A 107,166-nucleotide genomic window follows, 5' to 3' on the forward strand; every position below is an offset into this window, starting at 1 on the left:
GAATACACTCCAGACGAACTGTGTTTTCTTTTCTTTTCCCGGTCTTAGCGAACGTCGTAACCGGCATTCACTGGCTGCAAGGTCACCCAGTCACGTCAGTGTGATGTGTAAGATCTTCATTTTATTGGCTGCATTTCACACTCGTCGTCTGCCTCCTCCATTTCTCTGCCTCTCCAGCTTTATTCTCCAACACACACATCCTCTTTTGTCTGCCCTCTTTCTCTTGAGGTTCTTTTGAATCTGTAACATTATTTCTGCTTAAAGAGCCTCACAGGAGCTCCCGCAGTGGGCTCAGATTTATAGCAGATTAGATTATAAGTAGAGCCTGTGCAATCTACAGGGAGGGAAGAAAAATCATCCTTATTATATTTCATTTGCATGCTTTCCTCATCTTTCCTTCAGGCCTTTTGGTTAACGTGACCCACCTCCCATGGCAGTCTCACAATCTATCCTCTCCATAATGACTAATTTAAATGGCTTTGATAATCCGTTAGTACTATGAATTAAACAGCCATTAGATGATGGTTCACAGGGAATGAGGTGACACCAGAGTCTCCATCTCACCTCTCGCTCTGCAGTCTTTTTCACTCATTTAAAACATTTATAAAACAAAAGAGACTCTTTTTTTCTGGATTCTGCCCTTACTTTTAAACTTCAGTTATTTCTATTTTGCCACCGCCGGTTAAGCATGATACATTATATGTAATCAGTTATCTCTGCTGCAGGTTTCTATCTTTGCAGCTAATGTTCCAATAACTAGCCCCTGCAGCATAGCATAAATTTGCTGCTGAAGGAGGTGTATCAATATCCCTACATATAATGTACATTTTTGTAGTTTGTTTGTCCAGAGTGTCCAGGTGTGAACTGAACTAGTTGTGTCGATCGATGACTGTTGGAAAGTAGTTCCTAACCTCCCGAGGAGTACTGTTAACACATATGTCACACCTGACAGAAGTGCCAAGTTCAGATCCTGGCTAATGTATTGTTTTCTGACACCTTTTGCTTTTTGTAAATGTAGCCTCAGCAAAGGGTCAGCACACTGCGGCTGCGTTAGCAGCTACGGACTATGACCACGGTTGGAGCTCGGAGAATAAGAGCTTACCCAAAATGTCAAACTCGGTGGCTGCTGCTGCCAAGTATCTCAGGCAGGTCGATGCTAGTGATGTTGGATAGCTAATCGTTGTCATATTGATTTGAATCATTGCTTTTTGCTGTTGAACGCAGGTAGCAATACCACCGGTGACCACTAGATGGTTTCATTTATCACTTCAGCAGATTTGGATATAAAGGCGTCAATTTTATTATTAATGAAAAATAAACAAATTTCATACAATAACTTGATTCAGTTCATATTTAATTACATTTAATTGTAGGTGCGACAAATGCTGAATAATGTGCGGCAGCACAGGGCTTGATAATGTGCAGTGAATTAATACATACAATTCATCCACAGCACTTGATATATAATAAGTTCAGTCACATAACTCACTATTCAAATGACATTACTTTCATTTATTGAAAGTTTGTCTCTCGAAGATCATTTACTTTCACGCTGAAATCAGGCCTGTTCCTGAAAAGTTCACACTCATGACACATGAGTGTTTCACAGGAATGATCACTAGCTAACTGACTGCCTCACCAATAAAAACACACAAACAAACAACAATAAATAAATAAAAAGTAAATTATGATAAAAGCACATTAGTGCAAGCCAGCCCAGCACTCATTCAGACTGCTTAGTCTGCAGTTAGAAAAAAATACAGCCTTGATTTGACAGTCCATGAGACTGGGCTGGGTGATTTACAGCCATATTGAAATTGGCTTGGAACACAGCTTCATGCTGATTGTACAGTCTACACTGTGGACACACTGTAAATGAATATGATAGAGACAATCCCTTTCTGTCTCTCTTTGGTGAAAGGTCACCCCATCACCCCAGTATTATAGGTGTTGTGTTATGTTATCGCTTTAATAAATTCCCAGTATTTGTTCTTTTTCTTGACTTAAGTGTTTTATCTGGATTGGCCACTACAACTCAAACCATCTATAGATTTTTTTTTTACCTGTCCTCTGAAACTACGTACTCTACAAGTCTCTACAACCAGCTACCAATGTTGTTCTGGTCAAAGACTCTCCTGCTGCCAGTTTTTCCCTTACAGTGTCCTATTCTACAGTTTAAGCCTCTGGTAAAGTAAACAATGGATAAAAGTCACAAAGACACACTGTAGTCAGAATATCTCCCATCAGTCTTGAGACTGATGCATGAATGGGATCTTTTCATCAGTGCTGTCCTAAAAGAAAACATACTGTAATTTGTTCCAGTATACCAGTTGCAAGCAGTACGTCACATCCCCTTCAGGAGAAAGGGAAACGCATTCATTGTTAAACAAGGCCCTGTGGCGCCGAACGTCTATATTGTTAGCGGTAATTAACAAGGCACTTTCCTTCAGAAAAACAGTTTAATAAAGAAACGGAAGGCAGAGCAGAGTTGGAAGCTCTTGGCCCGGGCTGAATGGCTGGAACAGATTTACGACAGGTCTCCCTGTAAAGCTCAAACCAGGAGATGAACTGATGGAGGGGGCTTGTGTTTTTATATATACATTGCATTCCCTGAATCCACGTCTCCCGTTAAAATTTCATGTTTCTGTCAGTTTCTGAGAGGTATCCCAGAGTCAGGGCAAATTGAACATTCATCCTGAGGGAATATAAATATCACATCAAAGCATGGGGTCTTTTTTATATCAAGCATATGTACACTGCCAACTGACAAATGCATCAGTTCTCCCCTGATAGAATCGTGGATATATGATTTAAAATGAGCTTTTATATGAAAGTCAGCAGTCAGATGTTCCCCTGAAAATACCTGCTGGATTTTGACAGGAAGAAGAAAACGTGAACTAACCCGCGCTGTGTTGCTTTACCCATTTGTCATTGCCTCATTGCATTTCATTTTCATTCCATGTCATATGATCTATGGCATTTATTCCTTGATGCCGTGACAGATGGATCTTGGAGTAGGACGTTGATACAAAAGCATTTCTCAGCTGATACTCTGGGGCTGAGCTTTGAATCACCAGTATGTCAAGGTTAAACGTTCAATCAGGCTCTCACCTTCACCTTAGTCTTCTCCTTGTTGAGAGAGATTTGCGGTATAGAGCCTCGGTTTCTCTTAATAGGGTGCTCCAATCAATCACCTGAATTATCTCAGCTACACTCATCACCTCTTCAAATAATGTGATTAAATCTTCTCAGTGAATGAATGTGTCCCATCACTGTGATGCAATGGGGACCATCTTTGCCCTCGTGGACAAATAAGTGTCCATTTCTTGTCCGTCTTTGCACTTTCTTTGACAGGCTTGTTGCTGTCACGACCTTTCCAGCCTAAGCAAGAGACCAAGGTGTAATTACATGTTCATTTCAGTTAAATAATTCATTTCAATCTTAAAAAGCTGAAAGTGTGACTGATCATAAAGATTGTTATGTTTAGCAGATCTAATGGCTGGACAGTGTTATTCAAGGCTCATGGAGAAACACGCATGTCTCACTGTGAAGATAATAAAGTTCTGGGTGGAGCCTAACTAAGCTCAGGGTATGATAACAAAGTAAACATGTGTACTGTAAACTGATTGATCAGACCAATTACACATAATGGAGATGACAGAAAACACTAACTACGAACAGCAGTTACTCTGCAATTAAGTTAGTCTGTAATTAAGAATAACATCATATTAATCAATGCCAAAAACTCAAAAAGTCTAATCAAATACAGAAAATGCCAATCCCCCTCTGATGTGATGCTTGGTACGGCCTCATTGGCAGTTCCTGTGTTTAGTTAATCCTTTTTACCCAGTCTTAGTCAGTTAATCCTGGCAGTGAAATGATCTTGTAAACTGTCTTTTTGTCTTTCTGTGTATGTGTTTATTTTAGACGGCTTTTCCACCTATTGGCACCCATTTGTTTAAACAAGAACGCTCATATCCACATACCATCGGCAGGCACTGGGAGCAACTTGGGATTCAGTGTCTTGCAGAAGGACACTTCAGCGTGTGGTCCATGTACCGGGGATCAAACCACTGACTCTGTGGTGTGTGGACAACCTACTTCAGGCACAGCTGCCCAGAAGATAGTCTTCCCACAGCGCTGGTAAGACACGAAAGAGAATTAGAAATTTGAAAAGCAGTGCTTGCGTACTGAAATTAAAAATTATGTTTAATCATTAATGTTTTTGGGTGTATGTGCAATATGTGTGTAATTTATGAAACTATGAGAGCGCATGGAGGTTTTCAATTTTTAACAAAACAGAAACAAGCTGTAAACACAACACTAACATTTTATCATCTTGTAAGCTAAAAGCTGTTACCGGACGGTTTATAATTTCCACACTGAGCAGGAACTGACAGCTAAAACCTGACTCCAATTATTTGGATGTTTCTGACCAGCTGGTAAGTCACCTACACATGGTTCTGTTGCAGATAAATGGACTTCTCTTTGGTGCTGGATGGGTAGTGTCAGCTGTTAACCATCTGTTTAATCCTTCTGAAAAGTGACAATTTCAAATGCACATAGTTATTGTTGAAATAAATTTGCACACAAATCGACACGCTGTTTGTGAACCTGAACATGTTTCAGCACCACAATTTCCAGGGCTATATTATGGCAGCAGGATAATTCACGAGATAAAAACCTGTGCTGCTGACCTTGTGTGACCATTAGGGGCTTATTGTGGGGACCACAGACAGTAAGTTCTGGGGGGGGCAGGGGAGATCAATGAAGAAATATACTGTTTATGCGGCCTTATCCTCCAGTGACATTATCAGTTCCTCTGACATTTTTGGTTTTGCAGCTGGTTGGTTTAACAAGCATTAAATTCAGTTGTGTGGGGAAGAAAGATATCTCAATAAAACCTGAAATGTCAAGAAGTCTTATTAAGCATAAAGTCACCTTTTCTCCATCTTGAGGTTATTATTTTTTTCTTCAACAGAAATGGGGCCCATATAGGGCTCCATCCAGCTCTGTAGGTTTTATTTATTTTTTTGGGTACTCCCTGTCTTATAAGCTGCACAGCAGTTTCCATACTAATATAAACACTACTGTCACAGGAGGAGCACCAGATCCACGTTTTATGATCTCAAGTGAAATTATGCATGCGGGTTCTGGCACCTTAAACATGTTTGAGCAATTTCTCCCAGGGAGCTGTGTTTACATCATATCTGATGACATCTGGAGTCTGATGAGGAAAATCCTTTGTTTGTATGCTCAGATTTCGGTTTGGAGTGCTGGACAGGTGTTTCCATGGAGCGGGCCTGTTCTCCTTATTGGCCTCACTGTGCACACACACGCGTGAGTCCCTGATGGTCTCCCTCAGGCCTGGTGAATCTCACATAGAGCAGACAGTAATGAGAAAAAGGATAACTGTGTTCCATCAACAGCTGAGCCCTGCAGCTCCTGTCAGCATTAAATGCACATATATAGCCGCTGGCCATGCAGTTGCTAAGGAAGTGTTGGTATCCAAGCAGGAGTTGGCAGGGAAACATCCCCAAAGTTGATTCAAGAGATTGGCTGCCGCTGGAGCTGATTTCAAGCTGCATCTATATTTCACTTATGTATACTAGTTCTCTGAAGGGAAGGGGGAAAATTACCTGGACAGCTGTAAAAAGGCAGCAGATCCAAAATAAATTCTGTGAGCGTCATTATCGGCTCATAGGACATTAAAAAATAAGCGTAGTGGTGGTGCAGGACAGTAGTAAGAGTTATGGTCCTGAAAGTCCCCAGCCCAAACTGTATTAACAGGGTTCCACATTAATCTTGGTCAGCGAGGTCTCCAAGTGGCTGGGGGGGAGAGACAGAAACGGTGACCACCATGACAGGGTGGTTTCCACACCTGATTACTTCTCTCCAGTCACAATTAACCATCCAGACCACTGCAGACATGCAACAAAAGTACACTGTAAAGGATCATAATTAAGTGGAATCTACTTGTTTTCTACCATTACCTCAAATTTAAAATGTCATAAACTTGAAGTGACCGGCTTGAAGTTCATTTAAAACTTCATCCTGTCCACATTTTGTGTTGTCTTTTAGTAGTTTGAGGCAGTTGTTCTTCTTGTTGTGAGGTCGTCATCCGGGTTTCTTATTTTTTTTATTTTTTTTTGTTGTGCAGATTGTAGTACGTACTGAAACACGTGCGCTGTCCAAATCTGCAGCTGTCCACATCTGCACCGGAGCATGAGCAAACTTTAAGGCCTTTGTGCCAGATGAAGAGCCATGCCTTCACACACACACACACACACACACACACACACACACACAGAGTATTAGTAAAACAGATGTCAGCGAGACTAAACAAATGTTGACTAAACTTGAGTGTTTTGAAGTCGTTTTCTGTGACATTTCTGAGTTTAAACAGTTTTTTCTTATGAAGTGTTTTACAGTACACACAACGCCTCAATCCACAAATCATAATCAACCTTCTGAAATATTTTATGTCCCACATTTCCATCTTCCAAGAGCAGAAAATGTGTCTGGGCTAGACCAATAACCGCAGAGTGCCATTCTTGTGCTGCTCATGCAACCGCTGTGCACTGACAGGAGAAGCAGCTCAGTTTTAGACCTGTTTGAATTAAGTTTGTCAAAACACACACAGAATGTAATGAACATATGTAGAGGAATGAATATGAGACATAAATCGGGAGGGTTAAATGCTTTATCCGAGATAAACAAAAACCCCATGTAAAATGAAAGAGGAGAGAAATTCGGAGTGACAGACAAATGGATGGTTCCCTCCCAGTGAATCAGATTTCTGGAGGAGGAGGGGATGCAGCGGTGGCTCGCATGGCCTACTTTCCGCCATTCATCAGCCAGTCCATCCTCCTGGGAACACTGGAGCTAGCTACAGTATACGGAGGGAGTTCAGCCACGCTTGGCCTGTCACCACAAGGCTGCAAAGACATTTTCTGCACTCAGGGAGGGAGAGGGGGTGGGTGGGGAGTCAGCACACTTACTGTACGTAAAGAGGGAGTAAGGGCAAAATGGTCCAGTCATTGCTTGTTTCCATCTTTTCACTCTCCATTTCCTCTCACCCTACTGCCCTGGTGTCTCGTGTGTGTGTGTTTTTTTTCTCTGCGTGGTAAAGTTAAGACCCTGCAGATGTTTCTGCCGTGTGCATTCCTGAAAGAAGAGCTGTATAAGAGATCTGGATAGACTGACATATAACTCTACACTTTTTCCTCCCACTCTTCCTCCCTCGCTCTCACTTATATCCCCAGGCTCCTGTCACTGACAGAGCAGCACCAGGTAGACATCCGTAATTATTAAGGTGGAGGAACGCATCAGGCTAGATAGCCTACAGGTGTTTTATCATGCAGAGGAATGCATACAGAACAAGGCAATCCAGAGTAGCTTCAATACAGAAATTATTACAGGTATTCTTATTCAGCTCCAGATTTAACGTGTTAATGCTGCGATTTTTCAAATTTGTTCAATTACTCCTCTAAACAGCACTCTCGGCTTGTTGCTAGGTAACCACCAGGTAGCACACACCGTTATCACAGTTGTTAGGATGAAGGTGTTTCCAAATAAAGACGATTCTTCACTTTCTGGCTTAAGAAACTGTCACATCGATTGTCACCTTCCTCTAACCCTTTCCCGTCAGCTTGGTTAATGTGACAGATGCAGACAAGCTCGCTCACCCAGATGGAGCTGCATGAATTCACACATGATTTCATGTGAAAGCTCGCTGATTTTAAATGGTGTCTCAGACAAAAGTCTTGGAGGGGAGATTGTTCGCCACTTGCCTCACAAGAAGGGTTTCAGCTTAAACATCATCTGGGTTAAGAAGAGCTATTTTCCAAGAGAATTTCCCTCGGGAAAAATGCAGGCCGACGTTAAGTGTGGAAACCTGAATTATGACTGAGACTATACAATGGAAAATTAAAGACAGCAAGCCTATTCAGCGGCAGTGGATGTGTGTTGCACTGCCCTACAGGGCACCGAGGAGATGAGTCTCGCCCGTCTACACTCCGTCTCACAGTTTGATTCTGGTCCTAGAGTCTTGGAGGGGGCAGGAAGCCATGACGCATGGCAAGCTTCCCCTGGGCACTGGCTGATGCCCCCTGACAGATTGAGGCTGCAAGGATGTGTTCAACATCTACGTGTGTGTCAGTGTTTGTGCATCTCAGAATAATAGGAGGCAAACTACACAGTTGGGGACAGGCTTTGCTTGTTTGTTCAAGCAAATTAAATTAAAAAGTAAATACATCATGCAAAAACCAAATCATCAGCACTTTGCAGCTGATCATCCAAGTGTTATTTCTGCTCTATTTGCTTTTCCAAGATGCCAAATCACTTTTTAATTGCCTTTTTGGTAAAGTAAGCTTAATCTTCACATTTTATGCTCAGTCGCTGGATTTGTTTGTGAGTCTAACAAGAAATTACCATTTAAAGGTAAATAGTTTAGCATAAAAATGTTAAAGTTGTGTTTTTAGAGTGAATTGAAAGAACCTGTCTGTCAACTGTGGCTGGGGTGCGACCCCCCCCCCCCCGTCTGTTTGTCTATGTGTTAAATAAATGACACACAAAGTGTGAGCATGTGCACTTTACTTGTGCTGACAGGAGCAGTTTTGAACCAGGCTAACTGTTCCCCCCGATTCCAATCAGTATGCTAAGCTAAGATAATCACCTCCTGGTTTATACATACCACTAGAGCTGAAACAATGAGTCTGTTGGTCGGTTAGTTTTGTGTTTCCCAACCCTTTTATCCTTGGAGCTTTCCTGTTTCTAAGAAGGGCTGCGCCACCCAAACTCACTCACACACTATACACAAACATCTACTCCTGTTTGCACGTAGAAGCATCAGGAGTATCTTTGCACTGCATGGTGTTTGATTCAGAGCTTTGATATAAAACTGTCTTTAACTATCTTATCACCAAAAATGACACGCTGTGGTTCTATCCTTCAGGGTAGTGATGCTCAGCCTGAGCTGGGACGTGCTGCTCCGACTGTAGGGAAAACGAGCCAGAGCTGGGACGTGCCCTGACGAAACTGATTGAAAGCCGTGTCACAGATGTGTGGTGTAAGTAGCCGTCTAGGTTTTAGTGAAAACCAAAACATATAATGTTTTAATTTTTTGTCTTGATACATTTGTGCATATATAAATCTCTGATTATTCAAACATTTATATGCCACTTATATGCCAACATCGCCTTCATGCTTGCTCTGGGGGTTTCAGGCCGGTCTCAGGCTGATGCCTCACAGTAAGAAGGTTCTGGGTTCGAATCCATTTACCGACTGTGGCCTTTCTGTGTGGAGTTTGCATGTTCTCCCTGTGTCTGCGTGGGTTCTCCCCGGGTACTCCAGCTTCCTCCCACCGTCCAAAGACATGCTCCTTGGGTTAACTGGTGATTCTAAATTGGCCGTAGGTGTGAGTGTGAATGGTTGTCTGTCTCTCTGTGTTAGCCCTGCAACAAACCAGCAACCTGTCCAAGGTGTATGCCCCCTCTCGCCCGATGACAGCTGGGATAAGCTCCAGCCCCCGCCACGACCCTTCAGAGGACAAGCGGTTACAAAAAATGTAAGAATGAATTGAACTTACAACCTCAGAGCAGACAAACTGTGCTGCGCCTCATGTCCACTGAGCTGAATCATGCTGGTCAGTCGGTATACAGTTTATTCATCCTGATAGTCATGTTGTTTTTAAAAAAAAAAAAAGTTTAATTGAATGTTCAGATGAGATGAAGATGTAAAACAAGCCTTCTGTGTACAACCAAAATCTAAGGTCACAGGCGCTCACAGACACCAGCAAATAGCCGATGGACAGCTTGTTGTGTCACGACCTTTGGTGTGGGCTTGGACCACAGGAATGCTGGAACTAGATGGTGATAGAAAATGATTACCCTAAGCAATGTATTAGTCATTTACATGATGAAACATTAGAGCAGTTTTATGTTTTCCAGTTTGTTTCGTTCTTGTGCTTTTACGTGATTATACATCGTATGCCGTTGCCTCGAGCTGTTGGTGTTGTTTTAATGTGAGGAACGAGAGACGCTTCACTCTACACAGAATGATGAAATTTCATCCTGTGTTTACATGGACTCAATATTTGCATATTAAAAAACACTTAAAGACAAAACAATCCAGCCTCACATTACCAGTATACAACGCAGTATATTAAATTACCGCTGTGCTGTTGCCGTGGAAATTCCTCAAGACTACATCCCTTGTGTGCATGTATACATCTGTCTGTACAAAACAATAAGGTTGCGAGAGCTTGTGAGGCATGGCTGTTGCCTGTTCTAATGAGATAGCATGTGGTATGATGCTCCGTGTGTGAAATTGAAGCACTGGCAGTGTAAATTGCATTAAAAGGCTTTGCGTGAGATAAGAATGTGCATGTGAGGAGCAGCCCGTGAGCTAGCGCAGTCCGCCCGTGAGTGTGTGCGTGCGGGTATATCTTATGTGATTAACATGGACGCAAGAATACATTTTATTGGCAGGAGCACGGGCGACGGAGAGACAGAATAGACTGTACACCAGATCGTGCCAGAAAAAAATGGGTTTCAAATGACTTTTGTACACGTGATGAACTCTGAGTGAGATCCAAATTCTCTGTGGTTTAACATCCACATGGTTTAGCTGGAAGCTTTCGCGCTAATAATAAACAAATAAATGGGTTCTTGTTCTTGTTCCCAGCAGCTGCAAAACCTCCCATCACTTCATCCCAACCACCTCAAATATTAATTTTGAGTTTGGAGAGCAAATGCTGCTCCGTCTTTTACATCACTCTCTGCTTTTGCAACATATCGTATTGAATCTGAAACCCTGTCGGCTAGTCTGCTGAATTCCTTCAACACGAGTTAGACTACCTCTAAAATCAAAATCTGAGACTGTAAAGTGATTTTAGTGCTGCGTATTGACTGCTGTGCTACATCTCAAGGGTCACAGATCACTACATTTGTTGATCAATCACTGATTAGCAAAGAAAAACAAATAATCGTTAAACTGAGCTGCACGAGAGCTCAAAGAGAGGACCAGTGATCCATGTGAGCACTCAGAGGAGAAGAGGAGGCTGTTTAGTCAGTGATTCACCTCAGCCTTTCTTTACACCCTGAGCCCTCTCAAAATACCCGAGCAGCCAAAAAGAAAATACCTCACAGCTGTTCCTTCTGCAGCCAAGCCATTCCTGCGATACTTGTCTTTACCAAGGCGGAGGCCCCGTACGCCTGAACCCTGACGAGCTTTTCAATCTAACCTTTATCCACAAGCTATTCCTTTGTTCGGTTTTAAACTTCACTTCAAGCGGCTGGACGTCCTCTTCCTCATCTTAACTTCAGAAATGCACTTAAAAACTGTTCCTGAGGGCAAAGAGAAAAGGGATCAGGAGAAAACGCAAGACGACTGGGGGTTGGAAGTATCACGTATGCCAGTGGGAATGTCAGTGTCACGACCTTTGAGGAGAAGGCAAAAAAGATCAGTCTCTGGAGCGCTTATCTGGCTCTCCATCTGTAGTAGATTTTGTGACACGAGGAGCGCAGAGGGAGAGAAAACACTTGAAGCCCCCCTCTCAGCCCCCTCCAAACCCGGAACAAAAGCACTCCTCTTGTTTTCTGGATGGGGTGAGAGGCACACAGCATGAATAATTAACAAGGGACAAACAATAACTATCAGCTGCCTATCTCAAAGTTGTCGCTTATCTGTTGCTTGAACAGGGGCTGGTCTCAGAGCTCACAAAAATAACATTGCTGTATGACTAGAACATGTTGTTCTGGGATACTTCTTGTTATTTTGCAAAAAAAGATGATTATATTTCATTTCCAAAAAAAAAGAAAAAAAAAATGATGAAAGGGAAGATATTGACTTCCACTGTCTGTGGAAGTGCAGTTTTACTGCAGAGAAAAGTTTGTTCTCTGCAGAAATATCATAAAATCATTGTAAAATAGCATCTTCACAAGCTAGCAGTGGATCTGGCCAGGTTCAATTCAATTGATCTAAGATTGTGACGTGTGAAAATGCCCTTATACGTAATTTACACATAAAACAGAAAAGTCCTAAGATTTAGGAAGGAATGCTTTGGTATTTTTGTTTATGAAATAACTCAAATCATTATTTGACTATTACAAATGTCACATATTACTCATTTTCTGTGGTTTGGCTATTATTATATTATTAATTAATTCTTGCAGTTCCTGATCTGAAATTAAGATCTGAGCTTGACCTGAATAGAGGCCACATGCCAATGAAAGAAAAAGTGAGAAGATTTTAAAACTGAAATGACAGTTTATGACAAATAATGTGGTCCATTATGACAACATTTTTGGAAATATTTGGAACTATGTTGTGTCAGAGTTGCATCAGAGGATCCAGACCACATCATACACTCATCAGCCACAACATTAAAACCACTGATTCACTGGAGACGTAAATAGCATTGACCATCTTGTGACAATTCATTGTTCTGCTGGGAAACTTTGGACCTGGCATTAGTGTAGATGTTACCACCCACCTAGACCAGACCAGGCACCCCCACCACATAGCAATGACACTCCTTGATGGCAGCAGCCATCCCCAGCAGGATGCAGCCTGACACAGACACACACACACAAAAAACGGTTTAGGAATAACTAAAAAAAAAAAAAACGAAGAACAGCACAAGGTGTTGACCTGACCTCCAAATTCACTAGATCCCAAAGTAGCCCCCTCCCCTCAACCCATAGGACCCAAAGTCCCCCACTAACATCATTCTGTTGCCAGGCACCACAGGACACCCTCAGTAGGCCCATGTCCATTCTCTGATGAGTCACAGCTGTTTTGGAGGCACAAGGGAGACCTACACAATATTAGGAAGGTGGTCATAATGTTACGCCTGATCAGTGCATGTGTCTATTAAATGAGACACTTAGCTCAGCTTTGCCTTGGAATTGGAGAAAGCAGCTAGAACATAACTTCCCCTTAATTATAACAGGCATAATGCCACCAAATCACTGCTATGGATTATGGTGGTAAATGCGTATTTTCTGCTTCTGAGAATATTTACCACTCCACATAGTACAGGAGTGACAACAGAGGTAGGTAAACCACAGGCGTGCGTGCGTGTGTGTGTGTGTGCTGTAGAGTCTCCGCCCTCCGGAGCAGAGCAGGCTGCCGGAGCCGCTCAGCTTTCAGTGAGTTCAGAAAACTGTTTGCATACCAATCTCCCCCTCAACACTGCATGCTTGTCCAAACTGGGAGTCGCAGATCTCGGAGCGGTGCGTTGGATTTTAATAACCCGGACGCTGCTGGCCACAAATTCACTCCGGTGGACATCCCAGCTGATCGACAGCCCTTTTATTTAGTTCCACCTGAACACGCGCATCCAGCAGGCTCCGCGAACAAGTCACATTTTTCACAGAGAGGAGCAGCTTGTCAGGGGTTTCTCCACTGGGCTGCGCTTTGAGGTAAGAAACGTGTTCGCAGGAGTGTCTCCAAGTTAAATGCCTCGTGGTTAAATGAAAGATAAATACTCGTTCTTATTCAATACAGTTTAAATTGCTCGTTTGTTTTCGCGGCCGCCTCGTTGAACGGAGTTCGTATTTACAACGGCGTGTCAGAAACGGGGGCATGTTGTGCGCAATGTTTGATTTCTGTTCAGGCTACTTTGTTGCAGCAAGTTTTTTTTCTGACTCGAGATATGGAAACTAAATTAAAATCACAAAAAAAAAATGATTGTAAGTAATTGTTCAAATCCTTAATTAGGTTGTTACAGCTTGTAGAGTTGGTTATCCTGAGGTCTCTTTAGGAATAAAAGATTGATGCGCAAACATGCATCCACTTGTGCCAAAACACTGTTTGTAATCAAAGTAGTGCAGTGTTTTATTCAATACTGTGAGAAGTCTGACAGCAGGGAGAGTCCGGAGCGATGTGTGTCAGTCTCAAAGCTGGCATCCTTCCCAGGGGGGTCCAGCCCGACCCGAGGTGGCTGTCTGCAGAGATGTATGGGGTCACCAGATGGATGTCTCGCACGGCGCTACCTTTGCTGTAGGGCAGGAGTTCACTGTCAGTTTGCATTAATCAGAGGGCTGCATCATCCAAAACACCACCTAATCCTAGTCTCTGTCTGTCAGATCTGCTCTGGAGCTAACATGACACATCCAGAGACTCCACAGAGGGGGAAACTTTTAGGACACAGTCTCATGCTTTATTGCGCATCACCGAGTGCTTGTCTGAGAAGGTGTTCGAACAAGGCTGTGGTGATTTTGTTAGAGTAAACTATGCTGCCTGAGTTGGACTCCCAACATCAGAAGTTGGAAAAGTGCAGATTCAGAGCAAAAAGTTTTTCCTCCGTAACTGCTGGGAATCGGGTCCTAATCAGATTTTGCCCAAGGAGACTGCCTCCAAGGGGCCCATTAATACACACATGAGGGTCCAGGTGAGTATGCTCTGCTGCTACTGTCACAACCAGCCCCAACCGTCACCCTCAGGCAGGCACGATGTGTCAGGAAAGAGGAGAATCATATCGCAACCCCACCAGCTCGGACCGACTGACAGCTTCTGTCATGGTTAATGAGCTGAGCTACTGTACTGCAGCATCGTGTAAAGCTTTCCCTCTCTTTTTCCTTCCCTCTGTCTTTGTTTGCTCTTTGTATTTAGTATTTTCTTTATTTCTTCCCACCAAACAAAATGAATAGGAGTTGGTGGAGAGGGGAGCATACAAACTGGAAACAGAGGCGTGTTTGTTCACCATGGCGAACATTTGCCTTGTCGAAAAAAAAAGAAATGAAACAGTAGTATTGATGCTTTCGGAGCAGCTGCCAACACAGATGACTAAACTCCGCCTGAAGCCTTTCTCTCCTCATCTTGATTCGCATCAGTGCTGGGAAATCGAAATCTCTGCCCACTGATGATTTTTGGAATGTGTAAATCGCAAACTACAGTTTAATTTATAAACGGGGAATAAAGTTTAGCAGCGACAATGCATCTGGTTTCCTCGGTGAGCCGTGGAGAATAGCAATTAAATGGGAACATGTTTGAGTGGATTCAAATCTCCACGCCGCTCCAAGCTGGTATTTATTCCACCTACAGACAGAGAACACCTGGTGTGAGACTCATTTTAATAGTGCCTTTGATAATGTGTTGCTCTTAATCACACATCTACAACGGCAGCTATGAAACGAACAGCAAAACACATTAATAGGGGTAGAAAGTGTGAGATAGAAGGAGGGAGAGAGAGACAAAGTGTGGCGAGTTCACTGCTCCGGTGTCATCCAGGCCTTGGCACAGGCAGGGCAGTGTGAATTGTAGTGTATGGCAGCTCCTGCTGAGAGAGACGGGGGGACTGACTTGATGCCGCCTGGCCTGGCAGAGCGTCGCTCATTAAAGGCCTGAAATTAATCAGCCCCCGGTTCCGCATGGTTGGGTGTCTCAGATTTTTATTTCCTTTTCCCTCTCACATTTTCACTCTTTCTCTCTTTCCTTAATATCAGCTGATGTGCATGCAAATGAGGCCACTGCTTGTTTGGCCAGTGATTTAGTCGATGGCCCCGAGTTTACATCCCCCGATTCATCCTGCTGCACCATAACCTCCTTCCACCTTCTCCTTCTCCTCCATCTATTATACCTTCTTTCCTCTTGTCCCCATCCTTTCTCATCATCCCTTTCTTCGCTCCTTGCTCATCCAGCCTGCAGAGCACGTCTGTATCCATATTGATGGGCTCAGAGCAGCCAAGGCACAGGGAAAACGAGGCTGGGTCATCACTCTACACTCGCTTTCCCCTGTATCAGCCCCACTACGGCAGCAGTGGTCCGTAGAGAGCCCGGAACTAAATGGAGTATCTATTGGCTCAATGAGAAAATTGCTTTTTTCGATTGCTAGAGGACCCTTCATTTAATGTGTGTGATGCAGAGGCCTCAGCCTGTAATGGGTTCAGCATCTTTGTTGTCAGGAGACATGAGAAAATGAAATTTGCTTTTTTCGCTGGCAGAAATAATTTACTTTCTGAAAGGTGTATTTTTCATCAGCTGTTTAAAATCCGCGAAGGTGTGTGTTATTATCCACTGTATATCTGCAGTGTGTTTTCTATTGTGTCCAGCCAGAGCGGTTTGATGTCGCCTGCCGAACAGCAGTGTTTTCTCTGGGTCAGATCAAAGCTCTGCTGCTGATTTGGTGCCCGCCTAAAACTGGCTGGATTATTTATGTGTGGTGTTGGTGCAAAAACCGTAGAGTACAACTCTCCTCCAAAATAAAACTACATATGGGGGATACTGCAAAACTGAAAATTTGGTGAATTTAAAAAGGCAAAATGCAACAAATTGTCATGGAAACAGGCTTATGTTGATAAAGTCCATCAGTTAAAGGCTAACTGAAGTGGCAACAAAACTAAAGCAGACAAAAACATCATATCTGTGGATCACAAGTGTCTGATGAACCGCCACAAATCTTGCATGCACCGACGTGGAACAAAATATTAAAGGAGCCTGACATGGTCACATATTCAGTCAGGGGGAAAGGCGTTATCTTCCAATCATTGCTCTGTATAACAATAAAGCTACTGTGGAGAATAATTTAAGGATGATGTGACCTGATCACATGTATCTAGTGTAGTGGTAATGTAGCATAAAAAAGATACTCAATAAATTACTTCTTATTTGATTTAAAGTCTGTTTTCATGTGTTTATTTATCTCCAGTAAAATAATTTCTCTTGTGCAGACACATTTTTTTTATAAGTGTGTCCAGTAATGTGTGCTTCAAAGCAGTCTATAGTACATAGTTGTTGGCGAGTACATGAAACAAACTGCTTTATTGTGTGTTGTAAACTTTTTATTAGATGTTTGTGTAACCCCCTAACAGTGGGGACTGAAGATATAAATCAAAACTCTGAAGGTGTCTATGGCGGAACTTAATCCACTGTCAAGTATAAACTCAGTATTAGATGAACCTTCAGTCGCATGTACACACACGATTCACAAATGCGTGCGTTCCTTTGTCCCCTTGCGTGTTTCCAAATGGGCCAGGAAGTAGTGAGTGACCTAAACGCGGGGCAGCTGGCAGCCCTAGAGTTCACTGCGAGCAGGAAGCTGAGGGGCCTCTCTTCCTTTTTTTATCAGGAGGAAGCAGGACGGCTGTTTGTGCTCAACCCAAGAATTCTTTGTGCTTATCGTGCCTTCACCCTATTTCTCTCAATAATGGCAGCGCTGAGCAGGTAATGAGGTAAAAGGTATGTATTTGACAAGCTGGGCTGTGGAGATAGCAAGCTCTCCAATGGGCTTATGGCTTGATAGGCTCTTAGTTGAGGGTGCACTCAGCCCCTTCTCGGGACTTTCAAATCTATCTCGAAATCCCCCCCTCCCCTCCGGCCGTCTTTCCCTCTGCATAATGTTATTTCAGAACTAATAAACCATTTTATTCAGGTGTCCATTAAAGGCTGCCGGCGAGGATCCGGCGGTCATTACACAGAGCGAGCGCACTCGGCAAATCCCTCTGCTTTAGCCGGGAGGTTTCTTCATCACCTTGTGCTCTTTTCATCCCCCAGATGTAGTCAAAGCTCAGAGGGGAGCTTAAGCTGGCCAGGTGTCTAGGTATGTGACACAGGGCTGACGTGTGGGGAGATTACCTGTCTGCCTTTAGAGAGAGTGGAGCACAACTCTGATACACAGAAGGAAGGCTTAAGGGCGTTACTGCCCGTGAAGACGTCGCACAAAAGATATAGCACGCCGCTTCATACTTAACGTGTAAAAAAAGGGAGTCATTTGTTTTTTGTTTGGAGGAAGAACAAGCAGGTCTTTGGGACAAGTTGGCACCATAGTGCTGGGTGGACTCACACTGGGTGTCAGTGTTGGCTCCCTGGGCTGGAGGAAGCTGGGTGCTAATCAACCAGCATCAGGGAGGAAGAGCTCATTTTATAGACGAGTGATTGTTTTCCGCAGCCACTGCCTGACACTGGGGCTTTTTACTAAAATTGAGACGCCTTTTTTATATTCTCGCCTTTTTTTTTGCATAAATTACTTTTTGGTTCCTGTCATCAATTTTGCTAAAACTCCACATGATTCACTTTTCTACCCAAATAGAGGAGTGTACACTGCTTATGAATCAACTTGAGGGGGAGACGTGTTTTGCAAAACTGCATTATTCAGGGTAAATGCTGTGAATAGACTCCATCTTGAGCGTGCTTCTCCATTTTGTGATATGTTACAGGTGTCAATCACGTGGCCGATGCCAGTGATGTGTTTTTAAATATTTGCCGTACGTGTGACATTCAGGATGTGAGCAAGTTGAAACTCAAACAGCTAGTCTTCATGTCATGATCTTTTTGATTAATGGACTGATATTTCCAACCTCCAGCTTCTCAATTGGGAGGATTTGCTGCTGTCATTGTGAATGAACTGGATTTTCTAGATTGGTCAGACATAACAAGCCTTTAGAAAAAGCGTGACCGGTATTCTTCACTGTTTTCTGACATTTTACGCACAAAAAATTAAAACTGAGCAGCCTTAATGTGCATCAGCTATGTACGGCTATGGGAACAACTCCTTTTCTACACACAGCCCTTCTAAGATGTTTACATGAACCTTTGCAGTAGTGATCAAGAGACACCTCAGTGGATGTAAAATCCCCAGCATTTCATTTCTGGGTCTGTGCTGTACTTCGGTTGCTGGGTTTTTTAGGATGGTACTGTGCCTGCTGAGCTCTGTTCAGATCTGTTTTTAAAGCCTCTCCCTGTGACTCATTGGGCCTAATGGTTCTCTCATCTCCTGACTCAGGCATTTTTCTGATGAAATGGGACTCTCTCCCAGCTTCTGGTCTTTCTCTTTTACTGTTGCCTCAGCCGCAACTGTGTCCCAGCTCTCCTCGTCTCCAGTCCTCGTTCTGCCTCTCTGTCCCCAACCTCTTCTCTTCGAGTGCTCCTCCTCTGTTCCACCCAAGTTTCTAGAATAAGAGAATAAAGCGTTGCAAGGGTACCCTTATTAGTCATCGGAGGCTTTTATAATGTGGCCTGCTTTATTATATATTCAGCTCTGTGTTTTGTTTCCTCTGCCTACAGGGGATCTGAGCTCCTCTAAATATCCTTTTTGTTTTTATTTTTAGTCACTGACGGTGGGCCACACATTTTAATGTAATAAAATAATTGTTATTCACAAACACACTTGCTCCTGCCACAAATTGATTTGGTAATTTTGGAGCGTGCAAATAATTGTAGGGATGGACAGTAGGTTGTTAATGATGACCCAGTAATTAGGCCATTATCATTGTAAACAAATTAAATGCATGTTAGAGCTGGATGTTAACTCATTAACTCACCCTCCGACATTTAGCTTACCACTGGACGTTGTGATAAGAAGCTCACAGGGTGCAGTTAGGTCAGATTTATAGCCACAGGGAGGACAGTTGGTTGGTATATATGACGTAGTCCTGTTTGCTGTCTCGGCTTTTCCAGCGTGGCTGAATTACAGAGTGCCTCTAGAAGATTTATTTTCAGCATGATTTGGGTTTGCGTCTCAGTCTGTTAATAACACTTTGCCGTTCCAGTCGGTGATAACCGTACAAACCTCAAATGCGCAAACACAAACGTACATGAAGCTCTCCCACACACACCCCTGCAGCCTGGGTGCTGCTTGTAAAACTCCACTGGAAACGGGGGTTGTTTTATATTTGCTGCGTATGGATCCCGTGTCTGCTCGAATCTAGGCTAAATGTTTCACATTCAGCTAGTAAACACTGCACGGAAAAACCTTATCTAAGCAGGGATTTCTTTGTTTTAGCTTGAAAGGGAATGTTGTAAACTTCAGCGGATGTAACTGGGCTAATGCGATTCTCTTTTTTTTTTGCAAACTGATAATGTGCATTTGTATTTGCATTTGATGCCGGCAGGAGAACATTTGAGAAAGGCCAAGCGCTTTCTTGCCTCTTGGCTGGCTGCTTTTTGCTGCCTTTGAAGCCCACACACCTTGTCCGCAGCGCTGCTCCCTGTGGGATAACAGCAAGCTTATAGTTCCTCCCACAGGGTGCGACTAGCCACAGGTCTATTAGACATATGGGCTCCTTGTCAGCCTCCGCAGCATCAAGGGGGACAGATCAGTGTTTGATTAAAAAAATAAAATAAAATCCACAGCGGTTTACTTGTCCTACCTGGGGGAAGGGGCTGGCTAATGATCTCTCTCCTGCCAGGATCACAGGCCTCTGAGATAGACGCTTGTGTTTCACTACAGCTTGTTAAAGAAACAGGAACTGAAACTCTATGAGCTTATAAACAGGTTGCATTGTGTAGGTGAGGGCCATCTGTCTTTACTGTTTTCTGTTTACATTTGTGGCCTCTCTTGCGATCATGCTTTACTGGTGTGATAATGTTATCTCATCTGAGGTGAAGCCTCAAGAGTGTGATGCAGGTGTGCTTTTTGCAGGAGCCTGTCTTCAGTGTCGGCCTATTTATTGCACACAGTCGCCCCCATTATGCTACATGTGGTGGAGAACTGAAGCTCAGAAAGGGTGCTGGACTGTTGCTTTCATTCTGGCCGTGAAGCCATCTGAGGTTGTCAAAGCGACGAAGCGATCCAGAGAGGTTTACATGAAGAATGCAGGAGTGATGGTTCCTGGACAGTCTCCCTGAATGCCTCTTGAAGTGATGAATCTACTTGTCTGCACATCCTCTTCATGTCTGACTGAATAATAGCCTCCGCCTTTTAATGGCAGATCAGACGTACACGTTGTAGACGGTTATTTTTACTCCTCAAATGGGAAAACAATTAGACAGCTAAGACGGAGCGCTTCACTTCCTCATGATTTTTTGATGCTGCTTTATGAAATTTTTAACCCACTGCCACTTTAAAAAAGTGCGGCACTCGAGACAGCATTCATGGGTCAGTGCACTAAAACGCAGCCTCTGTCCTCTGGGCAAACAGTCGGTCAATGCCGGCTGATGTGTTAAAGCCACATGCAAACCTCGCCATTAGTTTGGAGGGAATGTGCAGCATTTTCTGCCTTTCCTCAAGGAATTCTTAACAAACTAAGGTTTTCCTAAGAAGCTCAAAAATAATCTTTTTAGGGTAAAGGAGCTATTTTCTGCTCTGTAAAATTTCTTTCTACTAATAGTTATTAAGGGAAACACAGGCAAACCATGAAGCATAATTCTTAATTTTTTTTTTTCTTAATCCGTAACTGGCTGCATCTTCTTTTCTTTGAAGCTTAGGGGAAAAAGGAGAATCCTCTGAATAGGAAAGCTAGCCACTGTTTAACCATCTGAAGTATATTAAAGGAGTTTGATATTTTCATGAAAATGTGTTTCTGACTCCAGAACGCAGCGATCACCTTCACATGTGTTCGTCAGAGATAGCACAGGCACGGCAGGTGTTTGCAGTATGTGAAATTAAATTGGCTGCAGTCTTCCCTGATTTAAAAGAAGAAAAAAAAAAAAAAGGTGCACAGACGCTTCTTTTCAGGTGATCTTGGCTGGCCTCCCGCTGATTTGTCACCTGTTCCGTGTCACGACGACAGCGCCAGCCGCGGAGTTGTCCAATCTCGACCACCTGGTTGCGACGCTTAAAAAAGTGTAAAGTGTTTGAGCACAAAACCTGACAGCTCAGGCACTTCTCCAAGGGCCCACACCCCGGAGAAACGGTCCCAGATCGTCTTTCTCGATAACACTTGGCAGGAGGCAGAGCCCATATGAAAGGCCTCAGCGCTAATGTTGAAGCCAAAGTAATTTTGTGGGTGTCTCTGAAAAACCCCTGGATGTGTAGCATTTCTTTTCTGGCTTTTATGTGTCAAGCCTTACATTAAAAAAAAAAAATAATAATATAAAAAAAAGTCATCCATCTCTTTGACTGGTGGCTCCAAACTGCTCCTTTATGTGGACAGAAAAAAAACACAGCTTTTAGATGACTTTTTTTCAAAGTACAAATTTATTCTCAGCCAGTAACCGGACATGATCTCATTTGATCTCACCGCATTAAAATGATTCACGAAAGAAACAATGAAGGAGCAGAAAGCCAACGTGGTGAGCAATTATCAAAACCACTTTTGCTTATCTCTGCAGGCAGTTTGGAAACGGACAAGCTGTTTTTTTTATTTAATAAGGAACAGATGTCCCCTGCACAGAATATCTGTGGGTGAGCTTCCATACATTTACCATATCTAGAGCAACTGTACAGTCTATAGTGCGAGCTTTCAAAACAGCCCCATGAGACATTTGGCCAGCTCTTCCTGTCTGTATATTTATTCTGTTGCTTTTGGCTTGAACCAAAAGTCTGTTCTGCTTCCAAGAGGCTTGAGACTTTGCAGACAGCTGGAGATTTTCAAAAGTTTAAAAACAAAACCATCTAATATCTCCTACTGTAACTCTGCAGCTCATTATGCTGAATATCATCTGTAATCTCCCTCTGCTTTTGTTCTTATCTTCACCATTTGGTGGCTGGTATCAACACAACGTCTCATGCCGTGAAAATTAATGAGTTACGTTTTATCTTTCTTGTTTAGGCTCACATGTTATCTGTAATTGTGTATGTATTTTTTTATTTTTTTTGTATAATGGATTCCTAGATACCTGTTTTTTATAAACCGCAACATTAATTAGTGACAGTTTGATATGAAAGTTATAAAAGATGTGAAATGATGAGTGGCAAATAATTAACACAGTTGTTTTGTTTCATAAGGCTGCTGTACTGTGTGTGCGTCTCCAAGATGAGTGCAGTACTTTAGCATCCAAGTGCACTTTCAACTCAAGTCACAAGCAAAAGTTTAAATAAGCAGAAGGGCCGTAATGTGATTCGCCATAAATACCCCAGCTGTGGTCACTCCTGTGGTCCTATTAGAGAAGCAGAGAGGCCTAAATGGACTGTTTATTTATAACCATTAGTCTGTGGTGGCCTGATGGAGATATGCTACCCATCTAAAGCTGCAGTGCATGCTTGGGCACGTTACTCCCAATTTCATCACCAGCCCCGGTTAATACTCAAGACAGCATCAGCAGCATCTGCTCAAGCGTGACAACTGTCACCAGCTCCCTAGTTCACTCTGGTTGAGGTGAGACAACTGAAAGTTCAGCTGTGGTGGTGTTGCCACTCTGCTATCTGCATGTACTCCGTGAGCAGGTTTATAGTGAAGCCGCTGCTTTATAATTTTCATCGTTCTGTGTGTCTGGAGTCGTAAATCAAAACCAATAATTTTCGATAGGTTTGACCTCACCATGTTGCCTGTGTTTCTCTGACCACATTCATCCCCATACAGTTGTGTCAGATCCATCATGTTTTGTGGTGTAAACCTATTGACCTGTGTTTCTTCAGGGACTTAATCTTGGAGCCTCTCCAGGCAGCTCAGTTTCCATCCTCTCCCCATCTTTCCTCTCTCTCTCTCCCCCATAAATCAATGTGATGTAATTGCATAAACTCCCTTTCCCACAGCTCCGGCCTGTAGGCAAGCGTGCTCTCAGAGAGAGAAAGTGTTTCAGTGTGGCCAGTTAACCTTAACCTCCTGGTTCCCACAATCGTGATGTCCCTGGCTTGTGAAAGTTTTGTTTTGGCCTTTAAATATTCGCATTTGCAGAGTTTCTTTCATTGGTGATGTTTGATGTTTTATGCATTGTTTTTCCAAACAGCAGGGCTGTGGAAGTGAACTTTCTCACAACTGGTACTGACTGTTTACATCAGGCTAATACACGCTAAGCTCAGCAGATTAAATCTCATTTCTCTGAGTGCTTTTTGTGTTGAGCCAAGCATGATTTCTCCTGACGTCTCCTCGCTAGTGGCTCCCTCAGCCCATTGGAGGAATGTTTCTTGAAGCACTCCTGCATTTTCACGAGATTGAAGCATGGCGAGTGTCCAACCCCCACCTTTTTTTCCACATTTCAGTCACTTCCCAGCTTCCTCTTGGGACTCACTCAGAGGCAGGATATCTCCTCAAAGGATATCTTTCAATTTTTTTTTTTGTCCAGGGAGTATGGCGCTCAGAGTGAACTGGTGTGGAAAGGAGCGTATCTTAATGTTTCAGAGTGGGCAGAAATTTTACTCACATGGTTTTGGAGTTCTGCTTTATCCTTGTTTCATCTTCCGCCGCTCCAGTAATCCTCCTACCATCAGTCACACTCTGCTCTGCTGAAGAACACAAGTGATAAAACCCATTTTTTTTGCCCCTCATGCTGAAACACATTTCAGGCTATTTGGCCATTAGTGGAGGCATATTTGACAGTGTGAGAGACAAAAAGCATGAGTCATTTTCTCTGCCCCCCTCTCTCTGTGATGTTGTGAGTTTGTCACAGCTTGTTACCTGCTGCTTGTTACCACTGCCACCACATACTGCCTGACACGGATGGCGGGATTCGGAGGGATTTGGGGTCCTTTGGCATATGTGCAGCTTTATGAGGAGATCCCAGTGTGGAGCCTCTGTGCTGAGGAAATGATCCAGATGCAAAGCTTCTGGCTCTCATAACCCAGTGGGACACCTGCCCTGCTGCTCCTGTGCACACCCCCAAAAACAATCCACAGAGGCTTACATCTCCCTGTAAGAAGGGAAGCTGTTAAAACATGCTGCTGCATATTGATTCTCTGTGTAGCACATACACTATTAGTGTGCTGGCTTTCACTGTTTTTAAATATTACTCCAATTTATGGTTTTTACAGATTGAACAGATTTACAGTGACAGAAAATTGCAGATTCTTTCTGAACATCTGTTGAATCTTAAGATTGCTATGGTACAACATCATTAACTGGCACTCTTAGCCTGTATTTGTAGGTGGAATCAGGGAAACAAATTCCGCCGTTAATGCTAATTGCCTGGTTTGATGCATTTATGCATTTGTTTCCTTTTGGGGATTATAAATTATACTGACCTTCTTTAATTGAGCTCAAGAAATAGATTTTAGCATGCACATAATTATCCGGATAACAACATGATAACATTTCTTCCTGATGTATGCTAGAGTCTTTATGTCGTCAAATATAAAGCAATGTCAACAGCTAAGGGATGTATTACTGCAGCAGTTACCGTTGCCGTGTCTGGGTTGTAAATCCAAAATGCCACCAGACCTGCTTGGATATAAACGGGGCAGATATCCTGCAGTCTTCCTCCATGTTTGTTTATACTTTTGTCTAGTAATGTGACCCACATGTTTGTGCGTTAACAAGCACAAACATGTGCGCGTCGTTTCAGCTCAGCCTTTACAGAGCGGTTTTACCTCGTTTCAACATGCAAAACAACAATTCTGTGCTTCAGACGTGTCAAGTAAATATCAATCATGGATGCTCATCATCTGATTTTACAACGATGTGTAAATATACTGTAGTAGTAATCTTCTCTGGGTGTGTTCAGCAATGTATGCAGTGAAAACCATTAGCAATTGGAAGCAGACGTAGTCCTCAGATTTGAGGCAGAACTGGTGTTGTAACTACCGGGCACCAATCCAAGTGTCCTTTTTTTGCTGGGATTTGTATTTTATACTAATTCTACTCGTGCCAAAGTTTTTGTTTTTATTCACGCTGCAATGTGATGTATTACAGAGTGGCCTTGGAACAAAAGCTGTGCACTTGCACAGCCTGTCGGGCATGTAAACATTTCAGCAGAAGAGTTTTGCTCAAAGACCTTAAACTTGTTTTAATCATGAAAATAAGTCGCATCTGGTCCCATTGCACAAACTACCCGCTTCCACTTCTTATGCCTCTTCTGCATTGTGGTGTTTTCCACATTGTTTTGTCAGCGCTCTTCATCAATATTCAAGTCTTAAACTGACGGGGGGAGTCAAGGTGAGGGCACATTGTCCACATTACATCTAATGTTACAGGTAAAGGACTTTTTTTCTGCTAAGGACTGATCATCGATCGCTATGGTGTTCTTTGCCGCAGAATCTGATTTCAAAAAACATACAGGAGGACCTACTGCTCTGTGGTATTTTAGCAAGATTTAAATGAGGCCTAGAAATGGTTTCCAGATGTTGGTTTGACTTATAGGACAACAGTGGTCCCATATTTTTACATTCAGTGTCTTGTGGAAAATACCACACATGATAACAAAAAGGGATGTTTTAGTAATATATATATATTTGATTCCTAATAAACTGACCAAGACACACAACCAACCACAACCAAGAGACACACTCTGCACTTATTGTTATTATTACTAGAATTTTATACAATCAGATGAATGAGTTTCTTATGTTTGCACTAAGCAGAAGTGGGACGAGCTCTAAATGTGGTGCTTCACTGACTAATCAATACGTTACCCAAGTAAAATGACAAAAATCTGTTTGGACTTTGTTGACCACATAAAACAAGCAGTTTAAAGACATTGCCTTGAAATTTTATTTAGCTATTTCAGCGAGACACAGACAAAGACATTTTTGGACCAGTTAATTTTCTAATTGAGTAATCGATAAAACATTTGTCATATTTTGAAGTTCTCATCATTACGCAAACATTTTCATAAAGTTGTGTCAAGCTCCTGTCAGTCTACTAATTTGAACTGGTTTGTTTTCTTCTTTGCACTGATTCAGTAGAGGAAAACATCTCGAGGGAAGACTATGCAAACATCCTCTTTGTTCAGGCAGCCTGCATCTTCGATTCCTCCCTGAGCTGGAAGCTCTCTGAGCTCTATGCTGCACGATTCCCAGGCTTTACCCAGTTCAAAATTTAACTGGGATGATAATGGTTATCATGTGGTTGTTCGACAGCCAACGCGGCCCGTGGGTGGAGGAGTCGGTGAACAAACTGGGTTTAACAGCCCCAGCCCCCTCTGTGTGTGTAGTAATGAACTCTTACCTTGCCTTGGAAGGCTGCACTGCTGGTATCCTTGCTGTGTTTTTGTAACCCTCACTAAAAAAGCCCTGCTCTTAATTGAGTCCCGTGGGTCCCGAGTGCTCAGTATTCACAGCCTTTCGTGTCCCTCGTACTGATCCTCCCCCTCTCCCAACCTTAGCCCCATCATCCCAATTCGACAGGTCTTTCATCTTTAATCGCTTGACTTCAAAGCAGCATTGTGATGCCCCTCGGGCCCCTGGCTCCTCTGAGACACGGGGCTAGCCTTTGGGGCCTGGGAAGTAGGGTGAAAGTGTGCTGGTGTACGAGTTAGACAGGAATGAGTTAAAGAAAATAACAACAAGTAGTTCAGCTGCTGTTCTTCTTCACAGTCTCAGGAGTTGGTATTGTGTAATCATAGAAGTACTTGTTTGAAAGGCTCTGTGTAAAACACTTGTCACTGTTTCTTTGGTGAGGGCATCTTTATAGAGGTGAGGGAAACGAGCTGCTGCACAGAGAAGAGGCCTGGCTAATGTTTGCTTACCAAAGAGGTGGCCACGGTGTCACCTCAGTGTCATGTCTCATTAGCATCCAAATACAACTCTCGGAACACATTTCCATGAGTCGCTTTCTCATCAGGTTTCCATTTAGCTCAAAATAATTAACACTGAGAAAACTGAAAACTGCTTAATGAGTTCAATCTGCGTCTTTTAGCTGGAATAATTGTGTTTTCCAAATCCGTGGATGTACTCTTGCCTGGTGTGTAACCCCCTTTCAGCACCTAGCGTGATTCGGAGAACAAAGGAAGCAGTTGGTTAGCTGTGGCCAGAGAAGGAAGAGTAAGTGATTAGCTGTGTGATGCCCTCTGATCAGAGTGGGGATTGTTTCTCCATCGCGGTGGTTTATCTTTATCTCTGGTAGTTGACTCACACTGTTAGATCAATAAATCCAGATGGAGTAAGGCGATAATTCTGCCTCAGCACTGCCCTCATTAAAGCGAACGTTCAGGAGATAGATGGCTCCCGGCAAGTGCCCTCTTTCTCATATCTATAATATTAGAGCATGATGTATACGGGGTGGAAGTTGGTTAGAGATCACCAGGGAGACACGACATCCAGAACTGTAGATTTTTCCGTTTATTGAGTGTGTTTAAAAAGGTTTCATTCAGCGTGTGAACGGCCACACTGGTCAGCATTTGGAGTTGCCTTTGAAACTCCAAGGTTTTGTCAACACTAGTGGGAAGTGAAGGTCAAACCCAGCTGTGAAGTGTAGATGGAGTGACTGTCACTTCCTGCGTTGTTTTCCTCTTTACTTCCTGCTCCCAGAGGAAGTACCGATGATCAAACTCCCTGCTGTTCTCTGACCTCTGACATTTCAGTCAAGGTGTCAAGGTTTCCTGTCAGATCTGCACGATGAAGTCACTCGTTCAGACTGTGAGAAAACACAAATGACTAGTGTCAATAGTGCACATGGAGCTGGATGCTCGGGCTCATTCACCAAGTTACTCGACCTCAGCTGAAGACGGGAGTGTTTATAGATGTTGTGAATGAACATTATGAATACATACATTGATCAAGCATAACATTATGGCCACGTGCCCTGTGGTGTCTGGCAACAGAATGTTGTTAGTGGGGGCCTTTGGGTCCTATGGGTTGACGGGAGGGGCCTCTGTGGATCAGACTTGTTCCAGTGCATCTTACAGATACTTGATCAGTTTGGGATCTAGGGAATTTGGAGGCCAAGTCAACATCTTGTGCTTTTCTTCATGTTTTTTTGAGTTTTTCCTAAACCGTTTATGTGTGTGTGCCTGTGTCAGGCTGCATCCTGCTGGGGATGGCTGCTGCCATCAAGGAGTGTCATTGCTATGGGGTGGGGGTGCCTGGTCTGGTCTGGTCTAGGTGGGTGGTACATGTCTAAGTAACATCCACACGAATGCTAAATCCAAATGTTTCCCAGCAAAACATTGTATTGTCACAAGATGATCAACATTATTTACCTCTCCTGTCTGTGGTTTTAATGTTGTGGCTGTATGTGTGTGTGGGTAGTCATGTGCACAGTTCTTGTGCATACATATATGAGCTCAAAATAGCCAAATGTAAAGTACAGATAAAATGGAATTTGAGACACGACATAGAGGATACAGATAGAAGCACATACTGTAATTTATAGTGTGCAGCCGACTTACAGTCAAGATAGATGTTGATGATGCAATAATATTGTCAGAGTCTGAAATATCAGCAGAGGCTAATCAATTAGTGGCCGCCTTGATGCTTAAATTGCTCACAGTGCCCGTGAGCTTAAATGTCAAAGACAAATTGGCTGGGGAGATTTATTTAAAAGGAAATCTATTGAGCGGATGTAGATGAAACCTTTTCTCTAGTGTTGAGTCGTTCCCCGCTTTGTTGGACCCGCGGTGGCCTGGCCTTTCTAGTCCCCCTTGAGGGTTCGTCCTATTGTTGTGCTTTCTCAGCCGTCTGCGCCGATCTCTCTTCGCACCCCCATAACCGATTCAATGAGGCTCTCCGATCCTATTGGTGCTCCACTTTCCCATGAAAAGGTTTCCATGGAAACCGAAAAATAATGCAGCCCCTCAACCCTGTTGCTCTACACCAGCTAATAGCTCTCTAAACAGTGGTTCAAAAGAGACTACTTTTGCAACAGGCTTCAGGGTAAAATTTGACCACTTTGCTGCTCAGTAATAGATTATAGATTCATGATGATGGCAATTACATACATATCTGCTGCTGGAGTATTGTACTGCAACGACATGGAAAGGGAATGCATCAGATTGCTTGGGCATATTTTAGCTAAAATATATAGCACATTGTTAAAAATTACTCTTTCAACATGTTGCGTATTATTTGGTTCCCCATGCATGTTTAGCCACATGGAGAAATTATTGATTTCCTGAGCGTGTTGATTCGTATTGTCTGAGTTCAAGACCGTTGCATCTCCCCACTTTTGCCTTCACCAGGGCTTTGATTGCCTTTTTCTGATGTAATCAGAGCCCTGTATTCTTCATGGGGGGAGGTTGTGTTGCTGCCACTGTCAGTTGGGTTTTGTGTCCTGGTGAATTTGATGTCTGCTGGCAATATGGTGTGTCGGCGGGATGATGTGGCTGGCTCTATCAGGAACAATACTCCTGGGATATTCTCCATCCCCAGCCCCTGTCAGATTGAGAATACCCTGCCCGTATTTCACCATCTAATGTGGAAAGAGCTGCATGCTGTTCGTGTCTTCGTAGGCTGCTCTTGCCATATTTGATGCTGTAGTTGTCAGTGCCAGTGCTTTGAAACTGCCTCCAAAGTATTGTCAGTCAAAATTGTGCTGCTGACTATTTTTGCACATCGAGGCTGGAAAACCAGCAGTTTAATTGGCTCTCATTGCTATATCGTTATTTTCAGCTGGGAGACTGTTGTAGCGAAGCAGTTTAGAAACAGGGAAAAGTTTAAAGCGTTTATGCTCATTAGACTCACTCGGTTGGAGATATAGCTTGCATTGACAGTTAAAGCCAAAAATGTGTGGTTAAAAAAGCGAGGTATTCTCCTTCCAGTGAATAATGCATGAGTTCAGATGTTCACCAAGGTCAAGACAGAAGCTGTATGTGGAGACTGTGGAGTCTAATAAAGGGTTTTCTAATAAAGTATAATTAACCAAGTGAGAAGGTGCACAGATTCTATCACCTCAAGGCAAATATTACAATTTCACCTGCGCAGAACATGGGTCCGGACTGCTACTATCGTGCATTTTTGTTCTGTCCCTGCTAATTTTGCAGAACGTCTGAGGAGTGAAATATTCACACAGATAAAACACTGTTGCAGTCTTGGATTAGCACGCTGCTGGGAGCGAGCGCTTCATACATAATAAATGCAAACTTGGTCATTTTAAGTGTCCCAGAAATTTATTTTCTGTGTTTCTCGAGCTCCCAGTCTCATTCTGCTCGAATAAATTACGCACATCAAGACAAATGTGCTGCTTTTCCCTCTCCTTGCCGGTGCATCACTGTTTATTCATCTCATTAGCTCAGTCTTGACCTGTGCTTCTTCTCCTTTGCTTCTGTCCAACAGCCCATGAAAACAGGAGAGGAGAGAAAAGCAAGAGAAGTCATCAGCTTCACCTGAACAAAGACGACCATCAAGCAGATACAGATGGTATGGTGGTGTTTTATCTACATATTTTCATAACGCTTGATGATATAATCCTGTGTGAATCATACTATTGCCCTCAGCATCTGTAATGCGTGGGTGTTGCATGAATGATTTCCTGCAAGTCCAACAGTGAATCCACACATGTGTTAAATTGGTCAGAGAAACTGCAGAGAGAGCTTTGTTGACAGACTGCATTCAGCAAGATGCTGACAGCAGAGGCGTAAAGCCATTGTTAACGTCAACAGGAGGCACGGTGCTAGAGCGAGAGCCAGTGCGTGAAGCCGGTCCTGCGAACAGGCAGACAACTGCTTTTGTCCCTTTACCATCACAGCAGGTTTGCACTGGTCTTTGTTAGCCTCTGATTTGCATTGGCATTTGTAACATTAGTATTCCAGGCACGGCTGAGCAGCAGACGTGTATAGATTGAAAGGTTAAAGGGGAGTTTAGACCCAGACACATCAGCTGTAATCAGTCGTAGCACATAACCATAAAAGCAGCCAGCCAGACAAGTAAATGTGATACATGTGCAAGTGTCATGTAAGATTATGACCAGATTCTTGAGTTGTTTTAAATTTCAGAAGTACTTGTGTAAAGCACACTTTAGGTATTATGCTCATTCACGTACTGAGTTGGTTAGAGCGGTGACACCATTGTTTAGAAGGACATATACTCGAGCAGTGAGGTGACCAGACTGGGTGAAACCAACAAATTAATTTAACAAACTTAGACGGAGAAGAAAGAAAAGACCAAATTACAAAATTAAACATTCATTATGTGACACTTCACTTGTTCCCTGAGGTATTCCTCCAAATGTTTGAGTTGTTGCTTTTAGTTTTACCTTCAGCTAAAGTGTTATGGATAACCAGGCTTATGTTCTTTCCTGCAACATTACTATAAACTGGAGAAACACTACGATGCTCTTAGATCTCAGTAGTCAACTGAAAAAGACATGATCATTGGATAATAAAAAGTTATCCTTGATCTTGGAAACTGTACTTGACAAAACCGTTTCTCCACAAGGCCTATCTTGAAGCTATCCCTGAGCTGCTGGCAATCTTTCTCAACCGGTAGAACAGAGTTTATCCAGTCCTCATATACTATATATTGGCTTAAAACTTTATTATAACTGATTTAAATTCATTCTTTGCCATAAAACCAGCAGAAAATGTAAGACTCTGAAAAGTTGGAATGAAGTTTATGTTGAGGTTGATTTGTCAAATACTTTAGAAGGAAGGAATAAAACTTTGAAACTAAGATCCAAGTAACAATAAGCCCTCTGATACATTAAGTAATCATGACCCATCTCAGTGCCCCAGAGTCAAACAGCCTCATAATCACAGAGTTACATTAATAACCACATTTGGTTCAAGTGGCTTCCGTTGCAGCAGATTACAAGGCGCGGCAAAAGAATCATGTGTTTTCTGCTGGGCTGTTCACGCAAAGGTATTAGCACACTTTATGGTTGACATCTATGAACTTGTTTTTTGCAATGGGGCTTCAAATATATGTGGTTATCTCTTTCATCTGAGGCTCCTACAAAAACACGCTTTATCCTCAAGGCTTTGTTTTGATCTTTGCATTGCGCTTGAAACTCCAGCCTCTATCACAAAGTAGGTTATCTTGCTGCTATTACTGTTTTCCATTTCGTTAAAGTTTCGCTAAGTGTATGAAGGTTCAAATGTGTGTGTGTGTGTGTGTGTGTGTGTGTGTGTGTGTGTGTGTGTGTGTGTGTGTGCGCGCTACATCAGTGAGTGATAAAACAGCTTTTAGGCTCTCTACACGGGGGAACTAGCTGTATTGAAACGAACATATGGCCTTGCAAAAGGGTGTGAGTGATGGCTCATTAGACAAATGGCTGGCCAAGCTGTCCCCCCTGTCATAAAGCGCTCCGCTCTGCTCCCCTTTGTTTTCCAACAGGAACTAGTGCTAAGTGGAGATGCCAAACACTCCTCTGCAGACAAAGGCCACTCTCACCCCATATCTGGGTTGCCGTAGAGACCAGAATCCTTTTTTTGGAGGCCTGGGCTTAAAACAACTCCCTAGGTTTCAGAATAGTGTATATTCCTGCCACAAGAAAACAAATCATTTGTTTCATGTTTCTGTTTCTGTGTCTGGATTTACTGACGTCTGAGCGCTTGTGTGTTGTCTGCCATGCATGTTTTTGTTCCTGAGTGACCTTTTTTGTTTAGTCCCCTGAGGCTGAAAGTGTTGTCTTTGCTCACATCTCCTATTGTCTTCCTGTGCCGAGGCCATCTGTGATGTAAACTCTCTTTAGATGGCAACCTCGACTCCAAAGGAACATAAAACAAGGTCCAATGTGTCATAACCTACATTTAAATGATCTCTTTCCTTGGTGTCAAATGTTCATCCAATTACAGTTGGTGAGATTATTGATTGGGCTTTTCAAACTTTTCGTTGAAGCGATGAAGCGATATTGATTCCACTCCCCATGAAAGTAATGTGTGGAATAACCCGCTAAATAAGGCGAGAAGGCAGTAGAAATTTAGGCAGATAATGCTCCCTGTTGTTGTCAAAGTAACTATTGAGCATTTAGTTAGAATTGAGTTATAAGTCATTTTTGTGGAAAGCCCCAAAGGCAGTGTGTCATCCTCCAAAACACAGCGTGGGAAAAGCCCTGACTGAGTCCAAACAGGCAGCGGTGCAGAAGTGTTTACGTGTTCATTGTGTGCTGCTACCACACTTCCTCACTGCCAAACAACCAGCGAACTAAGGTTTGGAACTCCAGGGGATCAATTCATCATTGACCATGTGCCTGGGCTTGGTATTGATCCATCCCGGCGTAGCCAGTTTGTATCTTCACTCAGCTAGATAGAGGTGCCGAAATAATTAAGTGAAAAGAGTCTGCTGCGAGGGAACGAGGATCACACGCACTCCAGTGTGGAGTGGAAAACAAAATCTACGCCTTTCAATCCCCTTTGTGATAACTTAACTACAGGGAAGTTATCTATGCCCTCCCCTGCAATCTTTCTGATCTAAGGAGCTGGAGAATCGATTTCACTGTAGGAGTATGAGCAACTGTTAGCACTGAATTAAAAGCTGGATGTGTGCCCAGTTGGGATGTCAGGAATGTGGCCTGCAGTGATGTTGACAACACATGGTCAGTCTGTTTCTGACTGTGCATTTGTTCATTCTGGGAGCCGTCTCTAGTTAATCAGCCTGTTGTTCAGGAGTTTGTCAGCTGCCTGGTCAGAGGACTTCTGCCCTCTGGGATTCACACACAGTGTCATTCCAGACCAAATGGGGCAGGAGTGCACCATACTCGAACCATTTTAGATTCTCAGCACGTAACGGAACAATGGAACGAAATGATAAATGGCTTTGCGAGCTAGAGCTAATTCATCAGGGATTGTCCATGTTTTGTGGTGAACTTGCGTTTCCCGTGACCAGTCATATATGCGTACTGTGAAAACTCATTAAGCTAAGCTTGCCTGAGGATAAACTATTTGTATTTGTCCACCTGAGCACCTAATCAGCAATGGGATCCTTGCTAAGGCTTAGCAGTTTCCTAAACTTTCTAACCCGGCTGAGTTTCTACGCTCTTCTCTCCTACACTCTCTCCCACACATGTGGTAGGTTGTGTTGCCTTTGAGCTACTTTTGTACAATTCCTCTCTATGGTTGTTCCCTGTTGTCTGTGAGCTGTATGCCCTCTAAAGTAGCATACAGTGCTATAGCTGCTTAGCATTCAGCGCACTTCAAAGCTCCTCAGTGTGACAGCACAGCCCAGGGCTCATTCTCTCCTAATTGGAGGTTCATTAAGGGACATGGTGCGCCTCGGGGGAACCCTGTTCATTGCCAGAGGAGCCAGTCTTTATTCGGATTTTTGGGTGTTTACTGGTTGTGGCTGATTTAGGAGGTCGTCGAGAAATATGAAAATGGGTTTTTAATTGAGACAAAGGGTGATGTGGCATGTGTGTGGTCCCTCGGTGTCATCAGAGGGTAATAGCACATGCACAGGAAGCTTTAGAGTGGCATACAGTAGAGGCACAACACACCTGCTCCAGCTACGTCTGGGAGCCTGGGGACAAATGTGCCGTCCCCAAGGTTCAATTACAGGTGATCATTTAGAGGGTCAATGACATTTACAGGGTTCAAGCACAAACCCTTAGAATCTCAAGAGCGTTTTACTATTAATGATTATTTGTTATGCAGGCTCATGCTCGAGATGAAGTGAACTGGCGGGTTATGTGGGGGGTGCAGGATGGCGACAGTTTGGCGAGGAGCAGACACAGCGTCCTTGTCTTTCTGATCCATTTGTCCGGGGTGGTGGCTAGTGGAGCAGGGGAATATGGACTCGCTTCATTAATCGTGCCGAAAGTGACATCTTCAAGGGGAACAATCCAAGGGTGCGCTATTTATACATGGAGCACCATCAGTGTGGGTCTATTTCTTCCTTATCTTTTAATTACATTGAGCTGACACAACCATAATGGTTGATCGTGTAGATGCCGACAAAACAGGCCTCTGGCTTTCTGAGTTAAGCATTTAAAAAAAAAAAAAAAAAAACGTTACCAATGTTTCTGAATTCTTCATGCTCATACTGAGGAGAATGTAGGTCGGATGGGGTTGTCCTCATTACAGAGCTCTGGCTTCTGTTGGTACTGTGAGGTTGATTTAGGATCAGTTCTCATTAATTCACTATTAAACTCAACTCCAACTCAAGCTGGCTGTTGATCAGTCTTCACAAAGAGTAAACAATGGTATCTTCATGCTGTGTGTCTGTAACAGGAGACGCTGCAGATGTAGATGGAGTTGGCACTTACTGGATACCTCAGGGCGAAGACTGCCACTTAGATTGTCAGATTGAGGACATGCACTGTTTCCTCCTAACAAACACGGTGTCTGCACTTACAGTAGCGCAGTATTCCTTACTGCTGTATGTGACATGTTTGTTTATAATGGGGAATTTTTGCCAGTCTACACAAACATAATGCCACACAACTCGTTATTTTAATGCATTGCTAGCTTAGCAAAGCAACATACCTGAGGAGGATCTGCCTTTAATCTGCTAGCAATTTGTCAACCCTGTCGCGAGGCTGCAGCTCCTGGGGTGTGAACCATGTTTCCCTCGTCTCTATGATATACTCTGCAGAATATTCAGAAAGACTTAGTGGTCTGATCTCCACGGCTGGGCTGTGATCGATGAGGACCTGTGATCTCGGGGGAGTCATGGGAAAGACCAGTTTGTTTACTCTGCACTTTCTCTGGGGTCTCAGTGGCAGTTTGATTTATACAGTGCCGGTTTGCACCATAGGCTTGTTATTTGGAGCCTGGATAGGCCCGTACAGTATAGCCCATTTCATTCTTAAGCATTCAATGCATTTTAATGCATAAAAGAAAATTGGCTCCAGATCTGACAGTCGGTTTGACCCTGAGATGGGAACGAAGAGCAAAAGGGCGTAGCTGGAAAAGAAATCAGACATTTTGTTTGGAGAAAAAGAACTGAGCTGTGCCCTGAGAGTTTTTCCAGCCGAGCCCTTCCTCCCCCTCCTCGTTCCTCCTCTTCATCCCCTGCTCCAATAAATACAGTTTGCACTCTGCATAGGGGTCGGGATTGAAAGCTGGAGGGATGAGAACGGGCATTTTCTGGTGCTTCTCTGTGAAACTGTAATGTATGCAAATCTCAATTAAGACCTCCTGTGCCTCCATTAGGCCTTTCAGTGGGACTTAGGAAAGGGAGGGGTTAATTAAAACCCATCTCAGGCAATGAGGCTGTTGGTAGCTCTCGGAGTACCATAAGGAAGGGTAATCAATACCTAAGCATATCATTATGATTTACAGAAAGTGTTTAACCATAGCTCTAAATCAATTTCCAGGGTCTGGGGAGGAAAGGAGGAGAGGAAAAAATAATAAGCCCTCTGGCTGGTTAGGAGAGGAAAAGTTCTCATTCGTGTTAACTCACTCCTGCAGCAGACAAAGACTGCCTTCATATCTTCAGTATTGTTCAATTTTATTGTCACGGCAACTTACACAAGCCTGACAAAAAAAAAAAAGCTTTCTCTGGAGCTCACAGCAAATTAGGAGCAGAATAAAAAAGACAGTGCCAGCATGCTATTTTGAAATAAAAACAGACCAGAAAAAGATATGGATTCTTGCTTTATTATTCACCCACTTCCATTCTTCTGTGTAAGATAATTGCAGCAGCAGTTGAACAGGGGTGAGCAGAGGCTACGGTTTATTTCTCCTGAAAATTTGTCATTTGAGCGACTGCAGAGCCCCTGCAGACGGGCAGGAATCAAACCTGCTGTCGATCATGACCCAGACTTCACTATTGCCTCAGAGAAGCAGAGAGATCACCCAGAGGAATCCTTTGACAGCACGTGAAGCAGTGGAGAGACTGCCTACAGTTTATGAGATTACATCTGATGGACGTGCAGACAAAAGAACTAAAATGCGAGGCTTTTTAACTTTTTTTCCTTTTCAATTTGGAGGTGGTAGTGTGTACTTGCAAAAACGTATTTACAATTCGGCCGATAAATCGCTTTTTAATCCGCTTGTTGCTCAGCCTCAATCTTGGCTATCACTATGGGAGAGCAAATTAATAATCAGAAGTACAAAGCAAAGAGTGCCATTTCGTTTTTGCCAAATAATTAATTTTCGTCTTTCAATGAGACTGCAATTATGGCTGCCCCACAGATTGTTTCCACTTCACTGTTTACGAACATGTAGAGATGATTCCTTAGACAGCGCCAGCCCTCCCTGAGGGCACAATCTTATTCATTTGCAGCTTGAATGGTTAAACATTAGCCTCAATGAAGGCTTCGTGGTGCATCACACATATAGGTGTATAGGGTCATGGATACACGCATGTTGTCTTCTAATGCAGGAGAGGTGTTCTTCATTAACCAGGAGTGCTTCCAGGATGGGCTTTCATCAAGGAAAGTGTGTTTATGTCAGACAGGGGGTTGGCTGACGGGAGCATGAGGGCACCTGCCTCTCATTACATTAAGAGCAAGAAGCTCTGTAGTGAAGGCCATCTCTTTTCAGTTAATGCACAAGGAACCTTAGTGAGGACTCATATCCTTAAAATGCTCGGAAATAGACAACCCTTTGAGTCACACTGAACCCAGGGACACCATTTGTCCAGAGACAGGAAGTGCCAACAGGCAATCTGGCCATCTGACTGTGAGAGGACATTTTAAATTTAAATAAGTTGTCACATTGTGTGGTAAAATGAATTGCATCTGAGTGGCTGACACCGTGATGCCCAAAATATAGCTGTCAATGCGCCTAAGCATAATTTAAGTTGATTTTTTTTTTTCTTTAATTGGAACAAATCAACTGATAAAGCAAGTTTTTGTAGAATATTCTCTTCTTGGCAGTACTGTAAACATTGGGCCCAATTAATTAAGTGGTTCATTTTATGTTGTGTTTAATGCTGTTTTTCTTTCAGGGGCAGGGAGAGGCTTCAGCGCGAGGGACAACCATGGAGGGGGATTGTCTCAGCTGCATCAAGTACCTCATGTTTGTCTTCAATTTCCTCATCTTTGTAAGTATTTTTCATCTGGTTCTCACAGACACTTAATCTGGCTAGCTCTGAAGTTAGTGTCAATCTAATGATTTTCGATGGGCTTCTCCCTGCTCCCTGCCCGACTGACTAATGGAGCCACATTTGCATTTCATTAGATGAGGCAATCTTGATTCTATCAGATTCTCTTTTGATTAAATTTTAGTGTGCTGACACACATCTGAGGCACACTGTGCCATGTGGAGTTTGTGACTGGCACCTGAGTTTATCAGTCTTGATCAGACAATCAGGGGTAATCCTGTTAGTCTGAACCCGTAAAAGGGGGGAGGGTCACAGTGAAAAGGTTTGTCTCTTTTCCCTGCTTTATTAAGCGCAACCAAACCATTTAGAGGCTCTACTCAAAAGCAGTTGTTCAAGGCTGTGGTAATAATGCAACCAGCAGAGCAAAGAATGAACTTGGCTCTTAGCAGCACTCAGTAACAACCAGTGTTTTTCACTGTTTTTTTGTTGTTTGTCTATGACCATTCACACTCAACAGCATTTTTAGGACCTGAGCTTTCAAAATGGCTGCCTCCTCTCCTTATATATCAAACCCTTTCAGCGCTGCAGTGGTGTTCATTTACACTAGCTGAGGTCCCTTCCCTGTGACAGAAAGAAGGGGATTGTGGTAGAAATGTTGGAGGCTCAGATCTCTCTCCCCCCACCTCAATACCTTCTTTCCTTAATCACATGAGTCACCTCTCGGCAGCTGCAGATGGGGTTCTAGTGAAAGGGAGGATGGGAGAGGATGGAAGCTGCAGCGCTGTGCATTTCTTAAGCAGGTTGAGAGGTTAGCTGAGGCAGGGTAGATATCTCCACTCACACCCCCACCAAGGCGCTGCAGATACCCAGCCTTTTTATCTCGGCTTCAACTCTCAGTCCAGCCGTTCATTATTTGCATTATTAGCATGTTGTCGTGGAAAGAAAATATTTTACGTTGTATGGTCTCTTGTTGATTTTTTTTTTTGTCACTTGGGAGACGTAGCTGTCTTCTGAGCCTGTTCGTTTCTGTTTCATCTAACGCTTGTCTTCTTTCTCTTTTTTTTTTCATCAGCTGGGGGGATCTTTCCTCCTAGGAGTGGGAGTGTGGGTACTGGTGGACCCCACAGGGTTCAGGGAAATCGTAGCAGCCAACCCCCTGCTATTTACCGGTGTCTACATCATTCTGGGGATGGGAGGCATGCTCTTTCTTCTGGGCTTCCTGGGTTGCTGTGGAGCCATCCGCGAAAACAAGTGTCTGCTCCTCTTTGTGAGTTGGCTGACAAATTTGAAATGTAGTTCTGTTACTGATCTTGTTTGTGTGCAAGTGTGTTGATTATTCTGTCTGTCAGTTTTTGGACTGCCACGCTTGACTCAGAAAGCCAAAAGAGCAAAACGCCCTTCTATTTGCCTGTGTGCCTCGAGCCTCATGCATAGTTAATGCTGAGTGAAGGCCAGGAGCCAAAATGAGATTTTTAGATACTGACATGCACTGACACTCTCTCTCACATTCCTATTTTCTTTTGTTTTATTGCAGTTCTTCATGCTCATCCTGCTCATCTTCTTAGCAGAGCTGGCTGCTGCCATCCTAGCCTTCATATTTCGGGAACACGTAAGTTATCTCAGCATTGATTCCACCTTTGATCACAAGTGTCAGGGCTGGTTGTCAGATGTCAAAACTACTCAGTTTTTTACCACGTCAGAGTTTTTTCTTCAAATGATATATGTCTCAATTTCTGGCACAACATTATTAAGGTATTGTTCTATTGTTCTTTAATTTAATATCCCTATGACAATTTTGGGCTTAGCATGAATAAGTAGAAATAAACTAGATATCAACCAGACATGAAATCATTTTTTTTAATCCATGAATTCTTCTTCCTTGTCAAAATCTTGCACCTTCAGTAGATTACCAAATCTAGAACTGAATAAGCCACTTGGGTGAGTGGTGGAACATCTTCACGAAAACATGAAACGAGTCCGATTGCCATTGTTTTCGTTTATTTTAAATTTCTAGATATACCATGACCTGGATCATTGAGAATCTTCACAGGCATACATCACCCAGGATGCAACTCGTTCACATTAGCTTTCTATGAGATTTAATAGTTATTGTAGCCTCCGGTCATCTTCAAGCAGAGATAAGGCAAGTTCCTGTAACTGTCTTAAAACAACTTGCCTGCATCGTGATTGTTGCAGGCATGGGTCACTGTGCAGAGATTAGCAAAACGACAGCTGAGCAAACGGCAGCTGTTACCTTTAGCCTTAGTCTCTACTTCTGTTCAATTTTCTGACAGTAAAATCTGAGCAACACCGTTATATGTTGCTCTACGTTGCAGAGAACTCGGTGACACTGCATATACCTTCACTTCAGTGTTCCTATTTCCGCTAAACCCAACACCCCTGGATTTTTTATTTTTTTATTTTCAGACGTCTTCGGTCCCAAACGATCTTGCCTGAAGTTACGCTACTCAAGGCACTTTATCAAACTTCCTGCAGCTTCCTTAGAAGCCACATACGACTTTATACATTTTTCACATAGACAGTATAGCTACCCAAGACCTCTAAGCAGACTTTGATGTATGAATGTGGCGCAGTTCTCTGTTAAAATGACACCCAGCCCGAGGGAACAGTGATGTTATCTGAAGTAACACTTAACTCTGTAGTGACACTCTGCTGTGCTCTTTCTGTTGATTTAGCTGACCAGAGAGTACTTCACCAAGGAGCTGAAGAGACATTATCAGGGCTACAACAACAGTGACGTCTTCACCTCCACATGGAATGCCATCATGACTACAGTAAGGCCACAGTGCACATGGCAAAGAGCTCACATACTGCAGCTTTTACTGACTCAATGCTTCCACCATCAGTCTGTGGAAACAGCAAGGTCTACAGCCAGGCGTCAGACAGCCATATTTTATAGATAAATCCTAGACATTTAGGTCAATATTCATGCTGGATTGGTGGTCGTGCACAGTGGACCACAGGCCAGTGCACAAATAGGCACTCAGAAATAAGGGCTTCTTCTCCTGTTCTCTCCTCTCCTCCCTTCAGTTTGACTGCTGTGGGGTGAACAGCCCAGAGGATTTTAAGGATAGCCTGTTCAGGCTGATCAACCAAAATCATGTGGTGCCAGAAGCCTGCTGCCAGCGTGCCATTCAGGACGGGGAGTCTGCCTACATCAGCCAGGAGCAGTGCTTATCTGGCAATATGATGTTCCGCAATAACAAGGTAACTACTGACATCTACCATGTCAACCTCTCTCTCTCTGTCTCTCTCTCTCTCTGTCTCTCTCTCTCTCTCTCTCTCTCTCTCTCTCTCTTTCTCTCTCTCTCTTTCTCTCTCTCTCTTTCTCCTCCTTCCAAACCACCTCCAGGCTTAATTAGAGCAGTAGACAGTTGAGGGGTGACATCCAGGGACCAGCTGACTCCTCCATGGCTGATTAGTGCTTTTCTGTGTTTTGGGTGTCACGGGAGATCATCTCACTATATGGTACAGCACGGAGACACCTGTGCATGCATGTATGTATCTGTTAGTATATGTGCTTACATTGGCTAGTTGGAGATTTTGTGGGACATACATGTGTGACAAATGCAGGATAATAAGTGTATGAATATGTGAAAATGAGATGTGTTTCACAGTTAGACACACGCACACCCACATCCGTGTGGGTCCACTCTCATTTGTGCAAAGAGTGTAATTACTGTGCAAGCTGATAGGAAGAGGTTTTTACTGCACTCTCCACCTGTTGTTTTTCAAGACACTAGAACAATGAGAGATTTCCACAGTCTGTGCCTCTCTGTGCTCATTCACACAAAGAGCTCTCATTAAAAGGCATTGAGGCTCGAGGCCCTGCTTCCCACTCATTCAGCCAGGCCTTTGTTCAAAGCCTCACTCAGTTGAAGCGTTGATGTTGCTTTAATTGTCCCTGTAATTCTGCAAGTTTATTGCCTATTGATTCTGTGCTGAGCGTCACATCTTTGTGTGTCCACAGGGCTGTTACTCTGCGGTAGTTGACTACTTTGAGCTGTACATCTATGTGGCTGGAGCCCTGGCTATCGTGGTGCTAACCATTGAGGTATGAGGATGTTTTAAAATATGCTGCTTTTTCTTTGCCCCTCCAGTGATCTGAATATTCTTTTCAGAAATCCGCAACTCTGCATTAACTGTAGGCTATTTACCTGAATATGTCCGCCTCATTGGTAAGCTCTGTGTATACCAAGATCGCCACCTGGTGGTGAAACATGGTAACCACAAAAGAAATAAGAATATTCTGTACACCATGGCCAAAGAGTTGATTAGATTAAAAACTTCAGAGAGTTGCCTTTATTTCTTTATTTTAATTGTTTTTACAGTTTGATACTTGCACATAAACCAATGAAATGAAAACAATATTATCTTAATGTATATACACTGCCTGTCCAAAAAAAAAAGAAGAAAAGTCGCCACCTGGATTTAACTAAGCAAATGGGTATGAGCCTCCTTGAATGATTGGATTGGATAAACAACCATGTCAAAAGACACATCCTGTGGTTGTGGAAAAGATGTTAGTTTGTTAGAGAAGGGTCAAATCATTGGCATGCATCAAGCTGAGAAAACATCTAAGGAGATTGTAGAAACTACTAAAATATAGTAGGCATATTGCCAGGATTCATCGGGCTCAAACTGTGAAAGAGTGGTTCAGGGAGCATGAGACATCATTTTCATACATGGATTGGCCACCACAGAGTCCAGACCTTAACCCCATTGAGAATCTTTGGGATGTGCTGGAGAAGGTTTTGCTCCAGCACATCAGACTCTCTCATCATCAATACAAGATCTTGGTGAAAAATGAACGCAACACTGGATGGAAGTAAATCTTGTGACATTGCAGAAGCTTATCAAAATAATGCCACAGCGAATGTGTGCTGTATCATAGCTAAAGGTGGTCCAACAAAATATCAGTGTGTAACTTTTTATTTTTTTTTTGGCCAGGCAGTGTATTTGTAATGAAACCGTGTATATTCACTTCACATACACCTAGCTACAGATTATAGATAGCATGGTCAGCCCTGTCCTCCGCATTAGTTAGTCCTAGTTATGCTGTTATGGCCTCTCTTGCCCTTTTCCTCACATCAAAAATGTCTTTGAGTTTTTTAATAAATAATATGGAAACATATTCAAAAGAGACTGCGGTGGTTTTGTTTAAGTAATGCATGTTGTATCAAGCAGTAAAAAGCTGGGCAAAAGGAACTCATTACTAAGTAAAGATGGAAGCCAGTAGTTAAACAACAGGAAATAATAATCCAGTCCTAAATGGTCTGTGTCTTTCTTTGTGCTAAATATTTCCTTTTTCTTTCTTTCCTCAGCTTTTTGCCATGGTCTTTGCAATGTGTCTCTTCAGGGGAATCCAGTAGAGCTGCTCCATCTGTGAACTTCTTTTTTTTTTTTTTATTAAAAAGAAAAAGGGAATTCAGGAGAAAAAACAAAAACGGACATTTGTAAATTTGAGGATCTCTTTTTCTATTGGCTAATTGGTTGAAAACAAACTCGTACTTCACAGCTGGACTTTTGAGGTACTGGGAAAAAAACAACAACACATAGATACACACAAACCATTGAAAAAAAAAAAACTAAGAAAAAACTGATGTTTAAAAGAAAAAAAAAAAAGATTTGTGTGTAAAGTGGAAACAGTAATTTGTGGACCAGGTCTAGCACAGACTGGGTATAACATGGACCGGGGATGAGGACCAGGTGAAGCCTGAGCAGAAGGCACTGCACTGACTTTTGGATGAAGAATATTTATATTAAGTAAAGTTGGCTTAACTGTTAAAAAAAAGAAAAAGTGTTCCATGTACATGCTGGCTGTCACGGTTTCCCCTTTCATATTGTATACTGTAACAAACCCCCTTCCTCCACATGCCTTTTTTTACAGCCACACTTCTTTTAAAGCTGTATTATATAAGCTCTGTGTGTGTGCGTGTGTGTCTGCGTGCGTGTGTGTGTGTACATACTGGATGCTTTTTTGAATGCGTATGAGCTGAACTTGTTTGTGAGCATGTGAGCTGCTTGTGGCTCTACATGACCCCCTCCTAAGCCTGAAAGCCAACTTCTCTAATTCTTTTTTTCTGTTTGTACGGTGCTGTTTATTGCATTAGTGGTTCTATGTGGTTTTAGGTGGTGAATTGTATGTGTATGCATTTGTATTAGATTCTTGAAAAGTCAGTGACATAAATGGCATTTGAAATGACTGTTCTTGTGTGTTTCTTGAACTGGTTCCACCGTTTCACTACACTTTTTATCAAAAGAATAAACCATATCTGTTATAACCCTCAGAGGTAACGATCGTAGACTGGCAGAAGCAACATGTCTTCTGCCTGCTCCACTAAGATCAGCTTTACATTCAGCTGTTTGACACGCACACACAAAAAATCTATATTTGTTGTTAAAAAAAAAAATCTAATTAATAATAAAAGACATTTGTCAGAGATAAAAGCTGAACGTCTTCAGCATGATGATTGATCTGTTCTTCTATCAAATCCTTGATACGCCTTCCTGCCATTTGTACTGAAACGCAAAAGGATGGGTGGTTTCATTTGGTGATGAGCCAAAGCATGATAAATTGCCATGATGACAAAAAATTTGGCTCCTGATTTCACTGTTGCAGTGAAATCAATCTCACCGTGATGTCTTGGCGTATTGATTATTTTTTTTCTTTCATACAAGAAAAGATGATAAGTGTGAACAACCTGGAATGAGAATAAAAGCGAAAGGTGTGGTTTCAAAGTGCTCGTGGAAATTGATCCATTGCAGAAACCTCAGCAGATGGCAAAGGGATACGTCGAAGAACATTTAATTAAAGTGAAGCAAATGTAGAGAATTAAATGAAATACGATCATTACAGTAAAAAAGAGAAAAATAGCACAAGAATAACAAGTAAAGGCATAATTTGTAGGGAATTAGTATAGCATTCAGAATAAAGAATTAATGTAAATGGAAAATATAAAAATGTACAGAAAATGTGTAACAGCTGGTGGTGTAATGAATTGAAGTAGTTTTGCCTAATTAGACCCTTTATCAGATTATTGCACCTCTTGTGGTACAACATTAGCTAGTATTAATTTGACATATTTTCTCGGCATATTGCTATATTCCTCTTAGCATATTTTAATTAATATATCTTAATTTTTGTGTATTTCATTGTAGCTTGACAGTTGACACAGCACTACAGCAGCCTCAGCCGTCTCCTTCAACACATATAAAGTTGTTGCATCTTTTGGCCGCTAGGGGCAAAAAAAACACCAAAACAAGATGATGGAGGCTGTTTTAGTTTTAGTTTTAGTTTAGTTTATTCACCATACCACTGTTGAGACATTACAATAATCCAACAGGAATAAAAAAGACAGATGGGTAGAGTGAATGGGTCCCCCAAAGAAGCTAGAAAAGCTTATGGGTGGGGGCCCATGGTTCATGAAAAAGGTAGTGGTAGCTACAAGCAATGGTATCACACAAATTACCACCTGAAACCAGATGGTAATGAATAAATGCACGTAGAGCGCACTAAAACACATAACATAGATACTTAACATTTCATACACATACAATCATACACATACATCCCAATAGTCCATGAGGAGGCAGTTTTATATTAGATATAGGTTTGTAGGAGATTATTTTTAAGTTGTCTTTTAAAGTTGGAGATAGAGGGCATCTCTAACGTGTTAGCATCTAGCATACATCAACTGCCACAAAGCTAAGGTGCTAGCCTAACAAACGCTAATATTCACGTTCAGTATCCACGGAGCGACACAATGTGAATGTAAGTTCAGTGTTTATTGTACATTTGCCTCAGTTTTTGTTGTAGCCTAAACCTTGTTTGTTGTCAAATTCTCAACTTGTTTCAAGGAGTTACCTGAACTCACCTGAGTGACGGTGCTCACAACGAAGGAACATTTTCTCCTGATGTTTAAATATATTTGATGTTTGAACTAATGACTGGACAAGATATAGCCTACTTACTTATTATAAATAATTTAGTTATTATTTATTATTAAATTCGATAGACTCATCAATAACAGTAAGGGCCGGATAGTTAAGAGCTTAATGTTTACAGGTGTTTGCAATAGGAAATTTATTTTAGTTGAATGCCAAACCAAGGCTCAGATACAATGTACTAGTTTGTAATGGTGTCTGTCAGCAGAAGCTGAAAGAAGTATTCATATTCATTTTTTTTAGGCTAGTCTTCTACCACGTTTCTACAGTAGCCCAGGGCAGACAAACCTTACTTTGAAGTGGCAGTTTGAATTTTGTGGTTAATAGATATCAAGGCATCATTTTGACTGCCACTGTAGATTATCTCTGAAATGGAGGGTTGAGGCAGGAGTATTTAGTTGTTTGTGACCTCACTGCAAGATGGCACCAAATCCTTCACGCTGGATCTTTAAGATTTCCAGGAAAATACACCAATCAGATACAACACTATGACCACCTTCCTAATATTGTGTAGGTCTCCCTTGTGCCTCCTAAACAGTTCAGACTCATCAGATAATGAACATGGGTCTTCTGAGGGTGTCCTGTGGTGTCTGTCAACAGGATGTTGTTAGTGGGGGCCTTTGGGTCCTATGTGTTGAGGGGAGAGGCCTCTGTGGATCAGGCTTGTTCCAGTGCATCCCACAGATGCTTGATCAGTTTGGGATTTAGTGAATTTGGAGGCCAGGTCAACACCTTGTGCTGTTCTTCGTGTTTTTTAGTTGTTCCTAAACTTTTTTTGTGTGTGTGCATGTGTCAGGCTGCATCCTGCTGGGGATGGCTGCTGCCATCAAGGAGTGTCATTGCTATGGGGTGGGAGTACCTGGTCTGGTCTGGGTGGATGGTACATGTCTAAGTAACATCCACAAGAATGCCAGATCCAAATGGAAGCAAACATTTATTGTCACAAGATCGTCAATGTTATTTACTGTCTCCTGTCAGTAGTCGTAATGTTATGCCTGATCAGTGTCACTCAAGTGTATATTATATAGGGGTGTCTATTTCCAGCAGAAATGGAATTTCATTTGTGTGTAACCACTTGTGACTACGAATCATTGTTTTTGATCCTGGAATGAGCCTTTCATATCTACAAAGGAAGTGGGTAGTCTTTTGTTTCCACAGTGTCCAGGCCAGACAAACCAAATGCTGCTCTAGAGAGGGCCTTTCTTCTTTTTCCTCTGAAGTGGAAGCTTGAATTTGGTAGCACAATAAATATGAAGACATCATTTTAGAAGTTGCTAATGGCACCTGACCACTGCTGAGAGCTGGGGCAAAAATTTTCAGTGGTTTGTAATCTGAAACCTCACTGCCAGATGCCCACTGGACTTTTACAATTTCCTAGATAATATGTGTTGGCTGACTGGTATGCTCTCAGCGCTGTCTGCTGCCTTGACTGTGTGGAGCAGCTTTTACTAGTGAGATGATCAGGTTTGGGTGGGCAAAGTTGCAGGAATAAAGTAGTGAACTGAACTGGACAGAGGTTCCCCAGTCAAGCCCAACAGGTGTGATGCATTTACTCTTTTCTGGTTGCCCTCCATCATTTACCATGTCAGGGATATTGCCATTTTTCTTTACACTTCCTGACATGTTTCTGTTAAAGCTTTTCCACTCACGTCTTAGTAGGCATGCCTTCCATCCTTGATTCAACCTGGGTGTTTTCTCAGTATAGTAGTCCTGCAGACTTGCATAGTTTTGGCATCACTGCTGTTAATTGGAATTCAAAATAAAAACTAGAGAGAGACACTGCTACTGTTTCAGCTGGTCAGCTCTGTTGATTCAGGTTTATAGCACAAACAAGTCAACGCATTACTGAGCCCTTTAATAACTGTTTTTATTATTATTATTATCATTATTATTATTTTTTTTATTATTATTATTCCTGACAGCACATTAGGCCACACTGTTATGTTGTTATTTTGTCTTCTTGTAGCACCAGAAACAACAAACTTTTATTTTGATATACCATGACCTGAATAACTTCATAACTTTATAGTCATGTAAATGCTAGGATTGATCACTGCAGCTGCCAGGTTAAGGGGGAATTAAATCATTTACACTTACTGATCAACATTAAGGGCCTTTTTTGTTAGCATACAAGCATTAATGTTTTAGATTTTGGGAATGTGTGGATCCTGACTCCTTTTGGTTTCCCATTACAGTCACTTCAGATTAAAGGAACGTGGACAGCTTTGTTTCTTGCACCAAGGACAATCAGGAATGGTTATAAACCTTAACTTGCGATGGTAAATGTAGCCATATGATCCAATCACAGCGGTAATATCTCACAAAGATATTATTTCAGACTACTCAGAAACCTTCCTCCCCGTGGCTCTTATTTATGCACTCTAATAATACTCTGTTCTTTTAAGTTTGTATGGATTATAACTCTCCAGGACAACTACCTTGGCTTTCCTTGAGCAGAACTTTGATTTAATAGGCAGCAGTAATTTAATTCACCTCACGAGGGCAGTAGCACTCCTCCTGCTCCTCCATCTACCGCTTCTATAACTTTATTTTGCTCTTTATTGTCAACAAGTAGGGGCTTTAGTATAAAATGTTTCATGACATAGAGTTTAGGACTTCAGCAAGTATTTAATCACCGTTATTTTCTATGTATAAAGTATCATTTACTATTTAAAACTGAAAAATTGTAAAGTAAATTTATAGATTAAAAATGTGAAATGGTTTTAGCTGTTTACAACAAAATATACTCTAACATCAGATTTTCATCAACTCCTGTTGTCAATAATTAACATCAACACAAACTGCCAAGTGGCTTGAGGGTTTTCTTTTAATCCTACAAATTCTCAGGTGTTGGGGCCAGCCCTCAGATTAACACAGTGTGGTATTTTAGGAACATTTTGTGTTTGACCTGCTGATCACAAAGTAAGCACCAGTAGCAGTCTGTGTATCATAGCGCCCCCCTCCCTCCTTGCCCTCTCATTTAAGTGTTCAGATTAGTTCAGGATCTCACCATTTAACAGCTGCTAAGTGTCACAGGTGGTCAGCACAAACAGCTTCCAGTCCCGGAGGTTTACTCTTTTCCAGCACACTTGGCTCGCATCATTTCATGTTAAAGCAGCCCTGAGGAGTTGTTCGATCCTGGTAGCATCATAACACACAACACGCCGCACTGTGACGGTTATTATTTTTGCAATACTGTGCCATGCTGCCTCTGGTACAACAAAGCTCAATTCACATTTGGACCCGTGAAATCAAACTCAAAGCAGCTGAAATTCAAAATCTGGCCAGAAATCAACCTGACGCAAATATTAAACACATTAAAGACTGCTTTCATTTCATGGGAGAGTACCGAAAAAAACTGTTTACTTCGCTTACAGTTTGTGATATGAATTGACAGTTTGTGGTAAATTGTCCTTCGGAGCGTCTTTGATTATATTCCATCTTAATTCTGGGTGCCAGAACGGCTTTGTGAAAGCATTTGGATTCTCTGTATAGTAACAAACAGAAGAACAAACACAGAAAAACATGCATTGGAGAATGCTCTTTTGTTCTCAACATGTTATGAGTTACCAGGGTTGCGTTAGCAGTCTTCCTTCTGCTGTTAGAGCATCTAGTGTAAAAGCTCCTAAAATAACATTTGTTCTTTTATTTATTTTTTTAAAGGAAAGGGTCACTGCAAAGGATTGATGTTGTAGTATTCACCTCTTTACTTTAGCCTAGTCCAGCACCACCATGTCTCTTCTTTCCTCATAAAAATTCCTACCAGGAAAGAGAGAGAGAGAGACAAAGTGAAGGATGGGGGAGAGGTGGAGCTGAGGGGTTCCGTGTTCAGTTTGTTTTAGCCCTCTGTTTGGAGAGGAAACTTTCATTGCTTGATGATTTATGGGTGGTTTCCCTCCCTGGGGAATTAGAGAGTCCCTTTTCCTGCATGTAATAACCAACCCTCTAACATAAAACTTGGGTTTCTTTTTTGTTTTGTGTTTATCCAGTGTGAAAGGTGTTAGGTCTGGTGGGGAGCTGAAGCCCCTGAGGACTTTTCAGCAGAAACCTATATCAGGGGCAGATGATTCACATCTGCTGCAACAACTGCAAACTGAAAATGTCTAGAATCTAGAAAATACATTTGACAACACACAGGGCAAAGAATAAGCTGTACAGAGCTGCAGCAGCGTTGTCGCTGCTGCAGGTCTGAATTGTCTGAATTGTCCCACAGAACCTTTGTGACGCACAGTGTGGTGTCCATGAGCCATCGTGAAACAGGAAGTGAGCTGGAAAAGCCAGGATATTAGTCTGCAGGGATGAATTGCTTCTCAGGCCAAGCGCCACCACTGTATTGAGAGCTCTCTCGTGCCCTGTGACTCACTGGTGGAGCATGTGTTTTCAGTCCACAGGGCTTGGATTTAGCTGTTGACTACAAATAGATGGCCCGAGCTATCCCATGTGAAAACACCACAAAGTGTTCTATGGTTACAAAGGAGAAGAGTGATGTGAAGTGTCTAGCCATGAGCCGAGTGATTTTGTTGTTGAGGCCGCTTCATTTTTCCTCATTAGTTATCTTTTCACTTTCTCTGCGCGCCCTTGTGTTTTAAAGTTTCTTCACAGCTGGAGGCTAATGCAGCGCTTAGCTCCTCGTTCCACACCGGCTTTTCTCACCCTGTGGCCTTCGCTGTCGAGCCGTCATCTCTGCCTGTCAATCAGTTCCAGAGTGACACGGTGCACATGAGCCTGCGAGAGGTCAACAGTTGTGTATGTCTGACCCTTGAGCTCTGCAGCAGGAGGGCTTCATGTGCAAATGCACTGAACATGACTGGACTTGAGTGTGCAATAAATCAGAAGGGTGCTTCACCGACGCCATATTCACAAGATTCATAATTGGAAGCATATTGCAGAGAGGAGGCTTTTCTGGAGCTAAAAGGTTGAGGGGTTAAAAACACAGGCTGATAACAAACTTGAAGGATGGAATCAGCAGACAGCGTTTCGGCATGTTGCACGTAGGTGGAGTAAATTCTACAGAAATCAACAAAGTGAGTCATTTCATTGCTGCAGCTTGCCAGCTCACAGCTGAAGCGTGTTTTATCAGTCATATTATTTATGTTCTACCACATGTGCCTTTATAAACCTAACCAGGCTGGTCTTATGCTTCTGCAAATGTGCGCTTTTATATATGCCCATTACTTTGTCAATATGTTGAGTCTGCAACAATACAAGGTGATTTAACCTACTAACCCAGTGGTTACATCCACACCGTCCACCTCTTTTAGCCTGCCCAAACCTACACCCACGTGCCAGCACCACTTTAAATCCTTCCCCTCTCTGTTTATGTTAGCATGTCGAAAAGCCACACTAGACATTTCCACACTGTAATAAACCAGAGCTTTATTAGTGGGAGCCAGCGAATGATGTGAGCCGTCGGGAGGCTGTCTCCATGGTTACAGGCCACAGAGATGCCTGTATCAGCGGTTGGCTGTTTGGTGGTCACTTTCAGCTGGTGGGAAAATGGAGGAGAGGCCGGAGACTGACCACAGATTAACTAAATGCCCTAATACCATCTCTCTCCTGGGATGTTTCCTCTGACAGACCCACCTGGGACTTGATTTTGAGCTTTGATGCTAGGCTCACACAGTAGCTATTAATTGTGGCTACCAGGAGTTGTCAAATTAGGTACAGACTCAATAGTAACACAATTAATTATTTGAGTTATTTGAGTTACTGTTTCATAATGATTGCATTCAGCTGTATATGAAGCATTCAGCTTCATGTACATGCTGGGGACAGGTTTTTCTGGCATACCAAGCCACTCCAGGGGCTGCTAAACCATGACGCTAACTTGAACCATCGAGCCGCTTGAGACTGGCTCCAAAAGCAAGTCAGTCCCCATAGATCCCCATGTTAAAAGGGCCTTTTAACAGCCAATCATACAAAACTGTTTTGTTCTCTGAAGTTATTTTTTCCATTCATGACAACAGTACAAAGGATGAATATTTATAACCCGCTTGTTTTAATTATATGAAGGCTTAAAGTTTGAGTTCATAATCAAGACTGTGACTTGTTTGAGTAACTGGAAAATGTTATCACAGATTGCTAGCTGTGTGCCTGGACATCACTCACCCGCCTCAGCTCCACTCGCTCCCCCACCTCCCCGCACATGTCCGAGATGGTGGCAACCAGAGTCCCCATGTTCAGCTTTACAACTGCTCTTCAGATATCCCGTGGGTGACTTCATGGAGGGTTTGTGGCATAGAAAATCTGTATAATGCTGTTGGGAGACATGAAATAATCAGAAAAATGCAGCAAAGACAGAGTGACAACTTCAAGGTAATTACCACTTTAACAGAAACTGTTAATTTTGATTACCATGCAGCTTTTTTGCCAAATTTTATACAGTTAATCTGTACTTTAAAAAGAAGAAGATGCATACTAAAAACTTTGCAAATTTACAACATGGAAATTTGTGGATGTCCATCACAGCATGACGATGAAACTGGTCTCACTGATAGCGAAGTTGTAGATAAGGTTATTGCAAAAGCTGGCCCATAGTCAGAAATCCCATTAGAAGGAGCCCAGGGAAGGAAGGTATCCATGCGCTGCTCTCAGTAAACCTTAACTCTGATCTCACCCCAGAGTCATGTCCCCCTCCTCCAATTATCTCCTGTTACAAACACAGTGACCTGTCAGATTTCATGCACATACACATGTGCAACAAACATGCTGAATTCCACTCATATCTGTTATTTTGAGCCCTAAAATCCTCCTTAGTAAATACCACTTCAAAAATCCGTGACAGTAACATCCTGTCTCATCCTTGTGCTGTTTTCCAGTGTTGCTTCTTTACTTTGCAGAGTCCTACTAAAAACAGATGTCGCTACTTTTAGATCATTCATTATTCATTCTTTTCGGGATTGGTTTCTTATGCGTGTCAAAAGCTTAGCTACATGTGTGCTGTTTACTGGCTTTCTCTGCGTGTAATGAGGGACGTTTTACTGGACAAAGTGATGTATGATGTGTTCCTTCCTCTTCAGCCACCCGCTCCTCTCCACACAGCCGTAGTGAGGGGCTGTAGTTCTGGTGCTGACTTATGATCACAGCAGGAGACTGCTCCTCCATGTATGTCCCAAAGGTTTATCAAGCACTTTTGATTTATGATAACATGTAGTTATTGGAGTGAGGTGGACTTTGGTTTCCTATTAGCAGACCTTGCCTGTGTGAATTCACATGTTTGAGTCTCCTTTGTGAGGGTGAGGTTTTATAGCGGTCAGTGTTTTTGTCATTTTGCTTTGGCTCCAGTCCTTTACAGTTTGGAGAAAATTTGATTTACAGTGCGAGCTACAGCTTTCTTTTAAAACCAGGGGGATCATTTAACAGTGGAAGCCAAAAGTGCCAGCCCTAAAACACGACCTATAAGAGATTTTTGCTGAAAGCTGATATAAGCGCTGATTTACAGCCTTGGCGTTGCTAACGATGGCCTTTAATGAGCAGCTCAAGCATCTACTTGTTTATGGAGCAGACTGACTGACAGGTCAACTGATGGAAAAATAAAGTAGTGAATGAGGAATTGGATCTGTCCCCTCTTTGCCATATCAGCAGGGCACTAATGTAGTGAGGTGAACTTTGAAGTGCCCTAATGGTCTTCATGGTCCCTTAACCATGCAGGCTTCTATTAGGGGTGTCAGTGGAGCCTGGCTAGGGCAGCGTGACCCATTAGATTTAATGAGTGCTGCTTAGGGCACAGTGGGCTGCTCTTCTTCCTTTCCATGAGTGTTTATTATTTATTTATCTCATGTAGCTTTGTTTTAGACAAAAGCAATGGGCAGAGGAAGGTTAAATGTTGTTTTTTTTTAGCTACTGATAATTTATGTCTTTTGGGTTTCTTTTTATCAGACCTGTGAACATCTCTGCATCAGTAAGATGCTCTCACAGAGGTCATGCTTGGAACCGTTTGTTCATCGTGTACAGTACACAGTACATTACTTGCTCTAGATAATTAATTGCCAGCTATCTAAAGATGTATCTGGTGATATTCTGATATTCTGATAATCTTAGTGTGAATTATCCCATCAAAATACAAAAACCTGCCAAGTTTGTTCTTTCAATTATACTATTGCCTCTGCAGTTCAATCCTGATCACTGTTATTCCTCTCAGCCATAGATCTCCATTGTCCAGAAACTACTGAAAACATATTATACTAAAAACAACACTGATAATTATTGAATTGTACTGTATTTAGTGATGCTACATATTTGTAATGGTTTTTCATAATTTATTTTGGTTTATTTGGCTTTTTATTGACAAGTCTGAAAGTACTGAAAAGCATGCTACTACATATTGTTTCTTAAATGTAATGGGATGTTTCTAGGGAAAAAAAAAACTGTTCTGGTTTCCCAGTACATTGTTCATTGTAAGTGTAATGCAGAACTGTATAGTATACGTTTATTCCTATTATGCTTATCAGGAAATGGGAGTAATGACAAGTATTTTGTCTGATATGCTTGAATTGAAGGAGGTTGTCTTCTGCCCTGCCGTTGTAGTCCTGTTGTTGATCTCCGGTTGCTCTGCCTGATCTAGAGGCTTTAGTGGAAGACTGCAGGCTTCTCTTGAGTTTTGCTTTTTTTTTCTGTGATCAGGAGGATCCAGTTAAACTTTTGCACATCTGTGAAAAAGTCAGTAATTGTCGCTGGGAACGAGCAGAAATGGGTGCGCACCAACACTTTTTAAAAGGCAAAGACCAAAGCAATCGCATAATGTAAACTGACACAGGTTTTCCTTTTTTTTCCTGGACAGGCCTTCGCTTTGTCTGACATGAGTCTTTTTGTAGAAAACATTCAAAATAAAGGATGAGTTGATTACGGAGATTTTGTTGTGAAGGAAAGAGACGCTTATAAAAAAGACTGTTTTCTTGTACCATTGCTTAAACGATAATTGTCTGTGTGCAACAGTCTTGCTGTATTACATCTTGGCTTTCTCTCACCCATGCGCCTGCCAGATTGCTATCCTAAGAGCACCTGAAGGTATTTAAGGCAATTAACTATTAAGCTTAACTTCGGGCATAACGGCTTGGCCAGTATCTCATCTGAGAGCTGCTCATGCAAGAAAAAGAATGAGATCACATATGAAATGTCAGATATTCAACTTGAGTCTTGTGATACTTTCTTTAATTCCATATTGGCTCATTATTCAACACTAAACCACAACTTTACACCTTGTTTTTGAGTATGTATACTACTCTTGTACATTGAATATGAAGCTATAGCAAGCACCCAATATCTTGGCTTAACACAAAGACTGGAAACAGGAGGAAACGGCTAGTCTGGCTCTGTCCAAAACCTGGTTACTAGCACATTTAATTACTAGAAATTGTAGAAATTGCACAATTTTGTTGTACAGGGGCTTATGTGTGGGACGGCCTCTTGACCAGAAGCTTTAACATCCTACGCTGTTTCTGAAAATACTTCCTGTTCTTTTATTTAACCTCTACTATTTATTTGAGTGTCAAATATTTGATCAAGATTAAGCTGTGTACATATTGTGGCATATACACTAATGTCTACTGAGTGAAACAAACAGACGTAAAGATTAGGGTCGTGTGATACAACATCTGTTACCGATGAAGCTAAATGATATGATGATGATGATTCATAAATGTCAGAAATAGTATAATCTCTCCTACTATAATAGTCGTCTTCCAGAGACAGTGTGGGTGTGGGCTCATCAGATTTGATTGGCAGTGAAGCAAAAGCAAACAAACCATTACCTGTTAGTGTTCTGATACCAAAGAGGATAAATTATGACAGTTTTCCCAAAGACCACAAAAAAATAACCAAGACAGAAAATAATCCAGTAGGATACCATCAGTTAGAGTTAGAAACCCATTAGGAACGTAGGTTTTTTGGACCTTTTTAAAGAAGAAACTCTCGTCACTCATTCAGCCATTGGAAATCAGTTTATTTCAAAATAATTTCAAAACCATTATGAACAAAAACAGCTTGTTACTTCTGTACAAACAAAGTAGAGCACCTGAGCAGACCTCAGTCGTGCTGTTCATGGTGCTAGATATGGACGGCCTTAGGAGATGGTTTCTGGCTGCTGGGACAAAAAGCCGTGCAACCTCTGGCTTAAGCAAAGAGACTACTGTCCCTGCGGAAGTTAAAAATAATAATAAACAATTCTCCAACACTGTAAGTGCAATAACTTATTGCATTGGCACAATCAGAAGTAGAAATACTGGATTAATATACAAAAAAGCTGCTTAAAGCCATAAACAAAACAGGAAAGCAATTTCAAGCTTGGCAAAAGTCCAGAGTTACTTTTTAATAACACACAAAACAACATTTCTTGGCAATATTACTGTAATACTTCATTGGTTTATCTCTGGAGGTCCATTATATGACAACATAAGCAAAACAAATATACAGGCAAACGAACAATATCATTTATATTGTTCACATTCGCACAATACAACTTTATAACCATGGATTTAAATTGCTTTATTTCAGTAGTATCAACATGGACGGAGCTGCAGAGGAGTAGAGCACTGAGGGTGGACCAAAGAGACACGCGGTCAACTTGAAAAAAAGTAGGAATGCAGTCACACATTACATCATGCTTACACTTATTTTGGCTATGACCTATTGTCTTTAAAGTTTGATGGTAAAGTGTTTTATCTTTACTCATTTTGAGGCCGTTTTCTTTTCATTCACTACCATTAGTTTGAGTACAGACAATAAACCCTCTGTGTAGAATAAATATAAACAGTATAAGTGTTAAAGTAATCATCATGTTGGCACCTAACATACTCACTGTTGAAGGGAAAGTGCTTCTTTGAACAATCTATTTCCTGACTGAGGGATTTCTCTAATCTATTAGAAGTTATTAAATGATATTTTCTTCACATGTAAAGAAAACCTTTAGTAATTTTTCTGCCTCCTTGAAAGAGGAACTCTTTCAACAATACTGAACTGGTAACTAGAACTACAGAGTCAACAAAACAATAATCAGCAACTATAAAAACAACGCTTTTTTAATCAAAATTACGAAACACATTCTTCAGTTTGCTCTTGATCAGTTGTTACAATTAATTAAATATCTTTGGGTTTAGAGCAACAAGACATTTGAAGATGACACGTTGTGTTTTCTGCCATCATCTGCACTTGGGAAAGAAAACTGATATGTAGCCCAGCAGGCGTCATGGGGAGATCAGCCATAAGACTAATGAAGCCTGTCTCTAGCCCCAGCCTGGAGCCCAGCTCTGGTGACAGGCCTGTTCTAGTGGGGTAACACACACAGATACCCCTGCAATCAATGGACACGCTCACCAGATTCCTGCAGTCCGACTCTAATGTCATCACATTACCCAAACATTACAGAACGCTTCAGGACGATTAGGGCCACTGATTTGGCCTGCAGTCTCTGGCATGTGACAGATCCTGTGAGCATGAACCTCATCTCTGCAGAGCCCACGTCTAACGACAAGTTGACTTTTTCTGCCGTGTGTGCAGTCTGTCCTCACCATGTACACTGTGATGTGCTGTGGTGTTCGCAGGGCAGGGCGGCTCACTTTGATGCTAATGAAGTGTGTCTATTACTGTTGGTTGCTGATTGAAGCTGGCGTGGTAAGTTGGTGTTGAAGGCTGCTGCTGTGCATTGCTGCGACTTGTCTGCCTGTGGAGACACCGTTTCCTGTAACCCGAGGCCTGAGCCTAGTAGGGGAACCTGTGGCAGCCCTGGGAGAGGAAACGACAAGTTGGTTTGAAATTGCTGCCAATCCGTTGCCTGCTCTCCACCCAAAATAATTTGGCAGGCCATATCTGCTCTCGCTCAATTAGACTGTTCACTTATTGCATTCGACCTCCGTCTTTTTTTTTGCAGCAACATGAGCTACATGTCAAAGGCTAAGTTATTGTTTTCTTCTATAATTTCGTATTTGTAGTTTGCAATAGAAACCAGGATGAAAACCTCCAGGTCTTGGTATGCCTCTTAAATTGTTTTCATTGAGCTGACTTTTTAAATAGCTTATAAAATAAAAACATTGTTCAAAAATCCACTTTAACTGTTTATACAATGAGAGACGAGTATTTGTGTAGCAGTCTCATAAATGATGAGAGTGTGGCAGGGTGGTGGTATAAAAATACGATAAAGGAAGCAAATAATGTGAATCAAGCTCAGTTCTGTATATGTTGATAGTGTATTATATGACTGAATTTGGCACTGAATTTATTCTATGAAGATCTTTTGTAAACCTCGTTCATGCTTACTTTACTGAGGATTTTCAGCAGTTTGAATGTTTATTGAAGTGTAAACCCCACATGTCAATGAGACCTGAGAGATCAAGGAATCAGGGATGAAGGTCTGAAAAACATCCTCATCTAAGTCACACCTCTGTTTGTCTCACTTTCAGCATCTGCTGATTGTCATAGTCACAGTTATCTTGGCTGCGTTGGCCGCTGTAATGGCCTCTGTTATCTCCATAGTCTCTCCCTGTTCATTTGACCTGTGTTATCATTAGTGCTCTCAGGAAAACCCCCTCCTCCCCCATAGTGCTTGCTGATGGCTACTCCAGAGAGGGGCGGGGGGGAGTCATGGGGGCAGGGTGGAGCTGGATTGGGACATCATGTAGCCCAGGAGATGGCTGCACTGTGTTCCTTGGCCTTCATACGCAGTGCAGCTATGCTGGAGGACTTGCGGTCTGGATCAACATTGAGATCATAGCCATTGATTCCCCCGCCGATCCCAGCACCCCCAAACAGGCTGCCCATATGTGTCTGTCCCATGTGACTGCTGCCTGGGCTGGGAACGCCCAGGAAGTCAGAGACGCCTCCGGGACCATGAGGATGAGGGGGCATGCAGGAGGGAACAGAGTCACAAGGCACGACGCAGCCAGGCACCGGAGATGCTCCACTGCTGCTCCCAATCCACGAAGGGTTCTGGATCTGCAGAAGACGAGTGGGGATTATGGGTTAAAGTGACTATCGTACTGTATAGAGAGCATTATCCCTCAAATCTGCGACTCCTCCTTTGCTTTATGGTGCTCTATAGTTGAGTTTCATCCCATTGTGTATCGTCTTGGCCTACAGTGCAGTTTTGGTTCACTCTTGCTCCTCTCATAGCAACATTAAGCTCCTGAAGAAGGAGATATATTCTTTGAGAGTTGGTAGAGACTAAAAACGGAGATGATTAGGCTTAAATTCATTAAATTCAGTCATTAAATTCATCAAAATAATTCACAACACGTTTCTGCTGCCCACATGTGGCCCAGAACATCAGTTTCTGCAGGTTCAGTCGCAAATCTTTTTGACTTCTTGATCACATCTACTACTATTTTTGATTCTGACATCTCAGATCTGACAGCTGCCCGCAGTACAGTGAGCGGACTACCACTTGTTTTCCTTTACCTGTGCATAGTTCTCAGGACGAGTGAGTAGAGGCAGCTCATATGCAGTAGAGAAGTGTGTGCGGACCTGTTGCATCTGGCCAAAACGTTCTCTCTTCCTCCACTTGGCTCTGCGATTTTGGAACCACACCTGCAAAGAAAACAGTCCATCAGGAGAGTACTTCATAATGCAGACCACTATTATACTGAACTTGATCCTTTTAAACTTTGTAGTTTTTTTAAATATAAAAGCTCTCATATGCATGTGCAGCTCTGAGTACTTTTTTTTTTTTTTTGCAGAAACCTGGGCCATTCTCTTGCTCAGCAAGACAAAATAAGAAACTGTAACACATAAATCGAAGACGGTGAGGCAAATAAATTCTGCTGCACATGAAAGTCCGGGCCTGAGTTTTAAGACTTGACGTGTCTTTAAAGTGCCGTCCACACTGCGCTATTGATGTGAAAATGGTGAGTCTCCCCTGGTGCTCCATGTTTCAGCTCCTCCCTTTGATACACGGGCGTCTGCCTCCCTTCAGGCTGCCAGCGTCGACAGATCCACATCTGGGCCTGTAGCTGTTCATAAATCACTCTGAGAAAGGTGTGCTCTCTCCCACATGTCAGCACGGTGGGATACAGTGGGGAATCCCTCTGTTCCATCCATGAAACAAATGTTGAACCTTTGACCAAGAACACATGTGTGTATATACACATATATCTATTTCCATTTGGGGTTCTTTAAATATTGTTTGTAGCATGTGAAGTACATTTTTGGGGTGAAGTCTACTCTTCAGATTGATAGACAAGCTACTTTTCATAAAGGGGTTCTTGCAGTAACCTGCTGACAGACTGAGGGCAGGCTACTTATCCCACTTCTCCTGTGGAACTGTGGAAGGCTTTGGGGAAAGCATGGCTCAAGGGTGGAAAAAATAAAGTGTGCAGTGAGGACACTAAGAGAACCCCACAAGAATATTTATTTTCTGTAATCTTAGTATCCATGTCCGTGTACTATACTGTGGTATTTCAAGATACTCTACATACCATTGTTATTTCTGTTGGTACAAACAATCAGTCATCCTGAAAGAATAATTCTGTCTCTGTTGCTGTTCCTGAGGTTTCTTCCTGGTGTTTTTAGGGATAGATGGCGTGTAAGTGTGTGTTTTGTCCTATATACAGACATTTCACTCAATAATTGCAGAAAAGGTTACAGTTGCCCTTGTAGTTACAAGGCTATATAATAGGTTAAATATTGGTCTTTGGACACCTAAGAGGTTTAACAACATTTAGAGTTATACTGACTTCTTTAAAACATTTTTGTCAAATTTCTAGCAAGTGTGCCACATAGCAATGGTTTCTCCTTGTCAAATGTGAACATTTCTTGCTTTTGCCTTGTTTTTGTTCTAGCTAACCACATATCTTTGGGTTTTTGGACGATCAGCCAAAGTTGAAGCACTTGTTACAGTTATTTTCTTTTTATTGGCATTTTAAAGAACAAATAATGATTTGATTAACTGACAATTGAAACCAAACTAAAGTAGTATTTTGTTAAAAGCAATTTAATATACTCCTAACACAATTTTAGGCAGTACCTATTATTTTTTGATATTCTTGCATTATATACCTGAAGTTTAATACATTTATAGTTTAGATAAGTGTTTTATAGCATGAAAGGCAGTGGTTGGTGCCTTCTCTTATTTAGATTTTTGCATTTGCATTCCTCCATAGTATGTTGGATTTTCTAGCGATTTTTCTCACATCTCCATACAAGAGAATAGAAAAGAGCGGCATACTGGGAGTCTCCACATGTTTATCTGTATCTATTTGTTGGTTGTCTGAATCCTATCCTCCCAAGAGAGAAGGGGGGAACTTCTTCAAAGAGAAAAGAAAGAGTGATCCCACTTCGACACAGGGGTTTGAACTTGGATTGTGGGTTGATTCCCAGCCCAATCAGCTTGTGGTTTTCACAGTCCCTGACATGCAATTTCCCCTCAGTCAACCTCTTCAAATCCCCCCTCTTTTCTTTCACTCTCATCGTTTATCTCAGTCAAGATAAACACAGTGAAAACTAGCAACAGAATTAAGCAGTGTCGTGTAAAGATGTGAATTTGCAGTGTGCGCATGATATGATAACCTCATACTGAGTTTTTGGTTTGGGGCAAGAGTGGATTTTTATCCATTGAGATAAATCCAGCTGCAATTTTTCTGGAAGGTAATATAAGCTGGTTCACTTCCAAAGACCAGACCATAAATGGTGCATATAGCTGTTGTCCTCTGAGAAGCTGACGTTAAGAAATGTCGTCTGACTCCGACATTCCTCGGGTCAGCTGGCGAGATTAGAGAACAGCTCACCCTTGCAAAGTAGTAAGATGATATCTGAGGTTGTTGCTGAACCGCAGTGTCAAGGTGAAGGGTTGTTGCCCCTTGAATTATATCATATGTTTGGAGGGGGTCTCTGAGCCTGTGTTATGCTCCCCATGAGGATTTGGGGTCTATTATTGTTTAAGGTTTGTCATGTCTTTCCTTTAGTGGCTCTTTGGTTACATGAGCTCATAACATCACAGGTTTCCAAATATAAACCCCAGCACAAAAGACCTGGATTTGATTGATAATCATAAAGCTTTCTTACAGTTCTAGTTGCTATAATATTTCCATTAAATTCATAGAACTAAGGACACAACTTTGTACTTATCTGGTGATCTTTGAAAAAATGCCGTTAAACAACGGTTGCTGTTATTCTGAAGATATTTCCGACTAATCTAATCTCCGGATTAAACATTTCCTCATTTCCTTAGGTAGCAGTGCATGACAGTCATTCTTGTCTGTATCTATTTTAAATTTTATTTGTAATTAAATTGGCCTATATTTTCCTACAAATTAATTTAATTGTCACCTGTACGAGAAAATATAGCATCAACTTCATTCAGATGGTTATAAGATAAAAGGAAATACTTAAGAACAGCAGTAAGTGCTGTTGAACTTTTTGGTTTGGGGCTTAGGTCAATATCAAATGTATTTTAAAGCTCTACTTTCCTTTTAAAATATTATGTTTATTAGTCACAGAGCAGTCATCTTAATTGTGATGGATCAGGATAACTTCAGATAATGTTGCTCCTCTTCTCATCTTAATCTCTTTGTCATACTCCCACTCCTCTGTTGAAGCCCTTCTGTCCCTCTCCACCCCCAACACCGACCCCTCTCTCCATGTCTCTCTCCTCCCTCCTCCCTTTTAAGTCAGTCAGGGGAAGTGGGGATATTGGAAAGTGAGATGGGAGAATGTTCAAACTGGAGCTTGTTTTCATTTCATGTTTAATTTCCTGACGCCTAAGCCCTCGGCTTTCCGTGGCTAACCTCTCTGACCTTTCAGAGGCGTGCAGACGAGAGCAGCGGACCAGGCCTACACATACACACATAGGATACTCGCAGAAATCGCACGCAATTTGCATACCATGTTATATACAGATTTCAAAGTCGCTCACTAACAAATGCGGGTATTTTAACCTGGACCCTCTCATACACTTACTTGAACTTTTGTATAAACAATCACACAATGTCTGAGCGCATACATCCCCCTTGTCATGGTTTCTGGGTACTGAGTGTGTAATGTTTCACAGAGTTTTCTCTACGTAGCTTTTCCTTTGAACGGCAGTAGGATTGAGACCCTAGCCAAATAGTTTGGCAGAGAGATAATTCAGGGGAACATTATGAAGTCAGATGTGTCCTTTGCTGCACTGTGTCTCCTATTCCTCAACTTTTAACCTTCTGCATTTTTGAGAAAGGGAAGTCATTGGCGACTTTGCACAGGCAGATTTTCAATTAATATGAATGATTTTCACTCTCTCTCATAAAGAACAGCATTGGCCCATCCTGTATATGATACCCAAAAGGATGATATTTACCAACTGCAAATACTTACTACTCTTGTTTATTTTATTTAGAAGACATCTGCAAGGAAGGTGGCTCAGTGCTTTTGGAGCTCAAAGTGCTTGGCGGTGATACAGTAATTGCTAAAGACGCTGACAGCAAAATGCAGCTTACAGAGCCATTAAAGAGCTTTATTTATGCTCCAGAGCCAGCAGGCAGGGAGAGAGGAAGACGGAGAGAGGGAGGGCAGAGTCCACAACTCCAAAAGCGGCTTTGAAGTCCAGCCGTCTCACCTCATCTCTGTCATCCAGGACCACTGCAATTGATAGACTGCCTCAGCAGTCACTCACACACTGCCTCCTCCTCCATAAAAAAGTAGGCAGTGGTGAAGTTCAAGTCGGAGGTTGAGACCTAATTGTACTAAATAAACTAGTGGCAGCAGAAGTCACAGATGTGATTATGGAAGACTGCAGGCCGACTTTATGAAGACATTCATCATTAAACTGAGGATGAAACTGTGGGACCTTGACATTGGCATTTTTGCAGAAAACATCTGTACTCTGGATTTTAGTTGCTGTTGTTTCGGAGATGAAAAGGATTCTCCAATTGCTTGCCAAGCTTTGGGTGCCCCTTGGTATTCAACAATTGCATATCCCTGGACTTTGTCTCGATGAACCTTCAGTTGAAATTGTGGGCTTTAGTCTTGATTGCGTGCATATTTAGGGTCTGATTTTAGAAGTATGGGTCAAACCTCACAGTGACTCAATAGACTGCTGTGTGCCTGTCAGATGAAGAAGTTAATTATATTCATCTGGGGAATAGATGGGTCTGTGTGAACGCAACATGAATGTACTTATTTTACTGTACCACCGCAAGGACTAGGCCAGGTTCTCTGTCCCTGACTTTGTCTCAGACTATGCGTGGAAATTGAAACTGGCATCTCAAAGTGTTTTTTATATCCATGCCAAATAGCTTTGATGGCTTTCCATGTGTTTTCCTTCCCTGCCTCCAGAGTTGTGCAGTGGAGTAGTTTGAACATGGTAGTGCTGGGGAGAAACCCTTGGCCTCTGACCCTCTTCCAGAGCCTGCACCATGTAAGTGCTAGGAGCGGAGTATTCCCTAAGTCCCACCCATCCCACTCTGATCTAAAACTGGCAGGCAGAAAGAGAGATGGAGAACAATAGGCCTTGCTGTCTGCTGTTCGGAACAATCTTTGTCAACATGCCAGCCTTAACTCTCCCAGCCCTTTTCGTCAGTTCCCCAAGTGATTGTTAGCATGCAAACATGAGCAACTGTGCTCATACAACAAAGCTTACGGAAACCCTAAAAAGGAACATCCTCATCAGTCGTTTCAGCAAATATCGTCATACGTTTATGTTCACGTGACAAAGCCCTCTAGTGGACAGGAGCGAAAACATCAGACATCGAGACGATTCCCCTTTTCCCGTTTTCAAGCAAGCATTGTTTGTACTCTCGTTTCAATCATTCTCAAACCTTAACCGCATGTTTTGTTATTGCAACCATGATGACGGAGCTATCCTAACCTTGACAAAGTAGTAATTTAAACCAAACCACGATGTTTCACTCACTGTAATAAAATACTTGTGTTAATCCACATTGTGAGCTTTCACTAAACACAACTTATTTTTGTGCATAAACCTAACCAGCTCTTAACCATAGCGTTGTCAAGGCGTGCAATTATTGCAGTGACTTAGAAGTGTTTTGGAAGATGAATCTTGCTGCGTTGAAGATCTATTGTCATGTCAATACTGAAGGTAAACAGAGTTTTTTTTTTAATGTAAGCCTGTGTTAGTCCATCATCCTCACCTGTACACGAGCCTCCGTCAAGTCCGTCCTCAGTGCCAGCTGCTCCCTGGCATAAACATCTGGGTAGTGTGTCTTCTGGAAAACTTTCTCCAGCTCCTCCAGCTGGTAGCTGGTGAATGTGGTACGATTGCGTCTCTTCTTGCCCTTGTTGCTCTCTGCTTCGCTTTTGTCCAGGGGGCTGGAAAGGTCCGACCCTGGGCGCTCGTTAGGCCCCTTCACGCCGGGTTCCTTAAGGTTCAGGTAGCTGCCTTCCATCCCAGGAGGGTCGATGCTCGGGGGCAACTCAGACTCTGTCAAGCCACTGTTGTCTTTTCCTGTGTGGATGAGATTGAGACGAAAGAAGGAGGTGTGAACTGTTACTCTGATGCTCTAGGGGGAGCAAAGTTTGAAAAATGTCTTAGTTTGAACTTAAAGATAGAGTTGAGTTATTCTTGAGAACAACTCTCGATATTTGAATTAAACAGCCAAACAAACACACCTCATTTCAGTCCTCCGCATTGGCAATGTGAGGACATTGCCAACCCAGTGACACGAACAAGAAAGCGCTAACAACAACACAGCAAGTAACGTGAGTAACCTTTAGCTAGGTGGTGTGTGTGTGTATATATATACAGTTCCTGCAGCAAGACTAACATCCAGAAAGGATGAGGTGATTTCCCAGAGCCAGCTCACCAACTCCAGACATGAGTATTCACAGCTCGCCTGCTGATTGAGTGAAATAAGTCTTTGTATAAAAAAACATTTTCAGCGTGCACACGAAATGGATGGCCAGAACCCTGACGAGATATTTGCAGAATTTCTAAATTAAATTATAATGGTCTACTCCACCTTAAAATTTATGTTTAACAGAGCCAGGGCCTGGATTGCAAACTGGGGGTGTGGCCTTTGTGTAATGGAAGATACAATGGCGAAAGTAGAATATTGCTTTTTTTGTTTTGTTTTTTTCAGCTTGACCTTGTTCTAAAAAGCAAATAATTTTGACCATTATTTTAAAATATATCTTCTTTGACTCCCCCAACCTTAAAGTGCAGTACTAGATCTCTGGAGCACCCTTTTAACGACTGCTGGCACTGGTCAAAAACCTGCTGATACATACCAGAGGTTTTAAAATGTAGATGTACACTGTGGTCATAATCAAAATTCATCTCTGCAATTTTGGTTTTGGTTTAAGTGCATCAGTCTTACATTATGAATTCATTTGAATTCATATGAAGTATGAAAAATCATTAGAGCCTTCACAGTTTACTCAAGTGTGGCTTTACATGTAATACAAATCTCATTCTTACTGTAATATTCCTTTCAAACAAGTAGTTACAACCAACTTTCTGACCATTTTAAAGCTGAATAAAAATCGCCACATGCTGTCAACAGTAGACCTATAATTATAGTTACTACTCTATAATTGGGATATTCAGCTGAGCAGCAATACTTTCAATAAAATGTGGCTAAATAAAACACTGGAGTCTCACATTCAAGTCAGCAAGTGTGTCTGCTCATCATCACATTACAACATCCCCACAAACTGACATTTACTTTAAGCTTACATCATCTCTGTAATGCTTTATTTTAAGGTTCAAAGGCCTTGTCTGCGTGCAGCAAGTCTAAAAGTCGCAGAGTAGAAATTTCTTTTTTTGTTTGAAAGATATGTCACTACACATTGGTGTGACCTGTGACACAGCCCTCAAAGCCCTCTCCCTCACATGTCTCAATCACGCCACCTGAAACCCGAGCCGCACAAAATCTGCTCCATCTCGAGCCGTGTATGGCGGGCCTTGTGCAAGGGGGCCACCACGCTTACCCCACAGGCTTGCCCCCTCAGATGTAAACAACATTGTGTTTGTCACCTTCAATTTCTGGAGCGCTCATTTTGTGACAGACCTTGCTCTGTTCTTGTCGGAGCATGCTGGCTTTTTTGTTTCCTTTTAGGAGATGAAGAAAGCTGTCCCTTCTTTCTTCAATAAACAAACAGCCGTGTGAATAAATAAGCTGAAGGGCCCTGGTTGTGGGCCAGTGAGAACAGTGTGCTCGGTCAGCCTCTGTTTGCCTTTCCTGCGAATGGGCACGGAGAGCACCCTGTCCTGACTGTTCTGGTCTGAAACCAGTGAATAATGGTGTCCTCCACAGAAACAGACTTGCGAGTCTTGTGCAACACCAGCATTACTTTAACCCATCTATGAGTTAGAATGTTTGGGACAGTTAAGCAAATAGTTTTGTGTTTATGTGCATGCATTTCCCTTTGTCACTTTGCATTTTAGTTGTGAGTAATGACAGTAAAGAGTGCTGACGCATTGTGGCACTTGTGAGTGTTTGAGCCAAAGTTTAGTGCTTAATAAGATGACTGAATAGTTTTCTAGTGATGAAGCAAGGCAGTGTCTGTCTGCAACATGCATGTTTGTTTTCATAGATTAGTATGCCTCCGGCTAGTGTGTCCCACAATGAAATGTCAATAGTCCTCCCCTCAAACCTGCGGCAGCCCTCCCCAGCTCTCTAGCTCAGACTTGGCCCGACCAAGACACTAATGGAACAACACGGCTCACCCAGCTGGAGTTCATGACCTCATATCGCTGTGGCCTACCTGTCAGACCTTTTTACAGTCTCCATGCAAAGGCAGATGTTCTGACATCACCAATCCCTCAGCCGGCCTCTCATTCTCTAGCACTGTGCAATAATTTCATTCTACCCCAGAGCAGGAACATGGCTGAAATGTTAGTAAAGTGAGACAGGTCAGTTCTAGGTTCCTGCCTCACATTTGCGTTGTGTGAGAGAAAATGTGGTTATGCCCCAGAGCTAGGCATATGTCCTGTGGAGGATGAGGCTGCAGCTGGGTACACAGATGAGGGGATGTGAAGAGGGTAGGATGAACACTCACTCTGGCATCAGCACGAATCAGAATAGTTTTTTGGACATGCAGTACATTGTTTTCTGTCTGCAGTTTCGGTCAGAACATAAATTGATAGATTTATAGATTGATTGGTATTGATGAATACTCCTGGTGTATCTAGTAAATATGAACTTGCCGTGGCAGGTAGGTGGCCATAGAATCCAAATTTTCATTTAAAATGACCATCTGCTGCTTTACATGGGAGTTTGTGGTGAACTATTGCTTGGTAGAGACTTTAAGATGTCATTGGTCCCAACCAAGAAACTGTTGGGACACTCGTGTTGCTCATAGCCGTTTAAAGCTGCTCTTACCAGTCATCATGCCATGCTAACCAGAAGAAAATGAAGAAATGATGAACTGTTCCTTTAAGGTTCTCAGCTTTACACAAGCTGCTATCACCACATTTTACACTGGAATCAGCACCAATCAACATCTTTTCTCTGTCTAGCATCCCTAACTCATCTCTCTGTCATGCTAACCACACAGAATCTTTTGCCACAAAAATTCTTCCAGTTTTCCCGCATGCTGAGCTGTCTTTTCTGCACGCTGCTCCGGAGAACACAGCCATCACACTCCGCTTTCTTTCGGGAGCCAAGATTCCACTGCGCTGGCTCCGAATGTTTTTGGCATTCAGAGGAATGTGTTTTTGACAGTTGTTCTCGTTTCAGTATCCGTATCAACGTATATATGGATGCAATGAACATCGGCGACTGATCCCGTAATTTGCCAGGGTTCCCTGTGACAAGCTGCAGACCTCTTCAGTTAGCTGAGGTCAGATGTTTACTAGGGTCAGCAATTTAATCACTGCTGAAAACAGAGAGAAAACATCAAAGTGTAATTTAACTGGTTGTAAAGCAACAGGGCACCCTCTCAGTTTTTATGGAAAGGGACGGGGAGGGTCAAGTGAAGCCAAATAAAAGAAACACTATAAATTAGTAACCTGGGGAAGGGTTAATGACCAAACACTAAATGGGGAAGGGAATGCTTTTAAACAGAGTGCTCTCAAATTTTCTCTCAAAACACTGACAGCAGTTTGCCACACTGGCTCTCCACTTATCACACCTTATATGGACCAAATAAAATATTCCATTAAGGGTTGGTCGTCAACAGGTGACTATTAATTTGCATTCATTGTTGCTTCGCAGACATGCTTTGGGCTGGATTATTTTTTCCGCTGCTCAGTCTAAGACCTGATGTTGACTGTTGTTTCCTCAGTGGAAGGGAGGCTCCCAGATGTTCCTGAGGAGAGATCTATGCCAGCGGCTCATACAAGAATGCAGATTCCCTGGGAAACAGAGAAATCTTTCTGTTCAGCCTCAGCTCCTGAGAAACTGACTCAATCATGACCTCACTACTGTCATAATACCTTGGGCGACGGCTGTCGCTGTCTCATATCAAAGTGTTCAGAAATAGTTTGGGTTAGGTTATGGGGTTTTGGGGGGAGAAAAGTATTTAATAACTGAGAAAGTACATAAGCTTTCTTCTTAAGGGAGAATATTGCCTCTTGATAAAACAGTGCTTCAGTGTCGTTAAAAAAGTGTTTTCAGAAATAAAACTTACGCTTAACTTCATGTCATCATATATCGATGCACGGAAACACAAGCATTGACATCATTAAGTTCAAGATGTAGGAAATTTGCTTGGCTAATCTATCTAATTCTTGTATTCCATATTATCATTATAACAAATAAGCTTCGGTCTGGTGATCTTATTAAACAAATAACGGAGTAGCAAGATGACAAGGAATTAAAAAGCAGTTGAAACTGAATGTAGTTAGAAAGTATACAAGACATAATGTAATGCAATCATCTGCTTTCCAGTTGGCCCCAAAAGCATTCATTGTGTCTGACATTTTTGCCTCTTTACAATCTTATGCGGGCATAAAGAAACTCAGGTGCAGGCAGTTTCGCTCAGCGGGTGTCTGTACCACTGTTTTTTATTAAAAATATATATCAAGTAAAATGAACCGTGTTCTTCTGCTGAAAGCAAGTTGACAAAGAGAAGAGCTATTGTTAGCCATAGGCCTAGAAGTGATCATTCTCATACTTTCTGCCTTGCCCAGTAGTTTCATCCCTTTTTCATCATACCACAGTGCGGCCACGTGTTTGTATCATTCAAGAAGTCTTAGGTTTCCACTGATAAGAACCGAGGAAGTGAAGGTAAAGCCTCAGCGCTAGCCTCAACACCAAAGGCACTGATCAAAATGCGTGCCAGCTGGCTAAAGTTTCCAAGTCAATCTTTTTTATTCTGGCCTGCGTGCAGATGTCAGGTAGGCAGTGGGACGTTGCCTTCCCCTGCAACAGAAGGGGCTGAAAGTAACAGCTGAAGCACACTATGTTAGCTTGAGAAAATGCAGGAACAAACATGAGCAAATGTTATTTTTAATAGGGATCGGTGGAATTTTAATTGAATGCGTCTTTGCATCACGGAAGGTTTCTTCCTGTTAAGAGGGAGTTTTTCTTTGCCACTGTTGCCTTAGCGCTTACTCTGATGGTTTCAGGCTCTGGATTCTGTAAAGCGTCTTGAGACAATTTGGACTGTTCTTGACGTTCTATAAATACAATTTAATTTAATTTAAATTGGAAAAACAACACCTTATAAAACAAGAGCTTCGTAGCCAAAGTTATATGAATGTTTTTTCCTCTAATGTCAGGCAAAATGCTGCTGCTTTGCCTCATGAGTCATTCATTGTACAAGCCAGGAATTCACCTATTCACTGATTATATATTCTAATTTATTCTGGTGCTCAGACACACGCTGGCACAATCACAGGTGTCACATGGCGTATGCTTTTTGTTCAAATCAACACAATCTGTTAGCCATCAGCGCATGCATATCCTGTGACATCACTTCCCCAAGCTTTGTAACATGTACTTAGAGTACTATATTATGACAGGATGCTTTTAAAGTGCTGCCAGAACTTTTTGGGGTTGTGTTTTGGTTTTCAAATGCTGAGAAAATGTTTTACATATCACAGGATGCTGAATGTCCCGCTCAAGGAGGGAATGGAGGTTGTTTGAAAGACTGACAGTAGATTGTTGTATTTTCCAAATGTTGAATTTGCTTTGGTTATTTTGTGAAGAGGCAAAAAGGACACGGTGCAGTCAGTGTTAAGCCTGTATCAGAATTCCCATATACCTCTAGTGTGTGTTGTGTATCTTCTAGTCTCTGCTTTTCATTCAGATTCAACATTATTTCTACTCACATTCTCTTGAATTCATAGAGTGTGAGAATATCTTTATCATAACTCTACTTTTACAATAATCCCTCTACTGCGCCAATCTGTCTGTGTCAAGGATAAAACCCGAAAATGAATTAAAATTCAACAGTGAGTGCAGTTAAGTACTTGCATGTAAACAGTCCTTCCCACACATGTGCGGCTTTCCCAGAAAGCCTCACATTTCTTCCGAGTCTCTCAAATCATTACCCAATCTTGGTGTCCATTTGTGATTCCTTGCTTATTTGTACAAGGTATTGTTGAGACGGGGTTATGTAAACCAGTCCCACTTTGTCATCTCTGGGACTCTCATAGCTTTTGAGATCTGGTGTTTGGGGAGTATGAATAATAGGAGCCAGTAATGCACATCTGCCTTACATTAATGCGAACCTCTCCAGCAGTGCTGACCTGCATTCCTCAGCGCTCGATAAGCTCCAGGGGTTTTATTTCATTCATCCCTGCGTGAGCAGGTACACAGCTTCGTCCCTGTCCTCACTGAGGGACAGTCTCACTGATTAACATGCACTTAAATGAACAGAAACACCTACTTATGTGCGGAAACATGGTTTAGTAATTCGGAGACAATACTCTAATTTTAATAAACATGATTAAAGAATCTGGCTCTAAGCGTTATTTACATTTATACCAATGTACTTCTAGCAAAATCTTAGGCTTTTGATTTAAGATATTTGTCACGTAATGTGCAAAATTACTTGAAAGTGAATTTAAAATTCAGCTTCTTTAATTTTACAAATTTTACACCACAGCTGAATGAGCTCCTCAGAAATAATGTAATTTTAAAGTTTGAAAAAATGGAAGTGTGCTAATAAGGTGTGCATTTTATAATTATTTAATTATAATTATTTTAATGGATAGTTTTGACACAGTAAATCTTCATCTTTGCATGTTTTTGTCCTTGTGTTATTAATGTCAATATTAACATATTAGTATACATCTTCATAGAGGTGGCACATTTGGTAATGTTTCAGAGTTGTTGGTGTTAAAACACAGTTTTTTTTAGTTTACATCCACAGAAGCAAATAGAAAATATTGGGTTGCCATGTGACCAGCACTAGTTTGAGCTGATGTTGCCACATAGAAAATTCCACATGGATACGAGATGACTTTTTGTCATCGTGATGGAGATGAAGCATCAGCATTGAGCAATATATCTCCCATCGAGGACCACACATAACAGCACAACCCTGTTGACGCCTGAGGCTTTGGCAGGACCCCAGAGTATCCTCCCCAGAGCCACGATGCCTTCATCTGGCTGCAACATTTTCAATAATAACATTGCACAGCTCTCCTCGAGGGAGGCACGCTGCATTTAATGACGGTGTTTAAGTGATTCTGTCAATGCACTTGCCAAATCGATTCACTTCAATGCAGGAGTGCTCGAATGTGTTGGAGTAAATAAATAAATAAGTGACAGTTCAGACTGAAATAAACACCGACTCCAGTTGTTTCTCAGGAAAACGCATTACTTTGCACTTTTATAGATGTATTTTTGGCGGAATCTGGTCCTGGCGTCTGCGCAAAAAAATACTCACACTGAAAGCCTTGTTGTAATTGGCCCCTCTGAGCTGTTCAATTTAATTTGCTACACCTAAATTTTCTATATTAACCTGCACACATCAGTGTATTAAAATTTGTTGATGCCAGTGTTTGGTCTCGATTTTCTGACACTTCATCCGAGTCGCAGATTCAGATGTGCAGTATATTTGAAGGTTGGATAACTGCGCAGGTTTCGATTAATGTGCGTCACATTTCAGCTATGATCACAACAGCTGTTTTGTTCTGTCACATCCTGATAAACATCTGGAACTGAATTCTAGGCGCCAACGGGTCTGTAGCTAAATGCTAACCAAAATATAATTTAATACAGTTTCTAAAACAAGTGTCAGTACATTAAAAAACATGATATGCCTACAGGCCTGTATTATCAGTTACTGTTGTCTATAAAGTCTGATGAATAGTTTTTAGCCTTTTTGATATATTCTCACTAAGAGTAGGTTGTTGACCGAATAAGAAGGTTTTTCTCTTTTTATTTTAAACCACTCGTCTCATAAAAGAGACAATAAAATGTGGTGTTTTCTTTCAACGACTTAAAAGTTACATTTGTCACGCGGCAAATTATAGGAAGAGTCTGTAAAGCTTTCGTTTTAAATGGATTTATTTGTCAGGATGGCAGGCACTCTATGAAAGTTTACATTTGGTATTTAACTGACTTTTTTTTTCTGAATATTTTTTTTGCCTGTGAAACTCTACGGAAGGAATTCATAATTATTCAAATGAATTGTGAATCAATTGCGCACCTCCTGTACTAAAAGCCTGTCCAACCACCCTGTCTTTAAAAATAATAAAATTGCACAAATTAAACTAGTCTTCAAAATCGTCCAGTTGGCATTTTGCTTTATTCGTTTTTAGTAGGCTACTTGGTTTGTTTTTTCAGTTTTGCGTGTGCGTGTACGGACGTGGCGACCTGCAGTGAATGAAAAAATAAATAAATGGACCTTTACAGTGATCAGGAGATTTTTGTGTGGACAGGAACAGGCTGGAGTCGTGGGTCATTACTGGAGTGACAGCGATGCTGCGGCTTCACCAGGAATGAAATGAAAACTTTTATGACAGAAAAGTAAATAAATCGGCCTTGCAGTTCAACTCAACAGAGTCAACAAACACAAACGTGCAAACAACAATTTTACCATCTTCAAATATCAGACTCGCCTGTCAGTCAAAAATGCAGAAATAAATGCGAGGTGTAAACTGGTTTCTAAAACTCTTGAAACTCCCCCAGATCAAACTGAGTAGGCTACGTCTGATCCGATAGTTGCTTATTCCTGTCTCCTGTTGATTTGAGGGAGTTAAGGTCATGGATGTGTTCCTGAGCCAGAATCATTTCAGAAAGGAAATATTGCGGGATATTTTCTGAAAATAAATTTCTCATAATAACTCACAGTGACCACATTGGGAAACTATGCGCAGAGATACATCACAAATGGATTTAAGATACAAACGTACAGGTCTGTTGAGTTGGTGCTGATGGGTTTCCTCTCTCTTCCTCGCTTCTCGTTGCGCACAGATTACTGACTTTCACACCATGTTAAACAATACAATAAATGCACATTATTGCTTGCACATGCTCCCCTTCTCGTGTATTTGCGACCAACATGTCCCAAAACACTGTCACCTTGCGTCTGATTTATGTGCACTCACCATAGCAGGGGATGAGCGACCCGTTGTGTCCGCTGTCCGGGTGCAGCTTGCTGCCTTCGGGTGGAGTTTTGCAGGTCGGTCGCTGCATGAAGAGCTGATATTTGTTGAAGTTGCCCTCCTCAGCGCCATCCAATGACTGGCACTCCGGCTGGAAAGGACTCCGAGACTTCTCCCCGTAAGCCTGTCCTTTACCCGGGATGAACGTGGGGCTGTATTTCGTTTCAGTGCTCGGGAAAGTCCTGAAAGGGTTCGCTTGGTGATCTCTACTTTGCGCAGTAGATGTACTATAATATGAATCCATCGATGTCATATCGCAGTATGAGACGCACGTATCTGCGTTCATACCTAAAAAAAGTTATTATAACAAAAAAAAAAAAAAAAATCCACACGCTTCTTCTTTCCCTCCCCTTCTCTGGACAGCAGATATTCTCTCCAAATTCTCATGCACTGACAAACTCACGCTGCTGCGCTCATGCACACACACTCTCGCACTGACGCATCTGGGACTGGTTAAAAAACGAATCAGATGTTTTCCAGAGACTGCAGACTGAACAAATGCTAAAAGCCCCCTGAAGGTTTGTCGGGGTAAAGGAGAAATGCCTTGCTCAAGCTGATGCCGCCTCAGTAGCCTACAGTGTATGTGACACAGTCCGACCTGCAGGCACTAGGCACGTCTGAAGTAGGCCCACACCGAGCTTCAGCCTGCGCTATTATGCAGCCAGTAGAAATGGGAGGTCAAGCTCAGAAGGGGGAAAGCTTTTTTGGTAAACACGAGGGAGACACGACACATGACATTAATGTAATTAGAGGATGAATATAACGGCTTTGATCCCTGCTCTTGACCCTAACCTCTGACTTTTTAAAAAAAAAAAAAAAATCTTCAAATCAGACGTTAAAACGTTGTGCCAGTCTCTGCAAATGGACATTTAGGCGTTGTTGTTAATTAATATTTGTGGAAAAATCGCATTTTCTTTATCCCTACACGTGCAGAAGTAGGTTTTAAAGGTGCAAATCTGAGGATTAGTCCTGTAATCCGAAGCAATGAGAGCACATGGAGTCAGTATCAACCAATATAAAACTTAGATGTGATGTAAATACTTTCTTAGAGAGACTTATTAAACAATTAACCGTTTGAGCAGGATACACTTTCAGTGGATTAGAATTCATCGAAAACAATCTGCACTCTTCCCATTTGAAAACTGGCACTTCTTAATATTGAATTAATTACACGCCATTAAGCCTGTGATGCTCAGTGAAACACTTGGCTTCGTGCGCTATTACAATTTGGTAAAACGACGACGACGCGCCTGCTGTTTGCCTTCTCTTGGCCACAAAACTCCCGGACTCAAGAAGTCAAAGTCTTTTAAGGAAACAAGATAGCTCTTTATGCCTGTCGGTAGTCAAATTGGATAAGCTGTCTCAAATTACGTCCTTAATTTTTAGTATATTATCACGATTTGGAGGTAATGGTTTAACATCAAGTTTGAATAGCTAAATGAGAGAGAAAAAAATCCCCACTCTTATTAAATCTGACACAACAGACAGTTTCCGGTTAGTATGGGATAAGCATGGACTCAGTTATTATTATTGTTCTTCTTATTATTAAAAACATAATAATAAGGGAACGAAATTCTTCACAGTTTAAATTTTATTCATTTCTTTTCTTTAAATTGGCATAATTCTTGTGGCTCGGGACGTAGCTCGTGCCTTGTTTACCCAACGGCCACATCTGCAGCTGCAGCCACGAGGAGGATTAAATTTCTTCAAAATAAAAGATTCAAAATTTGATACAGCCACAAACGAAGTAAAACGCTAGCTCTTCTCTAAGCTGTGTTTTTTTTTTTTTTTCTTCTTAACTTTGACTCTTCCGTTAAAGCAGTAACCTTTTTAGCGTCAGTTAAGCCTTTTGCTCTAAGGAGGTCACATTTTGAAAATGGAAAATAAATTCGCTTATAAAGCAGCAGCCGGTTTAGTTTCGTCGGTACAGTCTCTTTTCACCACCGACTCCTCTCTGGCTGTGCAGGTATTTCTTAACGAGACTTTTGACTATATTCCTCGTTGGTTTGTTAGTAGCCTAAATATCTCCTGTAAAAATCTTTTTCCAGTTCAACGTAATGAGTTGTTTAACCTTGGCTGAACACACTGACCCCCACTTTTGTTAAGTCGTTTTAAAAAATGTTAATGTAGGCCACTTTTTATTGAGGTTAATTTGTTTTTTGCCTCAGCTTACTGCTGCAGTTTATGGCAGGCGATTTGATGCCTCCATGTCCTTGTAGAAATGTCCTGTTGAAAACTCAGAACACATGACTGAACAGGCTACAAAAGCCTGTTTGACCTCGGCTGCATTATCATCATTTATCCGCACATCAATGTTATTATCAGAATATGCCTGACACAATCAGAGAAACAAGGGAAACATGTCAGATGTTCAGTTGACAGCAGATTTCCTCTACAGTAATTCTGCAGTTTGCTCTGTTTTCAGAGGAATTTAGTTAGACATTTCTATTTGTTTGCTAAAATAGCAAGTCTCTGTTGCCTTTGACTTCTCGGTAATCTCCCCATGTTGTAATGTGCGTTCACATTTATTGCGTATTAAAGTAAAAACTCTTAAATATTTTGCAGTTTATTGTAGCTTTTACTTTTGTGCACGTGTTAGTTTTTGCTACAAATGTATAAAGTAAAGGCAAGACTTTGAAGGCGTTGCATTATTTTTCCAGTTTTGTCTCCTTTTCAGACTCAGCCTCCCTCCAAGAAAAAGCTGATATAAACATCTTAACAGAATTTTGTCCCAATTGTCACGCAGGTTACCAAACAGGAATGACGCATTTCTCCTTTAATGTATATGCAAGCCCGTCTTAATATAAACCAGTCCACTGCCACGGGCTAAAGTCTCGGCTGTCACAGATATGCATCGGCCCGTGCGTGGCATTCTCACTGAAAGGTTTCCACTAAATGGGGACTTGTCTGTTTAATTTCCAGAAGGAACCATGTCCAGGTATTTGGTGCTGAGGGGACGGCTCTGCACTGATGCAGCAGATCGGAGCCTCTGGGGGTTTATGTTGGCACAGGCCTTGTGTGTATCAGCAGCAGGGTCCCTGAAAAGTCTTCTAGCTATCGGTTTCTTGTATGAGAGGCGTGGCGGGGCAGTAATGGGCTGTAGAAAGTGCTTTAGGTTACACTCTGTCTCTGCACTGTTGTGTGAAATTCAGACACGAGGGATGGGAAATGCTGCATATGCTTCATGCAAACTTTTTGTAAAAGTAATGATATATGATGAGTTTAATTTTGTTGTGCAGATGGCTCACTCTCCTATTTAGCAGGTACCTCACAGCAGTAAGAGCTACAGCTCATTCAACTGATACCGATCTGAACTTGAACATGTTTCCTGCGATGTCCACTTTCCTCATAGATGGGAATTTTAAATAATTAGAGGAATGCTAAGAATTCATAAACCAGCTGAGACTCCTCAGCAGAGCCTGTCGCATCACGGCTGCAGATCAAATCTCCCACTGTCCTTTGTGTTAAAGTCAAATTCATGGGTGACGTGGTTTTTTCTCTGTGTTTGTCTATTGTATGTATGTCTGCAGAAACCTTTAGTGACTGCACATTATATAAAAATTCCCTTACTTGTTATTATTCCACCCAGATATTTGACATTCACAGTGTTTCAATCTGATTTTATAATGTGTACAAATGGGAATTGTTTTTTTGTTTTTGTTTTTACATAATGTTGTGAAAAGTACACATACTGTATATTGAATAGAATTTACAGTGAAGTAGTACCATTAACTTTATTTACAAACTGCTTTACAATAAAACAGTTGCAAATCAAATCCAAGACCTAATAAACAAAAACAGATAAAAATAATAACTTGTTAAAAATAAGCATCACGATAAAAGTAAGTCTTAAGAAGAAAAAGATTGAAGGATTACACTGGGTTTGCCTGCTTGATTTCACCAAGCAGAGAATTCACAGCTAAGAGGCCCGAACAGCAAAGGCCCAGTCTCCTTCAATGACCAGTCAAGATTTTGTAACCACCAGTAGGGCCTTGCCAGAGGATCTCAGGTTGTGATCAGGCTCATAGTAATGTAGGAAATCAGCAGACACGAGCCTGACCAGTTAAGGATTTATAAACAAGTATTAAAATCTTAAAGTCAACACTAAAACCCAGAGGTAACCAGTGAAGACAGCAAGGACTGGTGTAATGTGATTGCGTCTCTTAATAAAAGCCTGGCAGACGCTTTTTGTGTTCATTACATTCTTTGTATGTTGTACATTGCAGTAGTAGAGTCAGGAAGAGATACAGTAAGTTGGAGTAGGAGACGTATTGTGTTCAGAGGTTATATTTGCATTTTTCATTGAGGGAGGATGAAGAATGTATTATTTTAAGAAATTTTAACTGGAAACTGAGGTTTGGTTTTTGTGGAAACCCCATATTGGACACAAATGATTACACTGATAAGAGTCATAAAACAGCAATTTTACAAATTTAAAATATTGAAAAGGGAGACATTGTGTTTGAAGAAGTCACTGCTATACTGCATTGTTGGAATTGTTTTATGTGAGTGAACAGAGTGATGATTTTATGTTTGTGTGACTTCACAAGCACACAGAGGCCAAAGTATGAGTCACAGACTTTAAGCCCGTTAAGAGCTTTTTCCTTCCACAAATATGTCGATGTGTTGCCATGGCAACAAGACGATGAGCCTCGGAGATGTTGCCACAATATTTATCTGCATGTGTTATAGACACACACTTCCTCAAACCACATACATTCTGTAAACATCACTGCACTCGCAGCCATTGCCACATTGGTCTGTTGATCTTTACTTCCTGGCTGAATTTGAAACGACATTCTCACCTGTGGACGAACCGGCAACCACTCTCCCCTGCTGAGATATCTTCGTATCTGACAAATGGCACGCACCACACCCTTTGTATGTTTGCGTGTGTGGGAGAGTAAAAGAAGACACCAGATTTTTATGTGTAGGTTTAAATTGGTTTCACATGAGCTGGGCACACACTGCATCAGCAGATTCTCTGATCGAATTAAGCAGAGATGAGGGGAGAGAAAAAAGAGGCAGCGGTTGTACTGATGTATAATTCAATAAACAGGACCAAGCAGGGGCAGACAGAGGAGATGCTGTACTGCCTTCATCTCTCAGCTCTATATCTGGTTTAGACATGGATAGTTAACCCATGAAGGAGACGCACAGATTCCATCCATCATCGGTGCAGCGGCTGGCAAAGAATATAGATGCATTCATTAGATGTTCTTTATCACAGTTTATTAACTGAATGAAACAATTATATATGCCTTTTCTAGGCAACAGTTCAACTGATTAGTCAATCAGGAGAAAAGAAACTGGCAACTACTTATGCATCAGTGAATTGTTTTACCTTATTTTTGTAGAAAAAAATGGCCAATGTTCTGTATTTCCAGGTCCTTAGCTTTTATTTGTCTGTTTTTTTATGGGTTTGGGTTAGAGTCAGGGAGTTGAGGGGTTGAAGGAATTTTCAATTACATTTTTCTAGTTATTAATAAAATAATCAGAACACCAGTCAGTAATGGAGATAACAATTGTGTGCAGCGTTAGATAACTGCAGTTTGGGATTCTTCTCTTATTTTGTGGGCTTCTGGAATTATTCATTTTAGTGGAAAAGAAATGCATTTTGTGAGAAAATAATTGGCTGATTAATATATGAAAATATGATTCTTACTAATATTTACAAGTGAAATACTACTGAAAATAAATAATTTTTTATTCCAGTAGCTTAAATGTTGTTATTGTCTCCTGTTCTTGAGTATTATCACAGTTAGATTTATATATTTGGGTATTAAACTTTCTGTCAGACAAAAACATTTTTGACATATCTTGTCTTGTCTTATAGTTCAATTAGAAGAAATAATCTCCATGAGGTGATCATCTAGAGTGAAACACCACGTTAAGGAACTGCTGGGCCAGCAGAGATGTATAGTAGATTAAGTGTGGTTCACTGTCCACAACAGTGTATTGTCATATTGATCTACATCCATTCTTTATTATTTTTATGAAACATTCTGAGAAAAGAAACGTAAAGATGCAAAGAAACAATCAGTGCAGACTGTAAAAGTATTTTGAAAGTTACACTGACTTTTTAGTCTTTCCTCTTCTGTTTGAAATAAATTGATGAACACTACATTAAAGAGCCAGGTGTCTACTTTAATTTGATTTGGTGTGTTTTAACATGTAATGACCTGTGCTCTTTTAACACATGGTGCTCATAAGTAATTGGACAGATACACGCGAAATCAAGTGAAACCATTTTGTTTAATATTTTGTGGAACATTCTTCGCAGTCAGTGACTGCCTCAAGTCTTGGACCCACAGACATCAACTGACACTTTTCATCCCCGTGGTGCTCTCCGATGCCCTCACTGAAGCCAACTTCATCTCTTGCTCATTGTGAGGTCTCTCTGCTTTTGGTCTTATCTTCAGAAAGTGGAATATAGCTCAGTCAGTTTGTGATCAGGTGACTGACTCGGCCAGTGGAGGATATTCCACTACTTCACCCTGAAGAGCTCTTTTGTTGTTTTGGCCTTACGTTTTGGATTGCTTTCCTTGTGTATGATGAAATTTGGGGGGGTTGATGCAAGAATGCTTCAGTTGCTCTGTCAGACTCAACAGGGCCTTTCTGTTTTTGAGACTTACTGGTGCGATGGTGTGGTGAACCCTCTAAGGTACAGGTTATGAAGTCTTGTTTTGATCGTTGATAAGGAAACAACCTACATCTGTGTCCTATCTGCATCACATCAGCCAAATGATTTTCTACACATCCTTGTACTCCTCAGTCTACCAAGTCATTTCACTTTTATGGACTTCCTTCAATATCTTTTTGATCGATTTCTGATAATTTGATCATTCTCTTCGCCTCTGTCCAAATGACAGCGCTCGATCAATGCTGAGCCATGTATGAGGGATCACGAAGGAATCAAAAACTACTATGATAGTTCGCATTTAGTAAACATCAATTACTAAATGTCCAATTACGAGGGGTTGTACAAACTAGTCGACTAGTCGGTTTGTTCGACTTCACTGCTGTGCAAAGAAGCTTTAAGCATCATGTCAACTTGTCACTGATCACGTGACAATAACAACATGGAGTGTGTGGAAAAACTTAACTCAAGATGATGCCCATACTTTTGTGTCATGCAGAAATAAGTGCTATTGCAATGCATACTCATCTGAAAAAGTATCCACTAATGCTAGCAAAGGAACAGTCCAAATCCTCTTGACGCCCCGCCCGGCGGCCACAGAGGGGAGGCGCCTACAAATTAACAATGTGTTGGTGAATTTCATTGTCAGAGTTATTGACCTTTAGCTGCACAGAGGCTTCAGAGAAATACCACTTTTATTATTATTATTATTATTATTATTATTATTATTTAAATCCAGCTACACTATCCCATCTTAAATGCTATTGATGGTGCTGAGTTGCAGCCTTTTTATATACAGGTTATATATATTTGCAGCACACAGTATGTAGCGCATGAGCTGTCTGTTCTCAGCATATATATTCAGGTCAAGATTATAGATTTCATTGTTGCAAAGCATTACTGTGCTTTTATTAATGGCATCATCAGCGACTAGTCTGTTGACTCGATTTTTATCACATAACAGACGATTTTAAAAAATCTCAACTCATGCAACCCCTGCCAGTTACTTTCAACCCCTAATTTAGGGACTGCGTTAAAAGGGGTTTATCTCCCACACAGTTCCTTCAATACTGATATAAACCCACTCAAATTAGACCAGACGTATGGCACATAAATGTTAATTCATGTGAAGGACCAAAAATAGAGAAGTAACCAAATGTTTGTAACCTTACAAATTCACAAACAGTATGTACAATAGGATTGTCCTAAGAATGGAACAAATGCTTTGCAGTTTGAAGCTTGAATGTGGAATAAATTTATCACCCTGCAGCGTTAACATATTCATGGACGTGCCTCGCTCTAATCGTGTCAAAACTGAAGCAGCTTGTTGATTGTTCAAACATGAGACTTCAGAGGATGAGCTTGAACAGTTTGTGGACATGTACCACAAGTATCACGGATGATCTGTCACACACACACACACACACACACACACACACACACACACAAACCTACACACACAATAGTAATGTATTCCAAAAGAACAAATGTGCCTTTGCTCCTGTTAAATGCCCTTAAATTGAACAATAGTTGATAACAGCTAGTGGGCACTTTAGGTGTGGGTTTGCTGAAGAGCCGTTGCTGCAATGAACATGAGCTAGATAATGCATCTCTCTATTATTTCTGTATGAAGTGAAACTGAATTGAAAGCAGACTTGAAAGCACCGAATGCCAAGCACTCTGACAAGATTACTCTAATATCCTGTAATTTTGACGTTTGCTTTAATATGGAGAAATCCAGATGTGATTTGCTCCCAAATCATTATGAAAAGCAAACATGTAGGCATCTAACACCACAATTTTATTATTTTACTACTGAAGTTAACATATTATACATCAGTCAGATGAACTCTAAACTATTACTAGATGCACATTTAGTAGTGGTTTCCAGCTGCTGCGTGCACTTCCTGAGCGCTTGCATTCAAGGCCAGCTGTCATTGTGATTATGGCACTGTTTCAATTACCTTGGCTTTATAATAAGCACTCTTGAATATGCTAATTGAACTGCTTACAATGACAGGCCTTTCTGTAGCTGTCATTATATTTGAGCCTCATAAGAGGCTCTGTTTGGTGTTCGTGTTCGTACAGTGTATATAATTATATATACAGTAACTTGATTGCATGGTATCCAGACAGTGTGATTGTTTATTTACATAGAAGTTTGGTTTTTGGATGCAAGGAACAAAATAAATACACAGGGAATTACAATCCACTAAGACCCCCCTCCCACTCACACTGTGCTTGCTATTTGCAAGTCAACTTTGTTCAAGAAGTCTTTGTTCAGCCACTGCTATCACTAAAAGACCATGCAAGGTAACAGCTAAAAATACCACAACATTATTTTTTTACCCAGGTCTCCTCTATCTGGCCGTTTGATACAGTTTTGGTAAGAGTTTGGATTGTAACAGAGCACCATGTGTATTCTGACCCCGCCTGATCTTCCCACAGCGTTGTCTGGACCGGGCAAAGTGATGTGCACAGAGACGCACGGCCAAAACAAAACAAACGGGTCTGAGTGAACAAGTCTGTCAATCTAGGGATCAGCTCAGCCACACCAGGCTCAGGGAGGACTCCTATCTAGATAGAGAAAGAGCCACATTCCCCCGAAATGAGCTTCTACGGGATGAAAGCCTTGTGTGAGCTCCCCAGATGACCCACGACCCCGTCTGTATTTGTGCAGGGGGGATCCTGGGATCTCGGCCTCCCTGCCAGGATCCTGGGGAGTCAGGTTGGGGTGCCCAGACAAGCCTACCATTCTACCCTCCGGTGTTTTGCTTTTGGGGTAAAGAGAGACCCTCAGATGAGCCGGCACTGTCACAGCAGTAACCTTTCACCCGGGGAGTTTCAGAGGTGGACCATAGGAGGCAGTTCCTGTAGCGCAGTGCTATCCTGTGTCGGAGATTGTAGCACTCTAATATTTCAATAAATCTCAAGGTCTGCTTTCACTGTTTTGCTTCAAAACACGCTTTGAGATATTGATATTGGCCAAAAATCATATGTATCTGATTTCAAAATCAAAGTTTTGTGATTTTAGCATATTGCACAGGCAGCATGATGTCTGCATTTTCCTCGCCAGTAGCTGAGAAGAGCATGGCATGTCCCAGCAAAAAGGAGGCCTGCTCCACAAAGTCAAATATCTGTGAGGAGGCGAGGAAAGAAGCTGTCATCAGAAACCTGTTTGCTCCTTTTATCTCAGCCAGTGACGGTGTGCTGACATCTTCACACCCAACAGGCTTTGAATACCCGTCGAAGAAGGGCTTTACAGGACGAGAAATGTAGAGACTTTCATACTCAAACCTGATGAACACCTTTGACAACTAAGGATGCTCAAAGTTCAACAACAGCAGAAGTCAACGGGCGGTTTAAAGTGAGCAGAGTGCACACTGGGGCTACAATGACTAACCTCTGCCCTACCCCTTAGGCTTTTCAGGATGTTAGACTCAGTCCCAAACACACCCAATTACAAACAAACACAGATGCCCGAAATTCCACTTTCACTTGAAACAGTTGGCTGACCCCCCATTCCCCTCTGTTCAGGTTACCTCTACCTACTCTCTCCCTCAGGCCAAAGTTAATCCAATAGAGAACTCTCTTTAAAGGGGTTGAACAGGAAGACAGTTTGGGTGACTGCGTAACCAACCCAACCACCTCCCCCTCCCCCTCCAGCCTGTATATATTCAAGAGGAGCATATACAGTTTTGACCTGATCTTTATCGTCACTAATAACAATCTAGTCTAAAAGTCCACAGCTAAGACAGCAGCTCTGTGATGGTGGTACTCTGGCACAATCTTAGGCCAAATCCTAATTGGCAATTAAGACATTTACCATCTTCATCATTTTGCTAGTTAGCATTCTAGTACTTTCTAATTGCTTCTTAATACAAGGCACAACTTAGGCTGATTTTGCTGTTTGTAATCACAAGTCTTGTGTGGTCACAAACCAAACTATTGGATAAAATAACACTTTGACTTGATTATGGGACTAGAAAAGTCAGGATTTACTATTAAGTTAGTGCAATTCATCTTGAATGTTGAGAAACACGTGGACAAAATGTCATACTAATTGATCCAATAATCATTTTGTTACTCCACAGGAAAAGTCAGGGTTTTATTGACATCATTAGGACTCATCCACTGGAGATTATGAACCGCTTCACTTGTTTGGCCACCGCTGTCCAAGCTTTCATGGACAGACAGACTGCCATCCTTATAGGGTCTCAATGTTTGCATGGCTCATCAGGAGATGTGTTACTTTATTATGGTCCAAAGAAGACGAGGCCCAGACACACCAAAGTAACAACTAGAGGCAACAAAGACTGACTTTGGCATTGCTTCATGTTGTTTGTGTCTGGGCCGAGAAGTTGCAAGTCTACAGCCAATTGCTAACTAGCGAATATTTTCTACGATTGCGTGAGAGGAAATAACGCCCAATACCAGCAGGAGGCAGTAGACAGTGTTTGTGATTACAAAGGCAAAAGGAAGAGCTGAGACTGTGTATAAACAAACTGTCATGCTGAGCTGGCTTCCCCTGAATCATGCTGATGAGTTGGTCTACAGTTTCTTCATTCCAGATGAAAACTGAGAAGAGACTTCTATGTGTGCCCTCTTGCCTTCATTGTTTGCTTACTTTTTTTACATCCATTTCTCTTCTCAAGCTTTGGTTTACTAGGAGCTGATCAGTGTGGTCTTACTCACCAATGAGCTCCTGCAACTGTTCAACACACTCAATTAGTTGAAATGCCAACCGAGTGGGGTCCAACTATTGCCAGCAGTGGGAGACACACCACACAAACTAGGGTCACAGACGCTCACCGACATACCAACAAAGACCTACGGCCTCCAGTCCATTTAGTAATTAACCGCACTTAAGTCTATGAGTTGTCTTGATAAAATTAGGTTGTCGTTTTCCACTATATTCCAGCCTTGCAAACATTGTATTGGACATTTTAGGTTCCACGATTTCCCTGCTTTTGCCTTTTGCCTCAAATCCCCCTTCTCTTTTCCCTTCCCATCTGTAAAGAAACCTTTCCACTTATGCTACATTTTTTATCTATGACTTTTTTCCTTTGTCACTCCTTTTCTCACATTCTTTCTCTCACTCCTTCTGCCAGAGTTTGGCGTGTCTGAATGCTCAGCGTCCCAGGAGGCAATATCCGGATTTGGTTTTGTGGTTGTGCCATAAAATATTCTGACCAAGTGACATTCCTGTTTATGCTCTTGGTTGGTTCTGCAGCTGAGCATAAACCCCCGACTCCAGTCATATTCGAAGCTACGTGGTCATGAAGGAGCAAAAGATTAAAATCCAGAACTTTTTTGGCAGTTTTATCTCTTTCACTTCTTAAGTATGGGCATTATCAGTAATAACAGTATTTGCTGTAATTGCTGTAATCGCTAAGATTTTATGATTCATAACCTGATTTAGCTCTATTAGGCTCCTCACCTGCCATCTGTTAATGGTGGCACCGCAGAGTAGCATGCAGATGTGTCACATGGCTACAGCACATCTCAGACTCCCAGGTAGTCTCTGACCCAAAAGACAAGGTCGCCTCCGAGAGGCAAACAGAGCTGCACTCATCCTCCTAATTGTAAGGAATGTTCTCATTGAGACAAGAAAGAGGCTCTTTCACATGGCGTCTAATCAGAGTCATGCTCCCTGCACTTAATTTCGGAGGACACTTGTTCAACAACTGCCTTGTCCTCTTTCAAACAGCTGCAGAGTCTTGGAGTCCTACTCACCCCTGCAGAAGCAGTGCAGGAAAATGTTAGTTCATAGCCTGACCCATGTCAAAGTTTCTCTACATCCGCCACTTTGAACAGTGCCTCACGTTTTTCTTTTGTTGCACTGCTTTCATTACTCTGGTTACTTCTTTGTTTGAATATCTGTGAAAAACTTGTAGAGACATTATAGATCAGCAAGAATAAGCTAACAAGACTCATACTGTGGTTGGAACCAAGGACACGTGTTAGCAAACACTTCCAACATCTCAGGTGATTGCCTTCGTGTGTTTTTCATATTTTCAAGTAAAATCGCTTGCCATTTTATTTACAGCACATCTATTCATTTATTGTTTCCAAAATATGTCCATTTTGCTCATTCTCGGCATGTGAGGCTGACTTCACTCTGATTTGTGGGTTCAGATGTGATCTGAGTCAGCCGCAGTAGTCATCATTGCGTCCAGGAGTCTGTAACAATTATAGTAACAAAGCTTTACGACATATAACTTGAGAATAGGGCCTCTTGCTTCCCCGCAGGCCTCTGCTATTGTGCCGCAGGGTATTACTGTAAATCTATGGGCCGTCTTGGCACAAACCGAGAGGGTGCACTCTATCTTTTAACAATATGACAGTTGGCATGTGGGCTGATCAGGCATTGAAGACACATGTTGGATAATACACTTGTCTACACACACATTTGCCAAGATTGCTTCCACAAGTCTGCTCCTCAAATGGTGGCGAGAATTTTCTGACATTTCTACAGTCCTGGGTTTAAAATTAACATTTTCTTTTATATTTTATAACAAGCCTTGACTTTCTAATCCCACTGAGGGCTCACGTCTCTTCAGTTTAGTAATGAGCCATATTTTACAGACATCAGCTCTTCTGGGGCTTTGATTTACTCTGAGAATTAGCAGACTTGAAGTAATTTATGGAACTATTTCAGTGCATCATAGTAAAGCTTTGGAATGGGACGTCTTCATTTTCTTTATTATAATGCCAGCCATTTCCCGCCAAATTTGCATGAGTTGGGGCAGATTGACAGTAAACAGCTGTGTGAATGTGGGGCTAATGGCTCCACATGCGGGGGTAATATTTCAAGCCGGGATCATTTGTGTCACAATTCAGAGTAATTTCACAATCGTGTGATGTTTTTTGAATTTAAAACTTTCTTCTTTCGCTTGTTGAAAACAGTCAAGTCGATAAATGTAGTGGTTTGCCTTTGGACTTATTGTTGGCCTATCAGAGCGAGCTGATGGTAGACATTCCCTGAACTTGATGTATCACAATACAGGGTTTAGTGGAAACTCTCCTCACAGACAATAATTGGGATGTTTTTGTGTGGCTGATCCCTGTCTAAAGATAGTGGCTCACATGGCAAACACAAGACATGGCAAGCCCTAGCACTAAACCTGTAAACTGCGTGGTTCCTGAAATTGGTGGCCGAGAAAATTAGAGTGGAAGGGTCCACATAGGGGTGCTGGCCAGGGGCCGATCAGGCCGCGTGATTTAGCCTGAAAGGTAGCAGCGATGATGGAGGGTCAGGGACAAAGGGGCCACTCACCAGTGCTCTTTTGCTTTACGCCTCAAACTCACGCGCACTGCCCTTCGATTGCTTATTGAATTACGCCTAATCACTCAATTAAAGTCACATGGAGCAGCAGCGTACATTGTCTGAACCGAGCTGGCTGGTGCATAACGGGTGCTGTGTTGTTGTTCGTGGGAAGTTTCAAAACAAGATGTCTGAAATTGTAGCACTCTGACAGGCGTCCCAATCTTCAGCTTCAGCTTGGGAAAGCACCATCATGGACCTGGATCAAACATTCATTTTTCTGTTCATACAAACGCCTACAGTCCACATAGTATAAACTGATAGACACAGTGACAGTTGTTTAAAATCTCTAAATGAAACCTCTTTGTCGATGTCTACGAGAGCAGAGGAATAATCACCAATAATCACCAGATTAGTACAGTATGCGGAAGTATATCATAACTAAGACATTTTCTCTTTGATTTTAAGAGGCAGAAGATCATCTCTACAGTCAGAAAAAGCACAACGACGCAGATAACTGAACATACCGACTTTAAGTAACTGAACGATCTTAAAATTTTTGTCATCTAATGAGTCGTGTTTCTGGTGTAGAGGGATCGGAGGTTGGCAAAAACAGAGCTGGCCTAGGGATTAATTATGTGTATTTTAAAGACAGGTGACCTGACTTGATTTACACCTGGAACACATCTGCAAGTTGTGCTGATGTCCATTTACATCGGAGTTGGATTTCTACAGTTATTTAAAATATTTTGTTGATTCATTTTCCGTCTATAAAATAAAAACAAAAGTAAATTTGCCAAGTTTTAACAGCTCAAGTTGACTTATCTAGAGTCTCAGACTGGATAATATATTATACATATTTATTTTACCCGCACAGAAAATCAGACAAGTTTTGAGATTCATGAGCCTGTGAATTTAGGTGATTTTATGTGGGAAAAAATGTACTGTCTTCTATCTTTTTTTATTTAATTGACTAATTATTATCAGCTAATTATTATTAGTGTAGTGTACATCATCAAGTAGTGTACAAATTGAAGTATCATGAAGCATTAAAACATTCAACAATGACTTTCTTTCATGGATTAGCAACGGGATCTGGTTATTATGTTAAATAAATATTTTTAACTGCATTTTCGAATGTTAAAACTGCAACAAAGTTAATAAGTTAATATTTGGTTGAAATATGAAATAGGCATTTATTGGCACACTTCCCCGTGTGTGTCTAAGGCCTTATGCAGGGTCACTTCCAAGGTTTTCTCAATCTATACAAGTTCCATGTGGGGATCTACCGTGGCTGGAGCGGGTAGGGTGTTGAGAGGCGGCAGTGAGTGAGGAGGAAATGGGGTCTGGCATGTTGACTCAGGAGTAAATCCCACCGGACTTCTCAAAAGGCTGCTATTAGAGCTTAATCACCCTGCGATCCTCGGCTCACTGTGGAGCTGAAATGGATGATGAGCAGACAGCATACAAACTGTGAGCATCATCCAGAAGCTGCAATCAACGCTTAGGATGGATGATTGCAATCCAATGATGAGGAAACAGAAATCCCTGAATAAAGTAACACTACACTCTTGTTTCCACTTTTTCACGCTTCCAATTTTATTAAAAAGCCTTTCTTTTCTGCGTTTGAACAATTGGTATGTGAAGCCACTAGATTATACTTGTAAATGATACTTGAATGGCTAGCGAGAGTTATTTGTCCTCCTAGTTATATTTTATTACCTCTAATTTCTCAAGGCCTTCGCACCACTGTTCTCAATTTCACAACAAGCAGGACTCTTAGTGTTCATTATGCACAGCTTATTTTTAGACAAAGGGACCATTCTGTTGTCTGCAAGAGCAAAAAGCAGAGCACCAGTGAATTGTTTCATGGAAATTTGCATAATCCTTAGTGACGGGGTCTCTATTTTAAACTGAATTCTTTCCAGACATGGCTGTTAGCGCTACCAGAGAAAAGAGAAAAGAACAAGTGTGGAGAGAAATGGACTATCAAAGGAAGGAACTGAGCTTTCATGTTAGGACACTTTGATTGTGTTACAGATTGGTTCCAGGTGAGGCAGCTCCGAAAGAGAAGAACTCCAAGGAAAGAGAGAAATTCTTAACTTAGGATGGCATTGCGGGATTTAAGGATTAAGGCAAGATGTAGAACAGCAGGTGTCGTGAATATTATGGTGGGTGGCATCAGCATGGAACGTCGACTGTATGGAAAAGTGTCATTTTCAGTCATTTAATCAATTTTCACAGATGAAAGCCAATGGTGGAAAGTAACTTAATACATTTACTCAGATAAATATTTGAGTAAATGAGATATTTGTTCCTTACTACAGTGTTTCTCTTTGTCTGCCACATTATATTTTTATTCCACGACATTTCGAAGTGAAGTAATAACATTTTTTTCTATAACATTTATTGGAAAGAAATGGTTACTACTTACTTTGAAGAATACATGTTTTTCAAGATTATTTTCTCATTAGTCTTCTCATTGGCCTATGAAAGATCTCCATTGTCTCGAGAATACGTTGATCATAGGGTGATTAAGTGTTTTATTTTACCCCTAAAACATTCAATTTATTTCCATTTAATGTAAAAGTAAACCAAAACTGTCAAATGTTTTGCCTTTTTCTTGAAAATATCTTCATCATTATCAAATAGTTATTATGAATAGTAATTATTAATTATAGTAATTGATGAACTGACTAATCATTACATCACGTCAGTCATCTTATAAGATATGATGCATTATAATTGATGGAGCAACGTGTTGACCAGCCACGATACTAAAATAATGCTTAACACACGCACCTACTGTAGTTGGTGCGAGTTGCTGTTACTGCTCCTGTTCTATGTAAATAAAATTTCCATTGCATGACTTTTTACTTAACTGGAGTATTTGGACTTCTTTTACCATTGACAAAACCATTGGCGACGTCTATAAGCGTGTAATTTAAAAATCCTTGCAGTCCGTCCGTAAGTTCTACACAGTCTGTCCAATTGTGGCCCAGCGTCCTGCCACTGTGCCTGCGCTGGCTCTCTGCAGTGATTGGAAGCAGGCATTGCGTGGGAAGTCCAATTAGAGACGGAAATTGCAGGCGCTGGGTAGCCAAGGTTTGCCGCATGGTCACATACCTGCACATCTGCAGTGATTTTTTAAAAGCAGTAGCCACCTCTTTTTACCACCTTAATTGGAGTTTCCATTGCTGATTGCTTGAAAGAGAAATTGACTGCCACGGTCTGCTTCCTGGTAACGGCCTGGCTTTTCACTGATGTTTGATGAGAAGGAGGTGCGTGTCAGATTTAGATTTATACCAGGAGGTCCTTTTTATGCTCATCTAAATAAGTCTGAACAAGAGGTCACCTACTGTCACTGGAATAATTGGCCTATATAAAATATTACAAGTATGACGGTGATGTGTTTTAATGAGAAAGTGCACATAGCTGGCGGAATGGAAAATAATCGCAGCAATCAATCACAAACATGTTAATAACTATGAGATTACCCAAAAGTATTCACATGTAAAAGAGAATAAATCACAAATGTAATGTGAGATTTTCAGTTATGAAAATCATTTTTCTACTTCACTCAACAGGTTTGCTCATAACAATCCACTCTCTCTGCCTGCAGCTCAGGCAAAAGCTCACCTCTGACCCGTAGGAGTGTATCTACTCGCTCATGGTCATACCGAACCCTCACAAACACTGGTTCATTTTCTTGACTATTCATCCGTGAAAAATAAGTCGGTGGTTTTGGAGTTATAAAGCACGCAATCCCTGTGATCATAGTTTCTAATCCACGTTTTGTGGTCTCAACATGCAACTGTATTTATTATTCTACAATATTGCTTCTTGTCCAATATGGCAGCCCTTTCCCCTCAGCATATCTGAGGCAGGTCTAGGGCCAGAGCCTCTTGTGCAATGCATAGATGGTTCAAGAGGAGCCAGGAACGCTGCTCAACATATGGGGATCATTTTAGAGCCAAAAGAAAAAAAAAAAAAAAAAGACTTATGGCCAAAGAAACATATGCAAAAAACATACGGTTTGGCTCCAAAGAAAGAGATTTACTATGCCCGCATCACATACTTTTGCAGATCTGAAGAATTTTAGACACGATAAACGTCAGATTGACTCTGTAGGATGTCTCAATCAAATCAATGCAGAGATATTACTTAGGATAATAAGGTTTGAAAAGGGAAAATCTGTATGTGTGGTTGTGATGCAAATGTGTGCCAAGCATTGCCAATAACAGATGTATAACAAAGGATTCATCAAGAAAGGCCAATTCTGAAATTACTGTGACAGTAAATAAAATGCATTGATTCAAGTCATTCAAACATAAAGGGATATTTTGATACTTTGCCATCTGCTTTCTTACCAAGACCAAGAAGAGAGGATTGATATCACTTTCTCATTTGTATGGTAAATATGAAGCTAAAGCCAGCTGATGGTTAGCTTAGCCCAACAAGCTAGTGGCTCCAGCTGGACACAACAAAGTTAGCAGAGACTCCAGGAAGTTACTGGTTACAAACCCCTGAACTAAAATTTATACATGTTCCTCTAAAGATTAAACAAGATGATATATCATGGTTATTACTGATTGTTAGAGGAGTTTATAGGAGGACATGTTTGGACATGCAAACAAAGCCCAACATGCTGTTTTTCCCCAGTTCCAGTCTTTGTGCTAAGCTAAGCTAAGCTAACCGTAGCTTCATATTTTCTATACAGACCCAAAACTGATCAATCTTCTAATGCAGCTCTCATTAAGGATAGAAACCGGCCTCTGTCCCAAGATATTCAACTAGACCTTTGAGTACAAATTGTACTTTTCTCAAGTATTTCCATTTTATCCCTCTTAATTATTCTACTTCAGTTCAGTCCTCTGTTTTATAAATTTTCTGACTTGACAGATATATTTGAAATAATACAGTTTATAAATACATTTTGTTTTTAGCAGTAATGACTTCATACTTGTATATTATTTTGAGTGCATGACTTTTGTAATGCTTTTGAATGAGTAAATACACTACTTCTTAATACTATAGTCCCTCAGCCTTCCTGCTTGACATAAAGACCTCCAAGCCGAAGCCTCAGACATCATAATAATCAGAGAATCCATCACGTCACACGTGCGTACACATGTCTGGCTGAGAGGACAATGAAAGGGAGGAAAGCTTGAATGAATGAAAAACTGCTGGGAGTTCAAATGGATGGATAGGTAGATGAAAATAGGTGAAAGAGATTGTGTGGGGTAAATAGAGGGAAAATACAAGGTAGGAAAAAAGTCAAGAAGCCGGCAGCTCAGTCGTGGAGTTTCTCCGGGGCCTCAGAGGTTTTCTGCCTAATAAATCCTCAGCACATATTTAATCCAGCCACAGGGACATGCCCGGCGAGAGTTAAAGGATGCACGCTTATTACTCACCTATCCAGATCTGAATGCGCTGCCATGCCAAACCCCCACACAACCTCAACCCCAAACTCTACTCCCACAGCTTGTCCTCCATCCAGACTGCAGGCGCTACAGGCTATCAGGGAATCGAAGCAGGAATGTGACTCCTGACAGACACATCTCTCAGGACCTCAGACTGAATATGTTCCCAATTAGCTCCATCTGATAAAGTGTGAGTGCAAGTGAAACCCAAGGCGGGCATGATCAATAGCACTTGACTCGTTTTGTCAGATGGGTTTGACATTGACAGGCCGCAGTGTGATTAATCGCCGTGGTGCTGCAGATTATTGTCCGACCACATCTTCCTTTGTAGGTGTCGCTGAACTCTCAGTGGTGTCTGTAGTGCTTTGAATATGGCTCGTCACTTTCAATTCATATCTAATTAATCTTGAATCTCTTGAAGTGGCATCCATATGAAAACCAGCATTCCCTTAATCTCCCTGTCAGTTATTTCACACCAAGACTTGTTCTTTCATGCGCCATCCGTTACCGTTTACCTGGACAAGAACTGCCATCTGGTGTTCACACTGCACACTGCATCGGAGTGAGGTCGATGTGTGGTGGTTGTTTCAGTGGGCCGAGCTGTTTGATAAAAACAAGCTGCAAGCCGCTGCGGTTTCATCCTCAGAAAGTCTCCTTGGTTTCCATGCGTGCACAGCTGGATGTTTTTACGTCTACCCGTACGACACTGCTGTGACACGGGCACTGGAGATGAAACAGGCCTCCCTCGGCACACAAACACAGCTCTACACTCCTGGCCTTGTGTACAGCTGGTAGGGATGACACAAGAGGCACAGGGCTTTATTGAGTCCTGCTGAGGCTGCTGTATAAGTCAATGCAGTGCTCTGGCAAAGCTCAGCCTGCAGGGCAGCAGAGGAGAGCGGGCCGATGGAACGCAGGCCGCTTGGCCGACGCTGAGGGTCTCTGTAGACCAGTGTGTTGTATGTGAATGTTGTGTGATGGGACCTGCCCTGCACTGAGCTACAGTCTTATTAAACTCAGTGAACTCTCTTTTGAGTAGCAGATGAAGATTACAACACCTTCGTTTAACCGTAATGTTCTGTTTGGCGCCATTGCGACTTCCTCTGCACTTAGCAATGGCTCAAAATACCCGCTGAAATAGTCTAATCACCTCAGAAGTTTATTTCTCTCAGGTTTCGCTCGATTTCTATCAGTTTTGTAACAGGCCAAGCCAAACGGAGAGTTATGAGTTGACTGAGCCACATCCTAGCAAATAATATTAGAATTATATGAGAGGATTGACGCTGCTTCATTAAATGTAAAAACAGCAGAAAGCCCAAAAAATGGTACTCAGTGGTAACTGCTAGAACATCTAAAGCCCATCTGTTCGCATGTTTTGTCTCTTTTGCCAAAATAATCCAAAAACACAAATGGGAAAGCAATGATTCGCCGCCTTCGTGTTTTTGTGTGACAGATTATTTCTTGGCTTGAAGCAGCCGCCTTGCAACCTGAGAAATGACCGCACCATGTCTTGTTATGCTAAACTGAGCTAACCTGCTGCTTGCACGAACACATTTGTAAACAGCAATTCATTAAGAAATTTATTTTTTCACAGTCCATATAATAAACAGTAAGATTAATGTGATTTATGTGATTATGTGGTATACAGATTATGGTCATTGTTGTTTTTGGCATCAAAATCCAGCATGTTCCAAAAGGTTATCACTTCAGTGCTTTTTGAGATATTTGGATTATATCCTGTCAGAAGGACAGACTAGTATTCATTGAAGGAGAAAAAAAAAAAAATCTTGGCTTTCCATTTTCTGTATGTACACCTTGGGGGAAGTAAATATGTAAACAAAACACAAGTGTTAACTGTCCTTACTCCTGTGTCACCATTGTAGTCTGCTGAGCCGCTGCCAAATTCTGTTTGCTCATATAGTTAATATGTTTTTCATCCACACATATCTCTAGCCTGCTGTTCAATATGGTGCTGATTTGTTGGCGAGACCACCGCATAGTAGCTTTTTTTTTTCTTATGCCGCCATTCCACAAGTATTGCTTAATGCCACTCTTGACGACTCTGCCGACCTCCAAATGAGCAAAGGCCCGGGATCCGGCTGTGTGCCTATACAGTGTATTCCCATCTCTGTTGTGGGAAAACTCATTATTTTCCCCACAAGCCTCTCTTTCAGCAAGAACGTACTCTCAGCCTGGGTGGGTTTTGCCTGTTTCTTCATTCCTCCCTCGTCAATGAATAAACTACTGTCAGAGCCAGCTATCATCCTGGAGCTTCTGTGCTGAGCCCTCTCCCTTTTCCCACTTCAGTTTTATTTTCTCTCTCCTCTGTCTTTGTTGCAAATTGTTTCCCGATCACATTTTTCAAACACTTTATAATGTCAGTTAACGGTGCTTCTCTCACCAGCTAATATGGTGTGGTCGGGCGCCTCCATTCCTGACCTCACACTTGAGAGCAGTTCATGGACTCAGTTACTGATGTTATGCCTGTAAAGATAACTGGCGGTGGCAGGAGGTTGTTGGATGGCACTGCAGGAGCACGTCTTGTGGTCAGTTCTCAGTGAGTTGACAGCTGGCAGTCATGAAGGAGAGAGCAGAAACCAGCTTTGAAGACAGACAGTGAGAAATAGAAGAAGAAAAAAAGAGATAGTGACTGATAAACATTAGGATTTCATTAACAGAGTCTGCTGCATCTATTTGTAGGATTTATTCTTCATGTCAGAAGAGTTTGCTGTTAGAAGTTACCTCCCATAATATATATGCAGTAATGAGTTTCTTATTGGGGCGGCACAGTGGCGTGCTGGTTAACACCGATGACTCACAGCAAGACGGTTCTGGGTTCAAATCCAGGCTTATTTGGTTCATTGGTGATTCTAAATTGGCCGTAGGTGTGCATGTGAGCGTGAATGGTTGTCTGTCTTTCTCTGTTAGCCCTGGGATAGACCATTACCAGTGTGTCCTAGCAAGTGGTCAAAACTTCCACTCTTGTAGTCTATGGAACAGACACATAAAGTTGTTTGAATTTTGACCACTTCATACCGCTTTTCTGTCTCTGTGCACTGTAAAAGTTGAAGAACTTCAACAAGAAATCCTGAATCCACTTCAAAATACTCAAGTTCTTTGTTTTTCATCAGTTAGTTGAAGTTTACAAATCTTTTAGTGACCTCTTGTGGCCAAACGCTGGTATGAAAAACTCACAAGCTACTTCTCACAAGCTTAACAACAAAAGATTATTTATGAAAAGATATTACATTTTCTCATGCCGTCAGAGGAGAGCACCTCTGTGAACCGCTTTCTTGACTGACTGTATATTATTGTCCATGGCAGCAGATGTTATGGTTTGTTAGCAGAATTGACCTTTGGCTAAGCCCCGCCCCCCTTAGTTACTGTTGCTACGTCCGACATTCTCTTCGGGGCTGTGGTTTTCTGGTTATCTATAAGGCTCTGGTATCAATATCAAGGAGCAACACTGTTCATGCAAAGCTGGGTACGTCTCTATTCACTTCTATAATCGTTATTACGAAGCAAACGGACTAACGTTACGCACGTATAACGTTGTATTTCTTCAGCGTGTGCTAGCGTATCAACAACTATGCAACTTAAGCTGTAACGGTGATGTTTTGGTTAGCTCCACAGGGTTTTGCGCGCACATCATTGGGCTTATCCATACCCTGGATGCTGGATATATACCGACAGTATAGCCTGGCGAGACCGAAAATATGAGACGCCTGCGTTAAAGTCAATGGAGCGCTGTGGAAAAAGTGTCGGACCCCTGTGGGAGCTCTCTTGGCTGTGATTGGTCAATCTACATTCTAGGGCGGGGCTTAGCCAAAGGTCAATTGGGCAATCACTGTGTTTTGTTGCATTTTTTAAAAAACATTTGATAAGATGATTGAAGCCTTTTTACAATTTCATCTATCAAGGGTACAAACAAAAGCTTGCACTGATTTTGTTTGTAGCTACTTGCCATTTATCTAAACCGACTTCCTTGACGTACTACTGAATTCTCTGATGTATACCTGCAACACAATCTAGGTGTCTGACAATTTCCTATTATATTGTTTGTTGTAAATGCAGTGTCCTGTACCTAGATTTTGAGTGAATGTCTGATATGTTATCCCAGCTCATTGATCACGTGATCACTAAAAAGCTGCAGTATCTGTTGATGAGCTTGGTAAATGGGTCTGACACTCAGCAATGAGCTTGGCCCCTTTGAGTATTTCCTTTTTTCCATGCATATATCCACTAACTTGTCACTTCGTTAGGTACTCTAGTGAAAATGAATCTAATATAAGACTCCTGCACTAAAACTTATTTCCATGAGAGATTTCAGCATTAGTTTAAACTAATTGGGAGAGTTGTTGATTCAACTGTGTTTTTTCATTTTGGAAGCTTTTGATTGTAGTACTATTGAATTGTACTGTGTTGTACTGATACACATTTATAGTATTTTGACATCCCCATTTTAGTCAGATGGCTGGGCGAAATAAACACTTTAGTGTTTAATTTAATACAGTGCAACAGTACTACAAACTTCATTCTCAAAAAATCATTATACAGTTGATTTACTGCTGTTTCAATATAAAGTCATGAAGGGGGATTAGGTGCGGGACTGTAAAATTAGAATGCATTCATTCTCACCAGTGTACCTAATGAACTGGCAAGTGAGTTCATAATACAGAAAGTAGCACAGTATAATGGACTCGCGTGTTAAAGACACTCATGCCAAAAATCGTCAGTGTTTCTAAATTGTCATTTATTAAATAAATTGACAAGTAAATATCCAGTCTTGGATTCACGTCCAGGTGGTTGTTAAAATTATAAAAGAAACTTCTGCAAATTCAGATAAATAAGTACTGCATGGGTTCCCTCCACCACCAGAGGGCGCCACCTGTTCAACCTGACAATACAAAGCAACCATTCTGATCATATCCAAATGGATATTGTATTCCATTCATCATGACAGTCTGACAGTCCGGTTTATTTACATATCTCTAATTCCCTAGTTATTTCTTAGAGACATTTCACAGATAAACATTCAGGGTATAGAGGCAGTATACAGTTTGTCCAATTAATTAATTCCAGTAAACTCCCAACATAATCAGACAAACTTTCTGTCTGTCCACTGAAAACTTCAGTGTGAAATTTGTCCAAAGGTAAACATTTCATAATATATGAAGGATTGCATTGCCTGTGATTAATTAGTATACTGAATATTTATTTATAGACATTGTAAATTTAAATGGTTCCTTTAACAAAGTTCTCATTTCCCTGTTAATTATTTCTAGCAAAGTATTAGGAAATTACAGATCCATAAAATAAAACTTACAGATCTTCTTCTTGAACATTTCAGAGGTGATAAAACAGTGTTTGACTCCAAGAAACTTGGCAAAACTTTTGTGTTCATTCTAAAATTCCAGTGTATAACAAATTACTAATATTGCATGTTTCAGTATTTTCAGTATTTTTTGCTTTTAAGACGCCTTGGATGAGAAGCTGTCTGTTATTGCTGGTGCAGCCTTCAGCAGTCTCTAGCAGGAAGACATGCAGAGATGTAGCATCTCCTTTTTGTGTTAAAATGATTCCACATGGATTTCAGATGCAGGATAAACAAACCCTCCATCAGCGCTCCACTCCCTTTAAAGCCAGTAGGAAAAGGCAGCTCAAGTGTGTTGCACAAGAGGTTATCCTACACCATACTGTTACTGTTGAGCTTGGTCCACTCAAAGATGTCCTGCTCGCACACAATGTCTGAGTTGATGAGAAGGTAGCGATCACCCACGCAGAAGTGCTTCTGGCAGGCAGCGCACTTGAAGCACTCCAGATGGTAAACCTTGTCCCGCACGCGCATCGTCATCTCAAACGCTCGGATCCTCTTTTCACAGGAGGCGCAGAGACCATCCTGACCGAAAAGCCTGAGTTGATGAGAGGATGTCAACATGTTACTAAGCAGAAGATGGAAAATTCATTTTGGATTGAATTAAATGGGTACAATATTTAAGAGTTTAAGAGTTTACGGGGACCCTGTACAAGACAGGGCCAGTCATACTGGCTGAGATGATAGCACTTTAGCTGTTTAGATTAGTTACATACTTCTCCTCCTGAATCTCTTCTACCCATCTCTATCCACACTTTCCAGACTATAAAGCAAATATGGAAGCAGGAAAAAATACAGATTTTGTTTTAAGTATGAGGATGAACTTGTAAAAGAGTTGGAGACTTTGGTTTTAAACAAAACCCTCAAACAATATGTTTATTCAATATGTTTGGGACTATTTTCTGTGTGGATTAATACAGTTTGGAGGTATTTTTGTGTCTTCTGGTGAGACAAGTTAACAAACTTCAATCCTTCCTTAAATCATGATTTTACAAACCACTAGACCAACCTGAGATAATCTCGCCGGCACAGTTTTCTTCCCAACTTGTAGTAGAGCCGACGGCCCACCTCCCCCAGCCGACAGCCGCACAGGTCGCAGCTCAGGCAGTCCTCGTGCCAGTACTGTTCGATGGCCTTCAGGAAGAATCTGTCACCGATGCTCTGCTGACAACCACCGCATGTCAGCAGAGAAGGTGGCATCTGGAGGACCTCGTCCACTGGCTCCCTGGAAGAGAAGATAGCTGGTTAGAAATCCCAATTGCAAACAAATAATAGTTTTCTTAATCAATTATTCATTTGATCTTCATTATATAAATAGAAATGGAGGACTAATTGTTTGGGCTCTATAATGTTGTGTTAGATATTATTATTGAAAAATAACATTTTGAGTTTGGAAGTAGTGGCACAAGACCCTGGTTTAGGTCAGGGGTTAGGGTCCATATTCCTGTTATTCCTGTCTTGCATCTGTTTATCATGTCTTTTGCTGAACAAAATGCATCTTCTATAATGAAATTAGTTATTTAAATACATGAATACAATTCATTTTTTCTTTGTCATTCAACTTTTTCTTTAATTTCTTTTCAAATATTAGCGATCTGATAGCGTAATTCTTAAATGTAATAACAGCAAAAACTCGTCGTAACTACACATTTTCGACATTATAATGACGATTAAACAGGAAACCACCACTTGCCTTCTGCTAACAACTAAATCATTACAATCTAACAGATGTATCGCAAACATAAAAGAATGCCAGTGACCTCTTACAGGTTTCACCTTCATCCATGATTCTTGCTGACGTTCATATGACCCAATTTCCAGCATACAGTCCATGCAGTTCTTCAAATGTGAAGGTCAAGTGCTCTTCCAGACTCTGAGGATCCCTCCAGCAGCCGAGACGTCCTTTATGTTTATTATATTTTGTAATATTCAACAGTTCCATCTGATGGATTTAGGTAGTGTCACACCGATCCACATCTCTACATGTTCTATAACTTTATCTCAAAATAATACCTATAATTTCTAACTATTTTCATTTGGATCTTCAGTCATGTTGTGTTTTGTCCCTGTCCACCTGAGGGAGCCATTGGATCTAGTTCATTTATTAGTATTAAAGTCACAAAACGGCAACGCTTCTTAATTAGAGAAAGATGACATCTATTCTATGTAAAAGCTACAACAAACTAAATAAAATAAAGCCAGAAATGTTTTACATTAGGAAACCTTTACTGTTTGGGGCAACAATAAACTTTTTTCCCCCCTATTCTAACCCGTTTTTCACACTGAAGTCTGTTGTTTTAGGTGAACTTGAATATTTTTCCATAGCAAACATCAGCATACTTGTGAGCCCATGTTATCAGCTGTCTGCAGTAGTTTGGCTGTCCTATCTATGATGATGATGATGATGTTGATGACGATGATGCGCCCTTGAATGCCTCATTTCAATCAGAAATAACATTATTTTAATGAAGAACTATTATACTTACTCATTAGCCTCCAGTGTCTTCCTCTCTATAGTGGATGCCATTCTTAAAATCTGATGTCCAGCCTGGTCCAGGTTGTAGGTTTCCACAGACGGCGGCTCGGAGGCTACATGTGAGGCTGCCTGCGGACTTGACTGGCTGCACCTGCTCCCAACACCTTCAAGACGCCCCTTAAAGCCCGTCTTAGTATTTTGTTGGTGTGTTAAATCAAAAGGCAAACGAGTCCGCTCGAAATGGCCGCAAGACTAGAACTGTTCGCTCTGAGCAGCTATGCAATGATGGAGGACACTGTCATCATTTCCTGAGGCAATAACCCGCGGTGACACTTCCATGTCTTTCAAGTCTATTTCACCGTCCGGCAGCGACTCAGAGGACTGTCTGCGCTTTCTTCAGTTTAGACACCGTCAATCCGACCAGAAGGTCACTTGGTGGATGTCCGTGCGTCTTTTTTTGGACAGACCCAGCTGCGGACTCCTGCGCTCCTCCACATGAAGCCGAGGGCACCGTTATTTTGCAGCAGCGCCTCGTTTAAATACGTCGGACCCCCCCTCCCTCGCTCTCTGCTTTCGTTTCCCTCTTCCTGCTCACGACTGTTTGACAATGGGGGGAAATCGGTCTTAAAGCGACAGCTAAACGCGGCGCAGGCTGCCCTGTCAGGCGTGGAGTTAGGTCGTGACTGAGACTAATGAGTTCATTATATGCTCTGCTTCGCCAAAGTGCCGACAGGACAAAAGATAAAGAGGGGCAAGATACAATTAGTGCAGGCTCTGTGTGTTTTCTCTGATCATGAGGCCACAGCACACTCATTACCACCAGTATGAGAAAGGGATGCACAAAACAGGACTATATTGTTTAACACTTGGGAGGGGTTTTGGAAACAAATTCTGTGCAGGCTTATAAGTATATCCTAATTTGAATAGATCACTAATAAGATTGAAGTTTCAAGGTAGTATAAAGAGCTGCATTGAGTAAATAAGCACAATAAACCAAAAATCTACAATATATTATTTTTTTTCCAAAGTACTCCCACCCCACCTTCCCATAAAAAAAAAAAAAGAAAGAAACAAGGTCAACTGGTCAACTGTAGAGTTTCTTGAAGTCGATTTGCCAGTCATTCATGAAGCTTCTTCAGTTCTAATAGATCTGTGGGGGGTATACACCGATATACACTGATCAGGCATAACATTATGACCACCTTCCTAATATTGTGTAGGTCTCCCTTGTGCCTCCAAAACAGTTCTGACTCACCAGAGAATGGACATGGGCCTTCCAAGGGTGTCCTGTGGTGTCTGTCAACAGAATATTGTTAGTGGGGGCCTTTGGGTCCTATGGGTTGAGGAGAGGGGCCTCTGTGGATCAGGCTTATTCCAGTGCATCCCACAGATACTTGATCAGTTTGAGATCTAGTGAATTTGGAGGCCAGGTCAACACCTTGTGCTGTTTTTCATGTTTTTTTGAGTTGTACCTAAACCATATTTTGTGTGTGTGTACCTGTGTCACGCTGCATCCTGCTGGGGATGGCTGCTGCCATCAAGAAGTGTCATTGCTATGGGGTGGGGGTGTGTGGTCTGGTCTGGTCTAGGTGGGTGGTCCAAAGTTAGTGGTCCAAAGGTTTCTCAGCAGAACATTGTATTGTCACAGGATGGTCAATGCTTTGTAAATGTTACCTGATCATGTTTTTTATATAAACTTTTAACTGCAGCTTTTAGATAAATGTCGGGAAGTTAAAAGTACATTATGTCCATCACAGATTTAATTTAGTAACGGGCGCAAGCAGAAAGAAATATCTGCACTTTCTTTTTATTCTTCCTGCATACAGGTTTGTCTTCTTTGATAGGTTACAACTTTGCAAAACTAGAGGAAGAGAGGGTAGTGCTATGCTAAGAAGTATCCCAAAATAAGATCTTTTGAAGGCTGCCTCTGTGAGAAATGAATACAATGACGTTTTAACATAGCTAGTGTCCTTGCAGCCTTTTCTTTACAAACCAGAGCTGCCGTGGGCCCTTCTCTTATCTGCTGCCAGGGCTGCAGGGCTGCCTGCAGGAGGGAGGGACGCAGACAGCAGTTGGACTGGTCCTGGAAGATAAAGCACCTCAACTCCAGCAGCCAGAGTCATCTCCTCAGCCAGATGTAACAGAGGAACATCGCAGACAAACTCTATATGTAGGCTAAAAGCATCCCTGGGCTTGTTGGACTGTGTAAGCTCACTGGATAGACACCAAGCCGAGAAGGCCCAGGAGCAAGGTGAGCGTGGCACCGTTGTGTGCCAGCTACAAAGAAAGCAGAGCAACTTGACAGAGAAAAAACTACAATCCTTCAAATGACAAACATTTTCAAGATAAAACTATTTCCTGTTTCCTTTGTACAACACAACAGCACAGTGCATGGTTCACCGTGGCTTTGTTAGTCTTCATTAAATCAAAATGTCAAACACTTAAACACTAATGTTCCCCTTCAGTAGACTTAAATACTGGTAATTAACTGCTGTTACCTGGTTCCACTCCCACTATTTGCACAGGTCTGTCTCTATTGTAGTGGGAAATTCCCCCTCATTCTTAACCCCATTTTTAATATGGTGTTCCCCAGGGATCAATTCTTGGTGCATTTTATATTTATTATGTCAGATCCACTGGGTCTACTAGGTCAGATAACTCTGAATCTCTGAATCAGTGCACAGAGCCATAGCTGATCTGGAGCCTCCCATCATATCATGTAAGAGTTTGTTCTGTTGTAACTGAAATGGAGACGTAAACGATTTTAGGATTTTAAGGACTTCCCATCCATATGCAGAATACAATGAAAATGCAAAGTTCATATTTAATCTCCACAAGTGGTCCACTCACTAGCTGTTCTGATGATTTTGATTATTACACACAATGCTAAACAACGTTGTTGAGGACTATTTAAAATAAAAAATAAAAAATAAAATCTGGATTTCAAAGTCCACCAGCTAAGGATCTGGAATCAACTTCAACCTCAGCAATGAACTTTAGATTTAAACTAGTTCCTAAGTTAAGAAAACATTTTTTGAGATGGCTACACAATTAAATATCTTGCATACAATATTTTTATTTGAAACCCAGCCTCAAACAAGTATTTGGAATAATTAACAGAAGAACAAAACTAAATAAATAATGATCTGATGGTGTGTGTTTGTGTAACTGCAACTGCTGTAATGATGAAGCAACCAGATTAATAGCCTTTCTCTGAGATGTTAACCAGTACAATATCTCAACCCTCCAAAATGACACATTTCACTAATGCAAAGCTCAGGAAATTTATGAGATGAGAGTCAGTACTGACATGACACCAGTCATCCACTACTTCCTGTGGAGTTGACTGCAAAGCCCAGAGGATGTGCAACTGGCATGCAGAGATGGAGCTTTCCTGGGGGGGAGGTTGGTAGAGTCACTTCCTACTCCCCCCTCCATACATGATGGCACCCTTCTCATGGCTTCCCCAACAGACAGGTTGACTCCAGATGGTTCAGCATGATAGGACAGACAAGGCCCACAGAGCAACAAGAAAAACCCAGAGTTGTTGTAATTAGGTGGTAAACGCCTTATCTGTGTTTCAAAGCTTCCTAAATGTCACCAGAAAAGGGGTGCACTTTACTGTAGACTTGACCTACGGTATGTCACCTGCCTCCACAAACGATTGTATGGATAAAATTCATGCTTCATGTCTGGATTTGAATTGTGTAAGCTTTTTAAATAAGATTAATGTTTACCTTTTCTATCACATTGTGGACTAAAAAATCCAGATTTTATTCCTATCTGTGGTAGGATCTGGGGAGCAAACAGTTAAGATTGAAGACAACCTTTAGGGAAGTGGTGTCGCTTGTGTCCAGTTTCCTGTTTTGCCCGTTTGGCATTGAGATCATTATTGAGTTGAACACAGTGTGGAATTTTAGGGCAGATGGAAAATTGTGAGCACTATAAGCAAACAGTAAAATTATGCAACAGCTAGTCATTCTGCTAACACATTACAGGTTCCCCTGCAACCTTATAAAATACTGGAAGGCTATGAAGCCATTGTCCAAATTAAACATAATATTGCAAAATCATCAGGAATTTTCTGTAAAGCAGATCTCCCCATGGAACAATCCATGCATCATGTGCTATCTACACAAATGCTAGCAGGCTCATTTCCTGACATAAGTGACACTGGACATAATGTTGACTCTCTGATAACGTTAACTCTGGAAAGAAAGAGCAAAACCGACCACTTCCTGCCCAAAGTGAAGTGAAATGATAACTACTGTTTCAGAGAGCTCCTCTTGAACTGCCAGGTGTTTTGAAATATTTTATTGTAGGTATTACCAGAAGACCTGTGTTTTTAACCTTAAAATCTCTTTGTAAAGGTCAGAGGTCAGATGAGGACCCATCCTGGAATTCTTTTAGAAAATGGCTGATAAACTTTGGCTTGACTGAAACACAGCAGGCTACGGAAATGAGTCACTCGTTGAAAGGGAGCTTCATTTACCCATGGGATCCTCCCATAATCAGTATTATCCCTGAAAGAAAACACTTTCAGTGGAACAGTGCAATCAAAAAGCTGTGCAGCCATGTTAACTGCTTCCTGTATTTGGCAAAACAAAAGAAAGCTGGCTGCACATTCTTTGCTCTCTGGTCTGCTTGTTCCTCTTTAAACTCTGTTGTAAGTAGTGGTCAAAGGAGAAGTAAAAAGAGAAGAATTTACACGAGCAGTTCATGGACAATCTAGTAATGATATGGTCCTTATGAATTCAGCCTAAGTGTGTCGCCTTTTGTGACATGTGACATGTGACTGAATGTTTTTTGGGTTTTTTTGAAAATACATTTCCATTTCTTGGGAGCCATAAACTGAAGTTTCTCTTCAAGTCTTCATCAGTTTTGTAGTCGATCATACTGCTGCTGTTTACTGCCACCTACTGACGTAAGTTAGTAATACACTGACAACAGCATTTCCATGATGCCTGGAGCTAATCATATTCTTGGATGTGTGATACTTTCCACTCACTTGAGTGATTACAGAGCTTAATGTAGCCTTATTAAAACATTATCACCGCAATCTTATGAATATCTTGTAAATAGAAAAAGTATATGGCTTTATCTAAAGCTAGGAGTCAGGACAACAGAGACGCAGGAGATGCAAATAGTTTTGTGGCTGTAAATGATTCTTAAGATATATATTCTTAACACACTGCCTCTGTTGGTGAAAATACAACACAAACATATTCTGTGTCTTTACATAACAGCTTGTCAGCTC

The 107,166-nt window shown here is 41.6% G+C and overlaps 3 protein-coding genes across 5 annotated transcripts; 1 reads left to right on the forward strand and 2 right to left on the reverse strand.

Annotated features, from left to right (window-relative positions):
• The first annotated feature begins 13,264 nt into the window (after positions 1-13,264).
• Positions 13,265-44,711, forward strand: tspan18b (tetraspanin 18b). Of its 2 annotated transcripts, XM_084555734.1 has the most exons (9): positions 13,265-13,427; positions 30,749-30,832; positions 38,243-38,338; positions 39,411-39,605; positions 39,873-39,947; positions 41,035-41,133; positions 41,390-41,566; positions 42,330-42,413; positions 43,684-44,711. In XM_084555734.1, the coding sequence occupies exons 2-9, from the start codon at positions 30,830-30,832 to the stop codon at positions 43,729-43,731; spliced, it is 777 nt and encodes a 258-aa protein (XP_084411860.1). In that variant the 5' UTR covers positions 13,265-13,427; positions 30,749-30,829; the 3' UTR covers positions 43,732-44,711. The 2 variants fall into 2 exon arrangements, with proteins under 2 accessions (XP_084411860.1, XP_084411861.1); XM_084555735.1 differs by lacking the exon at positions 13,265-13,427 and having other exon boundaries at positions 30,616-30,832.
• Positions 44,712-56,860: 12,149 nt separating this feature from the next.
• On the reverse strand, positions 56,861-75,448 carry LOC311496098 (homeobox protein aristaless-like 4). Its single transcript, XM_084555842.1, has 4 exons — positions 74,673-75,448; positions 65,356-65,669; positions 59,693-59,821; positions 56,861-59,230 (listed from the first exon to the last, which is right to left on the reverse strand). Exons 1-4 carry the CDS (start codon positions 75,013-75,015, stop codon positions 58,910-58,912), a joined length of 1,107 nt encoding a protein of 368 aa, XP_084411968.1. The 5' UTR covers positions 75,016-75,448; the 3' UTR covers positions 56,861-58,909.
• A 23,346-nt stretch (positions 75,449-98,794) lies between these two features.
• lmo2 (LIM domain only 2 (rhombotin-like 1)) lies at positions 98,795-104,790 on the reverse strand. 2 transcript variants are annotated; one of them, XM_084555738.1, is made up of 3 exons: positions 101,920-104,790; positions 100,443-100,658; positions 98,795-99,971 (listed from the first exon to the last, which is right to left on the reverse strand). In XM_084555738.1, exons 1-3 carry the CDS (start codon positions 101,958-101,960, stop codon positions 99,746-99,748), a joined length of 483 nt encoding a protein of 160 aa, XP_084411864.1. In that variant the 5' UTR covers positions 101,961-104,790; the 3' UTR covers positions 98,795-99,745. The 2 variants fall into 2 exon arrangements, with proteins under 2 accessions (XP_084411864.1, XP_084411865.1); XM_084555739.1 differs by having other exon boundaries at positions 101,201-104,789.
• Positions 104,791-107,166: the final 2,376 nt, after the last annotated feature.

Source organism: Chelon labrosus (assembly GCF_963514085.1).
Source record: "Chelon labrosus genome assembly, chromosome: 11".
Lineage (NCBI taxonomy): Eukaryota > Metazoa > Chordata > Actinopteri > Mugiliformes > Mugilidae > Chelon > Chelon labrosus.

What these genes read in the sequence shown, in the direction of transcription:
- tspan18b (XM_084555734.1), top strand. An exon ending in ACAAGTGTCTGCTCCTCTTT is followed by an intron (nt 39,606 to 39,872) that starts GTGAGTTGGCTG and finishes GTTTTATTGCAG; the next exon opens with TTCTTCATGCTCATCCTGCT. An exon ending in TCGTGGTGCTAACCATTGAG is followed by an intron (nt 42,414 to 43,683) that starts GTATGAGGATGT and finishes TTCTTTCCTCAG; the next exon opens with CTTTTTGCCATGGTCTTTGC.
- lmo2 (XM_084555738.1), bottom strand. Translation starts at nt 101,960, where the DNA reads ATGGCATCCACTATAGAGAGGAAGACACTGGAGGCTAATGA. An exon ending in AAGACACTGGAGGCTAATGA is followed by an intron (nt 100,659 to 101,919) that starts GTAAGTATAATA and finishes CTTCTCTTCCAG; the next exon opens with GGAGCCAGTGGACGAGGTCC. An exon ending in TGCCGGCGAGATTATCTCAG is followed by an intron (nt 99,972 to 100,442) that starts GTTGGTCTAGTG and finishes TCATCAACTCAG; the next exon opens with GCTTTTCGGTCAGGATGGTC.
- LOC311496098 (XM_084555842.1), bottom strand. Translation starts at nt 75,015, where the DNA reads ATGAACGCAGATACGTGCGTCTCATACTGCGATATGACATCGATGGAT. An exon ending in TGACGGAGGCTCGTGTACAG is followed by an intron (nt 59,822 to 65,355) that starts GTGAGGATGATG and finishes TTTTCTTTGCAG; the next exon opens with GTGTGGTTCCAAAATCGCAG. An exon ending in GTCCTGAGAACTATGCACAG is followed by an intron (nt 59,231 to 59,692) that starts GTAAAGGAAAAC and finishes CGTCTTCTGCAG; the next exon opens with ATCCAGAACCCTTCGTGGAT.